Source organism: Ixodes scapularis, unplaced genomic scaffold, assembly GCF_016920785.2.
Source record: "Ixodes scapularis isolate PalLabHiFi unplaced genomic scaffold, ASM1692078v2 PGA_scaffold2__306_contigs__length_199485367, whole genome shotgun sequence".
Taxonomy (NCBI): Eukaryota; Metazoa; Arthropoda; class Arachnida; order Ixodida; family Ixodidae; genus Ixodes; species Ixodes scapularis.
In genome coordinates, this window is record NW_024609857.1 from 40,941,959 (window position 1) to 41,064,355 (window position 122,397).

At 47.4% G+C, this 122,397-nt stretch overlaps 2 protein-coding genes across 2 annotated transcripts; both read right to left on the reverse strand.

Annotated features, from left to right (window-relative positions):
- Positions 1-27,388: 27,388 nt before the first annotated feature.
- On the reverse strand, positions 27,389-82,235 carry LOC8027776 (cytochrome P450 3A25-like). The gene is made up of 8 exons (XM_040222515.1): positions 82,153-82,235; positions 81,139-81,235; positions 49,784-49,836; positions 49,607-49,703; positions 41,221-41,337; positions 31,870-31,958; positions 29,123-29,265; positions 27,389-27,534 (listed from the first exon to the last, which is right to left on the reverse strand). The coding sequence occupies exons 1-8, from the start codon at positions 82,215-82,217 to the stop codon at positions 27,389-27,391; spliced, it is 807 nt and encodes a 268-aa protein (XP_040078449.1). The 5' UTR covers positions 82,218-82,235.
- Positions 82,236-103,844: 21,609 nt separating this feature from the next.
- On the reverse strand, positions 103,845-104,768 carry LOC115313401 (sulfotransferase ssu-1-like). Its single transcript, XM_029972363.2, has one exon. It carries the CDS (start codon positions 104,766-104,768, stop codon positions 103,845-103,847), a length of 924 nt encoding a protein of 307 aa, XP_029828223.2.
- Positions 104,769-122,397: the final 17,629 nt, after the last annotated feature.

Genomic DNA, 122,397 nt, shown 5'->3' on the forward strand with positions numbered 1-122,397 from the left:
CGTTTCATCGGTAAAGATTGCGGTTGCATAAGCTGCCGCGGCAACGGCAGAGTACGAAGTGGGGGGTGACGTCACTAATCCCGTTAACAATGCGAAGCACGTAGCGCTCCCCGCATGCGTTTTCTCGGTAAAGATTGCGGTTGCATAAGCTGCCGCTGCAACGGCAGGGTACGAAGTGGAGGGTGACGTCACTAATCCCGTTAACAATGCGAAGCACGTAGCGCTCCCCGCATGCGTTTTCTCGGTAAAGATTGCGGTTGCATAAGCTGCCGCGGCAACGGCAGAGTACGAAGTGGGGGTGACGTCACTAATCCCGTTAACAATGCGAAGCACGTAGCGCTCCCCGCATGCGTTTTCTCGGTAAAGATTGCGGTTGCATAAGGTGCCGCGGCAACGGCAAAGTACGAAGTGGGGGTGACGTCACTAATCCCGTTAACAATGCGAAGCACGTAGCGCTCCCCGCATGCGTTTTCTCGGTAAAGATTGCGGTTGCATAAGCTGCCGCTGCAACGGCAGAGTACGAAGTGAGGGGTGACGTCACTAATCCCATTAACAATGCGAAGCACGTAGCTCTCCCCGCATGCGTTTTCTCGGTAAAGATTGCGGTTGCATAAGCAGCCGCGGCAACGGCAGAGTACGAAGTGGGGGGTGACGTCACTAATCCCGTTAACAATGCGAAGCACGTAGCGCTCCCCGAATGTGTTTCCTCGGTAAAGATTGCGGTTGCATAAGCTGCCGCGGCAACGGCAGAGTACGAAGTGGGGGGTGACGTCACTAATCCCGTTAACAATGCGAAGCACGTAGCTCTCCCCGCATGCGTTTTCTCGGTAAAGATTGCGATTGCATAAGCTGCCGCGGCGACGGCAGAGTACGAAGTGGGGTTGACGTCACTAATCCCGTTAACAATGCGAAGCACGTAGCGCTCCCCGCATGCGTTTTCTCGGTAAAGATTGCGATTGCATAAGCTGCCGCGGCAACGGCAGAGTACGAAGTGGGAGGTGACGTCACTAATCCCGTTAACAATGCGAAGCACGTAGCGCTCCCTGCATACGTTTTCTCGGTAAAGATTGTGATTGCATAAGCTTCCGCAGCAACGGCAGAGTACGAAGTGGGGGTGACGTCACTAATGCCGTTAACAATGCGAAGCACGTAGCGCTCCCCGCATGCGTTTTCTCGGTAAAGATTGCGGTTGCATAAGTGGCCGCGGCAACGGGAGAGTACGAAGTGGGGGTGACGTCACTAATCCCGTTAACAATGCGAAGCACGTAGCGCTCCCCGCATGCGTTTTCTCGGTAAAGATTGCGGTTGCATAAGCTGCCGCGGCAACGGCAGAGTGCGAAGTGGGGGTTGACGTCACTAATCCCGTTAACAATGCGAAGCACGTAGCGCTCCCCGCATGCGTTTCCTCGGTAAAGATTGCGGTTGCATAAGCTTCCGCGGCAACGGCAGAGTACGAAGTGGGGGGTGACGTCACTAATCCCATTAACAATGCGAAGCACGTAGCGCTCCCCGCATGCGTTTTCTCGGTAAAGATTGCGGTTGCGTAAGCTGCCGCGGCAACGGCAGGGTACGAAGTGGGGGGTGACGTCACTAATTCCGTTAACAATGCGAGGCACGTAGCGCTCCCCGCATGCGTTTCATCGGTAAAGATTGCGGTTGCATAAGCTGCCGCGGCAACGGCAGAGTACGAAGTGGGGGGTGACGTCACTAATCCCGTTAACAATGCGAAGCACGTAGCGCTCCCCGCATGCGTTTTCTCGGTAAAGATTGCGGTTGCATAAGCTGCCGCTGCAACGGCAGGGTACGAAGTGGAGGGTGACGTCACTAATCCCGTTAACAATGCGAAGCACGTAGCGCTCCCCGCATGCGTTTTCTCGGTAAAGATTGCGGTTGCATAAGCTGCCGCGGCAACGGCAGAGTACGAAGTGGGGGTGACGTCACTAATCCCGTTAACAATGCGAAGCACGTAGCGCTCCCCGCATGCGTTTTCTCGGTAAAGATTGCGGTTGCATAAGGTGCCGCGGCAACGGCAGAGTACGAAGTGGGGGTGACGTCACTAATCCCGTTAACAATGCGAAGCACGTAGCGCTCCCCGCATGCGTTTTCTCGGTAAAGATTGCGGTTGCATAAGCTGCCGCTGCAACGGCAGAGTACGAAGTGAGGGGTGACGTCACTAATCCCATTAACAATGCGAAGCACGTAGCTCTCCCCGCATGCGTTTTCTCGGTAAAGATTGCGGTTGCATAAGCAGCCGCGGCAACGGCAGAGTACGAAGTGGGGGGTGACGTCACTAATCCCGTTAACAATGCGAAGCACGTAGCGCTCCCCGCATGCGTTTCCTCGGTAAAGATTGCGGTTGCATAAGCTGCCGCGGCAACGGCAGAGTACGAGGTGGGGGGTGACGTAACTAATCCCGTTAACAATGCGAAGCACGTAGCGCTCCCCGCATGCGTTTTCTCGGTAAAGATTGCGGTTGCATAAGCTGCCGCTGCAACGGCAGGGTACGAAGTGGGGGGTGACGTCACTAATCCCGTTTACAATGCGAAGCACGTAGCTCTCCCCGCATGCGTTTTCTCGGTAGAGATTGCGATTGCATAAGCTGCCGCAGCAACGGCAGAGTACGAAGTGGGGGTGACGTCACTAATCCCGTTAACAATGCGAAGCACGTAGCTTTCCCCGCATCCGTTTTCTCGGTAACGATTGCGGTTGCATAAGCTGCCGCGGCAACGGCAGAGTACGAAGTGGGGGGTGACGTCACTAATCCCGTTAACAATGCGAAGCACGTAGCGCTCCCCGAATGCGTTTCCTCGGTAAAGATTGCGGTTGCATAAGCTGCCGCGGCAACGGCAGAGTACGAAGTGGGGGGTGACGTCACTAATCCCGTTAACAATGCGAAGCACGTAGCTCTCCCCGCATGCGTTTTCTCGGTAAAGATTGCGATTGCATAAGCTGCCGCGGCAACGGCAGAGTACGAAGCGGGGGGTGACGTCACTAATCCCGTTAACAATGCGAAGCACGTAGCGCTCCCCGCATGCGTTTTCTCGGTAAAGATTGCGATTGCATAAGCTGCCGCGGCAACGGCAGAGTGCGAAGTGGGGGGTGACGTCACTAATCCCGTTAACAATGCGAAGCACGTAGCGCTCCCCGCATGCGTTTCCTCGGTAAAGATTGCGGTTGCATAAGCTTCCGCGGAAACGGCAGAGTACGAAGTGGGGGGTGACGTCACTAATCCCGTTAACAATGCGAGGCACGTAGCGCTCCCCGCACGCGTTTTCCCGGTAAAGATTGCGGTTGCATAAGCTGCCGCTGCAACGGCAGGGTACGAAGGGGGGGTGACGTCACTAATCCCGTTAACAATGCGAAGCACGTAGCTCTCCCCGCATGCGTTTTCTCGGTAAAGATTGCGATTGCATAAGCTGCAGCGGCAACGGCAGAGTACGATGTGGGGGTGACGTCACTAATCCCGTTAACAATGCGAAGCACGTAGCGCTCCCCGCATGCGCTTTCTCGGTAAAGATTGCGGTTGCATAAGCTGCCGCGGCAACGGCAGAGTACGAAGTGGGGGGTGACGTCACTAATCCCGTTAACAATGCGAAGCACGTAGCGCTCCTTGCATGCGTTTCCTCGGTAAAGATTGCGGTTGCATAAGCTGCCGCGGCAACGGCAGAGTACGAAGTGGGGGGTGACGTCACTAATCCCGTTAACAATGCGAAGCACGTAGCGCTCCCCGCATGCGTTTCCTCGGTAAAGATTGCGGTTGCATAAGCTGCCGCGGCAATGGCAGAGTACGAGGTGGGGGTGACGTCACTAATCCCGTTAACAATGCGAAGCACGTAGCGCTCCCCGCATGCGTTTTCTCGGTAAAGATTGCGGTTGCATAAGCTGCCGCTGCAACGGCAGGGTACGAAGTGGGGGTGACGTCACTAATCCCGTTTACAATGCGAAGCACGTAGCTCTCCCCGCATGCGTTTTCTCGGTAAAGATTGCGATTGCATAAGCTGCCGCGGCAACGGCAGAGTACGAAGTGGGGGTGACGTCACTAATCCCGTTAACAATGCGAAGCACGTAGCGCTCCCCGCATCCGTTTTCTCGGTAACGATTGAGGTTGCATAAGCTGCCGCGGCAACGGCAGAGTACGAAGTGGCGGGTGACGTCACTAATCCCGTTAACAATGCGAAGCACGTAGCGCTCCCCGAATGTGTTTCCTCAGTAAAGATTGTGATTGCATAAGCTTCCGCGGCAACGGCAGAGTACGAAGTGGGGGGTGACGTCACTAATCCCGTTAACAATGCGAAGCACGTAGCGCTCCCCGCATGCGTTTTCTCGGTAAAGATTGCGGTTGCATAAGCTGCCGCGGCAACGGTAGAGTGCGAAGTGGGGGTGACGTCACTAATCCCGTTAACAATGCGGAGCACGTAGTGCTCCCCGCATGCGTTTCCTCGGTAAAGATGGCGGTTGCATAAGCTGCCGCGGCAACGGCAGAGTACGAAGTGGGGGGTGACGTCACTAATCCCGTTAACAATGCGAAGCACGTAGCGCTCCCCGCATGCGTTTTCTCGGTAAAGAATGCGGTTGCATAAGCTGCCGCTGCAACGGCAGGGTACGAAGTGGCGGGTGACGTCACTAATCCCGTTAACAATGCGAAGCACGTAGCGCTCCCCGCATGCGTTTTCTCGGTAAAGATTGCGGTTGCATAAGCTGCCGCGGCAACGGCAGAGTACGAAGTGGGGGTGACGTCACTAATCCCGTTAACAATGCGAAGCACGTAGCGCTCCCCGCATGCGTTTTCTCGGTAAAGATTGCGGTTGCATAAGGTGCCGCGGCAACGGCAGAGTACGAAGTGGGGGTGACGTCACTAATCCCGTTAACAATGCGAAGCACGTAGCGCTCCCCGCATGCGCTTTCTCGGTAAAGATTGCGGTTGCATAAGCTGCCGCGGCAACGGCAGAGTACGAAGTGGGGGGTGACGTCACTAATCCCGTTAACAATGCGAAGCACGTAGCGCTCCTTGCATGCGTTTCCTCGGTAAAGATTGCGGTTGCATAAGCTGCCGCGGCAACGGCAGAGTACGAAGTGGGGGGTGACGTCACTAATCCCGTTAACAATGCGAAGCACGTAGCGCTCCCCGCATGCGTTTCCTCGGTAAAGATTGCGGTTGCATAAGCTGCCGCGGCAATGGCAGAGTACGAGGTGGGGGTGACGTCACTAATCCCGTTAACAATGCGAAGCACGTAGCGCTCCCCGCATGCGTTTTCTCGGTAAAGATTGCGGTTGCATAAGCTGCCGCTGCAACGGCAGGGTACGAAGTGGGGGTGACGTCACTAATCCCGTTTACAATGCGAAGCACGTAGCTCTCCCCGCATGCGTTTTCTCGGTAAAGATTGCGATTGCATAAGCTGCCGCGGCAACGGCAGAGTACGAAGTGGGGGTGACGTCACTAATCCCGTTAACAATGCGAAGCACGTAGCGCTCCCCGCATCCGTTTTCTCGGTAACGATTGAGGTTGCATAAGCTGCCGCGGCAACGGCAGAGTACGAAGTGGCGGGTGACGTCACTAATCCCGTTAACAATGCGAAGCACGTAGCGCTCCCCGAATGTGTTTCCTCAGTAAAGATTGTGATTGCATAAGCTTCCGCGGCAACGGCAGAGTACGAAGTGGGGGGTGACGTCACTAATCCCGTTAACAATGCGAAGCACGTAGCGCTCCCCGCATGCGTTTTCTCGGTAAAGATTGCGGTTGCATAAGCTGCCGCGGCAACGGTAGAGTGCGAAGTGGGGGTGACGTCACTAATCCCGTTAACAATGCGGAGCACGTAGTGCTCCCCGCATGCGTTTCCTCGGTAAAGATGGCGGTTGCATAAGCTGCCGCGGCAACGGCAGAGTACGAAGTGGGGGGTGACGTCACTAATCCCGTTAACAATGCGAAGCACGTAGCGCTCCCCGCATGCGTTTTCTCGGTAAAGAATGCGGTTGCATAAGCTGCCGCTGCAACGGCAGGGTACGAAGTGGCGGGTGACGTCACTAATCCCGTTAACAATGCGAAGCACGTAGCGCTCCCCGCATGCGTTTTCTCGGTAAAGATTGCGGTTGCATAAGCTGCCGCGGCAACGGCAGAGTACGAAGTGGGGGTGACGTCACTAATCCCGTTAACAATGCGAAGCACGTAGCGCTCCCCGCATGCGTTTTCTCGGTAAAGATTGCGGTTGCATAAGGTGCCGCGGCAACGGCAGAGTACGAAGTGGGGGTGACGTCACTAATCCCGTTAACAATGCGAAGCACGTAGCGCTCCCCGCATGCGTTTTCTCGGTAAAGATTGCGGTTGCATAAGCTGCCGCTGCAACGGCAGAGTACGAAGTGAGGGGTGACGTCACTAATCCCATTAACAATGCGAAGCACGTAGCTCCCCCCGCATGCGTTTTCTCGGTAAAGATTGCGGTTGCATAAGCAGCCGCGGCAACGGCAGAGTACGAAGTGGGGGGTGACGTCACTAATCCCGTTAACAATGCGAAGCACGTAGCGCTCCCCGCATGCGTTTCCTCGGTAAAGATTGCGGTTGCATAAGCTGCCGCGGCAACGGCAGAGTACGAGGTGGGGGGTGACGTAACTAATCCCGTTAACAATGCGAAGCACGTAGCGCTCCCCGCATGCGTTTTCTCGGTAAAGATTGCGGTTGCATAAGCTGCCGCTGCAACGGCAGGGTACGAAGTGGGGGGTGACGTCACTAATCCCGTTTACAATGCGAAGCACGTAGCTCTCCCCGCATGCGTTTTCTCGGTAGAGATTGCGATTGCATAAGCTGCCGCGGCGACGGCAGAGTACGAAGTGGGGGTGACGTCACTAATCCCGTTAACAATGCGAAGCACGTAGCGCTCCCCGCATCCGTTTTCTCGGTAACGATTGCGGTTGCATAAGCTGCCGCGGCAACGGCAGAGTACGAAGTGGGGGGTGACGTCACTAATCCCGTTAACAATGCGAAGCACGTAGCGCTCCCCGAATGCGTTTCCTCGGTAAAGATTGCGGTTGCATAAGCTGCCGCGGCAACGGCAGAGTACGAAGTGGGGGGTGACGTCACTAATCCCGTTAACAATGCGAAGCACGTAGCTCTCCCCGCATGCGTTTTCTCGGTAAAGATTGCGATTGCATAAGCTGCCGCGGCAACGGCAGAGTACGAAGCGGGGGGTGACGTCACTAATCCCGTTAACAATGCGAAGCACGTAGCGCTCCCCGCATGCGTTTTCTCGGTAAAGATTGCGATTGCATAAGCTGCCGCGGCAACGGCAGAGTACGAAGTGGGGGGTGACGTCACTAATCCCGTTAACAATGCGAAGCACGTAGCGCTCCCTGCATGCGTTTTCTCGGTAGAGATTGTGATTGCATAAGCTTCCGCGGCAACGGCAGAGTACGAAGTGGGGGGCGACGTCACTAATCCCGTTTACAATGCGAAGCACGTAGCGCTCCCCGCATGCGTTTTCTCGGTAAAGATTGCGGTTGCATAAGCTGCCGCGGCAACGGCAGAGTACGAAGTGGGGGTGACGTCACTAATCCCGTTAACAATGCGAAGCACGTAGCGCTCCCTGCATGCGTTTTCTCGGTAAAGATTGCGGTTGCATAAGCTGCCGCGGCAACGGCAGAGTGCGAAGTGGGGGGTGACGTCACTAATCCCGTTAACAATGCGAAGCACGTAGCTCTCCCCGCATGCGTTTTCTCGGTAAAGATTGCGATTGCATAAGCTGCAGCGGCAACGGCAGAGTACGAAGTGGGGGTGACGTCACTAATCCCGTTAACAATGCGAAGCACGTAGCGCTCCCCGCATGCGCTTTCTCGGTAAAGATTGCGGATGCATAAGCTGCCGCGGCAACGGCAGAGTACGAAGTGGGGGGTGACGTCACTAATCCCGTTAACAATGCGAAGCACGTAGCGCTCCTTGCATGCGTTTCCTCGGTAAAGATTGCGGTTGCATAAGCTGCCGCGGCAACGGCAGAGTACGAAGTGGGGGGTGACGTCACTAATCCCGTTAACAATGCGAAGCACGTAGCGCTCCCCGCATGCGTTTCCTCGGTAAAGATTGCGGTTGCATAAGCTGCCGCGGCAATGGCAGAGTACGAGGTGGGGGTGACGTCACTAATCCCGTTAACAATGCGAAGCACGTAGCGCTCCCCGCATGCGTTTTCTCGGTAAAGATTGCGGTTGCATAAGCTGCCGCTGCAACGGCAGGGTACGAAGTGGGGGGTGACGTCACTAATCCCGTTTACAATGCGAAGCACGTAGCTCTCCCCGCATGCGTTTTCTCGGTAAAGATTGCGATTGCATAAGCTGCCGCGGCAACGGCAGAGTACGAAGTGGGGGGTGACGTCACTAATCCCGTTAACAATGCGAAGCACGTAGCGCTCCCCGCATCCGTTTTCTCGGTAACGATTGAGGTTGCATAAGCTGCCGCGGCAACGGCAGAGTACGAAGTGGCGGGTGACGTCACTAATCCCGTTAACAATGCGAAGCACGTAGCGCTCCCCGAATGTGTTTCCTCGGTAAAGATTGTGATTGCATAAGCTTCCGCGGCAACGGCAGAGTACGAAGTGGGGGGTGACGTCACTAATCCCGTTAACAATGCGAAGCACGTAGCGCTCCCCGCATGCGTTTTCTCGGTAAAGATTGCGGTTGCATAAGCTGCCGAGGCAACGGTAGAGTACGAAGTGGGGGTGACGTCACTAATCCCGTTAACAATGCGAAGCACGTAGCGCTCCCCGCATGCGTTTTCTCGGTAAAGATTGCGGTTGCATAAGCTGCCACGGCAACGGCAGAGTGCGAAGTGGGGGGTGACGTCACTAATCCCGTTAACAATGCGAAGCACGTAGCGCTCCCCGCATGCGTTTCCTCGGTAAAGATTGCGGTTGCATAAGCTTCCGCGGCAACGGCAGAGTACGAAGTGGGGGGTGACGTCACTAATCCCGTTAACAATGCGAAGCACGTAGCGCTCCCCGCATGCGTTTTCTCGGTAAAGATTGCGGTTGCGTAAGCTGCCGCGGCAACGGCAGGGCACGAAGTGGGGGGTGACGTCACTAATCCCGTTAACAATGCGAGGCACGTAGCGCTCCCCGCATGCGTTTCATCGGTAAAGATTGCGGTTGCATAAGCTGCCACGGCAACGGCAGAGTACGAAGTGGGGGGTGACGTCACTAATCCCGTTAACAATGCGAAGCACTTAGCGCTCCCCGCATGCGTTTTCTCGGTAAAGATTACGGTTGCATAAGCTGCCGCTGCAACGGCAGGGTACGAAGTGGGGGGTGACGTCACTAATCCCGTTAACAATGCGAAGCACGTAGCGCTCCCCGCATGCGTTTTCTCGGTAAAGATTGCGGTTGCATAAGCTGCCGCTGCAACGGCAGGGTACGAAGTGGGGGGTGACGTCACTAATCCCGTTAACAATGCGAAGCACGTAGCTCTCCCCGCATGCGTTTTCTCGGTGAAGATTGCGATTGCATAAGCTGCCGCGGCAACGGCAGAGTACGAAGTGGGGGGTGACGTCACTAATCCCGTTAACAATGCGAAGCACGTAGCGCTCCCCGTATGCGTTTTCTCGGTAAAGATTGCGGTTGCATAAGCTGCCGCGGCAACGGCAGAGTACGAAGTGGGGGGTGACGTCACTAATCCCGTTACAATGCGAAGCACGTAGCGCTCCCCGCATGCGTTTTCTCGGTAAAGATTGCGATTGCATTAGCTGCCGCGGCAACGGCAGAGTACGAGGTGGGGGGTGACGTCACTAATCCCGTTAACAATGCGAAGCACGTAGCGCTCCCCGCATGCGTTTTCTCGGTAAAGATTGCGGTTGCATAAGCTGCCGCTGCAACGGCAGGGTACGAAGTGGGGGGTGACGTCACTAATCCCGTTTACAATGCGAAGCACGTAGCTCTCCCCGCATGCGTTTTCTCGGTAAAGATTGCGATTGCATAAGCTGCCGCGGCAACGGCAGAGTACGAAGTGGGGGGTGACGTCACTAATCCCGTTAACAATGCGAAGCACGTAGCGCTCCCCGCATCCGTTTTCTCGGTAACGATTGCGGTTGCATAAGCTGCCGCGGCAAAGGCAGAGTACGAAGTGGGGGGTGACGTCACTAATCCCGTTAACAATGCGAAACACGTAGCGCTCCCCGAATGCGTTTCCTCGGTAAAGATTGCGGTTGCATAAGTTGCCGCGGCAACGGCAGAGTACGAAGGGGGGGGTGACGTCACTAATCCCGTTAACAATGCGAAGCACGTAGCGCTCCCCGCATACGTTTTCTCGGTAAAGATTGCGATTGCATAAGCTGCCGCGGCAACGGCAGAGTACGAAGTGGGGGGTGACGTCACTAATCCCGTTAACAATGCGAAGCACGTAGCGCTCCCTGCATGCGTTTTCTCGGTAAAGATTGCGGTTGCATAAGCTGCCGCGGCAACGGCAGAGTACGAAGTGGGGGGTGACGTCACTAATCCCGTTAACAATGCGAAGCACGTAGCTCTCCCCGCATGCGTTTTCTCGGTAAAGATTGCGATTGCATAAGCTGCCGCGGCAACGGCAGAGTACGAAGTGGGGGGTGACGTCACTAATCCCGTTAACAATGCGAAGCACGTAGCGCTCCCCGCATCCGTTTTCTCGGTAACGATTGAGGTTGCATAAGCTGCCGCGGCAACGGCAGAGTACGAAGTGGCGGGTGACGTCACTAATCCCGTTAACAATGCGAAGCACGTAGCGCTCCCCGAATGTGTTTCCTCGGTAAAGATTGTGATTGCATAAGCTTCCGCTGCAACGGCAGAGTACGAAGTGGGGGGTGACGTCACTAATCCCGTTAACAATGCGAAGCACGTAGCGCTCCCCGCATGCGTTTTCTCGGTAAAGATTGCGGTTGCATAAGCTGCCGAGGCAACGGTAGAGTACGAAGTGGGGGTGACGTCACTAATCCCGTTAACAATGCGAAGCACGTAGCGCTCCCCGCATGCGTTTTCTCGGTAAAGATTGCGGTTGCATAAGCTGCCACGGCAACGGCAGAGTGCGAAGTGGGGGGGGGTGACGTCACTAATCCCGTTAACAATGCGAAGCACGTAGCGCTCCCCGCATGCGTTTCCTCGGTAAAGATTGCGGTTGCATAAGCTTCCGCGGCAACGGCAGAGTACGAAGTGGGGGGTGACGTCACTAATCCCGTTAACAATGCGAAGCACGTAGCGCTCCCCGCATGCGTTTTCTCGGTAAAGATTGCGGTTGCGTAAGCTGCCGCGGCAACGGCAGGGCACGAAGTGGGGGGTGACGTCACTAATCCCGTTAACAATGCGAGGCACGTAGCGCTCCCCGCATGCGTTTCATCGGTAAAGATTGCGGTTGCATAAGCTGCCACGGCAACGGCAGAGTACGAAGTGGGGGGTGACGTCACTAATCCCGTTAACAATGCGAAGCACGTAGCGCTCCCCGCATGCGTTTTCTCGGTAAAGATTACGGTTGCATAAGCTGCCGCTGCAACGGCAGGGTACGAAGTGGGGGGTGACGTCACTAATCCCGTTAACAATGCGAAGCACGTAGCGCTCCCCGCATGCGTTTTCTCGGTAAAGATTGCGGTTGCATAAGCTGCCGCTGCAACGGCAGGGTACGAAGTGGGGGGTGACGTCACTAATCCCGTTAACAATGCGAAGCACGTAGCTCTCCCCGCATGCGTTTTTTCGGTGAAGATTGCGATTGCATAAGCTGCCGCGGCAACGGCAGAGTACGAAGTGGGGGGTGACGTCACTAATCCCGTTAACAATGCGAAGCACGTAGCGCTCCCCGTATGCGTTTTCTCGGTAAAGATTGCGGTTGCATAAGCTGCCGCGGCAACGGCAGAGTACGAAGTGGGGGGTGACGTCACTAATCCCGTTACAATGCGAAGCACGTAGCGCTCCCCGCATGCGTTTTCTCGGTAAAGATTGCGATTGCATTAGCTGCCGCGGCAACGGCAGAGTACGAGGTGGGGGGTGACGTCACTAATCCCGTTAACAATGCGAAGCACGTAGCGCTCCCCGAATGTGTTTCCTCGGTAAAGATTGTGATTGCATAAGCTTCCGCGGCAACGGCAGAGTACGAAGTGGGGGGTGACGTCACTAATCCCGTTAACAATGCGAAGCACGTAGCGCTCCCCGCATGCGTTTTCTCGGTAAAGATTGCGGTTGCATAAGCTGCCGAGGCAACGGTAGAGTACGAAGTGGGGGTGACGTCACTAATCCCGTTAACAATGCGAAGCACGTAGCGCTCCCCGCATGCGTTTTCTCGGTAAAGATTGCGGTTGCATAAGCTGCCACGGCAACGGCAGAGTGCGAAGTGGGGGGTGACGTCACTAATCCCGTTAACAATGCGAAGCACGTAGCGCTCCCCGCATGCGTTTACTCGGTAAAGATTGCGGTTGCATAAGCTTCCGCGGCAACGGCAGAGTACGAAGTGGGGGGTGACGTCACTAATCCCGTTAACAATGCGAAGCACGTAGCGCTCCCCGCATGCGTTTTCTCGGTAAAGATTGCGGTTGCGTAAGCTGCCGCGGCAACGGCAGGGCACGAAGTGGGGGGTGACGTCACTAATCCCGTTAACAATGCGAGGCACGTAGCGCTCCCCGCATGCGTTTCATCGGTAAAGATTGCGGTTGCATAAGCTGCCACGGCAACGGCAGAGTACGAAGTGGGGGGTGACGTCACTAATCCCGTTAACAATGCGAAGCACTTAGCGCTCCCCGTATGCGTTTTCTCGGTAAAGATTGCGGTTGCATAAGCTGCCGCGGCAACGGCAGAGTACGAAGTGGGGGGTGACGTCACTAATCCCGTTACAATGCGAAGCACGTAGCGCTCCCCGCATGCGTTTTCTCGGTAAAGATTGCGATTGCATTAGCTGCCGCGGCAACGGCAGAGTACGAGGTGGGGGGTGACGTCACTAATCCCGTTAACAATGCGAAGCACGTAGCGCTCCCCGCATGCGTTTTCTCGGTAAAGATTGCGGTTGCATAAGCTGCCGCTGCAACGGCAGGGTACGAAGTGGGGGGTGACGTCACTAATCCCGTTTACAATGCGAAGCACGTAGCTCTCCCCGCATGCGTTTTCTCGGTAAAGATTGCGATTGCATAAGCTGCCGCGGCAACGGCAGAGTACGAAGTGGGGGGTGACGTCACTAATCCCGTTAACAATGCGAAGCACGTAGCGCTCCCCGCATCCGTTTTCTCGGTAACGATTGCGGTTGCATAAGCTGCCGCGGCAAAGGCAGAGTACGAAGTGGGGGGTGACGTCACTAATCCCGTTAACAATGCGAAACACGTAGCGCTCCCCGAATGCGTTTCCTCGGTAAAGATTGCGGTTGCATAAGCTGCCGCGGCAACGGCAGAGTACGAAGTGGGGGGTGACGTCACTAATCCCGTTAACAATGCGAAGCACGTAGCGCTCCCCGCATACGTTTTCTCGGTAAAGATTGCGATTGCATAAGCTGCCGCGGCAACGGCAGAGTACGAAGTGGGGGGTGACGTCACTAATCCCGTTAACAATGCGAAGCACGTAGCGCTCCCTGCATGCGTTTTCTCGGTAAAGATTGCGGTTGCATAAGCTGCCGCGGCAACGGCAGAGTACGAAGTGGGGGGTGACGTCACTAATCCCGTTAACAATGCGAAGCACGTAGCTCTCCCCGCATGCGTTTTCTCGGTAAAGATTGCGATTGCATAAGCTGCCGCGGCAACGGCAGAGTACGAAGTGGGGGGTGACGTCACTAATCCCGTTAACAATGCGAAGCACGTAGCGCTCCCCGCATCCGTTTTCTCGGTAACGATTGAGGTTGCATAAGCTGCCGCGGCAACGGCAGAGTACGAAGTGGCGGGTGACGTCACTAATCCCGTTAACAATGCGAAGCACGTAGCGCTCCCCGAATGTGTTTCCTCGGTAAAGATTGTGATTGCATAAGCTTCCGCTGCAACGGCAGAGTACGAAGTGGGGGGTGACGTCACTAATCCCGTTAACAATGCGAAGCACGTAGCGCTCCCCGCATGCGTTTTCTCGGTAAAGATTGCGGTTGCATAAGCTGCCGAGGCAACGGTAGAGTACGAAGTGGGGGTGACGTCACTAATCCCGTTAACAATGCGAAGCACGTAGCGCTCCCCGCATGCGTTTTCTCGGTAAAGATTGCGGTTGCATAAGCTGCCACGGCAACGGCAGAGTGCGAAGTGGGGGGGTGACGTCACTAATCCCGTTAACAATGCGAAGCACGTAGCGCTCCCCGCATGCGTTTCCTCGGTAAAGATTGCGGTTGCATAAGCTTCCGCGGCAACGGCAGAGTACGAAGTGGGGGGTGACGTCACTAATCCCGTTAACAATGCGAAGCACGTAGCGCTCCCCGCATGCGTTTTCTCGGTAAAGATTGCGGTTGCGTAAGCTGCCGCGGCAACGGCAGGGCACGAAGTGGGGGGTGACGTCACTAATCCCGTTAACAATGCGAGGCACGTAGCGCTCCCCGCATGCGTTTCATCGGTAAAGATTGCGGTTGCATAAGCTGCCACGGCAACGGCAGAGTACGAAGTGGGGGGTGACGTCACTAATCCCGTTAACAATGCGAAGCACGTAGCGCTCCCCGCATGCGTTTTCTCGGTAAAGATTACGGTTGCATAAGCTGCCGCTGCAACGGCAGGGTACGAAGTGGGGGGTGACGTCACTAATCCCGTTAACAATGCGAAGCACGTAGCGCTCCCCGCATGCGTTTTCTCGGTAAAGATTGCGGTTGCATAAGCTGCCGCTGCAACGGCAGGGTACGAAGTGGGGGGTGACGTCACTAATCCCGTTAACAATGCGAAGCACGTAGCTCTCCCCGCATGCGTTTTCTCGGTGAAGATTGCGATTGCATAAGCTGCCGCGGCAACGGCAGAGTACGAAGTGGGGGGTGACGTCACTAATCCCGTTAACAATGCGAAGCACGTAGCGCTCCCCGTATGCGTTTTCTCGGTAAAGATTGCGGTTGCATAAGCTGCCGCGGCAACGGCAGAGTACGAAGTGGGGGGTGACGTCACTAATCCCGTTACAATGCGAAGCACGTAGCGCTCCCCGCATGCGTTTTCTCGGTAAAGATTGCGATTGCATTAGCTGCCGCGGCAACGGCAGAGTACGAGGTGGGGGGTGACGTCACTAATCCCGTTAACAATGCGAAGCACGTAGCGCTCCCCGCATGCGTTTTCTCGGTAAAGATTGCGGTTGCATAAGCTGCCGCTGCAACGGCAGGGTACGAAGTGGGGGGTGACGTCACTAATCCCGTTTACAATGCGAAGCACGTAGCTCTCCCCGCATGCGTTTTCTCGGTAAAGATTGCGATTGCATAAGCTGCCGCGGCAACGGCAGAGTACGAAGTGGGGGGTGACGTCACTAATCCCGTTAACAATGCGAAGCACGTAGCGCTCCCCGCATCCGTTTTCTCGGTAACGATTGCGGTTGCATAAGCTGCCGCGGCAAAGGCAGAGTACGAAGTGGGGGGTGACGTCACTAATCCCGTTAACAATGCGAAACACGTAGCGCTCCCCGAATGCGTTTCCTCGGTAAAGATTGCGGTTGCATAAGCTGCCGCGGCAACGGCAGAGTACGAACTGGGGGGTGACGTCACTAATCCCGTTAACAATGCGAAGCACGTAGCGCTCCCCGCATACGTTTTCTCGGTAAAGATTGCGATTGCATAAGCTGCCGCGGCAACGGCAGAGTACGAAGTGGGGGGTGACGTCACTAATCCCGTTAACAATGCGAAGCACGTAGCGCTCCCTGCATGCGTTTTCTCGGTAAAGATTGTGATTGCATAAGCTTCCGCGGCAACGGCAGAGTACGAAGTGGGGGGTGACGTCACTAATCCCGTTAACAATGCGAAGCACGTAGCGCTCCCCGCATGCGTTTTCTCGGTAAAGATTGAGGTTGCATAAGCTGCCGCGGCAACGGCAGAGTACGAAGTGGGGGTGACGTCACTAATCCCGTTAACAATGCGAAGCACGTAGCGCTCCCTGCATGCGTTTTCTCGGTAAAGATTGCGGTTGCATAAGCTGCCGCGGCAACGGCAGAGTGCGAAGTGGGGGGTGACGTCACTAATCCCGTCAACAATGCGAAGCACGTAGCGCTCCCCGCATGCGTTTCCTCGGTAAAGATTGCGGTTGCATAAGCTTCCGCGGCAACGGCAGAGTACGAAGTTGGGGGTGACGTCACTAATCCCGTTAACAATGCGAAGCACGTAGCGCTCCCCGCATGCGTTTTCTCGGTAAATATTGCGGTTGCGTAAGCTGCCGCGGCAACGGCAGAGTACGAAGTGGGGGGTGACGTCACTAATCCCGTTAACAATGCGAAGCACGTAGCGCTCCCCGCATGCGTTTTCTCGGTAAAGATTGCGGTTGCATAAGCTGCCGCTGCAACGGCAGGGTACGAAGTGGGGGGTGACGTCACTAATCCCGTTTACAATGCGAAGCACGTAGCTCTCCCCGCATGCGTTTTCTCGGTAAAGATTGCGATTGCATAAGCTGCCGCGGCAACGGCAGAGTACGAAGTGGGGGGTGACGTCACTAATCCCGTTAACAATGCGAAGCACGTAGCGCTCCCCGCATCCGTTTTCTCGGTAACGATTGCGGTTGCATAAGCTGCCGCGGCAACGGCAGAGTACGAAGTGGCGGGTGACGTCACTAATCCCGTTAACAATGCGAAGCACGTAGCGCTCCCCGAATGTGTTTCCTCGGTAAAGATTGCGGTTGCATAAGCTGCCGCGGCAACGGCAGAGTACGAAGTGGGGGGTGACGTCACTAATCCCGTTAACAATGCGAAGCACGTAGCTCTCCCCGCATGCGTTTTCTCGGTAAAGATTGCGATTGCATAAGCTGCCGCGGCGACGGCAGAGTACGAAGTGGGGGGTGACGTCACTAATCCCGTTAACAATGCGAAGCACGTAGCGCTCCCCGCATGCGTTTTCTCGGTAAAGATTGCGATTGCATAAGCTGCCGCGGCAACGGCAGAGTACGAAGTGGGAGGTGACGTCACTAATCCCGTTAACAATGCGAAGCACGTAGCGCTCCCTGCATGCGTTTTCTCGGTAAAGATTGTGATTGCATAAGCTTCCGCAGCAACGGCAGAGTACGAAGTGGGGGTGACGTCACTAATGCCGTTAACAATGCGAAGCACGTAGCGCTCCCCGCATGCGTTTTCTCGGTAAAGATTGCGGTTGCATAAGTGGCCGCGGCAACGGGAGAGTACGAAGTGGGGGTGACGTCACTAATCCCGTTAACAATGCGAAGCACGTAGCGCTCCCCGCATGCGTTTTCTCGGTAAAGATTGCGGTTGCATAAGCTGCCGCGGCAACGGCAGAGTGCGAAGTGGGGGTTGACGTTACTAATCCCGTTAACAATGCGAAGCACGTAGCGCTCCCCGCATGCGTTTCCTCGGTAAAGATTGCGGTTGCATAAGCTTCCGCGGCAACGGCAGAGTACGAAGTGGGGGGTGACGTCACTAATCCCATTAACAATGCGAAGCACGTAGCGCTCCCCGCATGCGTTTTCTCGGTAAAGATTGCGGTTGCGTAAGCTGCCGCGGCAACGGCAGGGTACGAAGTGGGGGGTGACGTCACTAATTCCGTTAACAATGCGAGGCACGTAGCGCTCCCCGCATGCGTTTCATCGGTAAAGATTGCGGTTGCATAAGCTTCCGCGGCAACGGCAGAGTACGAAGTGGGGGGTGACGTCACTAATCCCGTTAACAATGCGAAGCACGTAGCGCTCCCCGCATGCGTTTTCTCGGTAAAGATTGCGGTTGCGTAAGCTGCCGCGGCAACGGCAGGGCACGAAGTGGGGGGTGACGTCACTAATCCCGTTAACAATGCGAGGCACGTAGCGCTCCCCGCATGCGTTTCATCGGTAAAGATTGCGGTTGCATAAGCTGCCACGGCAACGGCAGAGTACGAAGTGGGGGGTGACGTCACTAATCCCGTTAACAATGCGAAGCACTTAGCGCTCCCCGCATGCGTTTTCTCGGTAAAGATTACGGTTGCATAAGCTGCCGCTGCAACGGCAGGGTACGAAGTGGGGGGTGACGTCACTAATCCCGTTAACAATGCGAAGCACGTAGCGCTCCCCGCATGCGTTTTCTCGGTAAAGATTGCGGTTGCATAAGCTGCCGCTGCAACGGCAGGGTACGAAGTGGGGGGTGACGTCACTAATCCCGTTAACAATGCGAAGCACGTAGCTCTCCCTCATGCGTTTTCTCGGTGAAGATTGCGATTGCATAAGCTGCCGCGGCAACGGCAGAGTACGAAGTGGGGGGTGACGTCACTAATCCCGTTAACAATGCGAAGCACGTAGCGCTCCCCGTATGCGTTTTCTCGGTAAAGATTGCGGTTGCATAAGCTGCCGCGGCAACGGCAGAGTACGAAGTGGGGGGTGACGTCACTAATCCCGTTACAATGCGAAGCACGTAGCGCTCCCCGCATGCGTTTTCTCGGTAAAGATTGCGATTGCATTAGCTGCCGCGGCAACGGCAGAGTACGAGGTGGGGGGTGACGTCACTAATCCCGTTAACAATGCGAAGCACGTAGCGCTCCCCGCATGCGTTTTCTCGGTAAAGATTGCGGTTGCATAAGCTGCCGCTGCAACGGCAGGGTACGAAGTGGGGGGTGACGTCACTAATCCCGTTTACAATGCGAAGCACGTAGCTCTCCCCGCATGCGTTTTCTCGGTAAAAATTGCGATTGCATAAGCTGCCGCGGCAACGGCAGAGTACGAAGTGGGGGGTGACGTCACTAATCCCGTTAACAATGCGAAGCACGTAGCGCTCCCCGCATCCGTTTTCTCGGTAACGATTGCGGTTGCATAAGCTGCCGCGGCAAAGGCAGAGTACGAAGTGGGGGGTGACGTCACTAATCCCGTTAACAATGCGAAACACGTAGCGCTCCCCGAATGCGTTTCCTCGGTAAAGATTGCGGTTGCATAAGCTGCCGCGGCAACGGCAGAGTACGAAGTGGGGGGTGACGTCACTAATCCCGTTAACAATGCGAAGCACGTAGCGCTCCCCGCATACGTTTTCTCGGTAAAGATTGCGATTGCATAAGCTGCCGCGGCAACGGCAGAGTACGAAGTGCGGGGTGACGTCACTAATCCCGTTAACAATGCGAAGCACGTAGCGCTCCCTGCATGCGTTTTCTCGGTAAAGATTGCGGTTGCATAAGCTGCCGCGGCAACGGCAGAGTACGAAGTGGGGGGTGACGTCACTAATCCCGTTAACAATGCGAAGCACGTAGCTCTCCCCGCATGCGTTTTCTCGGTAAAGATTGCGATTGCATAAGCTGCCGCGGCAACGGCAGAGTACGAAGTGGGGGGTGACGTCACTAATCCCGTTAACAATGCGAAGCACGTAGCGCTCCCCGCATCCGTTTTCTCGGTAACGATTGAGGTTGCATAAGCTGCCGCGGCAACGGCAGAGTACGAAGTGGCGGGTGACGTCACTAATCCCGTTAACAATGCGAAGCACGTAGCGCTCCCCGAATGTGTTTCCTCGGTAAAGATTGTGATTGCATAAGCTTCCGCTGCAACGGCAGAGTACGAAGTGGGGGGTGACGTCACTAATCCCGTTAACAATGCGAAGCACGTAGCGCTCCCCGCATGCGTTTTCTCGGTAAAGATTGCGGTTGCATAAGCTGCCGAGGCAACGGTAGAGTACGAAGTGGGGGTGACGTCACTAATCCCGTTAACAATGCGAAGCACGTAGCGCTCCCCGCATGCGTTTTCTCGGTAAAGATTGCGGTTGCATAAGCTGCCACGGCAACGGCAGAGTGCGAAGTGGGGGGGTGACGTCACTAATCCCGTTAACAATGCGAAGCACGTAGCGCTCCCCGCATGCGTTTCCTCGGTAAAGATTGCGGTTGCATAAGCTTCCGCGGCAACGGCAGAGTACGAAGTGGGGGGTGACGTCACTAATCCCGTTAACAATGCGAAGCACGTAGCGCTCCCCGCATGCGTTTTCTCGGTAAAGATTGCGGTTGCGTAAGCTGCCGCGGCAACGGCAGGGCACGAAGTGGGGGGTGACGTCACTAATCCCGTTAACAATGCGAGGCACGTAGCGCTCCCCGCATGCGTTTCATCGGTAAAGATTGCGGTTGCATAAGCTGCCACGGCAACGGCAGAGTACGAAGTGGGGGGTGACGTCACTAATCCCGTTAACAATGCGAAGCACGTAGCGCTCCCCGCATGCGTTTTCTCGGTAAAGATTACGGTTGCATAAGCTGCCGCTGCAACGGCAGGGTACGAAGTGGGGGGTGACGTCACTAATCCCGTTAACAATGCGAAGCACGTAGCGCTCCCCGCATGCGTTTTCTCGGTAAAGATTGCGGTTGCATAAGCTGCCGCTGCAACGGCAGGGTACGAAGTGGGGGGTGACGTCACTAATCCCGTTAACAATGCGAAGCACGTAGCTCTCCCCGCATGCGTTTTCTCGGTGAAGATTGCGATTGCATAAGCTGCCGCGGCAACGGCAGAGTACGAAGTGGGGGGTGACGTCACTAATCCCGTTAACAATGCGAAGCACGTAGCGCTCCCCGTATGCGTTTTCTCGGTAAAGATTGCGGTTGCATAAGCTGCCGCGGCAACGGCAGAGTACGAAGTGGGGGGTGACGTCACTAATCCCGTTACAATGCGAAGCACGTAGCGCTCCCCGCATGCGTTTTCTCGGTAAAGATTGCGATTGCATTAGCTGCCGCGGCAACGGCAGAGTACGAGGTGGGGGGTGACGTCACTAATCCCGTTAACAATGCGAAGCACGTAGCGCTCCCCGCATGCGTTTTCTCGGTAAAGATTGCGGTTGCATAAGCTGCCGCTGCAACGGCAGGGTACGAAGTGGGGGGTGACGTCACTAATCCCGTTTACAATGCGAAGCACGTAGCTCTCCCCGCATGCGTTTTCTCGGTAAAGATTGCGATTGCATAAGCTGCCGCGGCAACGGCAGAGTACGAAGTGGGGGGTGACGTCACTAATCCCGTTAACAATGCGAAGCACGTAGCGCTCCCCGCATCCGTTTTCTCGGTAACGATTGCGGTTGCATAAGCTGCCGCGGCAAAGGCAGAGTACGAAGTGGGGGGTGACGTCACTAATCCCGTTAACAATGCGAAACACGTAGCGCTCCCCGAATGCGTTTCCTCGGTAAAGATTGCGGTTGCATAAGCTGCCGCGGCAACGGCAGAGTACGAACTGGGGGGTGACGTCACTAATCCCGTTAACAATGCGAAGCACGTAGCGCTCCCCGCATACGTTTTCTCGGTAAAGATTGCGATTGCATAAGCTGCCGCGGCAACGGCAGAGTACGAAGTGGGGGGTGACGTCACTAATCCCGTTAACAATGCGAAGCACGTAGCGCTCCCTGCATGCGTTTTCTCGGTAAAGATTGTGATTGCATAAGCTTCCGCGGCAACGGCAGAGTACGAAGTGGGGGGTGACGTCACTAATCCCGTTAACAATGCGAAGCACGTAGCGCTCCCCGCATGCGTTTTCTCGGTAAAGATTGAGGTTGCATAAGCTGCCGCGGCAACGGCAGAGTGCGAAGTGGGGGGTGACGTCACTAATCCCGTCAACAATGCGAAGCACGTAGCGCTCCCCGCATGCGTTTCCTCGGTAAAGATTGCGGTTGCATAAGCTTCCGCGGCAACGGCAGAGTACGAAGTTGGGGGTGACGTCACTAATCCCGTTAACAATGCGAAGCACGTAGCGCTCCCCGCATGCGTTTTCTCGGTAAATATTGCGGTTGCGTAAGCTGCCGCGGCAACGGCAGAGTACGAAGTGGGGGGTGACGTCACTAATCCCGTTAACAATGCGAAGCACGTAGCGCTCCCCGCATGCGTTTTCTCGGTAAAGATTGCGGTTGCATAAGCTGCCGCTGCAACGGCAGGGTACGAAGTGGGGGGTGACGTCACTAATCCCGTTTACAATGCGAAGCACGTAGCTCTCCCCGCATGCGTTTTCTCGGTAAAGATTGCGATTGCATAAGCTGCCGCGGCAACGGCAGAGTACGAAGTGGGGGGTGACGTCACTAATCCCGTTAACAATGCGAAGCACGTAGCGCTCCCCGCATCCGTTTTCTCGGTAACGATTGCGGTTGCATAAGCTGCCGCGGCAACGGCAGAGTACGAAGTGGCGGGTGACGTCACTAATCCCGTTAACAATGCGAAGCACGTAGCGCTCCCCGAATGTGTTTCCTCGGTAAAGATTGCGGTTGCATAAGCTGCCGCGGCAACGGCAGAGTACGAAGTGGGGGGTGACGTCACTAATCCCGTTAACAATGCGAAGCACGTAGCTCTCCCCGCATGCGTTTTCTCGGTAAAGATTGCGATTGCATAAGCTGCCGCGGCGACGGCAGAGTACGAAGTGGGGGGTGACGTCACTAATCCCGTTAACAATGCGAAGCACGTAGCGCTCCCCGCATGCGTTTTCTCGGTAAAGATTGCGATTGCATAAGCTGCCGCGGCAACGGCAGAGTACGAAGTGGGAGGTGACGTCACTAATCCCGTTAACAATGCGAAGCACGTAGCGCTCCCTGCATGCGTTTTCTCGGTAAAGATTGTGATTGCATAAGCTTCCGCAGCAACGGCAGAGTACGAAGTGGGGGTGACGTCACTAATGCCGTTAACAATGCGAAGCACGTAGCGCTCCCCGCATGCGTTTTCTCGGTAAAGATTGCGGTTGCATAAGTGGCCGCGGCAACGGGAGAGTACGAAGTGGGGGTGACGTCACTAATCCCGTTAACAATGCGAAGCACGTAGCGCTCCCCGCATGCGTTTTCTCGGTAAAGATTGCGGTTGCATAAGCTGCCGCGGCAACGGCAGAGTGCGAAGTGGGGGTTGACGTTACTAATCCCGTTAACAATGCGAAGCACGTAGCGCTCCCCGCATGCGTTTCCTCGGTAAAGATTGCGGTTGCATAAGCTTCCGCGGCAACGGCAGAGTACGAAGTGGGGGGTGACGTCACTAATCCCATTAACAATGCGAAGCACGTAGCGCTCCCCGCATGCGTTTTCTCGGTAAAGATTGCGGTTGCGTAAGCTGCCGCGGCAACGGCAGGGTACGAAGTGGGGGGGTGACGTCACTAATTCCGTTAACAATGCGAGGCACGTAGCGCTCCCCGCATGCGTTTCATCGGTAAAGATTGCGGTTGCATAAGCTGCCGCGGCAACGGCAGAGTACGAAGTGGGGGGTGACGTCACTAATCCCGTTAACAATGCGAAGCACGTAGCTCTCCCCGCATGCGTTTTCTCGGTAAAGATTGCGGTTGCATAAGCTGCCGCTGCAACGGCAGGGTACGAAGTGGAGGGTGACGTCACTAATCCCGTTAAGAATGCGAAGCACGTAGCGCTCCCCGCATGCGTTTTCTCGGTAAAGATTGCGGTTGCATAAGCTGCCGCTGCAACGGCAGGGTACGAAGTGGGGGTGACGTCACTAATCCCGTTAACAATGCGAAGCACGTAGCTCTCCCCGCATGCGTTTTCTCGGTGAAGATTGCGATTGCATAAGCTGCCGCGGCAACGGCAGAGTACGAAGTGGGGGGTGACGTCACTAATCCCGTTAACAATGCGAAGCACGTAGCGCTCCCCGTATGCGTTTTCTCGGTAAAGATTGCGGTTGCATAAGCTGCCGCGGCAACGGCAGAGTACGAAGTGGGGGGTGACGTCACTAATCCCGTTAACAATGCGAAGCACGTAGCACTCCCCGCATGCGTTTTCTCGGTAAAGATTGCGATTGCATTAGCTGCCGCGGCAACGGCAGAGTACGAAGTGGGGGGTGACGTCACTAATCCCGTTAACAATGCGAAGCACGTAGCGCTCTCCGCATGCGTTTTCTCGGTCAAGATTGCGGTTGCATAAGCTGCCGCGGCAACGGCAGAGTACGAAGTGGGGGGTGACGTCACTAATCCCGTTAACAATGCGAAGCACGTAGCGCTCCCCGCATGCGTTTTCTCGGTCAAGATTGCGGTTGCATAAGCTGCCGCGGCAACGGCAGAGTACGAAGTGGGGGGTGAGGTCACTAATCCCGTTAACAATGCGAAGCACGTAGCGCTCCCCGCATGCGTTTTCTTGGTAAAGATTGCGGTTGCATAAGCTGCCGCGGCAACGGCAGAGTATGAAGTGGGGGGTGACGTCACTAATCCCGTTAACAATGCGAAGCACGTAGCGCTCCCAGCATCCGTTTTCTCGGTAAAGATTGCGGTTGCATAAGCTGCCGCGGCAACGGCAGAGTACGAAGTGGGGGGTGACGTCACTAATCCCGTTAACAATGCGAAGCACGTAGCGCTCCCCGCATGCGTTTTCTCGGTAAAGATTGCGATTGCATAAGCTGCCGCGGCAACGGCAGAGTACAAAGTGGGGGGTGACGTCACTAATCCCGTTAACAATGCGAAGCACGTAGCGCTCCCCGCATGCGTTTTCTCGGTCAAGATTGCGGTTGCATAAGTAGCCGCGGCAACGGCAGCGTACGAAGTTTAGCATATCTAAAAAAAGTATTAGTACAGTGCATTTACTCTTCCTTCGTCAATCCTTTGGTATAGACCTCGTTACTGTTTGCAAACATGAACTGCCGCTTGCGTCCCAAGGGACTTCCGCTCGCAACGTTTTTGCAAGCCTTTTGAACTTGCTTAGTATGGTCACCAGTGATAGAAAGCATAAATGTAACACGGACTACAAAGTTGGAGATTTAACGAGGGCCTTCGGCTGTACATTATTACATCTTGGAGGAGGCAATTTGGTTTACAGGAATACTCGAAACGTGTTAAGAGATCTCTCACTCCTTCAGTCTTTTGGCGTTCACCTGGAGAATCGCTGGTTAAATGTTTCATCGACGTTTCAAGCACCGGTGTTAAGGTGGCCCTTGCTCATTCTTTTTATGAACCGGAACTTCTCTGGGACGTCAAAGGCTGCAGTACCACCTGGTGGCGTTTGCCATAGAAAGGGTCTATTCGCAAGTCCAGCGCGCCGCTCGCCCTCCCGCGGATGACGGAGAACCAGAGGAGCGGGGACGGCAGCGGCGACGGCGGCGCGGAAACGGTGGCAGGGACTGTCGGCCTTGATGCGTGAAGCCGTTTTAATAAAAATGTGAGCGCGTTAAAAAAGGAATTCTTGTTCTGCGCCATGCAACAGCCTTGCACAAAGGACCGAAAAATATAATTTCATTAGGGACTTTTCGTGTATCGCATACGCTGCGGATTTCTGGTCTTGTGCATGGCCGCCAGCTCAATCTGTGCTCAACATGAACTCCATAGTGCGGTCTATGGAAAGTCTATTTTTTGCAAAAAGCAGGAGCAAACTCGTTGCGCAAAAGTAGGTCGAGCAATACAAATCGGGAATGGGTTCGCGTTTTAAGGCCGTTACAAGGAACATGACCTTTTATTCCAAGCACTTTAGAAAGATAGAATACCCGTACTTGCTTTCAGGTTTTTACAAAGCAAATAAAGAAAATTTCGAAACATTTTAAGCGCGTCTGTGTTAGCCAGCCGTTTGTGACGAGAGCTTACAACGCGCAGTTTTGGCCAGTTGGACCGCAATGTTGCAAATAACACGGTACAACAAATGTACGGTATACAAACATTTTTTTTTGATAGAGCATAAACAAAACCCCTAAACACGCCGATTGTGTTAACAGGCAGTTTTTTTGCATAGCGTACGACACCCCTAAACTTCAGTTGGACGTACAGCGCACTGGCGTTCAACGGGAGCTACCAACTTTCACGAGCGGCTTGATAGCCGAGTTGTGCAACTTATTAAAATAACTTAAGTGTAAATGACTGTAAAGAAAAAAAAAGAAAGTAATCGGGGTTTTCTTGGCCCTACTGCAAAACCTCGGTGTTTTTTGTTTTGTTTTTCGGTACTGTTTGATGCATACTTTTGCTGTTTCATATCTTATATTGCGCCGTCATCAAGCCTCTCGTAAAAGTTGGGGCCGTCAGTTTGATGTCAGTGGGCTGCACGGCGAACTGAAGTTTTGGAGTGTCGTATATGTGACAAAGAATGTAAGGACTAAAACATTTTTTTTTATATAGTGATAAGCACGGCAACACTTCTGGCGCGCACTGAAAATTGTGCTTCAAAGGCGCAGCGCGAGCTTGCGGTTGTAATGCTACACCGCACGATAGCGTGCGGTAATAAACTTTTTATCAATAACCATAGAGCAGTTTGATTACGTGTTGCAATACACTAAAACCGAGACGGTGAGCAGCGATTTGAGAGGCTGTGACGCGAAGACATAAATACTGTGTATTGCTGATCTTCCGAAGCTTGACGGACACCGTTCGCGGCTCTCTTTTTAGAGCACTGATGGCCAGGTAAAGCGCCAAACATATCTTCATCACTCTCAGAAATATTCTGCCACAAACAGTAACGTGGCCGGTGCCTAAAACGCGCTCGCTCACCACAAAGGTTCGCAATTTGAGGTTTCTGCGACTTTAAAATATCAGCATGCTCGTGTTCATAACGTACATCGGCATCTCCGTCACCTGTTATATGATCCCCCCCTAACCGCTTCGCATTTGTAGACAAATAAATCATTTTTAGCGCGCTGAACAGCCTCAGCGAGCAGGCGCACGGGATATCCTGGAGAATCTATCCCCGTCTCTTCCGCCATCTTGGAACTACCGCCCCGCCACCTATAGGGCGTTGGAGTTCCGAATAGTGCAGAGGGCAATCGTTGCAGGTGATACCACAGCTTTGCTGGCCAACCACCTTAACAACGTGAATTGGAGCCCCAACACTTTGTTTATATTGTTTGTATTTCGTGCACCGGAGTTTTTGCATGTGCTTCGATTGCTCTTTTTATTTTTTTATTGCCCTTCAAAGTGTATTTGTGATTCCCGCTCCTATTGAAGTCCTTAATTTCTACTAATAGTATGACAAATAAGTAAATAAAACAAATAACAATGAACTTCATATGCCTAAGCAACCTGACGTCGATCTACCTTATTTTGGTTACACAGGTTACATCTGTAAAGGATAGATTTAGCCAGTGCAATATTACTGTTTGCTTGAGGTCTTGAACGTCCATCAAGCAGCGGTAACATAGGGCCGAAACGTGGGCCTCAAACGCTCAGGGGTGAAGATTGGGCCTTAGATCCGCGGCTTGACCGAATGGGATATCGATGCGCTAACAAATTCGATCAACCCACTCCCTCCCCCCCCCCCCCCCCATGCATTCCTGCCCTTGTTGCGCAAGTTTATCATCACCGAATTAGTTGAATCTCAAGTTGACAACAATTCTAACCAATCAGTCATAAGCAATCACGAATAGCTCCTATCCATCATTGTATACTATCTCTGGCGGAACACGAAGAAGTCGGTGGTATATCATTCGCAGTGTACCTTGGCATTCCTCGTGCCACAATTTTATCAGAAAACATTAAAAAGGACTAAAACTTAATACTTAAGTATGCCCGTACAGTTTGAGTATCCTTTCGATACTCAATAATCCGGAGGCTGAGAGTCTTGAAGTAAAGATATATATCTTTGTTGAGGGCCCTTATTTTCAAAAGTTTGGCAAGTCCAGGAAACAAAACTGAAACACACGAAAGAAGGCAAAGTGTTATACACGAAACAGAAATATCTCGAAACTTTCAAATTTAGATTTGTTTCACAAGAACAAGATAGAGGGGCCACCTGACACGTCAGATCATCTCAGTAAATGTCTTATAATAATAATAATAATAATAATATAACGTCAAAATATCCGCGACGATGGCTGTGGACATAACCCTCGCATGGGCAACTCGGACACCAAACCACGTATACGGTTGAAACTTCGTAACTACCACTTCCGGCATATTGGCTCTTAATAAATGGAGACGGATATTTCGAGGTACAACCACGAGTGCTACGTGCATACTTTTCATCCTTCGAACAATCCGGCATTTATGGGCAGTTTAAGACGATAGCCACTCATTCTCGCGAAGGTTTTTTACCTTGATGTAGAAAACGGTTTAGTAAACTTGATGTACCGTGCATTAGATTTCGAACTGGCCACGTGAATAGCCAAAATAACTGAACGATTGACAGTAATGTTACGCGATGTCTTGGATATAAAGGAGCGTTGTCAGTGTCTCAGCCTCAGAAGTAGGGGGTCGTCCGGGATCATGGATCGACAACCAAGCCGGCTTACGGATTTCGTCCAACGAATACTGCGTGAGACCGATGGGTGGTGTTCCAAAGTAAGAAAGTTAGAACAATCGGGCATTTATGGGCAATTAGACGATCAAACGTCTAGTATGAAGCCTGAGGTCACGTGGCGTAAAATTTTCAGCTAAATTTAGCGGGGAAACTGTGGGAAAAAGGGAAGGTGTAGAGGAGGAGGGGAGGGTAGGGAGGAGGAGAATGGAAGGAGGAAGAGTAGGGGAGGAAAGAGGAGGAGAAGGAGGAAAGGAGGGAAGGACGAAGAGCAGAGGAGAAGTAGAGGGTACGGAGGAGGAGGAGAGGCATACCCTCCCCTCCGTACCCTCCCCTCCTCCTCCCCAAGAGCTGCGCTCTAATTTCGCGTTACAGAGACGTCTCATTTTTTTACACTGCATTTATAAGGTTAAAAGGATGCTGAACCGAAATCTGGATTCCCCAAAACACGCGGCCGAAAGCGTGCAACGGGATGCTACAAACACCAAAACATCACTCAAACAGCGATATCTCGAACGGATGACCGTATTTTAAAAAAAAAAGAGGCGCATTTGGCAGGAATGTTGACGTCATGTTTCTCCGAGAAGGAGAGGGAACGGCCTCGCGTCTTCTCCGCCTCGCGGCCTTGAGGGAATGAAGCGAAAAGAGGAGGAAACAAGTATCTTGACGGTCACGCGGCTCGTCGGCCTGGTTCCACCTCGACTTCTTTTTCCAAAAATACGGCCGTCCATTTGAGATATCGCCTTACTAGTAGTGTTGTAGGGATTGTAGCGTCCCGCCTACATATCCAGCATAGTATTTTTTAAATCCAAATTTCGGTTCACCATCCCTTTAAACGATTTACTCGGAATTTCTGTTCGAAAGTGCCACAGGAGCCTGAAACCCTCGTTTCTTATCTGAAAGTGTCGGGGATTAAAACAAAAATATTTTTTTTCTCTAATATAAGCCAGCTGGCGCGGTATGACATGTATTGAGCTACTCACAGAACAAGACAAGTCGCAGCGTTATCTTGCCTCCGAAGGCTTGCCTGACTTTAGTTACAAACTCATTGGTCTCAGTGTGCGAGTCCAGTCGGGTGCTGAATGCGCACCTCGTAATTACATCCAAAGAGTAGTTTCCGTAAAACCTGCAACCAGTGAGAGAAAAATATTTGAGGGATATTATTCGCATCCGCTAGAACTATAATAATTCATTAGGACTTTTAAACTGAAATTCGTTCGTTCTTCCCCATACAACAGAAGGAAAGAACGTATTTCTGAAGGCAAAATGTTAAGGCGGGAGCTGCAGGGGATTCACATCAAGCGTAGATTGCAGATTGCTTGGAAACTGCGCAGAAGAGTCCGATCAGGTACAGATCACCAGGTGATAGTCTTCACACAAATGCAAGTTTTATTAAGTTCAAAGACAGAACTAGGTTTCCCTATGTGCATGTCATATGAATCGAAATAAGTTTTTACGTATTCATCAGTTATTTTATCTGCTTCCATCCCTGAACGATACACTTCGTTATCCCTTTGCGTAACTGTACACGCTCTGAACTGTTTGTGAAGTAATACAGAAGCCGTCATTTTCTCCAAGTTATTCTTACCGGGAGCCACCCAGTTCCACTGATCGTAATATTGCCGCGCGCGCAGCTGGCCAAATAGGCAGCGCGTCCGTGGCCGAATGGTTATCGTGCTTGGCTCGCAAGCAAAGGGCCGAGGTTCGATGCCTGACTGAGGATGCACGTTTTTGTTGCTGCTTCTGTAAATGTCGCGTTTTGGTAAATTCGGAGCGGCGCAGGCGTCACGTAGTACTTGGACGGGGATCACGTGGTTTTGTTGACGATGGCCGGCAGTGGTCTTTTGTGGTGTGCGGGGTCCGGCATGACGGCGATTGACGTGTGGTTCTACAAAGCGCTTGTGCATTCGATGGTGCGAGGATTACAACGGACGGTACGACATTCGTTTGTGACCGTAACAGAAGTCGACGTGTGAAGTATTTCCAGTGCTTTCACGAGATCGTTCATCTCACGGCGATGAATCCGCTAAGCCTAACCTACGAAGGAACAGCTCGCAGAGCTCGCCGCTGTTCTACCGGGTCTTGTGGTCGCTTCAAGAAATTTTCAGGTTTGGTAAAAGTGCGTTCAAAGGTTTGTGTTGTAAAATAAACAGAGAGCCGAATATAATACACTGTGATTTGTGTCACATGGTGATATGTGCTAAATCCTGCTTGCACGATATTTCGCCGTGAAAAGAATGCGGTTTGTTAACCATTTTATATTTGCCTGCTCTGCCGTACGCATGACCGGTATCGCAGCGCGTTCAAAGTCAAAAACGCGATGAGTTGACAGCTTTTTCCAAACATTGGCTTTCGTTCAGTTCTGCAAAAATCAATTCACATACTGCTGTTTTCTTTTTTTAGAGCGCAGCTCTTAGGGGCCCGTTCCTGGCTTGAGCGGCGTCGGCGTCGGCGTAACCAAGGTCACCCCAAGGTCACGCGGCCCCAGGGTCATCCCAAGGTCAGGTGACCCCCAAGGTCACCCCCAAGGTCACGTGACCCCCAGAGGTCACGCGACCCCTCCCCCAGGGTCACGTGACACCAAAAGTCACGTGACCCCCCCAAAGTCACGTGACACCCCCGAGGTCACGTGACCACCCCCAGGGTCACGTGACCCCCCGCCGAGGTCACGCGACGACCCCGATGACGTCAACGTCACTGATGACGTAACCGGCATCCGCATCGTCATCGTCATCATCACTGATGACCTCACCGGCATCCGCATCGTCATCATCACGGATGACGTTATCAGTGACGTCACTGATGACGTCACCGACATCCGCATCGTCATCGTCATCATCGCTGATGACGTCATCGGAGTCCGCATCGTCATCGTCACTAATGACGTCATCAGTGACGTCACTGATGACATCATCGGCATCGTCACGTGACCCCCAAGGTCACTTCACCCCCCCCCCCAGTACCCTTCCCTCCTCCTCCTCAAGAGCTGCGCTCTAATTCGGTGTTACAGGGAGTTGTAAACGGCTTTTTTTAGACGCGGATGCGTAAAACAATTTACGTCACAATTGTTATTTCATCACGTTGCGAGCGTAAATTTTTTCAATCGTCCACCGTATACAGTGGACGATTGAGATTTTTTTTTTTTTTTACAACGTATACGTTGTAAAAAAAATTAGTGCATCTGTCAATGTTAAGAATTTTTGCTTCCGTGACTGGTCTGAGCACGCCAGAGCGCTCTGAACCCAGCAGTTGTGATCGGCTAAAAAAGATCCCAAGTAGCTCTTGCGACGAGGATGGGGCGCTCTGCTGAATTATGGTCAGAGGAGAGGCGACCACCCGAATTCGCCACTAGAAACGTGACTCTGAATTGAACGTCTTTAAGGAACGCAGTGAAGTGCTATCCCTGCCTTATATCTTCTTTTAAAATGAGTCGAGTTAAGGGTTTCCGATGATGCTTAGCAAGTTTCTAATTTGAAACCTACGTTTAATTTCGCTAATTAAACGTTAATTACTAAATGTAGTTAATTACTTAGCTGATTTGTATACTATCGCAATACTTCACGTCTGCCGTGACTGGCAATTTATTCTTGGAAAGAGTTAATCTGTTTTCTCAAGCACCCTATTGTTATCGAATTTTTAAAAGCATTCGATGATACACCCGGCAGAGAATATTATGTGTCCTGTCGGGAGAAAAAAGCACAAAGACGAGCGAATAAAGATTTCTTCTTACTGTTTGAGGTCTAGTTCTCCCTCTTTTTCGGCTGTTTCTTTCAAATGTTCAGCTGTTTTCCGAGCACAGTCAGCGATCAAAAAATACATCTGTAAGAAATTGGTTTGTGAGTTGGAAATAGAATATTTCCTGTGAAAAAAAAGCACAATTCGTTGTTTGAAATATCAGACATTGAAATGTGGATGAACCGACAACAAAGTGGTCAAACAAAATAGATCCTAGTTATTCATGGACAAAAGCATAATACTTATGTTGTAGACAGAATGCTAAAAGTTTGCCCGTCTTTTGTCAGATGAGTCGTTCATGTTCCAACGAGGAAGGCACGCCTCTCTTAAGATTGAAGCATTTTGCTCTTTAAAAAGCCACTGAAAAAAACAACAGTCTGGTTGGGACACGCGTGTCAAAAAAGGAATATTCCACGATTTTTTATATTTTTTTCACCAATATTGACGGCGCGATATTTATTTTGGTTGCGTCTGAATGGTGGGCGAAAAGTCCTTGACGGTCACGGAATGGCCATACGCTCTTCCAGCTGGGCGAGATGGCCATGCACTCTCTCCGCCTCAACGTGGTGACCACAGCTTCGTACCTCTTCTCCAAGCGCCTGAAATGCCGAGTGAGAAAACAAGTGGAAAGGAGGTGACTTCCGACTACACTGCGTCTCGCGCTGTCAAAATTATGCGACTTTTTTTTTTTCGCGTAAAAATTATTTTTTGACACGCTTGTCCCAACCAGACTGTTTAAAACAAGACATTTTCTTTTCAGTGGCCCTTTAAGTTGATGTCTCTCTGTCTCACTCGGTTGTTTGACTCGAGACACAACGAAATCTCGCTCCTATTGTCGATTCCGCGTTCATACGACTTTACCTCACTACTGTGTAAAAAAAAACAAGATTTAACATTCTAAAGAACGATTAAACTTTTCCTTATGCTTCTTATTACAAATTACACCAGAATGGTGACTTCGCTTGCACACTAATATTACAAGGTGTTCAATAGTGTTTAGTATTCTCTCCTTGCGGTGTCATTCTGGCTTCACAGAGGATCAGAGCGGAATATCATGTGACCATCAAGATATTGTAAAAACGCAGGTGGCTTTGCCATCTTTCAGAGAGGATACCAGCCATGTAACCATAGATAGATTGATGCAGTCGATAATAATTAGGAAAAATAATCTAGACCAGATTAACATTCTGTACAAGGACTAAGAAAACTAAAAGGTTTACTCGGAAGTTGTAGTGTGCGTTAGTGTTAAAGGAGATTAGTCACTCGCATTGCACATTATAAAACACGTGTACATGAATGCACCGTAAATACATCACCCGAGCATTTTAGGGAATTACACGTGCACGACCCAACGCGTACATAAAAATAGTGGAAAAATATAAAAGCCTCAATACGAAATACGTAAATCAGTCCTTTTAGTTTTCACATATATTCTCAACAAATGGAAGGCCACGTAGACCTAAAGCGCGAGGCACTTTTGTATAGAAGCTAAACGACAAACGGAAATAGGAGCCACGGTCTCGAGTTCTTCCAAGTGCTCAGTCCGTGGGGGCTAAAAAAAGTAGTGAAATGTAAATGACAGGAAAAAAACAAAACACAACTATTTGACCAAATGAATTGACCAAGTTTGCCAGGGGGGGGGGGGGGGGGTATGTAGCGTGCATTTGATGATTCATATGCCGGGACAACCGTGCTGGCGCAAGTGCTCGTAGCTAGAGCGCGGCGAGCCTAAGCTCTTGCGCCAGCATGGTTGCCCCGGCATATGAATCATACAATGCACGCTAGAATATCTTTAAATAAATGATACATTTTCATTAATCTCGAATAATGCCGGAAGTTCCCAAGCGAATATCAAAAACCTTGCATGGAATATATAGGTCAATAGTGACAGATGGGCCAGTTGGTACATGACTTATTTTCACAAAATGCGCCGCAAGACGTCAGAGTAAGCGGAACAACACGAAGCGCTACTTTCAACTGAATGTTTATTGAAAACACACTATTTATATACCCCAATTGGGCTTCTCAAGTAAGAATTCAATTTCTTTGTCTGTCAGATGCACTGACGGGCACTAATGCGCTTGTCATCCCCCTGCATTCTAATGTTAAATGACTCGAACATCTCTCTCGAGATTTTACTTCTCAGCTTTCCCAGAATTTTTGTTTTTTTTTTTCCAGTTCCGGGGCGCAAGCGCATCTGTCGCAATGAATAGCTAAATTGCCCGAGGGGGAATTCCTTACTGATAGCGCGTGCTCTCCTGCCCTTTCATTAACGCATCTGCCCGTTTGGCCCACGTACCCTTTTCCGCATGTCATTGGAATTTCGTATACGACCGAAGATGCGCATTCCACGAATTTTCTAAAGTGCTTCTTTCTGCAAACGTCACCTCCGTCTTGTTTATTGTTAATTCTTTGGCACAGGCTGGACAGCTTTTCCGGGGCCGAGAACCCAACCGGCAAATCAAAGTGTGCCGCCACTTTTTTTAGGTTGTGTGAGACCTTGTGTATATACGGTATAACAGCGGGTCTCACTCTCCTCCTGGGCTCCTGTGCTTCCTCTTCTTTCCTTTTCATCTTAGAAACAAGTGTATCAGCCACCTCTTGAAGAAAGCGATCAGGGTAACCTGACGATTTGAGGCGTTCCACCTGGTTGCAAAAACTACTTTTCACGGCGTGCTGGCACGACTTGGCCAACGATGCCTTCAATAGGGAGGAAGCGATCCCTCTCTTAACCAGCTTAGAGTGTGCTGAATTAAAGGGCAGGACCGTCTTCTTTGAGCGTGGTCGGTACTTCCAGCACACGTGCTCCTCTTGAAAATCTAAACTTAAATCCAGGAATTGCAGCTTTCCTGACGCCATTGTTTCGTGAGCGAGCTTTAGTCCTCGCGAATTTAAAAAGAAAATTCCGAGCACTCTTTTAATGAGATTATCATCCAACACAGTGGGCTGCGGTACCAGCACCAGAAAGTCATCCACGTATCTTAGTATTTAACATCCCCCTTTTCCTTGAGACTGCTGAGTACTTCCCGGCCAAATCGCGCCAAAAAAATGTCGCACAGTACGGGGGCGACTCGTGACCCAATGCAGATCCCATGCTTCTGAACATACAAGTCACTTTCAAAAGACACAAAGGTAGAATCCAGGTAACATGTGAGCAGTTCTATAAATGAGTCCACACTAAGCCCCACTAGAGTTCCTAAACGCAATCTCGTCGTTACGCTCTATGCACTCTCTAACCGCAGAGAACAATTCATCATGCCGTATGAAATAAAACAAGTCCCCTACATCGATGGAGAACCCGCCCGAGTAGAAAACATCAGCAGACAAGCACTGGACGGCCACCTCTGAATTACGATTCAGAAACGGATCGTTTAAATCAAGACCCGCAAGCTGCTTGCCCAAGAACCCCCTGACTTCACGTTGCCATGAGTCCCTTTCCGACACTATCACCCTAAATGGAATATTAGCTTTATGGGTTTTGACAGTGAAAAACACTTCCAGGCTAAGCTTCTTGGAAGCCTGAACCCTTTTCGCCAGGCTGTTCAATTCAAGACTTTCACAAATTTGCTTGGCTGCTGTCTTAATCTTGATAAGTGACACAATTTCACCTTGCCTGAAGTTCTTGATAGCCGCCCGCGACTTCTCCCAGAGGGGGAATTTAGCAATGAATAGCTAAATTCCCCCTCAGGCAATTTAGCTATTCATTGCGACAGATGCCCTTGCGCCCCGGAACTGGAAAAAACAGAAATTCTGGGAAAGCTGAGAAGTAAAATCTCGAGAGAGATGTTCGAGTCATTTAACATTAGAATGCAAGGGGATGACAAGTGCATTAGTGCCCCGTCAGTGCATCTGACAGGCAAAGAATTTGAATTCATACTTGAGAAGCCCGATTGGGTATATAAATAGTGTGTTTTCAATAAAAATTCAGTTGAAAGAAGCGCTTCGTGTTGTCTCACTTACTCTGTCCTTGTCTTCCGGCGCATTTTGTGAAAATAAGTCATGTACCAACTGGGCCATCTGTCACTATCGACGCAGTTTATTTCTTCTACATCGGGCTCTGTATTAACTCTTAACAGTAACAAACCGTCTGTGGGAATCCTGCATGTCAATCTTCTAGCAGCTTCCACCTGCAGGGCGAGGAATTATGCTTACGCTATACGTACGGGACGATACCCACCGGAAATAACAGGGCTGTTCGGGGGTATGCTACCGTGGGCGGGGCACGCAAAAAGGATGTGCCGAATCATGCGCTCAGAGATGTGGAAACAAGTCGGATGGTATCGAGACTGTCTGCGGATGTGGTGCCACCAGTCAAGTCCCAACGAAGTCCCAACGAAAGGTCTGCTGAGAAAGCCTACGGGGAACACCTTCGGCTGGCTTCGCAAGTGACGGAGTTCATGTGGGAGAGCCTCAGGGCTACCCTACCCAAGAAGAAGAACGTATACGCGCTCCAGCTCCCAGCCCGGTTCTTTTCTGATGGAAGCGTTGGCGCCGAAGAGTGTGACAGATGTGCTCCAAAGAGGACCCAAGTACAGTCTCCCACCGAACCCCAACCTGATTGAGAAGCTGTGCATTGCAAGAGCTCTGGTAGATAGTCACGCCACAAGAAAGAGAGAGGTGCATCTCGGAGGCCGTCGACGTCCTGAGATAAAAGTCGGGCGGGCAAAAGAAGGCACCAAGGACGGGACCAGTGGTTTCTTACTTTCAAGAGGACAAGTTCAAGCTCCTGACCGCCGATAAGGAGGGCGGCTTCGTCGTTATCTGTGAGGGCCTCTTCGGGGAGAAGTCACGGGCGGCTATCCAAAAGAACTTCAGGCAAGTTAAAAATGTGTCACTTAACAAGATCAAGACAGCGGCCAAGCAACTTTGTGAAAGTCTTGAATTGAGCAGTTTGGCGAAGAGGGTTCAGGCTTCCAAGAAGCTTAGCCTGGAAGTGTTTTTTTACTGCCAAAACCCATAAAGCTAATATTCCATTTAGGGTGATAGCGTCGGAAAGGGACTCATGGCAACGTGAAGTCGGGGGGTTCTTGGGCAAGCAGCTTGCGGGTCTTGATTTAAACGATCCGTTTCTGATTCGTAATTCAGAGGCGGCCATCCAGTGCTTGTCTGCAGATGTTTTCTACTCGGGCGGGTTCTCCATCGATGTAGGGGACTTGTTTTATTCCATACGGCATGGCGAATTGTTCTCTGCGGTTAGGGAGTGCATAGAGCGTAACGACAAGATTGCGTTTAGGAACTCTAGTGGGCTTAGTGTGGACTCATTTATAGAACTGCTCACATGTTACCTGGATTCTACCTTTGTGTCTTTTGAAAGTGACTTGTATGTTCAGAAGCATGGGATCTGCATTGGGTCACGAGTCGCCCCCGTACTGTGCGATATTTTTTTGGCGCGATGTGGCCGGGAAGTGCTCAGCAGCCTAAAAGAAAAGGGGGATGTTAAGATACTAAGATACGTGGATGACTTACTGGCGCTGGTACCGCAGCCCACTGTGTTGGATGATAACCTCATTAAAAGAGTGCTGGGAATTTTCTGTTTAAATTCGCGAGGACTAAATTTCACTCACGAAACAATGGCGTCAGGAAAGCTGCAATTTCTGGATTTAAGTTTAGATTTTCAAGAGGAGCACGTGTGCTGGGGAGTACAGACCACGCTAAAAAAAAAAAAAAACGGTCCTGCCCTTTAGTTCAGCACACTCTAAGCTGGTTAAGAGAGGGATCACTTCCTCCCTTTTGAAGGCATCGTTGGCCAAGTCGTGCCAGCACACCGTGAAAAGTATAGTTTTTGCAACCAGGCGGAATGCCTAAAATCGTCGGATTACCCTGATCGCTTTCTTCAAGAAGTGGCTGAAACACTTGTTTCCAAGATGAAAAGAAAAAAGAGGAAGCACAGGAGCCCAGGAGCCCAGGAGGAGAGTGAGACCCGCTGTTATACCGTAAATACACAAGGTCTCACACAACCTAAATAAAGTGGCGGCACACTTTGATTTGCCGGTTGTGTTTTCGGCCCCGGAAAAGCTGTCCAGCCTGTGCCAAAGAATTAACAATAAACAAGACGGAGGTGACGTTTGCAGAAAGAAGCACTCTAGAAAATTTGTGGAATGGGCATCTTCGGTCGTATACGCAATTCCAATGACATGCGGAAAAGGGTACGTGGGCCAAACGGGCAGATGCGTTAATGAAAGGGCAAGAGAGCACGCGCTATCAGTAAGGAATTCCATTTCGGGCAATTTAGCTATTCATTGCGACAGATGCCCTTGCGCCCCGGAACTGGAAAAAACAAAAAAATTCTGGGAAAGCTGAGAAGTAAAATCTCGAGAGAGATGTTCGAGTCATTTAACGTTAGAATGCAGGGGGATGACAAGTGCATTAGTGCCCCGTCAGTGCATCTGACAGACAAAGAATTTGAATTCTTACTTGAGAAGCCCAATTGGGGTATATAAATAGTGCGTTTTCAATAAACATTCAGTTGAAAGTAGCGCTTCGTGTTGTCTCACTTACTCTGTCCTTGTCTTGCGGCGCACTTTGTGAAAATATATAGGTCGTTTATTTTTTCTATCGCTTCCACCGAATTAAGTCGTCTGATGCAATTGTTCTAACGCTCAGAACACCAGTCTGCTTTCATCGAAGAATCAAAATAATACACGTGACTGTACAGTGCTCAACGAAATGACAAAGACCAAAGGAGCGCTTGACGTCGCTAGTCGAATTGCATATGCTCCGCTCGAGGAACACACACAATTGTTCTAGCGTATGCAGCTAGCATGCATACAGTTAGTCTAACGTAGAGTAACCATAGGGTTCCACCTTTTAATTACTCTAGGCATTACTCGAGTATCTTTATGTGATCGAGGCCACGCTCGTCGGTTTCGTTTCGTTGAGCGCTGTACTCGCAGCATTGCGTTTCGAAATGACGAGTATTGTAGGGAACGCTAAGTTACTCGTATTAAAAATGGCCCCATTCTGTGGCCACACGGGTTTCGAATCCTTTCTTTTACCTTTCCACCTGTTATTTGCCCGGAAATACACTCTTCATGTATGCGCGCTGCTCTGGGACAGCTGTGTTAATTCCGGCAGTCATTCTCGCAACACCTTTGATCTGCTCTTACCTCTAAGACGTCTAGTCAGTCCACATTTTGTAGCAATTTAGCAGACACCTTGTTTACGCGCACCATAATAATTAAATTCGTTCGACGCAAGAAAAAACAAAACATTAACACCTCTAACCATTACGGCAACCATAAAGAAATTAGGTTTATAAAAAAGATTTTGAACTGGGTTTATAAAATTCCAAAAGTTGTGAATCACGGCAAAAAAAAAAAAAAACATATTCTTGAAATTTGAAAAGGGTATGACCTAAGACGAAACGTTTGACATTTGATACATGGCTCTTGTAAAAGTTTATCTTTCTGGAAGAAAACCGAAACACTCAGAAAGTCAAGTAGGGTGTTTCTTTTTGAAAATTGCGCAGCATGTTTTAAAAGTAGACAACTGGAACGACGCTAAAAACGGCAGTGTTCTTTATTTTTTCTATTTTTTTTTTGTTCGAGAATTATTTAACATGAACGTGCGGTATTTCATTCAGGAAGAAAATAAATTCCACAAAAATAATCTAAAAAAAAAATTGGTCACCACCGCAATGACATGTTCCAATCGCCGACATGCTGGGCTCATAGGGTTATTATAATGTAGGCTAGAGGTTCAAGTGGCGTTACTGTGCTGTCGCAAATTGAAGCAGACAGGAAACCCGTCCAAAATTGATTTCCGGTAATGCACTTCTATGGGAAAAAGTGAGCGCATTTTCTCCATGCGCTCGATCATAAGAGCAAATATTCCGAATAATTCGTACGTACTAGGAAGCTTGGAACATTTCTGAGTCAGGCCGACGGAATAACTGGTAAGTTACGACGTTTTTCTTTCAAATTGATTGCATTAAAAATGGTGCTAAAACGGCTTCATACGTGTATTTATGTGCGCTGTTGGACACTGTTAGCGCGAACACGACGTCGGCGCTTTTCAGAATGAGGGATATACGTGCCAAACGAACGAAGGACTTCTCGGAATTAAGGGAGACGGCAAGAACTGCGCAGTAACACTGGATCAGTAACTCCCCGCGCATGAACGATCAAAATAAATTGAAGGCCACGTAATATATTCCGATTTTAAATGGGTAAGTACCGCTTTATTCTTTCTGCTCTGTGCGAACTTCTACGTTCAAAATATCACCAGGACGATCGAAACCTTTGAGAATAGGTGCCCGATAAAAGTTGCCCGGCAGAAAAAACAATACGAAGAGACACCTTTCATAGCCCACGTGCTTAATTATTTACGTTTTGAATGTTTTCATCCACTCATGCACGACGGGGTCATTTTCGCATAGTGACAGGACTGGCGAGCCTTGAACACACTCTATATTCCTTACGATTGTTATTTTGGTTTGAATCGTCGCTTGTTTTTACATACGTGCTGCGAAACACACATTTGGATTGAAATGTAGCGAAGTTAAACATCGTTCACTAATAAAGGCAAATGCGCCAACTAAAGTAATTACACTTTTACAATGTTAATCAAGGTACATACTATTCGGTACGACCCAAATAACCAAAGTGCTTCGTGTTATTTTCTGGCGAAGAGACAAAATGCACGCACGTTTTCCCATAGGAATGCACAGGAGCACCGCGAAAGTAAACCGGTTGCTGTCTGCTTCAATTTGCGTCACAGAAGTTGCATAGACACTAGCGCCAGTTGAACCTCTAGCGTACATTATAGTAACTTTATGGCTGGGCTACAAAAGCACCAAGCCTGACGTTCGTCCCGTTCTGCGTCCGTCGTCAAAATGTTCAAGGATGCTGTCCACAACCTCCAAAGGAGAAGGATGACACCTTGGAATTTCTAAAATTAAAAAAAAAACACACACACACGCTGGAACACACTTCTGACGAACGTCTAAGCTTAAACTTAGATTGAGCGCGTTGGTAATAGATTTAAAAATACGAAAGAGTTAGACAAAGAGGACGGACAGGACAAACATCTTTCGAAAGATGTTTGTCCTGTCCGTCCTCTTTGTCTAACTCTTTCGTATTTTTGAGTCTAACCCTACTTTATGCACACATGGTTTTCTGTTTGTTTTTCAGCGGAGCCTCGAGATCGAAAACGCTCTGCAGTCAGGTCTGGTTAATATGGTCTCCGTTAATATGAATACCCCACTATAGAGTAAAAATATTCGGGGACGAACTGGCTATACATACATTTTAGCCTCATTATCACGAGCAACTCACATTATGGAAGTTCTTTTGGGGAATGTAGCGTTAACTTTACATGACTGTATCCCAGTTGTAACCGCACAAACCTTGCGAAGCTTTCCCGTAGAAAACGCTGGGCTTGCTGCTGGGCGGATCCTCCTCCATTTCTCAGCAGGTGCAATGGTCAGCATGTTGTCCAAAAGTGGATCGAAGAAGTTGATAATCTGCGCATGAGATTCTCAATTACAACCGCCTCACCAAGCATCCAAAGGCTGTACAACAACGAAAGCCACAATTCGAGCGTTTCCGAGTTCATGCAATTGTTCCCTTGGACTTGCTCGCTCTCCGAGTGAAATTAAGTATAAATATAGAGGCGTGGTGAGCTGGGCTAGTAGGTAAGCATTATACATGGTTAAAGTCAGCGAGCAACCTGAGGAAACTGTAGATGGATACAGGAAAACACGCATAGTGTCGTCGGTAGCGCCACATCCTCAGTGAAATCTTTTTTTGCGAAAGTTGATTGTGCCATGGGAGATGTCCTTGGACTTCATGTGAAAAACGTGTTTCGCTATCTTGACGACGTTGTGCTTCTGCTTGACAATCGCCTGGGGAAAGATCTAGTCACCAGTGTTACGGATATTTTTTTATAAGCGTAGTTTTGGTCTTAGATTCACCTATGAAGTGCCCAAGGAAGGTGTCTTACAATTTCTGGACCCATCACCCTCACTTCAGACTAACCATTTATGCTTGTCCTCCCCACGTTCAATAAAGGGTATGTTAGGTTACTCCTCAGCGCACTAAAGAAATATTAAAAGAGGTAAATCTCTTTCATGTCTAGGATCAGCACTAAAAAGTCACGTCTAACCAACATTAATCACAGCTTCAGGTCTTAGATTGAGAGACTCCGGTCATCTCGGTTTCCGTGACTGGTGCGAAATGAGGTTGTGCGGTCCTTGGGTAAAAAAGTAAAATGAAAAGAAAGCAGTAAGCGCAATGTTGAGAAGAAATCTGTGGTAGTGGTTTTATACTTGCACAACGTATCCGAAAACTTAGAACAAGTCGCCCAAAGATATCAAGTTCCAGTTGTTTCTTAGGCACCTCAAAAGTGACCCTGGTTTGTTCCAAGCTGCACTTAAATTTAGAAAAAGTATCCCGAGTGTAATTTAAAAAGAAACAGGCTATAGAGTTTGTGCCTTGTACCTCGCGCGTGGTGTACAGCATTTCTTTAAAATGTGGTAGAACGTACCTTCGACAGACAGAAAGATGTATTAATGATAAGCTATATCAGGGGTGGACAGGCTGACCCGGCCTGAGAGCCGCAAACAAAACCACGAAACATCCAAGAACCGCAAGGGGGGGGGGGGGGGGGGGGGGGCGACGGCAAATTTTAGTTTAGAGCAATAAGCGAAATTCGAGCTACTTTGAGTCTATCCAAGTCAAAAGCAGTCCAACTGTACGTAAAGTAGCAGTAGCACAAGACAACCAAACCGCAACCTGTATTTCGATTTAAAATACGTTCCAATTCTCTTTTTGGGGAAGTATTCATACAACCGGGAGGGAGGCGGGGGTGTGGGGAAGGAGGGAGGGTAGGGGAGGGAGCCGTGAAGAGCCGCATGCGGCTCGCGAGCCGCAGTTTGGCCACCCCTGGGCTATATGAACACAGCGTGTCTATGAGGTCAAGTGGGGGGTCACTTGCCTCTACGCTGTCAAGCCTGCAGATGTAATCCAAATCTGGCCAGCACCGCTATCATCGGTCGATATAAGGAAAACTCTCGTGATACATTTACGTGGCGCATATTATACAAAGTCTGGGGGAGCACTGCTTGAGCCATCTTTCCGTTACACTATCTGAAAAGGAAGTTTTGGTTTTAAACGTTTTGATGCGCTAAAGCCATCTCCCCCTCGTGCCATGAGCCTGTTGATTCATCTTCTTTCTTCTCTTCTGGATGAAATATAGAGTTGTGAGTTCAGCGTCCGTCCTGTATTCTTCTACAGTTCGCTCACGTTGCTGGCTGACTTTGACCATGTAGGAAGTATCAAGTTTCACAGAAAGCACTCCAAAATAATGTTTTCGTTCCAATCAATATTTGCTTGTGTTGCGAGGTACTGGTACTGGCTAGTGCACACACTACGCGCCAGAATTAGTGGCACAAAACAATTTCATTTAGTGTGCGGTTGTGCACTGTAGAGTTGTTTTTAATTCTAAGTGCTCAACTTAGAATTACGTTTCTGGTAGTGCCTTCAGAAAGACTACTGTTTTAGTTCTTGTTTCAAAATATGTGCTTTATGCAATTTGCACAGTAAATTTGCGGAATTATCTACAGCGCGTGTCACTCGCGACTAATATTGATTCTTAAAAGAAATGAGATGTAAAATAAATAAATTCTTCTTTCAGCAGAAGGCCATCGACCGTAGCAGATGTCACGGTAGAAGTGTAAAGTGAATATTCGCGAAATAAGTGTTCGAAATCTACTAGTTAACTGTTTTAAATATGCGCGTTAACTGATACTTTCCCGAGCTTTGTTTCCGGAACTTAGAATATGCCGCAGCATTTTTTAGAGGTCATAAAACCAAAATGCTATGTAGCAAGGGTTGTAGTTGGGTGGCAGAGGCCAATGTCACAGCTTCTTTTTTTTCGTCCTGTTTCATCATCTCACTCTCCTCTACGCCTAAATTTGCCAGAGAATAGCGTGCAGCAAAATTCATATCGACAAATATTTTTTGAGCTCCTACCAACAACCTAGTGGCCTTGGCTGCAGTACTCTGTCATAAAGTCAGAAATATATACACTAAAATCAAACAAAAATGTCTTCGCAAACAAAAAAAGGCATATGTTTGTTGCATGCGTGTTATAGGGCAGATGGACAGCTCATCAGGATAAAAAGTGTATCGAAACTTGGGTGTCAGCCTGGATGGCACACAAAACCTCAACGCCATCAACAGCTGCGCGCAATCAACAGAAGCGCGCAGAACTTGGTGCTGAAAATGCATCTCTCTCGTAATTTTTATATCATCCAGTGACTCCATGCCGAAGTTAACCAGGAGAGAATATAGTTGTAAAAACTACTGCGGCCAAAGTTTCTATCATACAAAAGTCGTATCAACTTGCGCCGGATACTTTCAAGTAGGTAGCTCTGCGACATTGCCATAGAGTTCCATACCACAGACGTGAACTCAAGACGCGATCTCACAAGCGTACAGGCTTGACCAACACTCAGAGTGACGAAAGTTTCTCGTCATTCGCGAAATTTCACCCGGAGGGGGCAGTCCCTCACCAACAATCAGAGGACCATACAGGCCAAGATTCAAATCAGAATCTACAAAAGTACCACAATCCCGAACATGAAGCTCTCACCGTATATGTTTATAAAACAGTGTATTGTCAAAAAATGCCCTCTCTTTCGTCCTAGTAAGAAATATTACACCGTTTTTTTAGATTTAATTGTAGTCTATTTATGAAACACCATTGCTCAACGGAGCGGATGTCATTTTGCATATGAATAGAGCCATTGACATTTTCAACTTTACGAAACAATTTTAAATCATCAGCGAACATTCTAATTTCTGAGTTTTCAATACCCAGGACGGTAAATCATAAACAAATAACAAAAACAAGAGCGATCCCAGGTTAGAACCTTGTGGAATGGTTCGGATACACAGCTCTAACGTTATCTATCCGACTTCCGAATTATCTCTCAAACCATGCCCAATACAACGGGCATAATTCAAACTTTTTTTTTTAATTTCGAAGTATTTGGTGGTGAACGTCATCGAATGCCTTGGTCATGTCAAAATAAATCGTGTCTACATGACCCCGGTTAAATACAACAGGTCCACTATATTCGAGGAAAGCAGATACATTTGTTTCGGCTAATCTGCCTTTTAGAAATCCGTGTTATAAATGCGAAATTTGTTGCCTAAAATTGGCATGCAATCGTTCATAAACCGCCATTTTAAAAACCCTGAAAGGCCACAGGGAAGGAACACTGTACGGAAGTTATTAGCATCGTAATGATTCCCAAACTTAAATACTGGTATAACAACTGAAATTTTCGGAGGAGAAGGGAAGGTCCCATTTTTCAAAGACAAATTAAATACATGCCTCAGAAAAGGTTCAAACATTGCGGCGCATCCTTTGATAATAAAATTTGGAATGTCATCACAGCCCGTTGATAATTTTGGTTTCAACTTCTGCACAGAGCACATCACCTCATCGTCGGTCAATCTATGAAATGACAAGCGGTCGGCAAACTCTTCCATTGTGATAACAGTGGGCGTAATATGAGGTTTCGCATAGCAAGAGAAATTTGCTGAACGAATGCTTGGCACACTTCTTGGAGTTTATAACAGATCTCGTCGCCAGTTTTCAGCACAGCGGTGCTGGCCACGTCTTTAGTTTGTGACCATGCGTAACGCCAAGAGCGACTAGGTTTCGTTTTAAAATTATTTCCTTCATGGTTGTGATCATCCTCTTCATCCCGAGAATAAAGCTTCATAACTATTGCTCCGCAAATTGAAAATATCTGACACTAATACTCAATTTTTTTTTTGTTGTTTATTTATAACTCGCGGTACCGCTGCTTTTTGCGCATGTAATTCTTTAAGTCTGACGAAAACCAACTAGGAAATTTCGACTTCCTTGAACGGTGTTTGAGTATAAATTCTTCCCTTGTGCTGTCCAGTTGATAATAAAAAAAATGTAACACAAGAGTCGACGTCATTGAGGCAGAAAGGGAAGACCAATTATAGTTTCAAAGACGATTGTATAGGCCCAACGAATTTTGGTTCGGCCTGCTCTCGTTTTAGAAAAAAAGATAAAGTAAATGGAGGGTGGAACTTGCCGACAGGAACAAGTGCCTCACGCGTTTCATTCACATGAAATAAGGGCACATTTGATATCATTAAATCTAAAACATTTCCAGCACAGGTTTCTATTGTAATATGCTGACAAAGTCTGTTAAAATTGACGAAATCTGTTAGGCACTCTACTTTTCGACGTAGTGCATCGCAGTCATTTGGAGCAGAGTCCGTAATCCAGTCAACGTTTGGAAGATGGAAATAACCGTAGATGTGTACCTTGTATTTCGTAAAGTCAATTCGGTTTTCAAGGTCTCAATATGGTTGACAAAAGTACCAACATCAGAATTTGGCGGAAAATAGTAACAAACAACCAGGCAGTTGGTACCATCTTTCGCCGGTATTTCTAACCAAACGCATTCCCCATACGACCCAAGGTCCTTCCGCCTGAGCAGATTCAAATCAGACTTGCATGCTATAAGGGCCTACGTATCTAACCGATTCACTGTAGTTTCTGTCTGCCCTGAAAACGAAAAATTGATTTGAAAAATAGAAACTGCTTGCATAGGATTCAATTAGGCACGTTTCAGTCAAGCGAATGATATAACAATCACAAGCAAGTGCATTAGCAAAAAAAAGTAATTCGCTTTGGTGCGAAAACCTTTAGAATTTTCATAATACAAGTTATTTGTTCGTGCCATTGTGGGGTATAGCTGGGTCAGAAATATGCTCCTCAAAGTGCCGGGTAGGCGACAGTTTTACATAAAAAGGTCGAAAAACAGAGCCAGCAGTACAGACTAGATGTTTGTTTACGAGTTCAAGCAATTCCTTATGCAAAGAAATGTGGAAAGAACTGTAGTTTGGCGCACATGACGGTCTTTTCCTTAACAGCCCCCCGCTAGAAGCTCTCGAACACCTGAAGCAGTGGTGTCTGAAGCCAGACAAGAAACAAAGAGTCTCTGCCGACGGCTTTGATGCGACTTTTAGGACGCACTGTTTTGCCGTACCAATCGTGGACGGAGATCTCAATGTCTGCCTCTCCGAGTGGGATGGGCGGGGCTGGAACACGCGTTGACGACGTGCAGGAGACTTGGGTCGCGGAAGAAACAATTGGGTCTTGCGCCATCGCCCATGGCAGTTGGGGTTAATAGCTAAAGCGAAGCTCCCCGTCGATGAAGCGGTGCCTTGTTTCCTGATGGGCAGCACTTGGAAACCCGCTCTCTCCAACATTTCTTCGCGGTATTCAGATATTCGTGAATCCTCGAGAGGCGTGTCACTTTGTAGTGAAGCGATACATTATTAATTTGCATCTCGTAAGGACGGTGGTCGCCAATAGCAGCGCTTGGAAATTTGCTCTCCGAAGGACATCTTCACGTAGGTCACGCACTTCGTCGCGACGTGAGACTATGAGGTACAGTGCGCTGTGAAGTTGCACTTAACACGTAAAGTATGAGAGGATATGAAAGACAGATAAGGACATGACGTATACTTGCGAAAGCGCAGACAAACAACTGTTTATTTTCGTCTCTTCTTCCTTTTATATATACCCTCGTTTTGAAGGATGAAGATTGCCCGATAATTCACGGAATTGAAAATTAATGTCTTCGCGGGCCACCGTAGACATAGGTGTTTTAGAAAACGGAGGAATTATGGAGTTTTAGATGACATGTGTGTACCTGAGAAATCGTGGAAAGGACTGGGACGATTAATGTCTTTTCTGTCATTTGTAGACAGTTGACATTGGTGCTGTGTGTTTTCATGCTCTTGGCCTCCTGGAGCTGATGTTTGCCCTGTTATGCTGCGGGATCGTTTTAAGCAGTTATATTTTGTTTGTTTCAAAGCTATTGAGGGTTCACTAACGCACATGCCGTGCCTTCCGGAAGCCATGTGAACAGCTTCCATGATTTCACGCTTGGTCCTGTCTCTTGATCTATCTAAGATGGTTGTCGTTCCAAGGAGAGTTTCGCAGCTGTATTTTGCACAGTGTGCTGCGAGGTTACCAGGTGCTTGCAGCTGCCCGCACGCGTATTTGTGCTCTCTTAGTCTCTCGTTTCTACATTAGGTGCCAACAACATAGACACGCACAGCACCAATGCCAAGTCTCTACAAATGACAGAAAAGACATTAATCGTCCCAGTCCTTTGCACGATTTCTCGGCTTCATACGCGTCATCTAAAACTCCAGCATTTCTCCGTTTCCTAAAACACCTATGTATAGAGTTGCCCGCGATGTCATTAATTTTCAATTCCGTGAATTATCAGGCAATCTTCATACTTCAAAACAAACCTGTAAAGAATGAAGAAGAAGAAACGAAAAATAGGCAGTTGTTAGTCTGCGCTTTCACAAGTACGCCATGTTCTTATATGTCTTCCATATCGTCTCATAGTTTATTTGTTTATGTGCTAAGTGTAACTTGGCAGCACAGTGTACCTCATAATGTCAACCCAACCAGCCCAAATCCAAGCATTCGAAGTGAGACGTTTTACACTAGAAGCTCACAAACTTCGCGTATGATTTCGTCTAATCGAAACATCGCACCATCGATCATCTAAACGACATTCGACATCGGAGTCAGCGTTCACAGGGACCCTATGAGCCGGTGAATCCTCGAGGGGCGTGTCAGCATCGGCGGTGTCGGTGGTGCAGAGAAGCTCCGCTGCTGAACAATCATGTCTCTTCGTGCACATGGGCGCATTTGTAATTGCTCGTCCCGGTTTCCACGAGCGATTTCCTATCGCTCTGCCTTAACGTCTATGCCCTTGCAACGAAACCGCTTTTTACAAGCTGCAGAAGGCAGAAACTGCGACCTAATCGGTAGAGAGCCTCGCGCACACGCGGCCGTCTCGTCCGCCATCTTCATCTTGTCTATATTCGAACCAATTTAGTATGTTTTGATGATGAACAACAAATCTGACTGAAACGTGGCACCTAGGGCGTATCCCCAAGAAACTAATGAAACATTACGTAATTAGTTCGGTTACTGCCACCTTACACTGGTACCCTGACCAATCACAAGGGTCAATAACAATTTCCCGAAAGTAGAATTTCTTTATTTCGAGCGTCTTTTTAAAAATCATTATCGGGCGTACATGAAATTAATATTAGACGTACATGATAATATACATATGCAGTTGTGGAATGTGACTTTGCTCTAATGTCTCGGTGTTAGGGAGGGAATGTTATCAGGTTTATTTTGGCTACAAAAATGAGAATATTCGAAAACAAGTTTCAATAAGTGAAAAAAAAGCCCAGTAATCAACATCGGCGTATTAACGAGACCAACAACTTAGAAAAAGGCACGTATAGCACCATTTACTCAGGAGAAAAAGCCGTTGATGTCTGTGCCATTCTCATTACGAGAAAACATTTATTTTGTGGCACTGAGCCACTTAATGTTTGCTGTTTTTTTTTGAAAATTCACTGGATAGAACGAGGCGCAATGCCTGAAACCAATTAACTAACACTCTAAATACCAAACGTATGCATCGAAAGCGCTATACAAAACTTGTTCACTTTGTTTTTATTGCGTAATTTGCGTTCCAGTGGCAAAAGAGAAGACGTATCTCAGTATACTACAGATAGTTTGTGTTCCTTGACTACTACTACTCATCCTGTACTCTGTATATAGCGACTCACGTTAAATGAGCTCTTGTTTCGTGCACGCAACTGCTTGTACAGTTCAAATATTCCACTCACCCTCCTATTTGGCAAGGAAGGGAAGTCTTTGACGAGAACGAGCCTCACCAACTCGGGATCAGCCACGAAGAGCATGGGTTTCCCGTCCTCATAGGCACTACGTGTTAAACAAAAGCAGAGGGAAAACATGTTCAGAATTTAGCTAAAAAGGACAGTCAAGAATCGGGGAAGACTCACCCGAATACCTTGCCAAATCGAAGGTACCTGTCTTGATCCCTGAGATGGGACGGCTGAAATGAAAGCGAGGGAATCACCGTTAGCTGCAAGTAACAAAGACCCGTGCACGATGGAATGGTTGCGTCTCGGAGCTATGAGGTAATACGATCCGTCGAACAAAGCCGACACTTTTAGTGCAACTGCGCCCAAAACAGCGAGGCGATCGTCTCCTTTCAACGATCGGTTTGGACTCCCCCCGCGGCTCTCGATCGTGTCGGCCGCATCCGGCGGCACGTAATCCCGGTCTCCCTTTGCTGGTCGCCCCGACGACCACCAGATGCTGTCCAAAGTTCCCGATACCCCATGCAGCGCACGTACTTAAAATTACGTGCCGGTTCCTGATAATTGTTTTGCTCCAGTAAATATGTTGTAGCTTGCGATTTGCTTATTACTTCGACATCCACTCGAAAGTAAAAATATCTCTACGAGATCATACGCCATATTACGATGTAGCAAATTTGGGTAGGAAAATAAAATCTGCGCGCACCACTGTGAGATTCGCACGAAATAATAAAATACGCGATGATTTCTTGGAGGATTGGGGTTAGAAACACTATTTTAGGAGATATAATTCAAGGTCCAAGTAAATATTGATCTTTCATGCAATGAATTGTGATTTTTTCCCGTAGTAAATACTAAAAGAAACAAAAACATGTGCATAAGACCTATAGTGAACTTCCAGACTTTCTGGAAGTTCACGAAGCAACATACACGTGACGTTAGTCCTATCATCTGCTTACGTGCCTGTTCAGATAACGCCCCGGGTTATGTTTCATCACCTCATGAAGTTGCAGATGTTTTCGCTGATTATTTTGCCAAATGTTTCTCTGACAATCAGCAATCCGTTCTACCGGAGGATAAGGAGCTGATTTGTCACGATTTTTTGAGTTCTATAAGAGTGGACTCTCTTGATATTGCCGAGGCGATAAGAAAGTTAAAACCGAAGTTTTCTTCTGGTGTAGATGGTGTACCAGGTTTTGTTATCAAAGGTTGCGGTCAGTTGTTCATTCCTATTTTGAAGCACATTTTTAATATGTCACTCAGTTCAGGCGTTTTCCCTTCGCTCTGGAAAAAAGCAGTTGTTGTTCCTATCTTAAAAACGGTGACGCATCTGTAGTTGCGAACTACCGTCCAGTTTCTCTGCTTTGTGCTTTTTCCAAGGTTTTTGAGATTGTTGTGCATAGCAGGATGACTTTTTATTTCCGTCAAAAAATAACGCCCTTGCAGCACGGTTTTTTAAAGGGTAGGTTTGTGGAAACAAATTTGTGTACCTTTTTAGATTACTGTGTGCCGTTTGTTTTAAACAGAGAACAAGTAGATGCAATATACTTTGATTTGTCAAAAGCCTTCGATAAAGTGAGTCACGTGTTGCTTTTGTCCAAGTTGCATCTGTATGGTGTCTGTACAGAATTGTGTAACTGGTTTAAGAGTTATTTGTCTTTTCGATCAAATAGTGTTCGGGTCGCTGACAGTTATTCCAAAGAGTTTTTTTCAATATCAGGCGTGCCCCAGGGTTCAATTTTGGGTCCTCTACTGTTTTCAATTTTTATAAATGATATAGCGTCATGTGTAAAGAACGTTGAACTGCTTTTGTTTGCTGACGATATCAAGTTGTTTAAGAGTGTTCACTGTCATTTAGATTGTGATCTGATACAACATGATGTGTCTAATATAGCACAGTGGTGTAAACAAAATCAGTTATTTCTTAATCCTTTAAAAACAAAAGTGATATCTTTGTGCAGACGCCGCGCGATCATAAATAACACTTATCATCTTGAGGGAAATCCGATTGAACGAGTGTCAATTGTAAGGGATCTTGGTGTGTTAATTGACTGCGGATTAACTTTCAAAAATCATGTCTCTTTTGTTGTCAGCTCTGCAATGAAAGTTCTAGGAGTTATATCGCGTTTGACCAAGCATTTTAGAAAGCCCCATTGTTCAATACATCTTTTTCAATCCTTAGTGGTTTCAAGGCTTGAGTTTGCTTCTGTGATTTGGAATTCAATTTCTGTAACACAGGCTTTGATCATAGAACGTGTGCAAAAAAGATTTGTTCGAATTGTTTATGATAGATGGATTGGACGACGCGTGTATTATGACTATGAATGCTTACTGAATAGATTTTCGCTGAAGCTTTTATCACACAGAAGAACAGTCCTTGACTTGGTATTCCTGCATAAGATCATTAATGGTGCCATTGATTCTTCATGGCTTATTAGTAAAATCCATTTCCATGTTCCTTTCCGTGCGACGAGACAGCTCACCTGTTTTGATATTTGCTCACCATGCCGTGTGTCACCTCTTTCTCGTTTACAGACATTGTATAACAGCATTGTGCCACCTCAAGTTGACATCACCACACCCCTGCCTACATTTCGCTGTCAGTTGGACGAACTTTTCGTCACTTCATAGCGCGTCAGTGTATATGCATATCTATTTCTTTTTAATGAGTAGGATTTTTGTTTAAGAGTTTTATTGTACGAGTTGGTGTACCTAAGAGAAGGCCGCTCGGCCGTTTTAGGGCACCCGAAAAATAAAGATTATTATTATTATTATTATAGCTGACAGTAATGCAATATATGTAAGTCTCATATAAACAAAATTGAAAATTCTGTGGTTATATCAGCGCGAACCTTACATTACAAGTCAATCGAAACAATCTCCCTTATCCTATACGTGTATTATACACAAAAAATACGCAAAATATTGGCCGTGCTGCGTACCACACCACTTGAAGCCATTATGTGTCGTCTAACAGAAAAAAAAAAGATATAGACCACCATGGCTAAACGTCAAATTGTGCGTTCCTTACTGAGAACAATTAATATATGTTATATGGGTGTGCCATAGGTTACTTTGGGATGTGCGTCGCACACCTGTATATGGTTCTCTTAAGGTATGAAATCATTTTTAACGGAACCCGTCTCTCCCTAAATTCAAAACGTTTGTGCGTCCGTTCGTCCGCTAATGTGATATATGCGTCAATTCATTTTCCACTATAAATTTAGCGGTAAAATTCAGATCTTGTGGCGAAAACACGAATTCAGTTTCTCCATTGAATTTAGGGGTGAAATTAAAGTCGCGACGACGTAACGTGACCTCTACACCAATCCAGCTTCCCCTTTACATTTAGTGTAAGAAATTGATGTCATGTCGCCTAAACACCAATTCAATATACGTCATGTGACAGAGCAATTTCCTCTCCCAATCCCTCTCTCCCTCCTAGGGTGTCCTTCGTAACGTGGCTAGATGATGCGAGGTAGCGACCTCCTGCCCTCGCTCAGTCGTCTGCTGGGCCAACTCTGTTCTTCCTAACTCGCCCCCCACGGCTGTGTTCTCCCGGGTTACTCCGGCGGGTCATGTGACGTGGCGATTTCGGTAGAAGAACGCTGGACGCGTGTAAGTTTTGCAACGCCGAGGTACCAAACCGTTACTCGAGAGCATGCTCGAGATTGAGTCCAATCCAGCAGGTTCTTCCTAACCGGAAATGGGAGGGCGCGTGGGCACACCCCTCGCTTTCGCTACTCAGCTACATCGAGGGACTTTTAGTCCATCTGCCATCTTTCCCCACCTATCCCACCTCTTGTGTCCGCGCCAATTCCAGGGCGCCGCCATGTTCATCTACGCTCGCGCCACCACGCGGAGAGAACTGGCAGACAAGAGGAGGGGGGGGGGGGGGCTGCGTTGGCGGCGTTGCTTTGGGGAGCTAGATGCGGCAGGCTGTCCGAATGCACATCGTGAAAGATGTCTTCACCAGAAGCCTCCGCGGCCCGTTCTTCAACAGATAAGATGTCGTGAACATTCGAGAACCCATCTCGATCAAGAAAACAAGAGAAAACCTTTCTTGTCTTAAATGTTCTCGGTGTCTGCTGACCCTTGACATCCGCGTTTCATTCCGAGTTCATTGCGTAATAAATATTTCGCTACTGCTTTCTTGTAGCTTCCAAATGCTTGATTGTTGGCTTTTTGTATACGACATTACACTCGGGGCACGTTTGAGACCGATTTTCGCAATCTGCTTGCCTTTCTGCGGCAGCGCGGCTCTGTCGAGCCGAAATAAGTGGGAGGCGTTCACTTGATCGAACGCCGTTTTAGCGAATGAAAACGAGACCACGACGTTTTATCGAATGACTAGCGAATGGGTCTAGTTACATAGACAGCTCGGATTAGCTTTCTTTTGTAATGTGCCGCCTTGTCTGCCGCCGCGAAGCGGCGTAAACGAAAGCTCCCAGTACGTTAGCACGCAAACCCCCCTCCCCCCCCCCCCCCCCACACACACACACAAATACACACGTGCTGCGAGTGTCTGGGTTCAAAACTATTAATTGCCAGTTCTAAAGGTTGGTACTTGCTTGAAATGGGAGCTGGAATTAGGAGGTACCAGGAGACACTTACTATCGGGCAACGAAGCAGGGTGCCTGTGGGGGCGGGGTCTAGGAACGCTACTGATTAATATTGTGACAGGCGATCAGCTATGATAACAGACGAAAACTTCGACTCGTTTGTTCAAAAGTTCGCGGTGATATTTTATTAGCCCTCGTTACAGCACACCAAGGATCTTAGGCAGTGAAATTCACATCACGCAGGCTCGTCCGTCGTAGTCAAATGAGTGCAGTCGACGACGAGGTGTAATGAGCTACTAAGCTTCACAAGGAAAATGCCCGTGAGAAAGAGTTTTGAGGCAGTCCAAAACACCGATCCAGCAGACGGACGTACGTACGTTTACTCCGGACTCCATGAACCCGACGCCGCAAGATCAAAGCGATCAAAGAGCACCGCCGCCATCGCCACCCAGTTTTCTCTGCACTTTGCGCGACAACGGCACTGCAACGGAGGGCACTCGCCTCGGCGTTAACAATCCGAGAAATAGATTAATTTCCCACTCTTGAAGCCATTCCAAATGGTAAATGAAAATACCTCGGCGTTGTAGAACATCTGACGACACAACTGTGCCGAGCGCCTGCTCGGGATCGTTGTTGCTCGTGAAGGCCAGCTTATTTGTATTTGAGACGATAATTCCACATCTTTCGTGCCACTCGTGGTGCTTGCAATAACTTCGAAGGGCAGGGGAATCTTCCCACAAGGACGTTGAAGACACTCAACACCGGAGCCACCAAATCGCACAAACCGTCGCCATGTTTCCTTCTTCTTCGTCACTCGTGGCGCGGTCAACTCGTCGCGAGATGTTTTCTGGCTCGGCTAGATGGAAATTAACAGCGGCAAAGTGGCGTATGGACACACGCCTCTCACATTACGGGCTCTATACTCACATACCGCGGTAAACAGGACCGATGCCGGCGAAACGGCAGCCGGCACACCAGCGAAGAAGCCCTTAACGGGAAGCGGCAGCGCAGGCCGACGCAGCCCCCCCTCCCCGTGAGCGTCTGGGTTCGAGATCATTGTTCGCTTTCGCTCCTTGCGGTCGAGGCTAAAAAGAGCACTTCCGGACACTGGTCTATATGCAGGGGATTTGGGGGAGAGCGAACGAATCGGTTTCCTATCAAGCCGGTTGCTCCGTCCTTTCAACGACCGCACCCACAGAGCCGACGAACTAACGAACGAGCGCTCCCTACCTTCCTTATCACGTCACACACACCTTCGCGTCACGTGACAGGCCAATTCCCTTCCCCATCCTATTTGTCTCTCCCATCTCGTACAGTGCCCTCCCTGGTCACGTGACACACCAGTTCACTCAAATGGAGAGAAAATTGGCAGCGCCCTTTATCTTCTATGGACCTAAACGAGTGGTGGATATGGGCACTGGGCGTGCGCACAAACCAGATTCGCCTGGGCCGAAGCGTCTGCCCCCGAGCGAAGCCGACAGCAGCGCCAACCCATGGCGTCACGTCAGAGAGTCCACTTGCTCTAGAAACGAATCTAGGAAATGTGCAATGTAAGGGGCAACCGTCGAAGGTTATGTAAAAGGTTGCCGTTTTAGGAACTTTCATTTTTATCAATTTCTCCGGTACGTTGAGCGAGGAAACTGGGTTTATAGATGACATTGGCGTATATTTCTTCACTAAATGAAGCAGGGAAACTGCGAATAGGTCACATGAGGCCTATTTTTCTACTAGATTTAGTAAAGAAATTTTATTGACGTGTCACGTGACGTCAATTTTCCAGCCAAATGTAGCGGGGAACTAAGGGTGTTGAGGTGTCATGCGACATCAATTTCTCCGCCAAACTGAGCGGGTAAACGGAATTTCTTTATGAGTCACGTTGCATCAGCTCACGTGACGTCAATTTGCCCGCTAATTGTAGCGGGGAAACTAAATTTGTGTACGTCTCGTGACGCGAGATCACGTGCCATCGAGACTTTCCGCTAAATTTAGCAAGGAAAGTGAGTCAAGCCACGTGACATGAATCGACGTCACGTGACCTCAGCACCAATTCAGTTTTCCCGCTAAATTCAACTGAACGTGCACGGACGAAAGAACGGACATTCCGTGAAAAAGCATTTCCTCTTTTAAAGCGGGACCCGAAGGCCAGATGCGGCCCGCCTTCTGGTCGGCCCGCTTAAGTCTTCTGGTCGCCCTGCAGATGGGAGTTGCACTCACTCCCGACCCATTACTGCCAAAGCAAAAATAAACGCGCTCAAAACAAAAAAAAAAAAAGAGAAAAAAAGGACGACGTTGAGCCGCATATAAAAAGCGCGAACGAAGCTATCAGTAAGAACGAGTGAAAACTGCATTTAAAGGTAGCTTGTCTCACCAAAAGATTTATTGTTCGTCGTGCACCGGCGTTACTTTATTTAGTCCCCCGTTTCATGTGTGCGCAGCTGCGTTAAAATGGATTGTTTGCGTTCTCTCGTATATGGCACTTAGAGGCTTGTGTCATAACTATAGACTCATCATCAGGTCCACTCTTCTCATGAGTCTTGTACCGTGCGACTACTCCAAAGTTGCTGCGCATTTTGATTTATGGGTGGGGAGTTTTCTGGGTTGCAATTATTTCTCAATATCATAATTAGCAACATAGCGAATTTCAGATTAAATTATAGGCATTCATCCACTGTACATTGTTTTCTATTTTTACTCTAGCATACGTTTTTATATTTAGATGCCTATTCGTATTTCTATAGTTAGTATTTCCTAATTTATATTTCCTCGTTTATTTTCTGGCCATTGAGACTGTGACAGATCCTTAACCGAAAGGCTTTAAAGTCCTTTACTCCCGGAAGGATTGTCTTCCAAACGATCGCTTCTGAATACTGCATTTCATGCATTAGAGAAATTTGAACGTAAAAGTCGCTGTCAATTTGTTTCAACGGTGATATTATTTCATTCCCCCTCTCATTATCGGTAGATTAAGACTTTTGCTAGTAACCAGATATCTATTAACCAAAATGACATCAACCACTAGTGCGCGAAGTAATTGATCAACATGGGGCGATGCAACGATTTTCGTACTTTGCGTAAATACCGCTTAAAACGGACCCCTGACGTCAATGAGCCGTGAAATACCCGTTCGCTTTCACCACACGCCATCCGAGTCGCAGAAAACAATTGAAGAAAAACGAGCAGCATTTCCCCCCCCCCCCCCCCCCCCCAACTCGCATCTGGAACAAGCGGCCACGTGATCTGCACAGCTGCGCTGGTCTTTTCCGGAATATTTAGCAACATAAGGACAGCACATATTTTGCTGGATAAAATCAAGGCTTCGGCAACTGCTGCGAGCATGACGGAGCCGATCATATGCCGCCAATGTTGATCATAGCCACGCGTTGGGGTTGGCAAAGCACAGGACACGCACTGAGTTCCAGACATTGGCATGGTTCGGCTCTTGTCGTCATTGCAGCGATCGGGCACGAGCCGCTTACCGAATGCTTCTCGGGCTATCAATTATCACGAGCCCAAGTCGAGTGCCCACGCAATGCTCGGGTCCAATTTTGTGAGCCGCATTCAAATACCGTCACTGGAGGATACTGCAATCCCCCAGCTGCGTCACCGCGTTTTGCGAAGGCGAGATTGAATGAAAAGGCTCGCTTTTGTCCTTGAAATTACACCGCAACAAGGGAGTTTCTTGGCCAGTGGCGTTGCGTGCAAGTATGCATGGGTCCCACCGGTAAGCTCATGTAAAGTGAAAAAAATTGCGGTGGCTTAGCTCGTCCATGCCAGGATATACGTAGCGTGAGCTTATGCGCACAAAATGAGAGGCGCTATCAAGCGGCTCCGGTGCAGCGTCAGACTTGGCTACTGCGCAACGGAGGCGCACAGCTGGGTACGCGGCGGCGCCAATGCGTCTGTCGCGACTATGACGTCACCCCTCTGGAATGCGCAGACCGGCGAGGCGCGCGCGGCGGCGGCGGCTCCGGCGGCTCCGGCGCGCCAGCTGTCCGCCGTATGACATCACTGCTCCTCGCGCATGCGCAGCACGGCTCATTATGCGAGCCACGCGAAACTGCTCAACCTTGGCCAGTGTAGCTCACGCTACAAAACATTCCATGGGAATATCTTTGCACCGCCCCTTTTATGAAGCAATGGTGAGGGTGCAGGCTAGCTGGAGTAATTAGAGCATAGTTGTAAAGTCGAGACTGGAGGTAGGGACAAGGGACGAAAACACTGAACGACAGGGTCGAAGTCTCGTGTCGTTCTGTGTTTGAAAAAAAAAAAAAACAATTCCTAATAGGGATGCCGCGAACTTTTTTCGAATCGAAGTTTCGATGATCGAATCAAGCGGTTCGAAAGGTTCGAAAGATATCGATTTTTCGAATTGTCTATATCGTAAAATTCGACGGACGTCGATTTTCGAACTTGTTAAGCTAAGAAGTTCGACTTTTTTCGAACCGTCGAACTTATTACGCTAAAAATTCGATCTTTTTCGAACTTTCGAATTTATTGCCCTGCAAGGTTCGGTGCTTGTCGAACTTTCGAACTTGACTGACCAAAAAATTCGATAAATTTCGAACTTTCAAACTTATTTATCAAGAAAATTCGAAAATTTTCGAACTTTCGAATTTTGCAAAGTCAGAAGTTCGACGAACTTCGAACTTTTAGGGTAAAAGTTCGACGTTCGTCGAACTTCGAAAGACCGGCGGACGGTTTCATTTGATTTCAAGTAGTGGGGTACATTGGTAATTTTTTTTTCTCGAACTTTTACACGCGGTGCTGCGTTCCTTACGAAAGACAATGTCGTTTATTTCAATGTTGTGGCATGCTTAGGTTTAAAGAAATAAATCCCCGAAGGGGCGAGGAAGGACGACGGGTTTTTGACGATTATCGTTTGTGCCAGATTTGAAGCACGCTGCAGCCGGAGCTATTTATGGTAGATATGTTATACTTTTTTTAAGAATGATCTATGTATAGCCTAGGTAAGTGCCGTCTTAAGATGTGATTATTGTCATTCAACGTGAGTTTCGAAGAAATGTTCAAGCATGTATCTGCATGCAATTATGACCTAAACTTGATATTTATTTTTGTCTAAGTAGTTTGAGGTATCGCATTTAAATTAACACCACAGACAGTACATATCATTGCCATCTGCAGAATACAAAATAATATATTTATTGTTTTTTCACGTTAAGGAATAAATTAACTCATGGGAGAAGATTTCTAATAGTGTTCAAGTTCAGCACGTCATTAAAAGAAAACTTTTTTTTTTTTTTCGCTTCACGTTCCTGGGACGTGTTTCTTTTAGCCTGTACACATTTTGGTAAAAGAAACTTGTTTCGAAGTTCTGAACCTCTGAATATGCAAGAATAGAACACTTCCGACGAATTCTTGATAGTTGTCTTTTTCTTCTCCTGCTTTTTATTCCCGCATTTTTTTTTATTTTTTTTTTTTATTTTTTTTTTTACTATTGGCCCAGGTGTTTAGGTCGAAAAGACAGCTTTGAACTTCCGAACCACTAAGCATGTGACGAGCAGTGCCTTCTGACATCGAGTTTCTAACAATGACCATCTACGCAACCTTTTATGCAGTGAACAGCGACAGTACACACACAGCGAAAAAGTACACCCCTGGACGTGTAAACCGTTGTCCCAGGGCGGACTCCCCAAATGGTGTTTGTTTTACACGCGAGGCTCGGTGTATTTCGTTTGCACCCGAGGTCTCGTGTAAAATGAACATCTTTGAACATGTACTTCGTTCTGCGATCACACGTCTAGGGGTGTTTTTTTACAATGGCGGCCGTTTGACGCAACACGGGTTCTGCGAGCGAGGCCCAGCGCTTTACACGGCTTTTCGCCGCAGCGAAAGCGTAGTTTGCACGTGTTCGTTCGTAATCGTCCATACGTGCTGAACTACCGCAAGCATTCACCCCCAAGCCACCCAAGCGCCGACGCCGTATCCATTACGGCGATTACGCGACAGTGGGAGCGACCATCGACTGCATCCAGCAGCGTGCTTCCCCATCGAGCAGGTCTCATTCGCGTGGCGGTTCAGCCGATCACCGAGGCCTCAAGCCGGTTGCATTGTCACCGACGCCGGGTAATTTCCACAGCAGTTATCTTTGCGCGACCACAGACATGAACTTTATTGAAAAAGCCCGTTTGCCGCGAGCGACGACGAATAGCTCCGACACCGACCCGACCCGACCGGCGTTACCGACGTCCCGCTCACCTCTTTACCGCGAGCAAAGTTGTACGCGACGTTTCGACGTATCCACTCATATCTCGTGTGTACGCAAATTTTGCGGCTTTCCGGGTACGAATCGGCTACCGAAACGGCCAACAGCGAAGACGAAGTGAACGCCGGCGCCGCCGGCGCCGCCGGCGCTATGCGCCATTTAAACACGCGGTTACTTTTCTACTAGACTGTAGCTATGTGGTGTGGTTCCTTACACATAAATGGACTATGTACAAACAGAGCTAAAATAAAATTGGGCGGCTGCTTGCGCCACCTAGTGAGTATGCGAAAAACTACAAAAATGAAGGACATTTTGGCATTTGTGGAAGTGACACGCTCGAACACGGACGGCAGCATACCAACACATACATCACAGCACATACCACAAGATCAACATACAAGCATCTACATACACAAACAACGAACAGAGGCACTAACAACCCGACACTCCTACTCAGTTCTAATAGAAACCCGCTCGGTATATATAGCAGACTTTTTGTTTCAGACGAAGGTCCGGTGACACCCCCTGTATTTTATATGAACGTAACGATATTACACAATTATTACTTATATAGTACGGCGACATAAATATAATTTGGGAAGGTACACATTTCTCTTAGTCTAGATTATAGCTAAAAAACACCCTATATTTAAAAAAAAATGTTTCGAGCTAGCCAAAATGTAGCAAAATCTGGTTTCGTTTTCGGAAGTTCGAGCGCTCAAGGCTGGAATGCGCTAGCGAAGTGTGTGCTTGCTTCTGTCAAACTATAATCCATTGTATGACGCTCTCAAAGCTGCTGGCTGCAGCCCCCGTCTTGGTTTAGGGTTTCATTTACACGCGCTCCCGTGGAAATGAAATTATGCGCGCTCGAGTCGATATTATTGACAGCGTGAAGTATAAACCGAATGTAAACGATTTTGCGAGCGACGAGAACAGCGACGGCGACCCGCTTCGCTGACGCTCGGTCACTCGCGCGACGACGCAAGCCGCATGAAAGCGGAACGATGTTTTCTAGAAATCCAAAAACCGAGTGACGCGACGAGCGATAGTAAGAAATCTTCGTAATACGTCGCTGACTCGTCGCTGTCGCCGTCGCTCGCTAAATCGCTTTATGCAGTACAGCCTTTATACTCACGCTAGTGCCGACCTGCATTACCCGCTGAGCCCAAGCAAGCGATAAGGATATTCAAATATGTCACAACAGTGGCGTGCATTCGCTAAGAAAACATATATCTCAAATTCCTGCAGTTTGACGTCGGGATCCGTTACTTGTTCTGCTGTCACCTTGGCGAAACGGTCACTAAAGAGAAACTAGTCAGTTTGTTTTATCAGAAATTATAAAAACCTTATCTAGCCACCGTTATGCACAAAAGCACTCTGGAATTTCATATAAATAGTTTAGAATAAACTGAACACAATCGGTAACTTAATTTTCCAAGCATAATAATAAAAAAAAATCCTAGAAAACAATGTATTTTTAAGGTGTTTCAAATAAAAAAAACTGAAAAAAGAGCCTTATTTCAGCTGCACTATCACGTAAATATACTTTGGGAAAAAAATATCCATTGAGAAGTAGGTTTTGCAATCTCTAATTTGTTTCTTTCAACTTTCCAGTTACTTTATGTGTACTTGCAGATTGTATCCTGACAAATCTAGACAAAATTGTATAAAAAGTAACAGTCTATATAAAATTTATAGCTTAATTAAATTCACATTTGTTTGATAATGTTCAATCTTAAATATGAGTTTTAAATTTCACATCTATTATTACAAATGATTGAATTACATGCTGCTCGATGCATATGCTGTGCCGCCCCCCCCCCCCCCCCCCTTTTAAATATATATATATCCTGTATATTTGCTGGTTAGTTGTAAACCTCTTAATGTCGTGTTATTTGTTTGTTGTTGTAGGTGTGTGAATGCATATGTTGTACCCCACTCCTACTTGGGCCTTCGATGGCCAGTAGTATCCTCTAAATAAAATTAAAAAAACAAGTGAGCAGTAAAAATCTGGAAGACAAAGGTAAACACAGAGCCGTGCAAAAAGGCATTTAGTATATGAAACAGATACAGATATGGGCCTCTGGCGGTCCATCGGTTCAGCCTCCACACCGCCTAAAGACGGCAGTGTTGCAATATTACGAACCAGCGCACACGTAGACAGTTACCCAAAATCCAAACACAAAAAACTCACATCAGCGCTGTGCGAGTGTATATTTTTGTGTATTTGGATTTTGAGTAACTGTCTACCTGCGCGCTGGTTCGTAATTATGCCGTACCAACTCGCCCAATCTGCCGTATTAATAGTGTTGCAAAATACTTAGATCAACTATAATGCTAATGACTGCAGTGTATAAAAGCAAGCTACTCGTCGGAACGAGCTTGACGGTACGAGAATAAAGAGAATGTTTTCACAGTTAAACTCAGAGTCTGTTGCCCCGTCTCTTCCGTCCTTGCAAGATCGAAAGTGCTACAGATTGGTGACCTGGACATGATGATTGACTCCGAGCACCTGCTATCCAGGGGAATGTTCTTTGTGGCCAAGGGCACGGCAACGGCTCTGCCTTTTCGGACGAAAATGCAGTAGGCACATATTCAACTTTCTCAGCCTCCACGTCTGCAGCGCCTCCGCAACCGCCTCTGCTCTGTCGCATCTAGCGCCGGCATCTCCCAGCAATGGGCTGCGACCACCTTGCTTGCCCCACCGGCTCGGCAAGTGAATATTCATCGACATTTTCACACTGTTCACAAGGCATGTTGCTAGCCGACCAGGGTCTCCTCATCGTTGCCATGTCAGGCATTCGCTCTCAGTTCGGTTCCTCATCTTAGGGGATGTTGCATCGGCCCCGCATTCGGCCGGCATCCCCCTTTCAGTCCGAGGCTGTACACTCCAAACTGATCGAGCCGGACTGAAAGCACGACAGGGTCGATTTCCCCCGTCTGCTGCCTCATTTCCTGACCTCGGCGTCAACTACCATGCACGGCTTCCAAACGCTCTCTTTCCTGCTCTCTAGTATGTCATCCTGCTTGCAGTACATGTCAACAGCAACGACACCTCTCTGGAGCCGCAATCACTTCAACAAAATCGTGCCATTCCACACAGTGCAGAGCTGAGGGCGATAGCTCTGCGGCAGTCTATCGGTGTCAGCCTTGGCATCGCCAAAGATGACAGTGCTACTCATACTCGTCACCACGAGCTCAACGACATGAGAATAAACAGAATGTTTTTATTGCTTGGAGTCGGTCGCAGCATCTTTTCCGTCCACAACATCGTATACTCTATAGGTAGTAAGCAAGAGACACACTTCAGATGAAAAGAACAAATGCTCAGATCACACATGCCGCGGGTGTCCAAAATGATCCATCATGTTGAATATTGTTTGGTTTTTTTAATTCTAACAGAAGACAAACATCATTATCGCGCAATCAAAATGAATACTTACGAAACACCTAAGTCGCAGTGTAAGTGCTCATCGCTGAGCTGCGGCTGTGGCATATATGTATTTATTTAAAAGTGCACCGATGATAAAACCTTCAGGTTTGGCAACAATACCGAGATCACAACGGTTGTTGTCCATTATAAAATACAAAAGAAATAAAACATACCGGAAACAATGCAAGGTACAAATCTGCACAACAGGCTTCCGAATTCAACTACTTCGTCGTACTGGAGTTTGTTACAGTAATAACAACTTTGGATGGGCTGTGAGGACAGCATTCACACTGAACTGGGTGCCTTGGTGACTATCACCAGTGTTGAGGAGTTGCCACTCCAGAGTTGGAACGATTCCGCACTTCCACAACCCTGGAATCGAATGCAAATAAAATGGTGGCAGCACTGGAATGGAATGGGAATGAAATTAGTAGTTACATTTTGCCCAGAATAGAGTAGGAATGGAATAGGCTTTGTTCTAATGCGAGCTGCTTAGATGCCGTCAAAGGGGCTTTCGAAACGGCATTATTGCACCTAGGTAACTGACGGTTTGATTATCTGACTGCTTATGTTCCTTCGAGGATGAAAGTGGCAACCCCAGTGAAGCAACCCAAACTGTAGAGTTGTAGGCTGACAAGGGCAATTTACTCAATCTTAATCCAGGGTAAGGGTTTTGTACCTCAGCGTTCCAAAAACTACCCGTGCCCAGCACTTTTCAATCTGTGTTGTCACGTGACACGACCCACCGGAGTAACTCGGATCTATTTGGGTAAGATTTGGAACACAGCCAAAGTGTCGTTCCTGGTGCTGCGAGATGCAACCATACGGCTGTTGGGACCATGTGTGATTACAGCACCAGTTGCAGGCCACCAGGCAGGGACAATGTCACACCGCCCGCACTTCGTTAATACACGTGACTCCTCACTTATTATGTATCTCGTAAAAGGTTCTTTTGTGGAAAAGATGGGCGACTTAGTTTTCCTCTCTGTTACGAGGCTTTTACACCTGGTGGCGCGATCAATATCTGCAGTGCCCCCATACCAATTGCCACTAGTGCTATGTGCGACCAAAGCTCAACTTAGTAAAATCAATGATTGCGGGTAGGGTTTTGAATTTTGCAGTTGTCTACGCATTTCACAACGCCAGCTTTACGCCGACGTTATTTTCCGGTAACTTAGTACTAGCTGTCAAGTGCCATTTTTACAATTGGGATGGATTGAGAGGAATGGAATGCAGCAGTTCAGCCATTCCAGGAGTGGGAATGGGCCCAGTTTTTCCTTTCCAGGAGTTCAAAGGAATGGAATTAGTATTAGAAAATTCGAATTCTCTGCAATGGAGTTGGGTGGAATGGGGAATCTTTTGTTTGTTTGCACGCCTAGAATGTTTGAGATGACTCGAGAATCTTGTTTGTTCGAGCTCGGAACCTTCTAGATACCTACGGGCTTACAAAAAGAGCTTTGCATGGCTGCTCGAGTCAGTCGTCCTTTTGTCGCTGTCAGAGTATGTGCGGTCTTTGTTACTTTATGTTTCTCGGCACAAGTTCGCTGCATTTAACATTGATCTGAAGTTTTATTAATCAAGTTTGTTTTTGTTCATGACATATTGGTGGACGTCATACATGGGTAAATTACTTTTAAGGTGTAATTTAATTACAATTACAATTACTTAGCTCCAAAAGTAGTTTAACTACAATTACAACTACTACTACTCGAAAGTAGTTCATTGCAATTACAAATTACTTTTTAAAAGTAATGCAATTATTTTACAATTACTTATTTTATTGGGCCATATAACTGTAAACTAGTTATATGGCCGGTGTATAAATGTCACGCATTGTACTTTCCTTTTATGAAATTTGTTAAATGGATTATAGAACTTAATAGTTTGGAGTAATGAACTCCTGCGTTCATATATTCTGAAAACATAAAAAATGGCCACAAAATTCACAGGTGCGAGGTGAATCTCCTTAAACCTTATGCAAATGGTATCCAAGTCAAACCAAGAAAAAATAAACTTAAAAATAATACAAGGAAACAAATATGCGACAGTACTGGTATCATAAAACTCAAGTAAAAATGGCTAATAAGAGAAACTTGTTAACGACCTCAAACATTTAAAGGATACGACAACTTACGAAAACCAAGTAACTACATATATCAACAACACAAAAGTAGATAAATACGTGAGAGAGATAAACTGGGAAAGCATAGCCAATGAAGAAGACCCCGAAATTATATACAATAAAATAAAAAATGCGTTTACGGATATATATAAAAAGTCGTCTGAACAGGTCACCGTAAAGAAAAGAAAAACAGGGAACCAATGGGTGACAAAAGAAATAGATCAACTAATCAGGAAAAAAAACAAAGCGTGGCGACTACTTAAAAGCAGTCCAGAAAGCAGCCAACGCAAGGAAGAGTACAGATCCATAAGAAATAAAGTGACATCAATAATAAAAAAGGAGAAAAGAAATTATTTCTGGAAAAAGTTTGAAGACACCAAGGATCCAACTCAATGTTGGTCTGTAATTAATCAAGTACTGGGTAGAAACACTAGACTGTCAATAGATCAAACAATCAAAAAGAACTTTGGGACATACTGCAATGATGAGAAAATAACAAATGATTTTAATAACGAATTTATACAATCAATAGAATTACTTTGCAATCATGGATACCAAAAGGAAACGGAAAATAGAGCTAGAATTGGAAACTCAATGTATCTCCCTGAAATGACCGAGGAAGATCTAGTAGAAATAGTAAGTAACATGAAAACAAACAAAGCAGTTGGAACCGACTCGATCAGACCGCGAGACATCAAAAAAAATGTAACTATAATTAAGACAGCATTGCTAGCATTGTATAATAAGAGCTTGGCCATCGGGAAGGTACCAAGTGGTTTAAAAACAGCTGTGGTAAGACCGATTTACAAGAAAGGAGATAAAAAAACTCTTCTTAACTATAGGCCTGTCTGTATTCTTCCAGTCCTTAATTACATAATGGAAAAATACGTCCATAAAGCGTTAAATGGCTTCATTAATAAATATAACCTATTAACAAAAACGCAATATGGTTTCAAGACAAATTCAAGTACAATTACTCTACTAGAAGACTTTAGTGATTTCGTAAATAAGAAACTAGACGAAGGGAATTATGTGCTAGCACTGTTTATAGATTTTTCTCGGGCATTTGAAACAGTAAGGCATGAAACACTAATAGACAGACTATTCTCTTTAGGTGTCAGAGGCCAACTATTAGACTGGTTCAAGGACTACCTTTCTGGTCGGACTCAGGTTGTCAAGATAGCAAGTAGCTTCAGTGAAAAGAGACTAGTAAAACAGGGAGTGCCTCAAGGGACTGTATTGGGACCTATATTGTTTAATATATATATTAACGATATTGTGAATGTTCATTTAAATAGCGTGTTGTTTCAGTTTGCAGACGACACCGTTATTCTGTATGCAGATAAAGATTATACGACAGCCGAAAATAAAATTCAAGAGGATGTTTACAAATTGTTTAAGTGGTACAAAGAAAATCAAATTATAATTAACACTAAGAAAACAGAGTTGATGTGTTTTAGAAGTCCACAAAGACGAACTCAAATGGAAGGGAATATAAAGATACATAGTGACTCATGTAAAAATTGTAATTGTGAACCCCTGAAACTGACTACGAGTGTGAAATACCTAGGACTATACATTGACGAGCATCTCAAATGGAACCAACATGTGGAACACATCTGTAAACGACTTAGATCAGTTGCAGCCCAATTATACCACCTAAGATCGTGTTTACCTCAACCAATATTAAAGATGATATATCATAGCTTAGGAAAATCAGTCTTAGTATATGGAATTACTATATACGGGCACTGTGCAAAGTATTTACAAGATAAAATAAATTCTATCTTAAATAAAGTAGTAAAAAACTTGTATGTAGATGAAAATAGACCTTTACATTACATGTATCAACAGTTGGATATTCAAAAACTTAGTGACTTACTGGAATTAAATATTATAATTCAACATCAGTTCAGCGATAAATATAAAACAAAGTATATCCCGATAAGAAACCTAAGGCCTAAAAATTTATTCCAAGAACCAAAGGTTAAGACGAAATATGGAAAAGCAGTCAGAGCATCATATGTACCTAGAGTGTTCAATAAGCTACCACCAAGAATAATAGAAATTACAAAAATAAGCGAGTTAAAACGTGAGTTAAAACAATGGTTTATTAACAGAAAAGAGCTGCAATAAGCAGAAGAGAAGTCTACCAGGGGTTGGAATCTAAATTGTGTAGTATTGTGTGTGTTATTTTGTAGAGAATTATGGAGTAAAGGTGTATATATGTCTTGTTTTCATTTTTTTTGTTTTTTTTTTGTTTGCAAGGAACTGAACAAGTGTAAAAAAAGGGTTTGTTATAAGTGACTAGAGCTCTGTCGCTGCCCTACGCACAAGCCGCTTAGGCTTATGTGGGGTATGAATCTCGGTAAAATTGTATGTGGAAAAGATGAAATAAAGATTATTATTATTATTATTATTATTATTACATTTCAGCCACGATGATTCGCTGCCTCTCCCTGTCTGTGGACTTGTAACATGCCGGATGTGGGTAACCGTAGCACACGAACTGTGGTCGCTTCCACAAAACTAGTGTCACAATAGCAGCAACTGTATTGCCAGGGATTCTGGGTTAATTCAGTGCACGGTAACACCCAAAAAGCTCCCAAGATAAATAATAAATTTAGGATCGTCATGTAGCTAATCATTAGGATAGCAATGATTGTATCGATGTTATGCGTCTCATAAAGAAGACCGATTTGAATTTAGCATGGCAAGAACAACCTCGAAAAATTCATGATACACTGCAAACGACTTTATTTTCGCAAATTTCGCGAAAATAAAGTCGTTGGAATCACATTGGAATCTATATTGCGACCGCACCGCGTCGCGAAATTAGAATCCGCGAATTATTCCAAAACTGCGGCCTCTTGGACGCCTCGATTTCACGATTTACTTGAGCGTGTTTCAGCTGGAAGATATAGACGAGCTAGTATTATTATTTTTTTTATAACTTTAAGTTTTATTCAAAGTAACAAGAAAGTTGCCTACCTGCAAGTGTTTCCGCAAATTGGAGGTCGCCTTTCGGTTTATTGAATTTGTTTTCAGAAACGGTGCGGAGAGTTTGCTCCTCACGATTATAGTTTTTTACATTGGTGCTAATCTGTTTAGAGAATTTTTCGCAACAAGGCCCCGGCAGCCTTTCCTCTTCCATTGTAGATACGACTGTTGCAGCTTCTCAATGCAAAGCAGCACTGCACGCCTCGGGACGGTTCCACAGGCCAAGACGAGAGGACAACGCGTGGAGGGTCACGATAGAGGTGTAAAAACAAAGTGCAAGCCAAGCCCTCTATAAGAAAAGAAGCCTTCAACGAACAACAAATGTAAAAACAAGCTCCCTACAGCTAAAGCCGCGGTTTGTAAGCTTTGGAATCTCGTCCATTCAGGCTGACAAACGGTTGAAAGGGTTAGGTAGAGCGAACACTAAATAATGAAGATTTATACAAAAAGGTAGACGAGGATTGGGAGAAGGAAGAGCAGTGTAGCAACAACAGTTGGAAGTAAGGCAGGGTGAGTCGTGTTGATGAGACCTGCTGCTTCTTTGCTTCTTCGCCTCGATGTTAGAGTAGCACGACTTACTGTTAGTGGTATCAACATACGAGATAGAGGAGAAGGACGTGAAAAACTCACAAAGAAAAGAGAATGATTTCATGAACAAAAAAGTTCCAAACTTGACTGAAATATATAAGCGAATATGCTAACGGCGAAGACGCGTAGGGAGAACATCGAACCTCGCCGCCTCGACCGGATGATGCGATCGGAGCCAACCAGCTCGACTTCGACCTCCGATGCCCCCGTGTGGGAATGAGAAATAAGAAAGACCCCTAGAAGCTGGAGCAACAGGAAGCGAACGAGACGAAGAGTCAGATTCAACTACGACAGGAACGAAAACGGACGCGAATGTAGCCCTCATTTATCAAATTATTTTTCAAATTCTTCATTAAATCGTTTTACAGTTTACAAAATCCTTCATTCCGTTCTATCCCAGCCTTTCTTTCCCATCCCTCTTTTCCATATTTTTTTAACAGGTTGGGAGACGCTCTCTCCCCTGTCGCCTTGGCTGTGCTGTCGTCTCCGTGGCCAGGGGGGAAAAGCGCCGCCGCCACAAAATCTTGCAAAAGTAATTGTAATTGTGCCTGAAATTTAGCAATTACTGACGCTAGAAAGTAATTAAATTACAATTACAATTCCTTTTAGCCAAAAGTAATTATTATAATTACAAATTACCAGGAAAAGTAATTAAATTACAGTAATTGAATTACTGTAATTTAATTACTACCCAAGTATGGTGGACGTGCAGGGTAACGCAGTCTATGCCCATAAAGCGTACCATCTGTGAACACGATAACTCTGAAGACGACGATCGTGAAGGCGACGTCCTTGAAATCATCCGAGGACGACTCCAACTCTGACACCAACGACGACCTCAACTATGGCCTCGGAAGCGACCCGGACAATGAACTTGACAAAGCCCCTGGCTACCACACTTAGACGAAAACATCATGACGACTTCTACGCTGATGATGAAACGGACGACAACTCCAAAGACCAAACCCGGCTACAATGTCAACAACCAACCTGACAACGGCCTCGATGACAAACAGTCTTCAACCGTGGTGACGAGACTGATGACGACATTGATGATGACCCAGGCGATGACTCAAACAATTTGATGGAAGACGATCCCGACTACGGCTTTGACAGTTATCCAAGGACAATCCGGACGATGACTTTAAAGGGCAACTCCGGCCAAAACTCGAAATTAAAGAAATTACTGGTATCGCTGTAGTGACACGAAATACGACCCCAGCCAAAATATTACGTCCGTGGGATGCCGCATTCTCAACTAATGCCGATAATAAAAATGTGACCCGCCGCGAGCCGCTGCACCTTAGCGGTCGGCTAGCGGGTTGCCGATCACTAAAGCAACATTGGGCCGTGACGTCAGTATCATTCTTTTTTTCCTCCAAGCGTTACGCGGAGTGCGCTTCTTTGAGCCGCTACCACCACTACTTGGACTTGTGATTGTCATGTTTAGCCATTGCTTTTATCTGTAGCCCGTGTAGCTTCGGTATAGCCTTTTGTTTATTTGCTTGTGAGGGCTCAAAGACTGGTTTTAGCGAGCAACTCGTAGCGCCCAAGACTGCCCAGCTGTTCCTCGAAGGATGCCGAGTAGAAATTGTAGTGCTGTGGGCTGCTCAAACAACCCGCTGCACAACCCGGAGGTGCTTTTTCACAAGTTTCCAACGTACCAGAAATAGAAGAAGGTGTGGGTAAACGCTGTTCGACGAGTGGACTTTGGCTTTTACGCGCCCAAGGAAAAAAGAATGCAAAAACAGACATGTACAGCCCTAACGCAGCAGCCCGTGCCGGAAAGCCTCAAAGCTTCGTGTCTGTTACTGACCCGCAGCGCGAAAGCGAGAGGGCCCCCAGTACTGTACTTCACTGGCAGCGCGTCGTAGAGCAACGCCGCTCCATCCACGGAGCCCCAATGACAATTTAGGCCTAGCGACAGAGCACGGAAGACTGCACACACGCCGACAGCTGCCGAGTACGGCACCGAACGAGTTCACTCGTTTTCCAGTCGCTACCTTTTGGGTATACTAGCGACAAGTACGGCATGGCACACGCACGGCGGCAGCGGCCGCCGAGTACGGCACTGTACGAGTTTACGGGTTTTCCAGTCACTAGCTTTTGGGTATACGCACTAACTCTTCCTACATGTGCTGGATAACTACCACATATACAGAATTAAAATAAAATCAGCTTACCTCCTACCTTTAGACGGCTAGCGCAACAGAAGTAGCTGCTGATCAACCTGCGTACTCGTTGAACGAGAACGATCCTGACGTCACGTTCACATAGCGGCTGATTTCTAGTGCTGCCAGGGCCTCGAGCGGCTAGTTTCGGTTTTGTTGGCCGTGCCCCAAACAAAACTTTGAGGCGTCCATATCTTTAAAACTACGCACAATAACGAGGAAAAAATTACACCTTGCAATTCAGGGACGCTGACTGCACTAAAAACAGTCATAATCCCAAAATTGAAAGTATGGTCCGGAGTTGCCCTTTAACGACAACCACGACTACAAACTTGACGGCGACCTTGATGATGAACCCGATGACAATACCTACGGCAAGTGTGGTATCTGTCACGAAGACGAACAGGACGACGCCTGGTATGTCACTCAACGAACGGAGGAAGTTTGCCAGCTTGGTCGCATTTTGATGCAAGCCACAACTTCCTGACGATGACTGCTACAATCTTTGTCACCACGACGCCCAGTTTCAGCCTGGCTACCCACTGTGAATCTAAACACCAATTTATCGTCGCAGTAAGGAACTGTTAAAGTGGTGCTTCGGCCTTAAGGTTATTCGCTACATGAGACCTAAGTTGTAAGTCGTTGGCCAATGGCACATCAACATTGTCACGCTGCCCTCTGCGACCCGTAGGCAATTCACGTCTTCCGACTCAACTGAACTAGGTATGCTCGGTAGGACTGTGAAAATCTGCTATTTACGAGACTCTGTATTTTGACCTAGTCTTGTTTAAGCTGTTAATTTAATTTTGTGTTGCATAAAGACGATGAGTCTTTCACAAGAGGGGAGTAATGCCACGTGCAAATAGCAGAGTCAGCAGCGTGATCGACTCACATGCCGCTTACCCCGCCAGCGCATGTCCTTCTTTCTTTTGTTTGTGTGACTGGAATGATGAGACGACTCTAAATTTTTTTTGTTCGAGCTCAGAAACTTCTAGATACCCACGCGCTTACAAAAGTACCTTCGCTTGGCTGCTTGAGGCAGTTGTCCTTTCGACACCATCAAAAGTCTTTGTTAATTTATGTTTCTCAGCACAAGTTCGGCGCATTACACACTGATTTTAAGTTTAATAAAGAAGTATGTTTTTATTCGTGACAATATTTAGATGAATTTTGATAATTCAATCTTCTGATATTTCAAACTAAAGTGTGTGGCTTCCAGGGCCCGTTTGCTCAAGCGCTAACCGCGGCTAAAGTTAACCGCAGTACCTAGGAGAGGGATTTTGAAATCACGTGACTGGCTCGGCAGGAATGCAGGGAAACATGGCGGTGCCCCGGTGAGTGAGCGCCGCTCGCTTTGAAACTAATATGTCGTTGTAGCTGCAATATTGGGCGCGTTAGTCAGCAATTAATGGTGCCAGAGGCTTTCGCTTTGCCTTACCTCATTTAAATCGCAAAGCATGAGCATATGACATCGCCGCATTTTTTAGATAGTCTTTCGATTCTGGCCATTCCTAAGCCTAAATGAACGCGATAAATGTTAGCATGGCAATGTCTTTGGAAAGTGGATTGCCTTGACTCAATCGACCGGGTATTAATAGCACACAAAAGCAGACAGCGTCCCAATAGACCATATTAGACCTTTCTCTAAATTTCCCAAGCACCGAGGTGCATGCTACAAGTGTAGTTACACGCGTTGCACGTGCTGGCGTCTGAAGTAGTAACTGTTCTAAAGCAAAAAGTCTAAAACAAATTTTGTTTTGCACGTGCGTTGGTCAAATATTTATTATGATTATTTACTTCGAATCTTTTATAAGAGGAAGGCCAGTGAGCGCGGACCGCAGAATTATACTTCCAGCGTTCTTCTCGATGCTTGGGTAATTTAGAAAAAGGTCTATAGGGATGCTGTTTGCTTTTGTGTGCAATCAATACCCGACCGATAGAGTCAAGACAATCCGCTTTCCAAAGATGTTGCTAAGCCGACAATTACCACATTCATTTAGGCTTAGGAATGGCCAGAGTCGAAAGACTATCTAAAAAATGCGGCAAGAGCCTTGCTCATGCTTTGTGATGAAGTGAGGTAAGGCAAAGCGAAAGCCTCCTGCACCATTCGTTGCTGACTAACGCGCCCGTTATTGCAGCTACAACGACATATTAGTTCCAAAGCGTGCGGCGCTCACTCACCGGGGCACCGCCACGCTTCCCCGCATCCCTACCGAGCCAGTCACGTGATTTGAAAATCCCTCTCCTAGGTACTGCGGCTAACTTCAGCCGCGGTTAGCGCTTCGAGCAAACGGGCCCTGGAGTTTGAAATAATGAGAGTCGACTATAAAACACCATTTTTGCTACCCCAAGTAGCAATTTATTTTAGTGTAATTTCTGGAATCTTTTATTCAGACCGAACACTTCTTTTTCAATAAACTTGTCGGCATAAAATTTATACTATTTTTTATAGCCTAAACGTAGCAAGCGTTCAAAACAAATACAACCTAGTGCATCAGATACACAGAAAACACAATATTAGCAAATGCTACTTTTATTGAACACATTTGGAGTTTCTGTTGCATGCATACAGCGCTGTGAAGAAGTACACCATTCTTATATGAAAATAAGCTTCCCACCAGTGAAATTTCTCAAGTTGGACAGCCTTGTTGTAAGTCAGGCACGTTAAAGAGAACCCTGCCCAAGTTTTCATAGACACTCTTACAAAGTTGTTTCATCCGTACAATAGCGACTTCAAGGTATATGTGTAGAAACTTCCCAAAGTGCAAACATTATGTGAAGAAACTGCATTTCAAAGTTGACGTCCTCGCAACCCCCCTTATCGATAGCTGCTCTACCGGCAACAATGAAAAGAACTATAGAAAGACCGCTGAGGCCACATAACGTAAGACATGGTGTCCAAGATTCGCCATGGACAGCATTGTTGGTAGTTGGACTTGTTTGTGCTCACTCTTTTACCCAGTCTGTCGATTGACAGCTATTTAGAGTGCATGATAGGAACTATTTGTGCTGTAGACATAAAAACATGTACATGTTGCCCCCCCCCTTTGAATCTGGCAGGCGAGACCACTCGAAAATGTTTGAGAGTAGCTGTGTAGAACTGACATGTTCTAACATTCTGATGACACAATTATTCATATTAAAAAGTATGCTCAACCGAAATTCGAAGCTTGCAAAACAACACTTCACCGCTGCGGTGGGTGGTCGTAGCTAGTCGTAGCAGATAGTGTCACGTTTGTTGCTCGTACCAAAACACCAAAGCCGTGTAGTATTCTTGTTGCCGAAGTTCATAAGCCTACGTTCCCAGTCTACACACACTACACAAAGCCAGCCATGAGCAAAGCTAGCTAACCCCGTTTCTGCTTCGGCGACAAGCCGCCAGGGCGGTGACACCGCCGCTGAAACTTCTGCCTCGGCTCTTCAAACCAGGGCCCCTCAGTGCACAAGCATGACACTTGCTAGGCTGCTCTGCCTGTACCAAGTGACACGCGACCGCATGTTCCCTCTCATAATTCTTCTGACTGTACGTGCCCCGTATTGTACACGGCCATACTGTGCACATGGCGAAAGTTCCCTTTTGAAAGTGCTCCACAGTCGGCTTACAATGCTGCGAACACATAGCACATGACCACTATAGGTGACGACACTTGGGGCACTTGCCATCCGTCGTTGTGGCGCAAAGTCGCTTTCTCAGTCGTCCTCACAAGGGGCAAGGAAAGGCAGGCACTGCATAAAAAATCAATACATATTATAACACTGGCTGTGGCAAACTAGTTTCAAAGATGATACAGTCATGTCTTCTTAATATGGACACCTCCGTACTATAAAAAGATTTGTTTTCTATAATGTAAGGTGTTTATATGAGAAAATTAAATTTAAAACAAAAATTGGATAACAAGCATAACCAAACAAACAGTTTATTCAGCTAAAAGATAATGAGATGTGAGTTTGCTCTATCGCTTTAGAGCCGTTTAACATGTAGCACTACTGTCGTTTACAAGAACAGATACCCAGGCTGTAAAGTGATGATCGGCTGAATAGCAAAAGATGTTGCACTGTATGCACAAGCCGGATGTAATTGACACTTAGCTGCTGGCAGTTAGGATCCTATAATCTTATGATCGCAGACGGGAATTACATCTGGTGCCTACGGCTGGAATAATGTCTCGCTTCGTAATAGAAAAAGCACAAAAAAACACAGGATGGAGAAACCGGGTGTCACAAATTCAGGCTTCTCTTCATTTTTTTAAATAATTTTATGATCTTTTTTTTGGACCACTTTAAGTGTTGGTACGGTCAAAAAGGGGGAGTGTGGTGCCACTTTTAATCTCAGTTCGTCCCGTCGTAGTTCCTTTCTAAGTCCCCAACGAATTTGCTCGTTTGCGGAATGGGTTTTTGTTAACGGGCGACGTAGATCATCCCAGGTCACAGTTTGTGGCTTTGATCTCGCGGACGGAGGGGTGCGTATGCTGGCTCGCGTATGGTGCCGATTTGACATGCGGGGGCGCCGCCGGGATACAAAGATGTTTACGCTGGTTAGCGCGCTTTTTGAAGGCGGCGGCTTTGCTCAGTCTGCCGCCTGTCGTGTTCTATGTATCGGCGATAATTGATGTTTTTGGACTCGTACGGGGGAATGGATAGGCACATATGTTTGGTTGTCTGAAAAATGTAATAGGTTTTGCCATTTGGGTCGTTGCTGTGTAGCTTTGTTTTTCTTGAAAGTTGACTGACCCGAAAGGCGGGGAAACGGGAGGTTGGTCGGTAGATGAGCCTATAAAAGGGGGTTCGGGAACAAAGAAGGTAGTCCAACCCCAGAGCTGGCCGGGTCGCTACTCAACGCGGTTACTCCCTGCAGATGAGTCTTGGAACGTGTATTTTTTGGCTTCTGCCCTGCCTGTCGGACAAGTGCTTGAGTTTGTTGTGCTGAAGCGTGTGTAGCTGTGTGGTGCGCGGTGTCGACCTCATCAAGCCTCTAATTGGACCGCTGGACTTCGAGACGCCGTTCTTCGGCCAACAACTCCAGACTACGGACTGCTCTGGGCTCGGCACCTACCGGAAAGCTAAGCCTGGTTTTCTAGGACTCGTCTACTGCATTCTCTGGCTCTGAAGTACGAATTGTTGAATGTTGGGAAGATTTTTACACAGTGCTACTTTCTGTCGCGACTGTTTTGGGGGATTATCCCATGTGTGTAGCGGTAACGTTCGAGCTCCATCTCGGTTTGCTCTCATTGTTAGTGTCGGGTTTTCGTCACTGTTTTGTTGGCTTATTCCGGTTTTATGAGCGTCGAGTCTTTTTAGCATTAGTTTCTGGCTCGCAGGGCTCCATAGCTTTGAGCTGGAGTGTGGTTTGTGTTGAGTGCTCTATTGCCATGTACAGCTTAGTTTTTCACTTTATTAAATCTAATCTTTTGTTTGCTTATCCTCCCTGTGTCATCATCTTTCTCTACTGATTATACACCAGGCGTGGACCTAGCGCTAGTCAATGGTCGAACTTAACTCTCTTGTTCTTTTCCCGTAATTTCTCGTTTATTCTCAGAGTGGATCATTCAATTATTTTTATTAATTTGAACCCCACTCCGTGACACCGAAACAGATGGGAAAGCACCACAACGTATTAAACTCGTCGAACATTAAATGTTCTTGAATTATACCTCACCCATGCTTGCTACGTGATGAAGCCCAAAGGTTAGTTCAATGCCAATCAATATTAAATGTCTTTAGATGGGCACCTGCTGCCCGATCATGGCCTTTATTGCAAAGCACTGTTCACACATTTGCGAGTCCTGCAGTGCCTTGTGGAATGGTGGGCGATACTTGCCGTTCCGCAAGGCACTGCAAGACAGATCAGGCTCAACTTTTGAATGCCGACGTGCTTACGGAATGCTGCAGCAAACCAATCATTCGCCGAGGGAAAAAGAAAGGAAGCTGCATGCCTCCGTGTGCTCATTGCCAGTGTTTTCTGCTCTGCTATGTACCCTGCTTGTGTGCTGTGATTCGCAAGCCAGCGCGGGATATATTTCCTTGATTTGTTTGTCTGTTCAGCTGTGCGAGGTTGTGATTGAAACAACCAAGAAGTATAGACCGCCATTCTTTTCATCAAGCTAAGGCTTCGCTCATCCGAACCGGGGACGATGACTGCTGTTGTTTACACGACTTTCGACAGCTATGTGGAGTGGCTTTGTGTTTAAAATTGAAATCCTAAGTGCAAAAAGAAGTTACCGCAGACTATATTGTTAAAGGTTGATTTCAACTGGCAGGCTCTGGCTACAATCACCTTAATATTCATTCAACATTGTTTGCATTTCTACTTACCCGTGATCGCTTCATTTGCCAAACACGTTAGTGGCCGGTCACCTTACCAATGAAACTAATGTGCTGGTGTCTCCGGCGAAGAATTCCCTCAGGGCTACATGCAATGCACACCCCAGTTTGTAGCCCGTTGTGACTGAAAGCTTTCACACTAAGGAAACGTTGTTGTCACAAACGCAGTCAAAGAATGCGATAGGATTGAGGGAACAGGGGGATTGTCCAAGTTGACTGACTGCATGAGGATATGTTTCTATCGCCACCGTGTTTCCTCCACGCAGGCGACGGAGAAAACGATAAAAAGACTCCTCGCGCTTGCCAATGCCAAGTTTCTCTAAAACGTCGAAATACGAGACACCCAGCAGCGAAGTGTCGATATTGCCGGAGAGAGCGGCGGGACAACGATCAGCGCAGGATCGCGGCTTCGCCACTCTTATGCGACGGTGTCTTCGGTTTCCGCTCTCTGCAGCTTCCACCGGGACGCTAGCCGTGCCTAATTGTGCTAGCTTTGAGCACCACAGTTCATAGGGTTCACAGCGCCCGAGCGAAAGCTCGCGCAAAAGAACCGGCGAGCAGTCGAGTCGTTTCCAATCGACGGGGTGGCTAAACGCCGGTTGTGTGAATCGGGCTTAACGCCTGAGCCGGCTTGCTCAAAGCAAATCTAACGTTGTTGAATGTCATGTAATACAAATCTGAGACGTGCTACATTCTATACAAACTTGATAAAAAAAATCAAACACTCACCTTCGGCTGCTACGTCCTCCGTACCGCTTCAAGGCAGAAGCAACATGGCGCTCGACGTTTTGGGGTGTTGGGCTGGGGTGTTTTCAGTGTTGCTTACACGCCTAGTTGTGTAAACCGAAACCGAAACACCAATTTTTACTACCCCAAGTAATTTTTTGACGATTTATGACTAGCAGAGCGTGTAAAAATATGCTAACGAGTGAAAATGGGGTGTAAACAGGCGAAATATTACATTTTCGCTAACAGTGTAGCTATACATATGCATAAATAATTTCAGATTAAAATAAGCTCGACCACGCCCTCTTTCCCCGTATTGATTCCTTTAACAGTCCGAAATACCTGCAAGAGAGAGAAGGAGGCTGAAGCCCCCCCCCTCCCCCCCCCCCCCCCCCCCCCCCCCCGCTACCCTCTTTCCCCCCGTTTTTCCTCTTCCGACGTCACTTGTATGGTAGAACGCTCCTCGACCTCGAGTTGTGTCGGCTTTTGTGCTTTTCGCGAGGCGATTCCTCCGTCCCAGAAAATAAACCTCCAGGACAATTATAAACATCACCGGATCGGATTACTACCAGCGTGCAAGGGGTGGCGAGCTAGTTTGCCAGGTCGCTTCAAGGTTTTTCTGAGCCTCAACCTCCTGCTCGCCCCTGGCCGTTTCGAACTGGATGAGTCTCGTAAAACAGTGTGTTCGAGCAATCACTACTGCCATAGCCTCCTCTATACGGAGAAAGCCTGGCGCGTCGCGTGAAAAGACGGCCGCCGTAAATGGGAAAGGAGGGGCGGAGAAACGGGAGCGGAGAGAACCTTGCCCGCTAGCGCCACAAAAGAGCGAGCGGCCAAACGCAGAAACAATCTTTTTTTTTTCTCTCTCTTTTCTTGTCGCTATCGTGGAGAGGAGAAACTCAACGTCCACCCTTTCCCGTTTCTCCCTGCGCCCTTATGAATCGCCGCGCCCGTTTCTCCCGGAGTACAAAAAGGACGGTGACGAAAACACAAAAACAAGCGTGGTTCGGGGAGCGGCCGCTCATGACCCAAGCGCTCGCTGTCTAGGTCTGCCCTTTCTGCTCTGCGCTACCATATTGGTCACCGTTCGGCGCGCTCCTCCTCTCCTTTTTCCTGCGGCCGCGCGCTCTATGGCTCCGTCGTCGATGTGCCAGGCTTTCTCCGTATAGAGGAGGCTATGCTACTGCGTGATGCAGGTTAAACCCCCCCCCCCCCCCCCCCCCCTGGCGGCTGCCGGTCACAATTCTGCACTGGCAAAAGTCCGGGACACTCGTCGTCTCATTTAATTGCCTGACCAACTTCGCAGAATCTGGATATCACACCCTAACTTTTCTAAACTTGATTTTGTGAAAATAGGTGAGTCGTGAAAACGTTATTTGAAACTGAAACTGTGGAAAAACTTGAAAATCGGACTTCGAACTTTGAAAACTTGGATTAGAAAGAAATTCAAATTCTTCGAAGTTTTTTCGTTTTTTTTTTTTAATTTAGCGTTAAAAGAGAATCGAGACCTTCGAACTTTTCGAACTTTATGCAAGAAGAAATTCGAAATCTTCGATTTGTTCGAACTTCATGTCTATAAAAATTCGAAGCGTTCGAAGTTTTCGAATTTTTTCTACAAAGAATTTCGAAATCTTCGAATTTATCGAACCTGAAGTAAAAAATATTCGAAATATTCGAATTCGAAATTTCAGAAACCGTGAAAGCTTCGAAATTTTCGAATTCGAAACTCCGCTGTGGTCAAAAGTTGCGAATTTTTCAAAATCGAACCTTGGTCGGTACGAAAATATCGAAATTTTTCGAATCGAACCTCAGTTCGCTTCGCAAATATCGAAACCTTTCGAAATCGAACCTAGGGTGGTTCGCGACATCCCTAATTCCTAATACATTTTTTTTTTCAAAACTTATTACTATCCGTTTTTTAGCGCTATATGCAGATAACTTTCTGTTGTAAATTCCTTTTACTGCAGGTCAAAGACGCCTTCGTAAAAATGCGCAGAAACGTTGTCGGTTGAAAAGTTATAGCACACTCTAAGAAATGCCTGCGCGTCTACTTACAGGCAAAATACTCAAAGAGCCAATCTCTCCGATCTACGAAATCAACTCAGCGAATGATGAGGCGGAACATCCGTTTAGATCTAAAAATTAAGTCTGCACTGTGGCATTACGCTTTGGCAGCACGACGCTTTGCACTGCGCAATGCCACAGCGCAGACTTCATTTTAATATCTAAACGGATATTCCGCCTCATCATTTCCTAAGCTGATTTCGTAGATCGCAGAGATTGGCTCTTAGAGTGTTTTGCGGGTAAGTAGACGCGCAGGCATTTCTTAAAGTGCAGTTGCATACCAACCAGTTATTCGCTATTAAAATATCAAGAACGAAATGCTCACCCTAGGCATCATTCGCCTTACAGCCGAAAATATGAGAGAAAAGTTTTCGTGGACAACATTCTGCTTTTTCCAGTAATTTCTGTACCTGGCCGCATACCTGAAATAGTCCAAAGAGTAAGCGAAAATTGCTCATTCGCAATATGCTGAATAGTATCGGAATACTGTACAATTATAGTCAAAGCGTCACTCAGTCGATGCAGCGTTCAATCAGGTGGGCTCTGTGTCAGGGTTATTCCAGTGCACAAAACCGGTGAGAATCAAAATTGTGCCAACTATGGTCCGCCTTCATTGACATGCACGTGCTGTAATCTTTTTGAACAGATAAGTGTGGGAGCGAGGGTCCACGCTCAGGGGCTGCTGTCGACCGCCCAAAGTGGACAACGTCCGAGGCGCACAACAGCGCATGTAGGACAGGCGCACGAGCCTGTAAAAGAGGGGACACGCCCACAGAAGAGGGGAGACGGACCGAGGGTCACGGAGGCGTGTAGACCGAATGCTACGGCCATGTTATACTTGAATACTAACAACCCTTTGCTGTTACCGCAATAAATGTAGTTTCTTGTTATGGAAACCCCGGCTTCGTGTTGTTGCTCCCGGACGGGCTTGCAGCAAGGCAAGCCTGTCACATGGCCCAACGTGCTCAATCTTCCGCGTCCCGCACTCTAACGGTTCCCGAAAAAGCGCCATTATATTGGCACCGCAAAAGATGGCAGCAGCGACCATTCGCGCCACACTGTCTTCACAAGTTAGACAGGTTCTTCAGACTAACACATGACATTCTGCGTTAACCCTGCCTTTTCCACGCCCGTATGTGTTCCGACACGATGGAAGATGCGCAGATAATTTTTCTAGACTTGAACGGGCATATTTTAAAATAATCGTTATTGCAAAGAGGTTAGTATAGGCTATTATTCTATATATCATCGTAGCTATTTTTGTTACTCTGAAAACCTTAGCTTGAAAATGAAAGTTCATCCTTTTCAAAAAAAAAAAAAAAAAGTATATCTAACTTACATGTACAAGAGGGCCAGTGCTGTCACCGCCAAGACAATCCAATCCGGAACGCCCAGAAATTTCATCTTCCACTCGTCGACTCCTTGCTGAGGTCACGCCGAAAAGAACTAATGATACGGAACGAGCTTCTCCAAATAGAAATTTGCGTTTCCGCTGCTCTTCGTTTTTGTAAAATAATTCTCAGATTCAAAGGGAACCGAGCTCGGCAGGAGAAATACACACAGAAATGAACGCAGCAACCGAAAACGCAGAGGCTACCCTCAAACGATGTGCACAGGTGCGCGGGACTGGAAAAGACAGCTGGGTGATTTCTGATAAGATCGACCAAAGGGTGGCTGGTCGACATTTTTAAATCAACTGATGTTTTTATATGACATTGTCTAGTGTCTGGTATAAACGAATCCACACTTAGTTTTGACCAGAAAAAAAATTTGGAGACAAGAAAAATCGTAAGGCAGGGAGAGGTGGACAGTTGCAATAACGCGCACTGATGGAGGGGGCAAGTTTGAAAGTGAATAATTAAAACAATAACATTAGGAGAATTTTAAAACTTTTTACAAACAAACTATGGGTACAACTTGCTTGTAATATAAAGTAATAATATTTATTAAAAATTTATTTAGTTTTCTAAAAATTGCCAAACATGCCTGCTCGAACGACAAATGGCAAACTTTGGAGGTCTGTATCTCATGAAATAATTTAATCATTATGATATAATTTGCAGATATTATTCTACTAATATATAGCTAATATTTAAAAAATAACTAAGGTATCTGTGTGATACAATAGTTAGGATATATTTAGTCAAACATGGAAAAAAAATCAAACAGAAAAATTCCGATGCAAATAAAAAAAAACACCACCCTCGATTTTTTTTAAATTTAGGTAACCTGTTATACTCTATTTCGGCATTCATTTCCATTAAAAACATGTTGCATCATTTTATTGAGAAAGAAGATACAACTCCCCAAAGTAGGGTCCTTTTTCAAAGCCTACACTTAGCAGAGAACTGACTCTGAGTTCCAGTTTCATGAAACCAACACACATCTTTTATATATATTTATTCAGATGAGGCCAATGATAACTAAAGAAATCGTTCACACACTTAAATTAAGGAGAAACTACTGTGTACAAAGAGGTATCATATTACGGACTAGTGATCCGAGAAAAGATCATGCAGCCATCTGCCACTAGGAACTTTGTTTACTTAATTCTCCTGCGACACTATATGCTATTCCCTCTTCCGCTCTACCTTCATCTCTCTCTCTCTCTCTCTCTCTCATATATATATCCCTGATATATATCCAGAACAAAAACATGTTCAAGCATTCCCTTTCTGCGTGGTAGTGTTCTGTGGCTAGCAAAAATCATTTCCTCGCTAAGCTCACGATTATGGCAAAATAGTTGCCGGAAACCGCAGACGACACTCGTCGCTAGTTCTGGCAAAACGGCCGATACAATCTTTTTTTCGCATTTCCCCGCTCGCTGTCAAGGACAAGGGGGTTCGCTTGAACCAGCAAAACATGGCCGCCGACGCCTGTTTACTGAGCAGTCATGCCTGTCGCCATCTCACTCGCTGGCGTCACGGGCGATAATATCAGGCACAAAGGGGCACACCAACCGGCAGCATTATCCCCAAATACTCGAGCCTCGCGTAAATACATAGAGTGTAAACGCTGTCGCCATGTTATCGTAGTAAGACCGCCCCCCCCCCCCCCTCCCCCAACGGGGGACTGCAGTACGCGACGGCGTACTAACACAACGGCGACGATATCGACATCGCGGGCTCCGAATTTTCCCATAGTTCTACTCCACGGGCATTTCTCGAAACGCTTGATATTGTGTACGCCCGCCTGGAAGGATTTCAGGCGCGTAGTTAAGATAAGGCGGTTCTCCGCGGCAAAAGAAAGCAATTTCACAAAAGCTTAAAAGCGGCGGCGACGCGTGTGCGGTGAACGCTTGTAGTTTTGGTGTAGACAGGGTGTGTGTGTTCTCGTTGTTGACACCAGCCGGCGATAAGGCACTCCAGGCGGTAGCTCAGTACAGCAAGGGCTAATCCGAGTGACCATCAACGTAACCCCACCACCAACCCCTCGCGAACCGGTCGCCGACATGGCTCAGGCTGTGCCATGAACCACGTGGTAGAAGCTCGGGTGCTTTCATATCAGCGCGTGGAGGGACGACAGTGCGATTCCGGAAAGTCTTTTTCGAAGGCCGCTGACCACAATTTTTTGTCTGGAGACTTTCCCTCTTTCTTCCTTTGACGTGGATCAAGCTTTGCCGACAGCCTCAGTTGTGACCTCTCTTTTCAAATGTACGTTTGCAGTGAGTGAGCTCCTCAGCCTCGGACTTGTCACTTGTGCACCCAGTAGTTCTTTCACTTGGCAATTATATGCCATCAGTTGGGGTTTAATTTCTATTATTTATGTATACATTATGAAGACGTCCTGGAGCTCCGAACGAGTGTTTTGTGCAGATTACTTTTGCAAACACAAAAAGACTATACCAAAGCAGCGAAATTTTCGAAGTGTTGGCGAGTTGGACCTAAACTCGTTGAAGCAAATTCTTCCGCCTGACTGTTCCACCAAAGTGAGTGCGACGGACTACCTGTGCTACCATTGCTTCATGCACATCACTAAGGAGATCTCGATGCGAAGCTCAGAGCAGTGCCCTGACATATTTGTGCCAGCTGAAGAAGCAATTGAAGATCTAAATCGCAGCATACTACCTACAGATATGTCGCCGCTGAGACAACCAAGCGTCGTAAGAAGTCGGGACAGGCCTGCCTATGTCAAGAGAAAGCAGACAGAACTGGAGCAGGTTGCTGTCAAGAATATACGCTCAAGGCTACGTATTGCGTACGACAGGGACGCACCATCGGGGTCGTCCGAACCAACATGCTGCACATGCACTGAGTGGGTGGACAACTTTCGGCAGGCCTTTGAAACCGCCACCTCTCTCCGGGAACGTTGTCAACTGCTTACACTCCTGCCGTCAACACTGACGAAGAATGAGGTTCAAAAGATGATTCCACAGGCCTCAATGTACCTCATCAGTAAATCCCGAAAACTAAAGGAAAAGCATGGCGTGTGGTATGAGCCGGATCCTTACACGAGGTGCAAGGTGAGCCCTGAGAACCTGTCTGCTGCCCTAGAGTACTTCACGAAAGACGAGCTACAATGTTCGCGCCAAAGTCCCAACCAGAAGGACGTCATCTCTGTCATGCTCAACGGAGAGAAAACGTTCGTGCCAAAGCGCTTCATGACACGCTCAATACGAGAGGCCTTCCGTATATACAAAGACAAGCATCCCGATTCCGGCGTTGGGCTAACGAAATTTTATTCGTTGCGCCCTAGATGGGTCCAATGTACTCCACACCAGGAAGTGTGCGTTTGTGTGCGCTGCGCCAATTATTATCTTTGTATTGCCGCTCTATAGAACGTTACAGGCTCAACATTCAACACTGGTGAAATGAACTCGGCATTTCTGTGCGACCCAGCAACAGAACTGTGCCTTCAAGGAGACTGTGATCACTGCCCAAAAGGCCAGTTTCTTACACTCCAGGAACTTGATATCCCGGAGGATGAAGAGATTGTGCTTGCAACATGGGAGTCCGGCGACCTTGTGAAAAAAACTTTGGAACCTGAGACTTTCCTAAAAGTCATCCAAGTGACGGTTGGAAGTTGGGTACTTCACAACCATATCCGGCAAACGCAAGGTAAAGCGATCTACGATGCAAAACAGTGCATGCAACGCGGGAGCATTGTCTTTCATTTTGACTTTGCTGAAAACTGGACCATCGTGCTTCCTGACGAAGTGCAAGCATATCACTGAAAAAAAAAAAAACAAGTTTCGATATTTACATGTGTAGTGACGACAAGAAAATCTACGAACAGCTTTGCTATCATCAGTGAGGACCTGTGTCACGACGCCGCTCACGCTTGCTTGGCTCTAGAAAAAGTGAAGGAGTGGGGGTTGAAGACAACGTTGCGGTATACTCGTACGTGACGTACGTAAGTGACGGCGCCGCCAGTCATTTCAAGAATCGCTACCAGCTTCACCAATTTGCAAAGGACGATTGCCCACAAGCCCAGTGGTTATTTTCTGCATCTGGACATGGGAAAAATGCATGTGACGGAGTTGGCGGACTCGTGAAGCACCAGGCCACGCTGAACAACCTGAGAGAACGTTCAGTAAGCGCAATTCAGACGGCCAGGACAATGGTGAGCGTTCTATCAAAGAAACTGAAAGGCGTGCATCTTGTATATCTGGACGAAAATGAGGTTGTTCGGTATCGTGAACAAAAAAAAGAAGAGTGGCTGACGGTGCGCGCCTTCCCTGGCATTCAGTCTTGGCACGCGTGGCGGCTCAGCAAGTCATCAACAGAAGGGACCTGTGACGTATATGTAGCACGGACAGTCGGATCTGCTTGGAAGCAACTTTATGAAATGGGTACAGCGAGGAAAACCTTAGCGTAAAGTGCCGAATTTGATTTCCCAAGGACTGCTCATTTTGAATGCAGGGACATCTTATTTATCACATTTTTCTTCACGGGGTATTTAACCTACTGTTTTTGTTGGTGGTTACTAATAATTTTTATCTGATCACTATAAAAAAAATCCCAAAATGTTATCCTCGAGCAGGATAAAATATATCGGCTTGCCACGATTCATTCATACACCGAGAGCATCGAAGCTGCTCCAGTTAGGCACTATGGCATCCGTCACCTGAAATTGTTTGTAATCGTAAATACACAGCCAACCTAAATATCTTACTATTATATCTTTGTTTTTGTGTGTGGAAGTAAAGTTATTTATTTTACTCTAGATGTAAAATATACCGGAAGGTACAACTTCACACTGCATCATCTTTTCTCAAATCATTAGTCTCTAATATGATACCACTTTGTACGCTTATGTAAAATGCTGTATATAGTTTCTCCTCCCTTTTACTGTGTGACCGATCGCTCTTTTTATCAATGACCTCATCTGAATAAATGTATATAAAAGATTTGTGCAAGTTTCATGAAACTGGAACTCAGAGTCACTTCTTGTATAGGACACTGCTAAGTGTAGGCTTTGAAAAAGGACCCTACTTTGGGGAGTTGTTTCTTCTTTCACAGTGCAATGATGCGACATGTTTTTAATAGAAATGAATGCCGAAGTAGAGTATAACAGGGTACCCAAATTTAAAAAAAAATCGAAGGTGGTGTTTTTTTTTTATTCGCATTGGAATTTTTCTTTGTTTGATTTTTTTCCCATGTTTGACTCAATATATCCTAACTATTGTATCACACAGATACCTTAGTTATTTTTTTAAATATTAGCTATATATTAGTAGAATAATATCTGCAAATTATATCATAATGATTAAATTATTTCATGAGATACAGACCTCCAAAGTTTGCCATTTGTCGTTCGAGCAGGCATGTTTGGCAATTTTTAGAAAACTAAATAAATTTTTAATAAATATTATTACTTTATATTACAAGCAAGTTGTACCCATAGTTTGTTTGTAAAAAGTTTTAAAATTCTTCTAATTTTATTGTTTTAATTATTCACTTTCAAACTTGCCCCCTCCATCAGTGCGCGTTATTGCAACTGTCCACCTCTCCCTGCCTTACGATTTTTCTTGTCTCCAAATTTTTTTCTGGTCAAAACTAAGTGTGGATTCGTTTATACCAGACACTAGACAATGTCATATAAAAACATCAGTTGATTTAAAAATGTCGACCAGCCACCCTTTGGTCGATCTTATCTGAAATCACCCAGCTGTTGCTTTCACCGTGTTTTTGAAACTCTGTACAAAATAGGGGCATCTGCAGCGGCTCTTGTTTTGGTGCCTGTTTTGTGCAACAAGTTTTTTAAGTTTCTGCCGAAGAGCCTTTTCAGAAAAAATGCGGGACTCGCAGTCTTCAGACGTGTGGATGTTTTCCTCATTCTGACTAAACAGGCTTCCACACTAACTAGTGACATGACGAAGGTGTGGCCCGTGGGAGTTCGTGTTATGTTGTAGTGGCTTAAACAACGCGCATTAGGAGCTAAGAAAAGGACGATTGCAGTTCCTTGAGCTCAGGTTAAGTCTACAGAAGGACCACATTGGCCGCACGCCCCTATAAAAATGGTATGCTTGGGAGAAGAGCGTGTTGGGTTAAGTCATAGGATGAAGAAAGAATAACACAATTAAAACAGGGACAACACAACCAATTGCAAATGGCTGCCGCCATTCTATATACATCTAACCGACATTCTATCGCCCCTATAGCCATTCTATGGCCCTCGCTTGAAATTTATGGACACGGTATCGTTACTTTATCGACTTTTGGCATTGATGTGGTCGGTGCTAAAATGGCAATCAAATATCGAAAGAACTTTAAGCGTCTTTTTATTGGCAGGTGTCCATACAAAATTCGGGTATCGTCTTTTTATAGTCATCATATTGTCAATCTAGCGATCCCGGTGGCAGTGCAATACCGGCCAATTTCTGCTGCAAGTGAAGCAAACTTCAAGTACAAACCATAGTTATAATGTACGCTAGAGGTTCAACTGGCTCTAGTGTGCCGCGGCAAGTTGAAGCAGGCCATACATGGCAAAGTTCTTCCAAAATGTGATTTAATTACAACTACAATTATTTTGCTCCAAAAGTAGTTTAACCTTAATTACTACTACTACTATATGAAAAATAATTCATTACAATTACAAATTACTTCAAAAAGTATTGCAATTACTTTACAATTACTTATTTCTGGGAGCGACCATCTTGGTCTATATAACTTCAAATGACATGTTAAGAATGCAACGCATTTGTTCATTCCTTGCCCAAATGTTTGAGGAGGCTTAACGAATTGTCACGAATTGCACATTTCTTTTGTGAATTTTCTTAAATTAATGATCAAACTTAACAATTAGGGATAATGAAATCATACGTTCTTATATTTTTAATTATTAATAATAAATTAGTTCATATACTCGAAGACACCAGATCGCTAAAATAATATTGGTTGACACGCTTTTGTTAGCCAGGCAAATAAAAATGTGACAATCAGCCATATCTGAATAGTTTAATAGTGTTAATAAAAAACTACAATCTCCTCGCGCTAATACGACCACATTCACATACACACGCTTCATTTTTCTTTAACTATTTGCTTTGAGTTAAAATTACAGTGGCTCAAAAATATACAAAAACCGAATTAGGGCTCCCGAATCAACGATGACAATATTCACTGGTGCGAGGTCAGTCTCCAAGATGCTTAAGCAAATAATATCCGAAGTAAAACCAACAGGAAATAAACACGAAAATAATTCAAAGAAAAAAATATGCGACAGTACACCCCAAAAACGTTAAAAACTGGCAAAAAAAAAAAAACTAACTTCATAGACAACTAAAATCCTCAACCTGGGCTGAAAGCTAAACCTCAATTTTGTTTCTTTCAAACACTTACGCAATGCAGAGCGCAAGCTGTCTGCTTCTTGCACATGGGTTGCTGTGATCTCAGAACGCCGAGCTCTTATTGGTAGGTTGAGAAAACTAAATAGTGGGTAGACCTCGAGGCCACTGAGGTCCACCCACAATCCTTCCAATCAAAGCCAATCAGAAGTCGTTCGTAAGTAATTAATTACACTTACAGAAAGTAATTAATTACACTTACAAAATACAAAAGAAGTAAATCAATTAGGGTAATTCAATTACTGTAATTGAATTACTACCCAAGTATAGAGCAGACAGCAACCAGTCGGAAATTGACTTCCGGTAATGCATTTCTATAGAAAAAAAGAGTGCATTTTCTCTCTGCGCTTGAATATAAAAGCAAATAACACGAATAATTCGTACGTACTCGGTACATTTCTCAGCGTGCACGCAGATGAAACAACTGGTCAGTTACGGCGTTTTTATCTTAAATTTGTGGCATGAAAAAATGATATACATATAAAGCGCGTTCGATGTTGAGGACGGAATAGATGGTGCGACCGACTCCGAGCTTAGGTGAAAACGTTCTGTTTATTCCCACGTGCCGCCGGGCTTGTATCGACGAGTAACGTCTTCGTCTTTTATCTGCGGCTTGGTAGGCCGATGGACCGCCACAGATATATATATATATATATATATATATATATATATATATATATATATATATATATATATATATATATATATATATATATATATATATATATATATATATATATATATATATATATATATATATATGGGTGGTTTCATTTGGATTCAGGCAACGAGGTGCCAGTCGTATTTTTTATTTTGCCTCCAATTTTTATATTTCATGGCGCATGTTCCAAGAGGAACAATCCTTTTTATTTTAATGTCCTGACATGTTTAGTTTCTGAGGAAAAAAAAATATCAAAGAAGCGGGAAAGGACGACGAGGTTTTGACGATTGTCGTGTGTGGCGTTTTTGAATCACTCTCAATCTGAAAGTATTGAAAAGAGAGCGTCTATATTTTTAGTGTGATATATATGCAAGTAGGTAAAACGATATTATAACTGTTAAAGCAGGTAGAGTGCCAGTTTAGAATCTTCTGTGATGTACAGCTCATGAAGGATACAATTTTTATGGCCTTCGCAAACAACAGGAGCGGAGTCGTCTTCTGCGGTGTCTGCTCCAGCAGCTCCTGCCTGCTTCAGTGGAAGGCTCCCTCTGCCGCTACCAGTCCCTAAGGAGCCTCAAGGAGCGGCAAGGGAATGTCCCCTCTCCTTACATGGAGCCTCATTCTTGGACAATGATGTGGGCAGCCCAGAAGAGCTGTGCCTGGGCTGCTCACATGCCCTCCTTCGCTAGCACCCGTGCCAGAGCTTTACTTGTTCCCTTGTGAAAAGAACAAGCTCTGGCACGGGTGCTAGCGAAGGAGGGAATTCAGATGGCCCACAATCCAATTTCAACCCTTGGACACTTTATGCCACGAGCAAACAATCGGCCCGCTAAAGAGAAAGCGCAAGGTGTGGTGTACGAGACTGCATGCGCGGAGTGCCCGTCCTCACGCGTCGGCAAAACAAAGAACTATCATGAGCGGATTCGTCAACACAAGGTTCATGTGCGCAACTTCGATCATGAGCGCAGCGCGGTTGCTGAACACTGAAAAAAAGACCACCGCATTGACTGTCTTAAATGGGCACTGACACCCCAAAGGTCGTATTTTTTATATTTTCTAAAACGATGCAAGTTGTAGTCATAAAAACGCAAAAAAAAAACCACATCGCAAAAAAAAAATTTTTTTCCTGCGCGCGCACGTACTTTTTCATTTTTGGCATTTATATCTCCCGCCGCTTACCTCCTTGTTTCTTTTGATCGGTGACATCAAAAATCAGGAAATTTAGAAGCTTTGCGGACGACATTTCTATAAAATTGAATAACGGCAATAGTAAAACGTTTTTTAACGCAATTGTGAATGCACTACGGCCCCCCTTTTTGAAATACCAAAAATCAGAGTTCGGTGAGATGTCGCTTCTTGGATTTGTGTTCTCCCTCGGAAAACTTGGCGGCACTCGAGCAGAGGATGATCGGCGAGTCGGGGAAGAACCCGTTTTTTCCTGCGCCGGCGCGCTTCTATCCCGCCTGCTCACCTCCTCCTCGCTTCGGGTCGCGGTGGCAACGGCGCTTTGCTTCGTAGCGTGGAGCGGAGGTCCAAAAGAAAGTCCAGTCGCAGGAGACCGCAAAATTCGACTCTCTGCACTGGCGCGGATCGTGCGGGAACTTCAAATTCGGCATTTCGAAATTGCTCTTTTTTTAATTCACAAATACTGAATTCCCAAGTTTCAGCAATGTCCCGGCATCGTTTTCAGTCGTTTCGGATAATAAAAAAAAAATGATTTTGATGTGTCAGTGTCCCTTTAACACGCACATCCTCGACATGGAAACTAATACCCGCCCGAGGCTCTTTCTGAATCTTGGCACTTTCAGACCACGCCAAGAAACATGAACCGTCTATGTATAGAAATGAGCTCTACAACGTGTCACAAAAAAACAAAAAAAAAAAACAGCCATTGACCATTTGCCGAAAAAGAAGATTGCATCTCCTTTCCTCCATAGTCACTCCTGAAGAAGAGGCCGAACAGGCCTCGAAACGTTGGGCCCCTGATTTAGGGATGGGTTGGCCGTCCTATTTTAATAATTATTTCCCCCAACCAGACAGAATTCTGTCTAATGTTTACCTTCAAGTAGTAAACGTTGTTTTACCTTATTTTTGCATTCATTACCACCTTCGCCGTCCGCCTCCTATTTTTATGCTACATCTTTCGGATCAATTCATTGTTCCCGGTAAAGCCATGTGCTGTGTCTCTTACTGGTCGCTTAAATAACGGCCGCTAGCCCTTACCTCTACAATTGGTGCTGCGACGGCAAGGTTGCCACGGAACCTGGGTGCTTGCTGTATCCTTTGAATTTTTTTTTTTTTTTTTTTTTTTAACTTTGCTTAAAATAAAATAAAATTTGGTGTCCTTTGCTTATTTTGGGAACATTTTGAAAGTAGGGGTTAGGCCCTTGTGGTATAGGCACACCCTTGGTATTGTACAGTATACTGGTGTACATTTTTTAATTCAAATTTTATTTTTAGATAAGGGCTCACTGCAATCTGAATGCCATTTCCACAGACTGTTGGTGCGACTGGTTGACATTAGAGGGGTGGATATATAACCATGGCAATGGTTTGACAAATTAACCAAAATTTATTCATTAACTTTTTATAATTGAAATTCTAATGGCAGCAATTATTAGGTTCTCACCTAATTTAAACAGTCCGCATACCTACAAGGGCCTTGAAATATTTATTAAGTTCTGCATTTTCTTCACCCAATTCAAGAACCGCTCGCGATTCTTGATTCTGTGAGTGTATATTCTAGCTAGAATGAATAGGGATGCTGTGAAATGGATGTCTGCATGAGCTTCTTGAAAGTACATGCCGTGAGATTGCTACACCTACCTTTTCGACACTTGAATGAGACGGGGATTCTGTGACGTAACATCCGGGAAAACATATTAGTCGAGTTCTTCTCAGTATTAGCTTTTTATACTGCTAATCCCAACTATTGTAATTCTCAATTTTTCTACAGGTTGATCTGGGCAGTGGTGTGTCAGTGACGGCAGCGCAGTTTAACCACTGCGCTGATAAATCTGACACCGATTCAAAGTTTGTCAGAAATGCTTGCCTGGCAATGTGGACAGAAAAAGAGCTCCTTGCTCGGAGCGTGACAAGGAACCGCTCCCGGCGTTTCCTGAACCAGGGTCCGGAGGAGGACTCTAAGGTATACATACCTATGACCCCTAAAGAATCTGGAGGCAGTTCGAGGTAGGTACAAGCTTGATTTTCACTAAAACAATATTCTGAGTAATCACGGTTTTGCTTGTCGAAGCAGATGGTACAAAGGGGGGATGTTTACTTGGTACGAAATAACCATGCAGTCTGTTAAAAGTGTTTTGAAGAGACAACTTTTCTGGAGCATGAACTGACTTCTGAGTTGGCTACAGGTTGCGTGACTTTGCACTTTCATCCAAACTTACTATCAACTTTATTCATACTTGTAACTGCAACCAACTTGTGATTGAATTCTTTAATTTCTTTGCTTTGACAATGCCTCGTTGCTCTTGTGATCGTGAAACTCTGCAACGTAAAGCAAGCATTGATGCAAAGCTATATGTACTGCTGGAGACTGCATCCAGCAACCATCTTGCTCATGTGTCATTCATTGCTTAATTTGATGTTGGAAAAGGTTTTTTGTGCAATTTTTTTTTAAAAACCACGTTCTACAGTTGAATTCGTTTATAACAAACAGCTCAAAAATTGTGTAAATGCAGTGCAGATGGCACAATAATGAGCTCTATCGCGTGGCTGATCTTTCATAATAACTCTTATTTGAAACCATTAATTCATTTACTGAGGTCTCGAGAACTCGTCCACATAGCGCGTTTATTAAGCTAATAGCATACCTTGCAACGGCACTCTTCACCGTGTTATACCCTATTTGGTTCTGCGTGTGCAAGTCTACGGTAGAGACGCCATGAGACGCTGATTTGCTCTAGGTCGGGAGTGGTGCAATGCAATGTTTTTTATGCCTACACAACCAAGTTTTTCGGTCTTGTGCACAAGCCACTTGCGGACAAACTCGGCGGTAATTTGGATGTCCGTCAGCTCACCCATGGATACTGGTTGGCACCTACACAAAGGCCAACCTGCTCCACGCTTTCTTGAGCTCGCAGAGATCTGATTTCAAATTGGCAAGCGTTGCTTCGACCTTGTCGGAGGAACGCCCTAAACATTTCTGTGACCCAAAAGTTGTAGGTCTATTTAATGAACGAGTATGACTATTCCGCTCTGTTTTACGTGGTGCTTTCGGCACCATGTGCTTGTGCGCGAACGTCGCAGACGCCAGCGCGCCACCGCTGTCTGCGGGGAAGCCTACTGGGGCCCTAATCTGGACACTTGGCGGAAAAGTCGGCGAGAAATTCGGCGGCTATGATTGGCCGGCTCGAAGGTCAAGTGTGGCGTTGGCCAATCGCGGCCGCTAAATTTCTCGCCGTCATTTTCGCCAAGCGCCCAGCTTAGGGCCCCTGCATGATATCAGGAGCGCGCACAGCACACCGCTATCCGCGGGTGTACAGCGGGGAAGCCTGCTGCATGCATCAGGAGAGTGTGGCCCGCCACTCGCGAGTTCGACATATCCGATGTAGGGTTCGTTATTAGAGATATATAGTTTGCATGCATATCGATCGGTGAGTTTTGGTTCGATATAGGGCATGATTCCCATTATGTGAGTTAATTATAATAGTGTAGGACTGTAATAGTTGTGCCTTCTATTCTTTCGTTTTTCAGTGGCCTTCGGCTTCTTTATTGGTGAAGGGCCAGAAGAAGTTCTAAAAAAAAGAATGGCCAAGATGAATTCTTACGTTGCAACATACCTGCAAGACAAGAGAAGCAGGGTGAAGAAGGAGCTCAAGAAGAGGGCAGCAGCAGCGGCAGCGATGGCGGCAGCGCAGGCACCCACAAGCGAGCTAGTGGTGGCAGCATTGCGTACCTAATTATGCAACTGCTGTACAGTACAGCTCCCTGTTGCAAAGCGGGCACTGCCCAAAATAAAGGTAACCCATGAATGACTTTCCGAGAGATTCATTTGTCCAGCCAGCATATGTGGATTCCACATGAAATGCCTAAAATGAATTTTATGACCTGCTCATTTAATGAGCCCTCATTTCTGAACGAGAATTCGTACAGGTTCCTATAGCAAAATTCATACGACTTCACGCATTAAATGGGAACTTTTACGAGTTCTTATATCAAATGAGAGCTCATACAAATCCACGTATCAAATGAGAAATCATGCGAGTCCACGTATCAAATGAGAATTTATATAGCTCCTCGTATGAAACGAGGATTCTTATAAGTACTCGTATCAAATAAGAATCTCGTTTCTTCTCGTGTCCGATAAACACATATGAACTTCTCGTACATACGATTTTTTTCAGTAGAGGTGACGTCACTTATTTGGTTTGGTCATGTGACGAGTCGTCAAATTTGCATACAATGGCAGCCGCCTTATGGGGGTCACTTTCGAGTGCACTCTAGAACCCGGTTTATCGCTCTAAGCCCCCCTACCTCCCCTAGTGAAAAAAAGTCATTTGTATCAGAAATTTCTTGTGTCCACTAAACACATATGAATCATACAAGATATATAAGAACATATAAGAACCGTATAAGAACCATATAAGAACTAAATAAGAATTATACAAGATATATAGGAACCATACAGGAAACTTATAACAAACTTCTCACAAGTTTCGTATATGGTGCTTGTATGTTCTTATATATCTTATATAGTTCTTATATAGCTCTTATATGGTTCTTATATGTTCTTATATACATTGTATGATTCATATGTGTTCATTGGACACAAAAATTTCTCATACAAATGAGAATTTTCAATAGGGTCGTTGGGCTCGAGGAACTTATTGCTAAAGGCCGCCGCCGTTGCTATCAGCAGCACGCGTAGTAATGACGTCACCGGCGCGCTCTATAAAAAGAGCACCGTCATACGCGCAGCCAGATCGCTGCCGGCCTCTGTGGAATAAAGCTTTTCGCAGTCCTTCCTCGTCCTGCCACTCCTTGCCTCACATACATAACAACTGGCGACGAAGATGGGGGCAGAAAAGGCAAGACGAAGGTTACAAGCTTTGAAGCTGCGACCAAGCAGTCAGCGAAGCATCGCCGCACGCCGTAGGATACTCGGCGACCGCAAGCATCTCAAGATGGCATCCTCCAGTCATATCGGCCAAGTGTAAGCCTTCGATGAAACCGTGAGAGACTGGATGTCTTATGAAGATAGGTTGACGTCCTTTTTTCTTATCAACAAAATACCTGATGACCTCAAGGTGCATGCTTTTTTAAGCGTTAAAGGGCCTAAAACGTACAGTCTCTTGAAGTCGTTGACGGCACCTGCCAAACCGTCAGAAAAGACGCTAGAACAACTAACCCAATTGCTGCGAAACCAGCTGCCACCGAGAGTATCCGAGATTGGAGAGCGAGCTAAATTCCATCGCCGTAGTCAGTTGGAACGTGAGAGTATCGCACAATATGTAGCGGAGCTCAGGAAGCTCTCTCAAACCTCTGAATTTAGCGGTTTCCTAGATGAGTCGCTGAGAGATCGGTTCGTGTGCGGTTTGTTCCGTGCGGACATACAGCGGCACTTGTTTAGAGGACAAAACGTTAACATTTCAAAAAGCCGTTGAGCGCACACTCGCGTTAAAAGAAGCTAAAAAGAATGTTCAGGAAGCGCACGCAAAAGAAAGGAGTTATGACTTGCACAAGATGAGCACCGAAGATTCCGCGAAAAGAAAACAGTCGTTCGAGTGTTTTCGCCGTGGCTCTGATAAGCATTTCGCCCGGGCGTGTCCGCACATTGCAGATAAGTGCACAAATTGCGACAAGAAGGGTCACATTCAGCGTGCATGTCAGAGCGTCAGGAAGAAAACTGCTGGCGGAAAGAAGTGGGTCCGGACTCTTCAAAGCGACGACACATCCAACGTCAAGATGTTGTCACCGCAAAGCCGGCGTTTTATCACCGTCGACGTGGAAATCCAAGGAACGCCCTTGAGCATGGAATTGGACACGGGAGCCACGGTGTCCATAATACCGAAGCAGCAGTTCGAGAAACTTCAACCTCTTTTGAAGCTTGAACCCACCGAGCTACGTCTCATGACTTACACCGGGGAAGTCGTGCAGCCCTGCGGTTTCGTCAAAGCGTCCGTACGGTACAAGGGTCAAGAGGACGTTCTACCCCTCTACGTCGTTGACCACAATGGACCACCTCTTCTGGGTCGCGAGTGGCTGACACGTCTTCGTGTGGACTGGGACAACATCTGCGGCGTGCACAAGCTGTCGGACTCTCGACGGTCTGATGCAAGCAACAAGTACGAGGCACGAAGAACTTCAAGCCAAGTACAGCCGCATCTTCGACGGCACCCTTGGCAAGGTAGACAGTGAGCGAGCCACTTTGTTTTTGAAAGAGCAACGTCCGAAGTTCCTCAAAGCAAGAAACGTGCATTACGCACTCCGGTCGGCCGTAGAGGAAGAGTTGCAAAAGCTTGAACAAATGGGTGTCATTACGCAAGTGTCGACCAGTGAGTTTTCTACGCCTATTGTACCGGTAGTTAAAAAGGACGGCACCATACGTGTGTGCGGGGATTACAAAACAACGTTGAACTCTTTTCTATACACGGAACAGTACCCTCTGCCCAAGCTTGAGGAAATACTAGCTGCGCTCGCCGGAGGCAAATATTTTTCCAAGCTAGAGCTTTAGCAGGGCATACCAGCAGGTAGAGATGTCGGAGGACTCGGAAAAACTTCTCACATTAAACACGCACAAAGGACTATTTGTGGTGAACAGACTCCCTTTCGGAGTAGCGTCTGCGCCCGGGTTGTTTCAGCGCATTATGAACAACATACTTAAAGGACTACCGGGTGTCATATGCTACCTTGACGATATTCTCGTCACGGGAGCAACCGCTGAAGAACACCTCGGAAACCTTGAAGTCGTGTTTTGTAGACTTCAGCAGAAAGGTGTCCGCGTCAAGCGTGAAAAATGTGAGTTTTTCAAAGAAAGCCTGCAGTATCTGGGGCACATTATCAGCGAGACCGGCGTCAAGCCAAGCGAGGAATAGGTTCAAGCGCTGCTGCATGCCCTAGCGCCTACTAACATCGCACAGTTGCGTTCGCTGCTTGGACTGATAAACTACTATTAAAAATTCACGCCGCGGCTAGCAACGCTTGCCAAGCCTTTCTACAGGTTGCTACAGAAGGGTGCTCCCTGGCGCTGGGATCAGACATGTCAAGATGTCTTCCAAGCCATCAAGGCAGTCTTGTCGTCAACGGAGGTGCTGGCACACTGCGACCCGGCACGCCCGCTGCAGCTATCCTGCGATGCGTCTGCGTACGGTCTCGGCGCTGTGCTGTCGCACGTCATGAAAGATGGCACGGTAAGGTCAATTGCCTACGCCTCCCGAACGTCATCAAAGGCTGAGGAAAACTATACCAGGTTGAGAAAAAGGTGCTCGCCCTAATCCTTGGCGTCAAGAAATTCCACTTCTACATTTATGGTCGGGAGTTCACGTTAATTACTGATCATAAACCCTTGTAAACGATCCTTGGGCCAAAGAGTGGCATCCCGGCAATAGGCACCGCAAGACTACAGAGGTGGGCGGTAACGTTTTCAGCCTACAAGTATAAACTTGTCTATAGGACGTCAGCAGACAACGCGGACGCGGAATGTTTTTCGTGACTTCCATTACAGTCCACAGATGTAGACGACAGTCACGACGAGACGTTTTATACGCTGTGGTTGGCATATCTACCAGTCACCAGTAAGGACATCGCGCGTCAGACAGAGCGTGATCCCGTCCTCAGTTTGGTCGTAGACTTCACCAGGAAGGGATGGCCATCGCATCTTGATGATAAAGTGTTGAAACCCTATTTTGACAGACGCAGGGAACTCGCAGAGCGGTGCCTGATGCATGAAATGAGAGTCGTCGTGCCCCCGAAGCTTCAACAGCTGGTCCTGGAGGAGCTACACCAGGGACACCCAGGAATCGTGCGGAGCAAAGCACTCACCCGAAGCTACGTATGATGGCCCTCCTTGGAGACAGACTTGGAGAACCAAGTGAGTCACTGCACGGCATGCCAACAGCAGCGCCACATGCTACAAAAGGCACCATTGCACCCGTTGTCATGGCCGACACAACCGGGGTCACGGGTACATGTCGACTTTGCGGGCCCTCTTCGCGCTACTAGTCATTGTAGACGCGCATTCTAAATGGCCTGAGGTTTTTGTCATGACGTCTATCACCGCAGAAGCAACGATAAAAAAGCTGCGCGATCTATTCGCTTGGTATGGGGCACCAGAAGCTCTGGTTAGTGATAACGGTGCGCAGTTTACATCATCTGAGTTTTAAGGAGTTCCTTAAAAACATGCAGTTCGGCAGGTTCTCACTTCTGCATATCACCCCAGCAGCAATGGACTCGCAGAGAGATTTGTGCAAACCCTAAAGAACGCACTCTGAAAAGGCCCTGCAACTGAAAGTATGGAGGAAACCTTGTCAAAATTCTTAATGATGATATTGCAACACTCCGCATGCGACGACTCAAGAAACCCCATCTTTTCTTTTTTTGGGTCGTCAGCCACCGACACGGTTGGATGCACTGAAGCCGCCTCTGGATCGTACTATCGGAGAATGTCAGTTTGAACAGACTTCACGGCGCAGTGGTGCTAACAGTGTGTTCGAAGTGAACGATGAAGTGTTCGTCCGTAATTTCAGGAGCGGCCCCACATGGCGCCACGCAACAGTACTGCAGCGGACGGGACCAGTGTCCTACGCGATCAAGGTGCGGACGCCGGACGGACTCCGTACTTGGAGGCGACACAAAAACCACCTGCGCTCAGCGTCTACTGCAGCGACAGCGCCGTCACTCGTGGGGGAGGACGATACCGACACCATCTATCCTGCGTCTGAAGCCGACGTATCACCTCCGCCTTCTGTCTCCGCAAGGCAAACGGTGCTTATCGCCCCCACTAAAGCGCGATCCAAACCAACGCTTCTTTTTGCGCCTGTAGGTCGTGCGGCTGCGGATGTGACGCATTTTCGTGACGTCGCGCCGCTTCTTCGCTCCTTCCGGGCGCGCACAAGAAAGTTGGTTGATTTCAACTTCTTTCTCAACGCGCACAAAAACGCGCGGTGACGTAGTAGGGCGCTCCTGTGTCCCGGCAAATCGGTGGAGGGCAAGCTAGTTCCGGCTCTGCGTTTCTCGCCTTCTGGCTGCCCTCTCCTCCCCCCCTTTTATTCTCTTCCAAAATGACAACGCGATCTCTCTCTCTCTCTTCCTCTCGCCGTCTGGCCGGCCAGTTTGTCGCAGTTGCACTTTGCTTGTGCGCTCGTGCCTGCGTGCGCGCGTGCGCGCTCGCCCGAAGTTTCGCCCGTCCAAACCAAGGCGCACGGTTCTGACTCAGAAAGCGCGCCCGGAAACAGCACAAACGCCACGAAATGCGTCACATCCGCAGCCGCACGACCTACAGGCGCAAAAAGAAGCGTTGGTTTGGATCGCGCTTAACGCTGCCCCTCGGCGGTACCCAGAACGCCAGAGAAGACCCCCCGACCGCTATCAAGCCTCATGACGTCCCAAATTCCGGTGGAGGAAGCACTAGAGGCCGCCGCCATTGCTATCAGCAGCACGCGTAGCAATGACGTCACCGGGCGCTCTATAAAAAGAGCACCGTCATACGCGCAGCCAGATCGCTGCCGGCCTCTGCGGAATAAAGCTGTTCGCAGCCCTTCCTCGTCCTGCCACTCCTTGCCTCACAGATATATCGCGTTGAGTGAAGTGGAAAGCGCGATTGACGGCTTAGCGTCACACAAGACACCTGGCCCGGATGGTCTTGGAGGAGAGTTTTACCAGAAATTTAAGAGCGAGCTCTCACCATTTCTCCTTACGGTAATACATGAAGCGCATGACTTTCAAACTTTGCCTCCATTGTTCCTTCGGTTACATACAGTGCTAATTCCTACATCCGATGATATAAGTGTGCGATAGCGTGTACCTGGTTAGACCTATAGCACTTTCTAATGTTGACTATAGACTTTTTGCGAGAATTCTAGCTAGACGACTTCAACATGTGATTTGCGGGCTGTTTAGAGCAGACCAGACCGGACTTAAAGGAAGGTTTATCCAGACAAACATTCGCGTGGCGCGGACTATTTTGGAAAGCTCTTCAGCTGAAGGAAGTTCCAATTGCAATGCTGCAAATTTATTTAGCAAAGGCATTCGACAAGGTGTGTCAAGACGTTCTTTGGGGGGTTTTGAACCGGGCTAATGTGGGAAAGATTATAATCGAAGGTGATAAAATGGCTTATAAGGGGTGCACGACGAAACTAATTATACACAATTCACTGTCTCCCGCTCTAAATCTTTTTTCCTCAGTACGCCAGGGCTGCCCAATGTCGCCTTTATTGTTTGATCTTTATTTGGAACCATCATGTTTAAGCATTATTGGTCGAAACAAGCTCAAGCTTTTCGAATGGGTGACGTATAAACTAAGGTTCTAGCGTATGCAGAAGACATTGCTGTGTTTTGTAGTAACAAAAAGAGTGTTGCTAGCGTTTTAGAGCTGTATACACAGTTTTGCAAAGCAACAGGTGCCGCTGTTAATGTTGAAAAATGTAATAGTACCTGGTACCGCGAGTGGGATACCACCCCTCAATATTTCAGAGGTTTTGAATGGAGCTGCGTTCCGAACAAATACTTTGGAACCCCGCTACAATATATGCACACTAATTCAGAATATTGAGAATTTAAGAGAGCGGGCAACCAAATGGTGTGGCCGCGACATGTCGATATTCACTAGGGCCACTGTCTGCAATGTTTTTCGAATCGCCAAGTTATGGTACGCACTAGAAGTTCTACACTGTGTACGAACTAGTATACAAAAAATGCATAGAATGTTTGCTGTCTTCATATGAAAAAGCACGGGAGAACCAATGAGGCGCGATAACCTCTTTCGTCCACTGACAAAAGGAGGACTCGGTCTTTCCCACCTATTTGTCCGACAAATTGTTTCACGTTTTCTTTTCTTGAGAAACCAAAAACATCCCCTTTTGTAAGTAATGTTTCAAACAAGAATAATTCCCTCACTTGCCTTCCGTTCTGGTCTCTTCTACCGTTGGTCCCCTGCTAGGAAGGTCGGATTTGGGAAAGAGGTGGTCAGTGCTTTAGAATTCTTAATAGCGCTTTACTCTCAAGAGTGTTTGTTCACTGTCACCAGAAAAAAGTTGACCAAAGATCTAATTGATAGTCTTTTTCCCGCTCCGTTGTACAGAACTTTGTTTATTAACATGCCTGGGGATGATGTTTTGGTTCGCGTAAAGATGTGGATCCCCCCAGCGGCGAAATCCTTCTTTTTCCGGCTGCATAGTGCCGCATTGCCCGGCGAAGTATGGATGACTGAGAGAGGTCTGTTTTTACCTTGGGGTGCTAACTGTCTACTGTGCATGCAGCCTGACACAGTTGAGCACATATTCCTAGACTGCTGGGACGTAATCATGTTCTGGGAAGTCCTAAAGCGCACTATAAAGAAAGACATAGATATATATATAACATCCCATTCTATTCGGTTCCTTCCTTTTAAACAAGAGAGTGTCCCGCTCGATATGATCATGGTGTTAGGTTTGTTTGCTCTGTGGAAATCTCGTATGGATGTCCGCCATGCAGTAGAGAAACCAAAATCTGCTCTACAGTATTTCTGAACTTGTTACTCAGGTGAAGAGTGTTTTTGAGTGTACGGACGCAACGCCTGACTGGACAAGCCTGTTGCGTGTGCTGTTGTGTATGAAGGATCTTTAACTCTATGGCTGCCCAAAATATCTGGGTAGTCTGTTTTTAAGCACTGAATACAGAAAAAACAAATAGCCGGGATGGTCTAATCGGTTAAGGCGTCGCCCTGGATTCGCAAAAAATGCGAGTTCAATCCTTCCCTACGCCCCCCCCCCCCCCCCCCCCCCTTACCCCCTGGCCCAATTTTTCACGAGCTCTTTCCCTTTCTCTAGCTTCCCTACCCTTAATGTAATACTGTAAACGACTTATTTTTCATGGGCTTAATATTTCGCGATTCAGGGAAAACCTGAAGTTTTGAAATAATTCGCGGGTTCTAATTTTCGCGACGCGGTGGGATCTCATTATAGGTTCCAATGTGTTTCCATTTGACCGGAATTGTTCGCGGTGCCTATTTTTCGCGAATTATATATAGGCGAGTCGCGAAATTCGCGAAAATGAGGTCTGCGCGAAACTTGAGTTGTTTACAGTATGTTGAATAATCACTCCAAGTGCAGCCGTTCCTGGTTGCGGTAGTTGCGCCATGGCCTTCCTTCCTCTTACATTGTGACGTAACCACTCGAAGCTCTACGGCCTTATTTCTAGGAGGTGTTGGCTCGCCCCCCTTTACACCCTTCCTCCTCCCTGCTCCTTTCCTCCTTTCCCGACTTCCCCTTTTCCCTTTCACCCCTGAGAATCCTAGCGCTAAGTGCTAGTCGGCATTAAAACAATGTACGTTGCAAGTCAAACGATGTGTTGTTTTGTCCGTCCTTCGTGTTTTATTCTTTCTAGTATTTAACTTTATTACTAACGCTCTGAACAAAATTTCACTCTTTTATTTCTCATTCCATAACTGCGTAAGGTCAGTGCCCAAAGTCATCTCGTCAATCCTGGCTTGCATGCGTTGGATTTGCCCCGGCGTAAATAACTCCTTCCAGCCATTCACCTTTCCTTTCCGAAATAGCTTAAAGGCATTCTTTTCATCTGTTCCGGCATTGTTGCCCTTGTCCGTAGGTGTGGACAGACCACTGAACTGCCTTGAGAACACCTGCGCTCCCGGCTCCAGGACGCGGCTCATGAAGTCGAAGCTGCTTTTGTCCAAGACCTCCCGAAACCTCTCTTGGTCGCCCTCGAGCATCTTTCCATACTCTTCACCAAGAAAATAGGCGAGTTTCAGGATCATTCCCGGGGTATCCGCTTTCAATTGCTCGTACGTGAAGAAAAAGACGCTCGGGTCATCCTTGCGGCCGTACCCGTGGAGCACGTGATCAAAGTAGTCCCCGTAGCATAGGTCTCCCGTCAAGAAAGCCTCTAAGAAGTCGTCAAACGTGCCGTCTTCGAACTGGAACTGGGTTATGCCCCGCATGGAATGGTACAGCGACACATACGTGTCCCACGGATTCCGAGCAACGTACACATACTTTGCCTTGTCGTTGAAGTTCCGCAGGAGCAGTTTTTGGTGGGTCCCCACCACCCTCGGCAAAGGCGTGCCTTCTAGGGCCTCCGGACCGTGGTTTTCCAGGTGGGGAGATTGTCTGATTAAGTCGGGAAAGCTGGTCGTGTTCTGTCCGCGTCCTAGGATGAGTTGAATGATGTGAAGCGTCCAGTGGGTCCCGCTCTTGGGGTAGGTCACGACGATTATGTCTCCGTCATCCGGTCTGTAGACGAGAGCCTTGCGCGCCATAGCGGGAGGGACGAGAGGAGAGTGTCTGATGCCATCGACGAATTGAGAGAGAGGAACTCGGCGCTGACGATCCATGGCGGTCAAAAGTCGTCGTGATCGGAGGTATACCTGCGGAGTAGGCATGATTTTTGTTAGGTTGCTCGTGGTAAGGGTCAGTTGGCCAGTATCTCTGCCCTATATATATCCTTAGAACCACCATATACGTGTACGTTTATGGTGGTTCTAAGGGTATTTATAGTGCAGAAATACTGGCCCACTGACCCCAACTACTATTTGACAAAGGAACACGTCTACTAGAGGGGTATTCACAAAAGGCACAAATCCCTCCCTTTGCTCCCCGGAATGCGCGCCATATAGGACGTTTCGCCAAACGTTTGGAAAGAAAGCAGCTTTGAGTTTATTGGAAACGTCAAAGGGGTCAACCGCGCGAAAACTTCAGGCGGACACGTTCCCTGACAAATGTGACCTTAACCCGAGACCAAGGAGCAGTTATAATATTACTACAAAGTACGGACAATCATGTACAAAGTCACACCGTATTTACTTCAAGTCGGACCAGATCCAGTGCCAAAAGTGCATCATGACGGTGCTCCTTGTCTATGTGTACGTTTGCTATCGCCGACAACACCAGTTACGCACTGTGACGCGTCGTCAGGTAAGGCGTTGTTCCTTAGGGAGGACCAGTTTGCACCTGATCAAGCGCTACGCATACGAGCATAACCTCGCAGAGACGGCAACTGACCTCGGAATATACGTGGGATGCCGAAGGGAGCACGAAGCTGATCGACGCTGGTATTCGGAGAACTCGAAGCCAGGTAGCCCCAGGGTGGCAGCTTTCGCTCTTCTGGACGCCCGACTGTCATTCAGTACAGGAATATATACGCCTCGCAAGTGGCTCATTTTCGTCTTCTGCGCATGAGAAGGGAAGTAGCGGTGACGTCAGAACGCCGAGCCCTGATTGGCTGATCGCGACCCCCTATCTGAGCGTCGTCTGCTCCTTTGCAACGTCGTCTGCTCGCAATGTCGTCTGCGTCTATCTTACCTTTCCTGCAACTTTCGGAAGTCTAGCGAGCTCGACTTCGCCTTTCAGAGAGGGCAGACGAAATAACTCGAGCGGTACGTTGTTTTTGTCGAACAACTAGCTGACGCGCATCAAGGAGGGAAGTCAAAGGACTCACTGGCGAGGTGTCCCGAGGCGCCGAGGTTTGTTTGCCAAGAACCGAAAGTGAGGGTGGTTAAGTGTCCCGCAAGTTCCCTCCCAAATACTTTTTCCCTCCTTTCGTGTGCGGCGAGACTCCTCACTCTGTGACGGCGTAAGCGGGTTGGCGCAGTTAACGTCGTCTGCTTTACGTCTGCTAGTCAAAGCGATGGCTGCTTTACCTTTCCTGAGTCTGTCGGAGATTCACCGCTTTTTTTACCGCCGAGAGTCACCGTTGCCTCAGAAAACAAGGAGATGACAAGAGGAAGAGCTTGACCTCTTAATCTAAAATTGAGGTCAGCGATCAAAGTATAAGACGGGAAGGGTTCACAAGGGTCGCGCGGGCATATTCCATTCAGCACGCCAGCCGGCCGTCTGCAGACGGTCGCCGAGTCGGAGTGCCCGCTAGGCCTATCTGCCGTGCTCGCTTGGTCGTTGTCAGTGGAATCATGGCCGTTGGAGCTTTCCCGGGTGTTTGTAGATCCAGCGTTTTTGTTCGTCGTGGTCTGTTTCAAGTACTTTTTACTTTTTTCTTGCTGCTTGAAGTCAGGACGCGTGAGAAGCGCACGTAGAAAAATAAACGTCCGTGGGTCGTCGCGATCGCGACGCTGTCGGCCATGCTGATTTGATCGTAAGAAGTGCGTAAGACAGCTTCGGAGCTGTCGTAGGATTTCGTCGTAACCTGCGCAAAACTTACGAAAATTTCGTTTCGTGAATACTAATTTGTTCTCAAGTTTTGTCTTACGTATATTTTTGGCGTAAGATCGTTTTGAGAACCTGGCCTTTGTACTTTCGAAAGTCGCAGGAAAAATAAGACAGACGCAGACGACGTTGCAAAGGAGCAAACGACGCTCAGATAGGGGGTCGCGATCAGCCAATCGGCGCTCGGCGTTCTGACGTCACCGCTACCCCCTGCGCAAGGAGCAGACGAACTTGCCCTCCGCATAGGGTACGCACCGAGAGTGGGAGTAAACGGGAGAAAATTTGAGTGCAGCTGGGGCAACATCGGAGGGCTGCGTACGGTGCGCCAATCAGCCGAAACGCATCCTCCGCGCATGAGAGGGGAAGACTCTCAGGCTCATTATGCGTGCGACGAAACTCCGTTTCACGCATATGCTCGTTCCTAAAAGTAGGTGTGCTGTGTGTTCTTACAGCTGGAACTTATGGTCGGTCCCAATGGGCGCGTGGTATCTGCGCTCTAGATGACAATATATACACAGTGTGTGGTCCATATCACATGAGCGAATGACGTTTTAGCGAACAGCGACATTTGAGCAAATCGACGTTTTAGCGAATAACGGGGGCGCGCGTTAACCCATCCGCCGCGCTGCGCTTTCGCCGCTTCGCGGCGACAGTCTGCGGCGGCTCATTACAAAAATGTGAACCCATTTGGCCCGCCGGAAAACGCCGCTTCGCGGCGTCCGACTATTCGCTAAAGTGTCATTCGGTCAAACGTGGGCGTTCGCTAAAACGTCATTCGATCAAGTGAGTGCCTCCCGTTTCAGAGAACGCAGGCCAAATTTGATATTGCGAAAACTACGCACCAGAAAAAGGCTTGTGTTGTTTTGGTCCTTGGCCAGGGGCCTATTTAGGAACATTCGGGGTAATTAAGTTAATTATTTTCGCGTAATTATTTTTTAATTATTGAGTGTAAGGACACTGATTCATTTGGAAACTTACTGAAATCATCGAAAAACTCGAAATAAAAAGTTGGAGTGCGATAGAAGGCACACGTGTGAACCTGCCGCCGATTTTATATCACGATGGTTTAGTGTATACTTGACGCCTATTTCCATTTGCAGCTTGGTTGTTAAACCGACGAGCTTGAGTCTTACCCTAGAGCGGTTAGCCGGAACCCACTGCCCGCAGCGGAAAGGGCACCCCCCCCCCCCCCTCCCCCCGGTAGCCGCCATCTTGCCTGTTCGCCACATTAGTGATCACGTGACGTTGAGATGGCTGCGCCCAAAGGTGGGCCAGATCAGATTGGCCAGATCGCGGTCAGCAGATGGCAGATGGACACTCTGGGGCTGCGTTCGAATCTTACTCGAATGGTGCCGAGTTATTTCTAGGGGTGTCGCGAACTTTTGTCGAACCGGATTTTTAGGTCGAACTTTCGAGGTTCGACTGGGTCGAACCGGTTCGACGAACCTTCGAACTTTTCACCAAAATAGACCGGTTCGACTTTGTGGACAGTGTGGCCAGACCAGGCGTGTCTAGGTTTGGCAATTTTTTTTATGCTGAAGTTTATTTTACTTTATTGAGAGTTGCACTTAAAAGAAACCAGTTCAAATCACTGAAGAAGTTATTAACTTAATTTTTCGTACACTATTAACTGAAATAACGAATCAGCGCTGGCCCTGATTCATCCCTTAGCCATCACCATCCAATCCGAAGCCAACCGGCCGGCCTGTCGCGCATGCGCACACGAGTCGAACCTCACTATAAGGTTCGTCGATTTTCCACTAAAAGTTCGAAAAAGTCGAACCTGGTCGAACTCGAACCTCGGCCGGTTCGCGACACCCCTAGTTATTTCGGCGGATCAAGTCACGTGACAAGATACAGCAACGCTGGACGCGGGTAGGTTTTCGAACGCAACGGGTACGAGAACTTCACCCAGGAGTGAGATAGAAGCTGCGTTCGATTTACTTGCACCTCCTGCACCGCTGCACAAAAGTGTGGGGCGGTGTACTTCCGGTCGTATCTCAATACATATACCGCAAGTACACTGCCCTACACTTTTCTGCACCGGCGCAGGAGGTGCAAGTAAATCGAACGCAGCTTTTATCTCACTCCTGGGTGAAGTTCTTGCACCCGTTGCGCTCGAAAACCTACCCGCGTCCAGCGTTGCTGCATCTGTCTTGTCACGTGACTTGATCCTCCGGATTAACTCGGCGCCATTCGAGTAAGATTCGAACACAGCCCCAGAGTGCCTCTCTGCTCACCGCGACCTGGCCAATCTGATCTGGCCCACCTCTGGGCGCAACCATCTTAACGTCACGTGATCACTAATGTGGCAAACAGGCAAGATGGCGGCAACCGGGGGGGTGCCATTTTTGACCGCTGGTTTACCGCTTTAAGTTTACTCAAGCTCGTTGGGTTAAACGTCCTCTCAATTTTCCGCCAGCCTTCTTTTTCTTTTTTTTTTTAAGTTTCGGGAGTTTTTTAAAGTTCGATGCCCCGCCCTTCACGGGGACGAAGCCCTTTGTCAAGTGGCTCGCCTAATAGCCTTTCTTTTTCATAAAAATAAACTCGGAGCGCTATCATTTCTAAGTCATCATTCTGAATATTGTTTTTTAATCTCGCAGCCTTTCTCGAACGCGATCTATGCGAATCAATAGCTTGTCAAAAAAGCAGAGCAAAATCAGGAACTACTAACTCAACATCCGGCTATACAACAGACTTGCGTCACCCCTTGCCCTCGTTGAATCCCGGAGAAAAGCTCACCGGAGAAAAGCTCACCGGAGAAAAGCTCACCGCAAAACCGGCGGATGCGGAGGAAAGCTCACCGGCCATTGAGTGTATGCGCAGAAAAACTCACCGATATCTTTTCTTCTTTTTATATGGAGGCTGTTGGATCGTGCGTAACATATATCAATTTATTACCATTAAAATTCGTCAGCTTTGTAAAAAATAAAATGTCCTCTTTTGTAATATTTGTTAAGCTTAATGGGTATATTTCTTTCAAATTAATAATTGCGGGCCAGTGTTTTTTGTGGCTTACTCTCAGGCAACGAAAGCCCAACTAAAATCTTTACGAGCTTGAAGAACAGGAAAAAGTAAAAAAAAACGTAATGATGACTGCCTAACACCCAAAAATCAAAGGTGTAAATGTCGAAAATCCAAAAGTGCACGCGCAACACCGCGGTGCCTGAAATTCTCTTTGAAGCTTTTGTTAACATTTGAAAACAGGATAAAACATTTAATAGGATATCGAGGCTTCTTTCTTCCACGGACATGCATGCTTTCTAACCGTTCGTGCTGGTGTTTCCACACGTTCCCTTTGTGTGATAGTGTCCTTCTTCGGTGCGGCCACCCATGACCTTCAGAGGTGCACACTGTCTCCGTTGTTATTCGTGAGCTATATGAGAACTACTCATTTGTAAGGTAGGTAGCGAATTGGGCGAGTTGGTAAACGTTATACATGATGAAAACCGCTCAAACGACGACGACGGAGTGAAGACAACAAACACGTCACGACGAAGCTCTTCTCGCAACTAAAGTTTTGTTAGTGAAATTAACAGAAAAAAAAAATAGCGTAGCCGACATTGATTACATTAACAAAACATCTACTTATATATTAGACACTACACAATATTTGGACCTCAAGCGATTCACACACCGCTATTCATATTAGCTCGCAAAAAACAAACCTCTTTATCTGACAGAGCTACCGACGGCGCAACCTCAGCTGTCAATAAATTGTTGGCTTTTTTACCGGTGTACGATGCTCTGATTTTATACTTGCGGCTTCATTAATTTACAGAATGGATGATTACTAATTTCTGAGGAATTAGTAAATATGCCCAATGAACCTCGAGAATATTACAAAAACGAAGACATATTTTTAATGAAATGACGAATGCGAATTGTGTTAAATTGCCACGTTTTACGCAGAATCAAGCTAAGCCAAAAAAAAAAAAAAAAGTATCGGTGAGCTGTTTTCCGCATCTGCCGGTTTTGCGGTGAGCTTTTCTCCGGTCAGCTTATCTCCGGTGAGCTTTTCTCCGGTGAGCTTTTCTCCGGTGATCTTTTCTCCGCCACCCGCCCTCGTTGGTATCATTTTCTGTTGAAGTTCAAGTACATCCTGAAGGTACGTGCTGCCGGGTTTCACTTAGGGTGCCTACATGTTTCCGGAGCGGCGGAAACATGTAGGCACCCTAGCCGCACCCATCGCCCGTCGCTCAGAATGGGGATTTTCTCGGCTTATCCTCTCAGAAGAAGCCGGCGCAAAAGGGGACCTTTCCCCTCTCCTCGCCGTGCTACAATACCAGAAAGAAAGAGGGCGAGGAGGACTTTCCGCCAGGCGGAAGAATATTTCTGCTGGTCCTCCTCTAAATGCCTTGCTCATTTTGGATGCGTTATCACAGACAACGCACCCGATCTGATACAACTTAATGCCGCGCTCAAAAAGCTCTTGCTCAAAGGCCCCCGGGATACGATCAGAGGTCTGATTACCCGGAAAATGTTTAAACGCGAGCGTATACGTGTTCAGCTTCCAGTTCGAAACGAACTGAACTTTGACTCCAATTATCGAGTCCCTTGACCCGCTAGACCACACGTCTACAATAAAATGCAGCGAGTGGCTTAGGCACTGAGCCAGATGCGCTGCCAGCGATGGCATGGCGCGCTTCTTCGCAAGATCCTCAAGCATTCCTTCCATTGTCCGAGGAGACACCACATTTACCTCAGGCTTCAGAAATTCCACGAGGCCCTTGAATCCAAGTTCTATGGTAAACGATGGAGGAAGGTCGTCGACGGCGATCATCTCAGCCAGATATCTACATATTAAAGGCCTTCTGATAACTGCCCGATGGTGCCAGCGCCTTTTTGTCTTGTTGATGTTGTTTGAACACAGCAACGCTACTCTTGACCGTCCTCTGCCTCTTGGCCTGAGCGTCAGCGTACGCCTGTGTTGAATCTAAAACAAAAGAAGAAGAAAAAAAGTTTAGTTAGTTGTTCTTGTTTGCGGAGTGCATTAGCCACTTCTAAGTTATAACTAGCACAGTTGAAAGAAAGAAAGAAAATTCCGAAGACACCTAAGCACTAATGAGTTGTGAATGCGAAAGCTTGAATGTAGTTCTTGCGCTCCCTTAGTTCGTCTGCGGAGTGCTGGCGTGGACGGTCACGTTTCTCTACTGTTGAGGTTGCGGCCGCCGACGATATGCTTCAGGCGCCGCCATGTTCCTCGGCGCCGAGAGGAGCAGGACCGGCCGCAGCCTCGGCAAAGCGTGACACGAGAGCGGTGGCCGAGCGCGAGCCACGGGGCGCGCGTAGCACGGAGCCAGTGGAAATTTATTCATTAATTCGGTGCTACAGACTACAGGCTTCGCTCCAAGGGACCAAAGGGGATGGAAATGAAGAGGTCCCGGGTTCGATACCCGGACCAGGCGGATTTTTTCGGTAGCGCACCAGGCAATTAGCTGTGTATGGAGATTTGTGTTAGTCCTTTGTCCCTCTTGTTTCCCTTCTCCATGGATTATTTTCGTCATAAGTGACGTGTTCGCCGGCGTACCGCGAACATCCGGCTGCGAGCAGACGACGCTTGAGTTTCAAGTCTGAAATTTTTTTTATGGCCCTTTCAGCGATCTCAATTTTTTTTAAACGGTGTGGGGTCGAAGAGAACGCGCAGTGGACTTTTGTGAGCGACGTGAGGGTCACATCGCGCCGGTTCTGCATGAAAGGCTGCCCCAGCGGAGTCACAACCGAAACTACAATACACAGACACCAAACTTAGTTGTTTTGACCGATTGACGATTTCCTTTTCGAAGTCTGAGAGGTCGTCGGGCACCTAAAAAGACAACTTCGTCCGATTCCCCGATCATCCTCTGCTACATGCGTAGAGCGCTGCCATGTTTTCCGAGCGAAGATAAAAAGCCAGGAGGTGACATCACTTTGGACTCCGATTTTCGGTATTCCAAAAAAAATGTAAGCCGTTTACAACTGTGTAACGCCGAATTAGAGAGCAGCTCTTGAGGAGGAGGAGGGAAGGGTACTGCGGGGAGGGTATACCCCTTCTCCGTCGTCCTCATCCTGTCTGCTATTCCTCTGTCCGAGCGGCGTCACCTCATGAGGGTCACGTGACACCTGTGAGGTCACGTGACGTCATCGAGATAACGCCATCAGTGACATTACCAGAGACGTCACGTGTGACGTCATTGTCGCTGATGACGTCATCAGTGACGTCACGCGTCCCATAATGCACCGCGGGGTTACGCCGACGGCGACGGCGACGCCGCTCAAGCCGGAAACGGGCGACTAAGAGCTGCGCTTTAAAAGGGCCCGTAGTGCTAACCACGTTTAATAACCCGAGACTGGGGCAGAAGTGAACAAACAAGTCGAAGGAGCAGAAAAGGACAGGACGACGTCTGCCCCAGTCCCAGGTTATTCAACATGGTTTACATTCACCAGCCTCGCCTCCACCCTCACTATATTAGCCCGCAGTCGCTTACAATGCTTCTAAATTTCATAATATTTGACGTGGAGGGGTAGGAGCGAGAGGTAAGGAGCGGGAGATAAAAACAACAAAAATAAAAAAACGCGCACACGCGCGTGATATTTTTTTTTTTTTTTTTTTTTTTTTTTTTTTTTTGCGTTGCGACATTTTTTTGCGTGTTTATATCTGCAACTTGCATCATTTTAGACAGCAACAAAAAATACAACCTTTGGAGTGTCAGTGCCCCTTTAATCTCCTCTGTAATTCTTATTATGACAACGTTCTGTGGACAACTGGATGAAGCCATTCTTCCACGAGGGGGATAGGCTCGAGTCCCCCCTTGATTTTCCCGCGTCTGTGTTGGTCTTCTCCGACCCTTCGATACTGACAAAGGAGGGGGGGGGGGGGGGGGCGGCGCCGGTGTAATTTTCAGGGTGGGGACACTTGTGCGTCGTGTCCCCCCCCCCCCCCTCTCGTCAAACACATGGGGGGGGGGGGGGGGGGGGGGTACCTGGACCCACTACCCCTCCCCGGGAATTACGCCGCATCTTCCCAGGTTAACTTATCTGTATTCCTCTCTGCCCTTCTGCATTTTACAGTTCCGATTTCACATAGCTCAAGTTGGGTTATTGGGTATCACTGGAAGTGTACGTACAGTGCAGAGCCGGGGACTTACCAGTAGTCAGCGTCTGTATGAGCATTTGAGGCGGGAAGAGGCTGGGAAAGCAAATATGAGTGGGGAGTTTTGGTATGAAATCGTTTCCGTGATGCGATAACGATACTCGACTCGGTGCGACGCATGCGGAAAGGTGTCGGCGAAATAATCGAGTATAACTATAAAAATTATCTACTAAAAAGAAAAATAAAGCGCCTATTTTATTCTCTAGCGTGGTTCAAACGTTCTTTCGGGCTTCAGTCAGGGGCGAACGAATTACCTGGCTTCAAAGGGAAAACGAAGTTGATTAACGCCGTTTCTATTGAGCGCTCGGCGTAAACAAATCTCTTTGTCTTTCATCCTATGTATTCTTAATCGGGCTTGCTCTATAAAAAGGGGAACACAGACGGATAATTTATAAATATTGAGAAGCCGTGAAGCAGGGATGGGCATTATTTCAAATACAAGTATTTGAAATACGTATTTCAAATACTTTGTGTATTTTGCATTTGTATTTAACTACAAATTCGGTAATGTATTTGACGTGTGTATTTAAACACTAAAACGTGGGTATTTCAAATACGATTGTAATTAAATACCATTTTGTGGTCGAAAATACATCCCTCAAATTTATTGTCACGACTCATTTTGCTCATTCTAAGACGTGTCCAAAGCTGCCCTTTCTTCATGCAGCGTCTCTCAATCAAGCCCAAGCGTTTAGTGACTTTGTGATTACGGTGCTAGTCTAGGGCGCTCACAGGCAGACCGGCTAAATAAGTGCCTATGACAATTTGTGATGCTTTCCAGCCTGATTTCCATCCATATTTTTGCCTGGAACATTCTAAATGCGCGGGTCGTCCAGATTTTCGTAACTGGTGCGAGCTGCAACATTAAAAAAATTCTCTAGCTAGTGCTGCGCGTCTTTGTGGTCTCGGTTCTTTGTTGGTCTATACCAAAACGTAATCAACAAAAAAAGTTGCTTGAAGCTCTGTACTTTCTTCACCTATTACGTACAAGCTGATTACATTTTTTTTTTTTTGTGATTATATTTCTATTACGTTACTAAAGCCTCCTACACTAACTCCCGAGTGTGCGATGCAAAATTAAAATGAGATACCCAGAAACCCATTGCAGGTGCCCTGAAATCACTGACGCAAATTTTGAGGGATGTATTTGGAAAAGTATTTGGTGGAGACAAAAGACACTTGGTTGTATTTGTATCTTGTACTTAAATGCTTTTTTGGAAATGTAATTAGATTTGTAATTGAATACATTTTTGACGAAGTATTTTGTATTTGTATTTAGATACATATTTGGACGTATTTTGCCCGTCCCTGCCGTGAAGCATGTCAGACAGGTCAAAGTTATAAAAAGATAAAATTAATTTATACTTTGCGTTTGTGTTTCATCTCGCGATGTTGCACTTCGGCAACTACAACTTTTAAACTTAGACAATATCTTACGTCAGCAACGGATGCTTTCAAATTATATTCAACTGCACTTGGTCTGAATATCTTGCGTGAACTCACTCGTCGGGCTCGAGAGGGCAGGTGCAGGGAACAGTCAGTCTGGGAGATGTGAAGGGGCGGTTGTCCGGTCGGTGAATTTGAACTGGGCTGAAGGCCGATCGCGACTGCTGCTTGGATGTTCGGGAGTCAGGGTTCTCTCGAACGGGCACAGGCACTGTCTATTTAATGTATGTATAGTCTCATCACGGTATGGCACATTGAAGCAGTGGTCCTCTTGAAGGCTCGTTTTCCCCCAAGTCCCTAGGTAGGGAATTCAAAGCCGCAGATGCAAACCAGTGGGCCCCGCCTCAGTTCCGTTTGACACACATACTCGCGGCCTGCAAAACCGAGCTAAAGGTCTGCCACCAATCCAAGGCAGCCAGCCGTCTTTGACTCGGGAAGTCCTAGAGTGACCTTGCCGGAGATAAACCCCACTTTTCTCGACGCGCCAGCCACTTTTGCCTTCTTAGCTTTCCTCAACTCAAAAATCGCGAGCAAGAGGTTGGTAAGAGGGACTCCCCCTCGCTCGGACCCTTGTTTCTGCATCCGGGAACAGCCATTGTCCCCCTAGAAGATTAGCCCTTCCCTCAAAATTTGCCTTCCCTCAAAATTTGGACAAAAGTTGCTTTCCCCACCTCGTTCCCCCCTAACCTGACAGTGCTGTAGAAGCTACGTGCTCGTTAGGCCTAGGGCGCCTTCGTGTGTGCTTCGCATAGAGTGATGCCAACTGCCTGTTCCCCTTCCCCCACCGCGATTTTGTTCCTCATTGTTTCCCCGTGCGTTTCCCGTGCGCCGGAAAGTGGCCTTTGTGTCCATCGGTGCCCCCATCCGAGGGGGGAAATGCTAATCCTCCCTCTATGGGTTCCACAACGCTGCCTTGACGCTGCTCCGAACTTGTGAGATAAGGTGCTTGTTTCCGTTTACAAACAAACCGGAGCGCCCGAAGCGCCCCTAGCGGACGCCACCGGCGCCGCGCATGCGCGATGGGGGTGTGGGCAAGAAGCTCGCCGTCGCCCATAAACAAACTATTGAAATGCGATGTTGTCGACGTCGGTGTGAGCCTCCCCGCGCTCTTTTTAGCGTTGAAATTGTTGAGTCTACGTCTTCCTAACGATGTCTGACTACTTGAGCGGCGTCAGCGAAATTACCGAGGCTCGTTACACCGCAAAACTTCGAGTGAATCGTCTGACATGCGGCGATTCATTCCGTGTGGACGCCGCAGAATGACGCTAAAGCCTGATTCACATGATGAGATTTCGCTCGCAATTTTCAGTAGCGACGTCGCTCGGACTGCAAAAGCGTGAACCGTAGCTGAGATGTTGACGTCGATACTGAAAATCGCAAGCAGAATCGGACCAAGTGAATCAGGCATAACAAGTCGGTGACGGCCACTGGTAACAATGATCAACATCTCCTTGTATCTACTGTTTACATCGAGCCTGCTAACCAACCTTCAAACTTAAGTCGTTTGGGGCATAATACTTCCTTTCCGCAAGTACCGGGCCAAAATTTGGTCTACGGGTCGATGTCGTCTAAAAGAGCAGACGACAAGCAAAAACGTTTGAAAGAGCAGACGACAGTTTGAACGATCAGGCGGCCGTTTGAACTTGAAGACTCACTGAACGTAGTCCGCAGGTGGTCCGTGCAACTTGACGATTTTCCGGCGCTCATTTGGAACAAAACAAATAAATTTGATTACCAGAAGTATCCGTGAATTCAACCCAAAATGCTTCCCGCCCAAGTAATCGTGGTCCGACGGTGTCTGGCTTTCGCTTTTCACGACACATATCCGCGTTCTCGGACGAACCGAGTGCATGAAAACTGACCTTCAAATCATTCTCGACACTTTTGGTACAGCGCCGGTCGCAGCATTTTGACGAGAAGCTCAGGTTTTTGTCCGATTCCTTTCAAAACAACGCAAAAATACACGTCTCACATAGGCACTTCCGCCCACAGCCCCGGACCGGAAGTGCGTCCGACGCGCCACCACCGCGGCGTGACGTTACAGAGATGAGTTCGTGTATAAGCCCCACGGATTATCGCCGAGACCAAAATGGCTGCTGGTTTGTCGGCGAGTGGTATTACAAAGGGCAGGGCCGGCCTTAGAGCCGCAAGCGTCCTGGGCAAACTGCGGCCGTGGCGCCCCCCTCCCTTCCCCCCCCCCCCCCCCCCCTATTTTCGCATCCAACATCACGTTGTTAGTAAACATGCTAGAGTGGCCCAGCGCAAATGGTCGCGACTTCGTCGTTGTAGTCGAGAACCACATTCTAAAAACGAACGACGCTACTCTATATTCGCAGGCTCTTGGCTGATATGGCGTCCCGGATTTGTGGTGGCAGCTTGCCACAATGCAGGGTCAGACAGTTCGTCGCTGGCGGCCTTTATCTCATTCGATGTGTCATCACCATCTTGTTAAGCGTCACAGACTACTCTGGCAGTCGAGCACTCGGCGTCGTCGGGATATTGCTGCGGCATCTCACTTTCCTTTGTATGAGAATAATCTTCGCTTGTCGAGCTCTTTTCGCGCAATTTTTATCCCTCTGCTAGTTCACTGGAACTTGAAGGCGCTCGTGTACTTTCACATACCTTTTCAGGGCATCTGCGCTCTTCCTGGATTCGGCATCTTGTTCAAATTTTCTTTTCTGTATTGCGCTCCTGATGGTTTCTCTCGAGGAAGAAGCATATCACTGACATTTTTACCATCAGACTAAATATAAAATTTACACCAACCATCCTGACCCGTAATGCATATCGTAATAATACCTAAAACATAAGCTGCCTGGTGGTGATTGGGAGTAATAAAAACCCGATACTCGAGAATAGAAAATTGATAGTGTACAAGTCTACAGTATACATCAATGTGCATTTTCAGTCTACAGTTTGTAGACTAAGAATGCGACCTCCGTAGATCCCACAATAGTTTTGAGCAGCTCTTGGCACCTGTGTATGCAGTACCGTAGGCATAGTACTAGATTACGTGATACGGACCTTGAAGGTCAAAGTAAACGCAAAGAAGAGTTGCCGAACCGATGAAAATTCGCCCAGTTTACTTTCAGCAACACGTGCACTCTGAGCATTAACAATTAAAACTCTAGAAACTAGCAGTCATTACGTAATCATATGTTCGTGTCACGACAATTGAGTTTAAGCTACTCAGCTGTGCATGCACAGTGATATAGGGGTTACGCAGTGATCAGTCCACTGGAATTGGAACAAATGCACTTCAGGATCTCCCTGCCAATATAAGGCAAGTACAATAATGCAATGTCTTATCTTGACAAATGAAATGGTCAGTCTTTCACCAACTGAAAACAGTAATGAAAGAGATCGGCATCAGTGTTGCCAGTTTCGCAGTTTTCCCGCAGTTTTCCCGCTGACATCTTTTTTTTAATACCACCTGTTGCCTCCAGTTTTTAGTCAAACAAGTAAAAGAAGAGCACCTTTTACAATATTTTCTATATGTATGCGTATTCTAAAATAATAATAAAAAAAAATAAAATGTGTTAAAAGTCATTCTTGTGCAACATTATAAATTTAGCGGTTTTTGGGATTCTTGCGGTGGGTTTCTGAATTTCGAGATGGCAAGACTAATCGGCATGGCGAGTCCGGAGTTATCGCTGATCGCTCACACGCCAAAAAAAAAAAAGAAAGACCTGCGGATCTAAAGTTTTTTACACATATTATTTTCAGTCGGCGGCCCTTTCGGCGCCCCTCTATGAATGGCGCCCTGTGCGCCTGCACAGGTCGCCCACCCCAAAGGCCGGCCCTGACAAAGGGTGGCACCACCCTAGCAAAGCGCACATGAAGCCACGTGATTACGCTCCCTCGCGCAGAGAATGAGGTCAGGTGATGGAGGTGAGGTGGCCGAGTGGTCCAACAAGCTCGTAGCTTTCACCGCACTATCAGCTATGGGGTGAAGGAAACAAGTGAGGTCCGGTGTCGTGTCGCGTCACGTGTGACGCGCTTTGGGTATGCGGATGTATCGCAGTGAAAAGGCAGAGCCTTCGAAGGGAAAGAGTAGGAAATAGGTACGAAATAGTCCGCCGTTTTCAAATTTTCGTACCGAGAATCAGGGCCCACTGAACGCGGCCATAATTTTAGTACACAGGAGGCGAACGGTAGTGCACGAAAGGGCTCGTGCTGCCTCGTGCTCCCCACGTGCAGAGCTCCATCGAGGTTGCCACACGTGCATAAAGAATAAGGTTCCCTCAATGCATTGCGGCGGTGGTGGCGTAGTCAAACTGCCTGGAGAGACCGGTCTATTCATTTCTCCCAGCCCAAAATTCGTTTCATGGCCCATCGTCGAGCACTGGCGTAGCCAGGGGGGTGCGTACGAGGCTTCGGCTCCCCCCCCCCCCCCCCCCCCCCTCGAAATCCAGCCGCCGACCCCCACCTTCCCCCTCTGCACCCCAAGGCATGGGCATCCCAACCACCTCAGCACCCCCCTGCAAAAAATTCCTGGCTACGCCACTGTCGTCGACGTCCTAGTCAAGATGATAAGATATGCAGTCGCCAAAACACTAGTCTTGCGAAGGAACTCGGCCAAGGAGGGCTCCACGCCATGCTTCGTCACCGGGCGTCGAGCACGGCAACATCCTCGCACTGCACTTCGGTGAGAGCGTCCCTGGTCCCTGCTGGATGTGGCGAAGGTTGCCTGGTCGGCGAGAGGGTTCGACCAGGGCCGTACCCAGAAAAAAATTTGGGGGGGGGGGGGGGGGGGGGGGGGTTTCGGGGACAACGGCGGCCATTTTGAAAGTGTCTATTGTCTCATTTTCGCCTATGAATCATGTGCATCGGTGGCATATAATGGAGAGTTACAGCAAACCGGAGAACCGGTCCCGGTTTTGTACCCGGTAGCCGACCGGCGCCACTGCGCGTGCGCAGAGGTGGAGATTAAAATCGGCTGGCTGCCAGTGCACCGACCAGCCCACGTAACACGAAAACGTTCTGAGAACATTCCGGGAATGTTCAAAATAACATAGACAACATTCTTGGAATGTTGAAGATTTACGTAAGAACATTCTATCAACGTTGTCAGAATGTGGCGCAGGCACTTATCGCTACATTCGGGGAATGTCTTCAAAGGGATATTCTTAGACCGTTCTGAGAACGACATAGTACATTACCAGGTCATTCAATCAACATTGAAACATCCTAACAAAGTTCTAAGAACGTTCTCAATACATCCAAAGAACTTCTAATTTACGTAAGAACATTCTATCGACGTTGTCAGAATGTGGCGCAGGCACTTATCGCTACATTCGGGGAATGTTTTCTAGTTGATATTTTGAGAACATTCTGAGCACGACAGAACATTTAATCACCATTCTAACAAGGTTTTAAGAACGTTCCAAAAACATCCATAGAACGTCTGCAACATTCTCTGAGGAACGTTTCCAAAGATTCCGCAATTATAGCTTACTTACGTTACAGCCCCACTGAGCCGTACTACATATATTGATATAATAAATCTCAAAGAGCGAACAATATTTTTTAATCGAAATATATTTTTTCTAGGCCTAGCACAACCTAGCCGCTTTACCAGCGCTTTAGCCACAGCCTGTACTATAACGGCAGTTTACTCCTACTTATCAAAACTCACTCGGAGCATAAGAACAGATACCTACGGCATCCCACACTCAAGCAGGACATACCTTCTTCAAGGTATTGAATTTGAATCCGAGATGCTAAAAATCGGGTCTATTCAAAACTGCCCCTCTACATACGCAGTGAGTGCAAAACTCATTATCAAATTTTGAAGACCATTGCTTTTCTCCTACACCTTATCTCACATTCCTCGGTACACTCGTACAAGATAAAACTGATCCCTTATGCTAAGTTTGCAAAACCTCCACTTAATTTGCATATTTTTGGCACAAGGTGGCATATAGTGGATGGTGTTTCGAAACACAGGTTGCTTGAAAGCTCCGTAAAGTTGGCTTCACCTGCGAAAATCCTAGGAATGTTTGGAAGCGAACGTTCTAAGAATGTTGCACATATGAATGTTCAAAGGGGAACGTTCCGAGAACATTGCACATACGAATGTTCGCCAACAAACGTTTTTAGAATGTTGAGCAGCTTACCTTGTAAGGAATGTTCGCATACGAACGTTCCTAGAACGTTCCGAATGGTGTTTAACGTTCCTTCAACATTCAGAACACCCAGGGAATGTTCGCACGACATTGGATGCTACGTGGGAGGGCCGTACCCAGAAAAAAATTTCGGGGGGGGGGGGGGGGGGGGGGGTCAGAACCCCCTAACCCCCCCCCCCCCCCTGGTTACGGCTCTGGGTTCAACAACCGGGAAACCACTCCCGAGGGCCGGCGGGAGCAAAGCAAGAAAAAAAAAAAAAAAGAAAGGGGGGGGGGGGGGGGGGGAGCGGAAATCAAAAAGGGGAGGCGGTCAGGGCGCGGAGTCTCTCGGACGCCAGGTACAAGGTAAAAAAAAACAAAAAAAAAAAACAAGCAAGATGAGGGACGGACGACCCGCTTCCGAAAGTGAGTGGGAGTAAACCGTTGGCTGGAATGATTGTGCGGCTTCCTGGAGAGCGAGCGAGATTATGGCCGATCGTCGAGATCGTCTCGACACCCACAAGTTAGCCGAATCAGCACCAGCTGATCGCGGACCTCGGGAGCCTACAAACGTCTGTGGACTTCTGCTATGGTGCCTGGATCGCGTCTTCGACTGGTGTGTTTACCTATGCTGATCATACATCAAAAGTGGTCCCGAAGTGGCAACAAATGACGTCACAGAAGCCGGAGTGTCATGCTGTAGCCTGTCGCGATCCTTGCGGTTGGCCGCAGAAATGCTGGCAAAAAGCACGAGCGAACGCGAGTGTCGCTGTCGTCACGGCGTCCCAGGCGTCCCAACTGTTTGCTGCTGTAGCTTTCGTGGACTGGCGAAGTGAAGAGCGACCTGCAGCAGAACAGGCGTCTGCTACATACACCATAACTGCTGGGACGCCGCCAGGGTCACGACCGGCGACAGCATGACACTTTTATGACGTCATCAGGCGGAAATCAAGGGACCTCTGTTTTGGGCGCGGTAAGCACACCAGTCGGAGACGCGTTCCAGGCACCATACTTGTGCTGGAGCGTGTCTTGATGAAAAATATTGTCAATGACAAAATAGGTTACACTGCTTCTCCTCTCTTTTTAGGCCACGCCAGCGGCAGACCAGCGACATCAGTA

What these genes read in the sequence shown, in the direction of transcription:
- LOC8027776 (XM_040222515.1), bottom strand. Translation starts at nt 82,217, where the DNA reads ATGAAATTTCTGGGCGTTCCGGATTGGATTGTCTTGGCGGTGACAGCA. An exon ending in TAAGGCGAATGATGCCTAGG is followed by an intron (nt 49,837 to 81,138) that starts GTGAGCATTTCG and finishes CTTTCATTTCAG; the next exon opens with CCGTCCCATCTCAGGGATCA. An exon ending in CGATTTGGCAAGGTATTCGG is followed by an intron (nt 49,704 to 49,783) that starts GTGAGTCTTCCC and finishes TTTAACACGTAG; the next exon opens with TGCCTATGAGGACGGGAAAC.
- LOC115313401 (XM_029972363.2), bottom strand. Translation starts at nt 104,768, where the DNA reads ATGGATCGTCAGCGCCGAGTTCCTCTCTCTCAATTCGTCGATGGCATC.